This window comes from Melopsittacus undulatus, chromosome 13 (genome assembly GCF_012275295.1).
Source record: "Melopsittacus undulatus isolate bMelUnd1 chromosome 13, bMelUnd1.mat.Z, whole genome shotgun sequence".
Classification (NCBI taxonomy): domain Eukaryota; kingdom Metazoa; phylum Chordata; class Aves; order Psittaciformes; family Psittaculidae; genus Melopsittacus; species Melopsittacus undulatus.
Genome location: NC_047539.1, coordinates 10,154,041 through 10,269,721, shown reverse-complemented (window position 1 = coordinate 10,269,721; position 115,681 = coordinate 10,154,041). Strand labels below are relative to the sequence as shown.

Here is a 115,681-nt window from a genome sequence, read left to right as displayed (position 1 = left end):
TGTGCAGGGAGCACAACAGAGGAGTTCCAAGAGAGAACAAGGGGAACAGAGAGAACATGAAAGCATCTGGATAGGACTGGAGAGCATCTGAGAGTGCTTTGAAGTGAACAGAATGAGTTCAGATTGATCTAGAAGCACCCAGAAGGGAGTTTGAAAGCATGTAATGGGGAGATAATTTGGATGTAAGGCACTCAGAAAGGATAGCAGGGACTGGGGCGTGCACAAAGGGGGTGGAGGAGATACGAGCATGCATGCATGGAAACTGTGGGGTTCCAAGGCACAGATAAGGGAGCAGAGTGGAGCTACAAGCACTCACAAAGGAATGGAGAGTAATTGAGAGTCCACAGAAGGGAAGAGAGGGATCCTGAGCATGCCTAGAGAAGAATGGAAGGGACCGCAGTGGCACATGTGGGAATAGGGAGTACATGGAAGAGAATGGAAGGGCCATCGGACAGAGTCTCTGTGCCAACCAGAGCCTCCCATTCTGTTTGCAGTATATCCCAGTGTCTTACATTTGCTTTCATTGTCATGCCAGAGCCCTCCAAAAGCCCTCAGGTGCTCCCCAAGCCCTCTACTGCCTTCTCGGGCACTGTGTTGCCAAGCCTGTGGCTGCTGGGACTGTGATTCCCACCCCAGCACCCCACCAGTCCACTTGTTTGCAGCAGAAGAAACAGAGATCCCAAAACCACAGTGTGTTCCTAATGGGAAATGTTGGTATTATGTGGATGAGAAACGTGAGCTGCAGCCTCCAGCAGGAGCCCAGGGTGGCTCTGATCTGCTAAGGTGAGGACTGGCCTTTGTGGGATAGGGGGGGTAGAGGCTGGGGCTGCAGCCCAGAGGATGCAGCTCAGGCTCCTCAGCCATAACCAGCACTGGCAGCACTGCAGGTTTAAATACAGCTGGAATGTCAACCCAGGGGACAGAAGTGTTGGACCAATTGCTTGGGACTGGATGTGCTGATGTGTGTGTCCTGTGTGTTTGCAGCCTGGGTTTTCATACATATAGTTGGGGTTTTTTAATCCTAACTATTCTATGAGTGATTCTAGTTAAATCCAGGTACATTTAAAGGCAACATGGAGCACTGGAGATGATACAGTGGTCATAGAATCATAGAATCATAGAATAGTCAGGGTTGGAAAGGACCTTAAGATCATCCAGGTCTGCAGGGATCTCATCTTGGCACTGCTGGGCAGCCTCCTTGACACCCAGCGCATGAGCAATTGTATTGCACATCCCTTTGGTGTTCTGTCCCCCTCCCCTTCCTGTGCGCTCCTCTCGCATCTCCCGGAGCCATTCCTCATGGATGCCGGTGTCCACCCCACTGTGGTGGGGACAGTGTGCCCAGGTGGGCTCCAGACGCACTGCTCCTCAGTCCCTCAGCCCAGGGGAGCGGCGCTCCTCTCACACAGGCCTCCTGGGGCCTCACCACCCCAAGTCTCCCATCCTGCTGCCCCCAGTGCCCGCATTCCACCCTAGGTTTCCCTTGGTTCCCTTCCATGTGGAGGGATGGAGTTTGAGGTGTCTCAGAAAGGGCAGGTTGGCATGTCGGTGGGGCTTATCTGGTGCTCCCCATGGGTAGGTGATGCCCAGCAAGAGCTTTCTGTCCTGGCAGAGTTGCTGTGGGAGGAGGCATTGGGGGTTTTAATTCTGGGGCTTGGGCTCTTCTATGCAGGCTATCCCTGATCCAGTTCCTGGAAGCTCAGCTCACGGCCCTGGCTGTGGTAAGCACATGAGGACTGGGGCAGGAGGTGCATGGCTGACAGTAAAGCACAGTGTCATTGCAGAAGAACGTGCCCGTTGGGCTCTTGGTTCTGGGAAGCTCCATTAGATGTGGTCACCGGCACATCGTGCTCCTTCTGGAGCTTCCTTTCAAAACCACACCTTGTGCTGCGTTTTGGCCACAGAATCCCACACCTGCAGTCACACAAAGCCCACCGAGGACATTTGGTGTGACCACAAGTTTGTTGCCTTTCTTCCTGCCTGTGGTGATGTCACGGGTGACATCAGCATGAAGCACAGGGACCAAGTACCAATGACAGTGGAAGCTGGGTCTGATGCTGATGCCTCCCTGTGGCAGTGGAAGGGAAGGGGATGCCTCCTGGGGCTCCAGCCCACAAGTGTCTGGCAGAAGCCCCCAGCGTGGCTGCTCTTGAGCCAACATCATCTCTTTGCAGCCCTGTTTTCCGTGTGCCTCTGTAGAGCAGAGAACGTGGCCTGCGAGCTCTGGGCAGGGCTGAGGTTCCCATCCTGCAGCCAAAGGCTTGGCGCAGTGCCCTCTGTGCCAGCCCACTGGGGTGCGGGAAGTGCAGAGGGCCCAGGAAGGTGTTGGAGCCAGGGGACCAAGGGGGAGAAAGCCAGCCTGGCCCCAGCTGTGCTTTGCCCAAGAGAGCTGTCCCCAGCCCTGTAGGGAGAGGGGCAGGGGATGTGGCTGCCCCCAGACCCAGCTCAGCTCCCCCCCACCTTAGACCCACACGTTGCGGGGACAGAAGTGACCTGCGACCTCCTGTTCCAGCTCTAACACAAGCTTTGGGGGAATGAAAAGCATCTCCTGTATTAAAGCAAGGCACAAGTGTACAAGGGGTGGTGTGGGGCATCCCCAGGGCTGGGGAGCAACCACTACCTCCTCTTGCTTTTCTTCTTGCTTTGGCTCAGCCGCAGCCCTTCCTTCTTGATGTCTTCCCTGGTGAGGACGAGGCCACTGTGGCTGTCATCAAACTCCAAGTCATCTGGAGGAGAGCGGAGAGGAGCGGGGCTGGGGAGGGTCTGTGGGGCTGCCTCTGCTGTGCCCGTGTCCCCAGGAGGAGCCGGCACATTTTGGAGGGCTGCTGGCATCGCGGAGAGCCCTCAGGACAGGCGCTGCCGCTCGGCTGTCCCCCAGCAGCAGCCCAGGGGGGCTGCAGGCCCTGCTGGGGCTGTCTCAGCCCTGCTGGGGCTTCCCAGAAAGGGCTGGGGCTGCTTTGGTAGGAAAAGCTGCTCAGGTGCCAGAAGCTCCCATAGGAGGAGGCCACCGGCAGAGCCAAGCACTGCCTGGGAAGAATGTTCCCAGCCAAGGGCTTTTGCAGCCGAGGCTCTCCCCGCTTGCAGCACAGCATCCCTCCGTGCTCCTGGGGCGCTGCTACGCTCCCCAGCCCAGCCTCTGCCTTCATTCTCCCACAGCCACACGCAAAACCAGCACTATGCTCAAAGCCTTGGAGACAGCCGAGCTCAGCCCCAGTGCCGGGAGCAGCTCCTGGCTCGGGGGCTGCTGGGACACTGGCAGATGGGCAAGGACAGCCAGAAATGCCAGGGAGCAGGGGCTGGGGCAGTTGCTGTGGGGCAGGATGTGTCCCCTTTCCTACCTTGGACCCTCAGGGCCATGTCCTCCAAGGAAACCTTCTGGTTCCCTGGATCATTCCCGAGGGTTTTCTCCAGAAGCTCTCTGACCTTGCCCAGAGTCTGTGAAAGAGACACAGTGTTCACAGCTGAAGGGGAGGCAGGTGTTACAAGCAGAGGGGTGCCCAAGCTCCATGTGCCCCTGGTAGGGAACACCCCCCAGAGCCCAGGGCCACGTGGGCCTGAGCTGCTCCGTGGCTTTTCCCTCGAGCACCTCCATCCTCCAGCTGGGAGGACGGCTTGGGATGGGCCACCCCCAGGGAAAGCCCGTGTGGGTCCCCAAAGCCCAGAGCAGGGATGGAGCCCCCGTGCACCTCCTGATCCTGGCTGGGGGGGGGCAGGTCAGCCACCCGCTGCACCAGGTACTGCAGCTTCTGCTCACACTGCTGGAGCTTCTCGTCCGCTGCCATGGCCTTGACAGGATGCTCCTGGAGCCAGAGAGAGAAGAGCCTTGTTCTTGGTGGGGCAAAGGAGCCCGTCGGGGGGTGGCTGCTGCACCAAGTGTGAGCGCACGGTGCCGCTGCAGCCCCGAGCAGAGCCTGGGCTGCGCTCAGCCCAGCCTTGTGCGGGTACCTGGCCAGGCACGGGGATGCCCCGCAGGCGGACCCAGAGGTTGTCAAGGCCGGTTTCCAACTCCAGCAGCGTCTCCTGGCTCCTCAGCAGCTGGGCTCGCCTCTGCTCCAGCCGAGCCTCTTCCCACTGCAGCCTCGTCCTCAGCTCCTCCTCCAGCCCCCTGCAGCCAAGCACGCTCACATCCATACAACTGCACAGGGGGGCACACACCCCAAACCTGTGCCAAAAGCTGCTGCCCAGCTTCTCCCCTGCCCCCAAGCGCACAGCACAGATGCTGCCTGCAACTCAAGCCCACGCTGCTGCTGGTGCCACTTGCCATTGCAGGCAAGGAGCGAGGCTCCTCCTGCTGCCAGCGCAGGAGCTTTGGCTGCTCTGGCAGCACCAGAGCAGGGGCAGCACTCTGCTCAGAAAGCCTCCCAGTGCAGGAGGGGTGGGAGCTGCAGGCTGACAAAGGAAGGGCTGCCCTGTTGGTGTCCCCCTGCCCCCGAGGCTGGTGGCCCGTTTGCCATGACTGTGCGGAGGCAGCAGTACCTGGTTGGGTCTGGGGGCTGGCGAAACTTCAGCTCCTGCAGCTTCAGCTGCAGATCCTCCAGTGCCTTCTGCAGCTGCTGCTGCTTCTCCTTGCGCCCTGTGAGGTACTGCTCGAGTTCCACCTGGGACTTGTGCTGGGCCAGGAGCCTGCAGGGGATGTCCTGGGGGGGAGAGAGAGCACAAGGACTCAGCCCAGGGCACTCTTGCAGGGCACAGGATCTGGGCCGTGGGCCTGGGGAGGTTTCTGCACCAGGAACCACAGGAACCACTGCGAGTTCACGTCCTGGAGCAAAGCAGCTCCAACCCTGCCTGTACAAGAGGGGCCCTGGGGGGCTCTGGGGACAGAGGAGAGCAGAGAACCCTGCCATGGAACAAGGTGAGCAGGCAGGGCTCAGCTCCCTGGGGCTGGAGCGGCCCCAGCTTCTACCAGAGATGGGTTTTCAGCTCACCCAGAGGCAGGAGCACTGCAGCGCAGCCTTGGCCTTCTCCATCTGCTCCATCACCGAGGCCTCCCGCTGCAGCCGGGACTTGGAGGCCTCCGCTTTGGCACCTGGGGTGGAAAGGCATTGGCAGGGAAGGATGCCTGCGGCTGCGCCCGCATCCCCCCCTGCCCCCTGCCAGCACTCACCCACCAATGGGTCCTGTGCGGGCTGGCTCCGCAAGTCCCTGGCGAGGTCCTGCCTGGCTCGCTGCAAGGATGTTCATCGTCAGCCCTGTGCTGCTGGCACCCTGGGGGAGCCGGCCCTGCAGCCCCCCACCCATGGGAGCCTGGGCACTGATGCCCCCCCTATGCCTGCAGCCCTGCCTGTGCCAGCTCCCCCCAGCTCACCGCTTTCAGAAGCCTTTCTTTGGGTTCCTTGAGCCAGCCTCTGTCCGGGGGCACTTTGTGAGCAGCCAGGGTGCGGAGCCTCAGCTCTCTCTCTGCCAGCAACTGGGTTTTCATCCTGGCCACGTGCTCCTGGAGCAGAACAGAACAGAACAGAAGATAAGTGGCTCCCAAAGCCCCAATGGACCTCTGGGAGCTTCTAACCCTGGCATGGCCAGCACCAAAAATGCCACCCCCTACCCTGTGTAAGCAGCCTGGGAAGGACACTGAGCAAGGACAGCTAGAGAATGGAGAATGTCACCTTCCCCATGGCCAGTGCTTCAGGCAGCTGTCCCCATGCTAGGACAGCCTGGCCCAAGAGCCAGACACAGCAGGAGCTATGGAGGCACCTGAGTGCTGTGGGAAGCCAAGCTCAGTCTTGCTTTTCCTTGCGGGAAGACTCAGCAGCAAGGACATCTGGTGCCATCTGTGGGCTCTGGAGGGCAGGAAAGCGCCTGCAGGTGCCCTGGACCATCTCACCTTGGCTACACGAGCAGCTCTGCGACCATGCGAGGCCATGAGCTCCATGTCTTCCACCTCCCCATGCTGCAGCTCGGCCGTCTGGCTCAGGAGGTCCAGGTGCAGAGGCAGGTGGGCCAGCTCCTGGGACACAGGGAGCCACAGCCCACTGAGTGCCAGGGGTGCCTTGTGCTGGGACAGAAGGTGGAGGGGAGCAGGAGGAGCTCCTGCAGGAGGGTGTCCCAGCAGCACAGCCCCTTGGGCACTTGAGTGCCTTTGCAGGGGGAGCGGGTGAGACAATGGCACAGTGAGGATGAGCTCACCTTCCTCAGGGCATCCCGCAGCACCACGTACAGGGCAGTCACCTTCTGCCCAGCACGGACTTTGGTTTGCATCTTGGCAATGCCGTTCTGCAGGGTCCGAACCACCTGGGGCAGAGATGGTTGGAGACAAGGGGTGAGCCCATGTGCGGAGAGCAGTGCCCAGCCAGGGATGCAGGGTTGACTGAAACCCCCACGGGTGCTGCCAGCCCAGGAAGGGGCTCTGGGACCTGTGCCTGTGCCTGGTGCTGCCTCTCCTCCATCTGGGCATCCTGCTGCAGCTGCTGCAGCCGCCTCTGCAGCTGCTCCCGGGCCTGGCTCCGCTGCTTCACCTGCTCCAGCAGCAGGTTGCATCTGTTCACCTGCCCGTAGATTTCAGCCTGCAGCTTCTCCTGGGCCACCTGCATGGGATGGGAGCATTTGCCAGGCTGGAGGCAGGGCTCGCTGGGCACCCACGGGAGAAGGGGTCCTGCCTGGAAAACTCTTTGCCAAGGGAGAGCTGGGGATGCTGGGACCTGCTCACTGCCTTGGGGGGACAGGAGCTGTGCTCAGGGAGCCAATGGAGGACACTGATGGGTCCTGCAGTGCAAAGGGTCCCTAACCTTAATCCCGTGTCTCACTGCACCAGCCCTGTGGGGCTGTCCTGGTGCTGGCACCAGGTCCCTGGTCCCTACAACCGGTCCTTCTGAGCATGCCCTGAACCCCAGCCCACTGCCAGCAGCCTGGGCCCGCGGGACTCTGCTATTACCTCCAACGTCTTCCTGCCCAAAGCCCTGCCCAAGGGCTGCTCTGCTCCGCAAGCCTCAGAGAGGGTGAGCTCATGCTGTGGGCAGAAGAAGGGCAGAGAGCACATCAATGCCAGGCTGGGGATGGCCCCAGCCTCCTGCTGCCCTGCACTTCCTGCCCAGTGGAGAAGCCAGCTCTGCAGGTGCAGCAGAGGCACAGTCACAGAGGCAGCCAATGGGACCTGCTGGTACCTTCCGCACAAGGCCCAGGACATGGATATCCTCCTGCACCGCCTCTCGCAGCCGGGGCAGCAGCTCTCGCTTCTGATTGAACTTCTCTTCCTGTGCCTTGGTGTAAAACTTCCTTGCTTGCCCTGCAGGACATTGAGGAGCTGTTGGTACCATGCAGGGTGATGCGGGGACCAAAAGCCCCCACCTGGCCCAGTCCATCATCAAAGCCAACGGGGCAGCACCTTGCAAGGCTATGCTGGCACGCAGCTCAGGGATGCGCTTGCTCAGGCTTGTCTTCTGGCCCAGCATGATGCTGCTGCTGCTGCCTTGGCTCTCCAGCCCCACTCTGGACGTAGCAGCCACTGCAGTTCTACTGCCCGGTGCAACGCTCACAGAGATGTGGCCAAGCCAATGGAGCTGAGCAACCTACGTCCTCCCAACTACTGCAGGGCTGTAACCACAACATGGAGCTGAGTTCCACACTGCCTGGGAACTGTTGCCGAGCTGTAACCACAGCAACAGAGCAAGAGCAGCCTGTTGCTGCCCAGACACATCCCTTTGGGAATGGCAGTTCATCAGTCAGGAAACAGCCGTGCAGGAGTTACGCTCATGTTGACACGGGCAAGAACCAACCGGCTCTCAATACTGATAGTTATTTTGCTGCTCACCACCTGCCCTTGCTCACCTCCAAACGTGACAAGATACCAGGCTTTTAGTATGACTGTAGGGATGACCCAGAGCACAGTTTCTGTCTCTCCACTGTCCTTTGCAGCACGTTTTTGCAGTCCTGCACTGAAATTGCCACTGCTCAAAGCAGAAGCAAAGTGGTGGAAACCCAGTGAAAGAATAAGAATCAAGAGCAATAACTGTTGGTCGACCACACAGCTGTGTTTGAACAGGGGAAGCAAGTACCCACCAGCAGAGGGTGCTGGAAAGCTGCACCCTGTGCCCTGGCCCAGGAATCAAACACGGGGAAGGCAGATGTGAACACAGATGTTTATTTGAAGTGGGGACAGAAGAAGGGGATGGGGGGTGCGGTGGGGGTGGGAATTACATAGTGACAGTCAAAACATAGTAAAATGGGAGTGAAATGAGGCAGAGAGGGGAAGAGAAGGGAGCGCAGAGACTGCCAGGGCTGGAGCAAAGGTTTGCTCCAGGCAAACGTGGCACAATAAAGGAGGCTGGAAAGGCTGCAGAGATGCAGACGTTCATCCAGCCCTGCCTGGTGGGGAAATGTTCCAGTAGGAAGAGTTTGGTTCAGCCCATGCCAGCCCGGGCGCTGCCACCCAGCAGGGTTTCTTGCTGGCAGCAGAGAATGGCCCTGGTCCCATCTCTCCGGTCCCATGTCGGGGCTGCTCTGGACCAGAGCCCTGCGGGTGGGGATGAGCCAGCAGCACTGGCTGTTACTGATGATGGGAATGATGGTCCCGTGCCTTTAGCCACTTGCGAGGTGCCTGGATCCTGGATCTTGCCTGGGTCCAAGAGGCACGGCTGGATGAACCTGCAAGCACAAAGGTTGGCTCAGGTCTCTGCAGCCGCAGCCCGAGCTGGCACCGGGGCTACCACAATCCCTATGCCAGGGGGAATGGAAGCTCTGACATCCCCAGAGCCCAGCAGCCACCACCCTGCAAAGCACCAGAACCCTGTGAGCCGGGGTCAGCAAAGGAGGAAGAGCCTGAGCCTGGCTTTAGGGAGCTGGCAGCACCCGCAGGACCCGATGCATCCAGTGCAGCCAGAGGGGGCAAGGAGCCGCATTTCAGATTCCCCTCCATCCCCTGGGGCTGGGGACTGGGGCAGCCAGGGAAGGAAGCTCCTTCACTTCACACAGCAAGGACATGTCCTGGCAGTGGAAGCAGGGACAGGTATCCTGGGAGGAATACAGGAACACATTCTAGTTCTGTAGGAATGAGGACAGGAAGGCCAAGGCACAGTGAAGCTGAACTTGGCAATGGATGTAAAGAATAAGAATCAGAAGGGCTTTTACAGGTCATGTCAGCCAGAACAGGAAGGCCAAAGACAAAATGCCCTCTGGTGAACAGGACTGGCAAAGGGGCTGAAGAAAAGCAGTCACACTCATGTCAGCCTGTTCTCGTCTGACTGCTAAGGACTGAGCTGGGTCCCCAGAACACGGCCAAGCCAGGACACGCTGCAGCTTTCTGTGCTTGCATTGGCATTTCTCAGTTGAACTGCAGCACTTGAGGCCACATTGGCAGAGGGAATGACAAGAAGCTGAACTCAAACAGTCCTGAGCCCTTTCCGTAGCCCTCCAGGATGTCAGACATGGTTCATGCGGTTCCCAGGGGCACACTCTGACATGGCTGAAAACCGGTTTGGTCAAAGCAGCCAACAAAGTCCTCGTGGGCTTTCAGAGCACAGTGTCAGTGCTCAGCTCCTGTACGCAGGAGCCAGCACAGCAAACACAGGCTCCATCTGCTCCCACACAGAAGGTGCCAGCACAGGAAGCTGCTGCTGGACCTCACCTTCCCTTGGCAAGCACTGGAACAGCCCCAGCAGCACCGGGAATCTGTGCTTGCTCAGCTCATTTATGGTCCTTTCAGGCTGTTCACTCCTCCCAGAGCCCAGCTCCCAGGTACAAACTATCCAGTGACTGCTCCCGCATGGAAGGTGCCAGACCTGAAGCTGCTGTTGGGCTCTCCTGGGTTTGCCTGAAGAGAGCTCATGTTGTTCTTAGTAGATGGCACAGTTGTGTGTTCTGGATCTGTGATGAGAATGATGTTGCTGAACACACTGATGGTTCAGCTGGTTTGAAAGAGTGCTGGCTGGAAATCAAGGCTGTTGCAGGTTCCAAAGCTCTTCCAATGAGAGAGGGATGGGGGGTAGAGGCTGGGGCTGCAGCCCAGAGGATGCAGCTCAGGCTCCTCAGCCATAACCAGCACTGGCAGCACTGCAGGTTTAAATACAGCTGGAATGTCAACCCAGGGGACAGAAGTGTTGGACCAATTGCTTGGGACTGGATGTGCTGATGTGTGTGTCCTGTGTGTTTGCAGCCTGGGTTTTCATACATATAGTTGGGTTTTTCAACCTTAACTATTCTATGAGTGATTCTAGTTAAATCCAGGTACATTTAAAGGCAACATAGAGCACTGGAGATGATACAGTGGTCATAGTCAAGATGGTTTTTGTGTGTTTAGGGTTTCTTTTCAATGTATTCTTCAAGCAGCAGTACAGCATTCTCTCTCTCTGCTGTTCAGCTGTTTTGTTACAGACATCATGGCTAAAACGTCTGTAGAGATGTGGGATAAAATGCTTTTAGCAAACAATCAGAGAAAATAGCTTGACATTTGTAGTGCTCATGACATACAAAGGTATATTATACATGAGTGTCTTTGACACTGGCACCAAGAGAAAGCTTTCCTACAAGTAGCAGTCTGCCCTTCCCTTAGTGTTAGCTTTGAAATGCAGTGTCAGGAACAGCAAACTTGTATTTTGGACTGCTCACGCACTGTCTGCAAACCCACAGACACCTGTTTGCAAGGCCAAGAACCCAGATCCTTATCTCCAACATAATCCAGACTTTCAGGACTCTGTGTTCCTGGTTTTAGACTGTTCCAGTTTGCACAGGCAGCCCCAGAGCAAGAAGAGCAATTGCAGGGTTTGGTCCTTGGGGGGGATCCATGCATCAAGCTCCCCTAGGGTGAATCCAGGTATCCAGGATCCCCTGGGGGACCCTGTTGTCCAGGTGTGTGGGATGTCTGGTGGTCACTGATGTCTGGGGAGCTCCAGCATCGATGGGAGCCCCTGGAAGGCAGAAGGAGGAATGGAGAAAGGAGGGGGAGAATATTCCCATCCGGGGTGGAGGGAGTATCAGGGGGTGTCTGGGGGGGGGGCAGGGGGAAAGTGGGTGGTCCTGGGAGTGAAGGGTGAAAGTACAGGTATGGGGGCAGGCAACTGGGTCAGCCGACTGTAACTGGGGCCCCCAGAAGGGACATTGGAGGTTATAGGGAAAATGGGGGAAAGTGTCAGGGTCTGAGGGGCAGTTGGGGAATCAGGGGGAAGCAAGGCAGCCTGGTGCTGGGTGCAAAGGAGTGGTTGTGGAATGGGCCTGAAGACAATGGGAGTCCTGTGGGAAACAGTTGTTCCCTGTGAGTTTAGGAGTCCTGGCAGGCTATGGTCCCCTTGGACACCCGGCTGTCGTATTCCCCCCTCCCCCCCCCCAGTTTTTAGTGAATTCCAAGGGACTGAGGGTCCAACAGGGTTTGGGATTCCCATGGTGGTCTGTGGGCAGCCTCAAAAGCAGGGGGATTTGGAGGGTAAGGTTTACCAAGTCAGAACTCGCAGCAGCAGCAGCACAAGGACCATGGAACCAAGTCCCAGCCCCAGTCCCAGTAAGGCCATGTGGTTTCCAGCCGTCCTGCCATGGGGCCAGTGCAGCACAGCTCTGAACTGAGACTGGAGTCCCTGCTCTGCCTCCACGCTTCCCCCTGATACTGCAGGGACCCACATACCTTGGGTCATGGGGCACTGCCCCCAGTGGTCCCCACAGCCACAGACCTCACTGCTCCCACAGACCCAGGCACCAGCGGTGTCCGCTCCACCCCATGTGTCCCAGTGCCCCCAGAGGAGCCAGGTGTCATGGAACACCCACTGCCCATGGATCCACCCTGCTCATGCTCCCCACGGACTCCCTGCCATGGGGCTCTCCGGGGCCCCACTCCACCCCACACTGTCCCCATGGCACTCAGGTGTCCGGACGCACCGTTGAGGTAGAAGTACTTGCGGACCAAGGGCTCCGAAGGGACTCCCAGGTGACAGGCGACGGTTCCTGGAGTGGGGTCCTGGATGGTCAGCATCCAAAGTCCCTCCACAGCCACCTTCAGCTCCTCAAACAGTGCCAGATCCTGTGTGTGCAGCTGAGGCATGGGGAACACGTCAGCACAGCCTGCTCCACCAGGTACATGAAGCAGCATGAGCGTGCAAGAAAAGGCTCTCATGTCCTGCTTCTCATGTCCCCTTCACACTTGTGATACTGCTTGTGCGTGTCCGTGCAATTCACGTTCCGCGTGTGCTTGTCATGCCCCGTGTGTCTTCACACACGGATGCACAGGCAGAGCACACGAGCACACGTCAGCCAATGGTCACTTGGATGAGAAGCTCCCCATGTCCTTGCCATGTGCACTTGAGCCCAGAGCCCCCATGTGTGCTGGGCTGCACCCCCAGAGCGTGAGCTCAGGGAGGGGATCCTGCCCCTCTGCTGTGTGAAGGGGAGACTGAGCTGAGCTCTTGGGCAGAAGCTGTTCCCTGTGAGGGTGCTGAGGCGCTGGCACAGGGTGCCCAGAGCAGCTGTGGCTGCCCCATCCCTGGCAGTGCTCAAGGCCAGGTTGGACACAGGGGCTTGGAGCAGCTGCTCCAGTGGAAGGGGTCCCTGCCCGGGGCAGGGGTTGGAGCTGGAGGAGCTTTAAGGTCCCTTCCAACCCAAACCAATCTGTGATTTCATGATCCTATGAAAAGTCACTTCCTTCACATACGTGGGCATGTAAGTTTACATGAATATACAAACATGAGCGACCTCCCTCCTGCTTGTGTGCACCCTTTACATGGGTGAGCATTGGCTGGCATCCTGTGCATGCTTACACACATGGTACTTCCAGCACACCTATCTACTGCTAAGCAATACCTGTAGCTATTGCTACTCCTGACCCCAAGAGAACAAGTGTGTGCGTGCCCAGTCCCCTCATGAATGTCTGTGTACATGCATGTGCAACTCACATCCTTGGCGAACATCCAGGTAATGGGCAGGTTGGGGGGGGTGGCAAAGGGTACATCGCAGAGCAGTGTGATGGCTTCATCTGTGTGGACCTGCACATCCTGCACTGGGAGCATTGACAGGCATGTGAGGCACATCTGCTCATGCACTGACAGAATGTGCTCCTCTGCAAGTGCACATGCTTGAGTGCTTGCAGCAGGGCTAGGCAGGCAAGCACCTTGGCATGCTCCTGTGCACTCCTGGGCCCAAGCAGGCATGGCCACATGTCAGGAAGGAGGCACCCAGATGTGGGGGGGGCTCTGCCTGCGTCCCTGGGTCCCTTCCCCATACCTGGGCAGTCCAGGGGGAGCTGGCAGTCCATGAGGCGGCAGGTAGCACACTGGAAGACACGGGCATCAGGCTGATACCCTGGGATGGAGAGACGTGGTGGTCGCAGAGGATGGGAGATGGACTTGGGAACGGGGGGTGGCAAGACAGAGGGAAGCACACTCACCACAGGGGGGGATGCAGGCTGGAGCTAGTGGGGAGGAAGCAGCATTAGACTGGGGATCACTGGGGATCCACATCCCTGGGATGAGCTGTCAGGGCTCAGCCCTTGTCCAGCCCTGATGGGGTCCCTGGGGGCTTGTCCACCAGTGTGGGGACCCAGGAATGTAGACATCCAGGATGGGTGTCCTTGTGACAGTCCCTTTCCTGGCGTCCCAAGGGCTCCCCAGGGTGGGATTCCCAGGTGTGTGTCCCCACTGGCCCCATACCTTCCTGCAGCTGGCTCAGCTTCACCCAGATGGTGCTGACGGCTTCCTGCAGAGACACCTCAAAAGGCTCTGGGATGTCCCAGATAACCAGGTGAGACAATTCCTCACCACCGCTTCTGATGCCCATAAACCCTCTCCAGACCTCACCAGATCTCCTGTACAGCTCACCTCAACCCTGTTCATCCACCCTGGAGACCCATATATCCCCACAGACTCCTCTCAGAAACCCACAGGAGCTGTATACCTTGAAGCCCAGACGCTCTCAGGATTCCCTACATCTCCCCTTAGAGCCCACAGACCTCCATATACACTGGACTTCACCACACCCCCCATTCAAGGCCTCCACATTCCATCCCCCATGCCCCAGCCCTACCCTCTCCCATGTCCCATGTCCCAAGCTCACTCTTGTCCTTCTGCTTCTCCAGAAAATGCAGGGCGTCCATGACGATCTCCTGAAGTGCCTGGCGCTGCCCCGACCCTGGGACCAGTACAGGGATGTTGGGACCAGTACATGATTGGGGTTGCAGGTTCAGGGATGGGAGGTCCAGTAAGGGCTGGGGGTTTCTGGGGCTTCTGGCATCCTGATCAGGGTTTAGGGATAGTGGAAAGGGTCAGATGTGCCTCAGGGTTCTGGAGGTCCCAGGTAGGGCCAGGAGTCCCCAGTGTGATCCTGGGGTTCAGGGTTGGGGTTCCCAGAGGTCCTGGGGTCCAGGTCAGGCCTGGGGGCATTGGCATGGCTGGGAGTTGTGAGAGGGTCCCTAGGGTTCCTGTTTAGGAAAGAGGTCCCCAGCTGCCCCGGATCCCGGCCAGTGTCAGTGTGAATGCCTTGGTTGAGGTGGGGAAACCCAGGGGCTCTGTGCTCCTGCCCAGGGTGGGGGTCCCTGGCAGGACGGAGGGGGGGGTGTCCTTGGGGTCTTGTCACACACCCACAGTGACAGAGGCCAGTGGCACAGCAGCCCGGTCAAGAGCCTCAAGGCAGCGGCGGTGTCGGGGGTCGTTCAGAGGGGCCCCAGTAATGTCACGGCAGAGGCGAGCCTGCTGAATGGGGGGCGAGAAGCAGAGCAGACAGGGGTGCACCCCAGGGAGCCAGAGCACCAGAGCCACCCACGACCACAAGCCAGGTCCCCTTGCCTGGCTGCCTGGGTGCCCAGGGAGCCAGGGGACCATCACCAGCATCAGGGGCACCCACCACCACCCCATGGCCCCAAAGCACAGCACTCAGATGCCTGGGTCACCAAGGAACAGCAGGGTCCCTAGGTGGAACCTGGGTGCTTAGGTCACCAAGGAACAGCAGGGTCCCTAGGTGGAACCTGGGTGCTTAGGTCACCAAGGAACAGCAGGGTCCCTAGGTGGAACATGGGTGCCTAGGTCACCAGAACCAGGGGGGTTCCTAGGCAGGCCCCAGACAACTAGGTGCCCTTTTGAGAGTAGTGGAGATCCATGGGTTCCCTTGAGTGCGTGGGCTGGAGAAGGAGCTCCAGTCCCTTAATGTGGTTTCCCCAAATCCTCATTACTTGGTGTCCCCCTGTGAGGGGAGTCATGTCCTGCTGGTCAAACTAAAGGGCAGGAAGGAAATGTCCTGGCAGTGGAAGCAGGGACAGGTATCCTGGGAGGAATACAGGAACACATTCTAGTTCTGTAGGAATGAGGACAGGAAGGCCAAGGCACAGTGAAGCTGAACTTGGCAATGGATGTAAAGAATAAGAATCAGAAGGGCTTTTACAGGTCATGTCAGCCAGAACAGGAAGGCCAAAGACAAAATGCCCTCTGGTGAACAGGACTGGCAAAGGGGCTGAAGAAAAGCAGTCACACTCATGTCAGCCTGTTCTCTTCTGACTGCTAAGGACTGAGCTGGGTCCCCAGAACACGGCCAAGCCAGGACACGCTGCAGCTTTCTGTGCTTGCATTGGCATTTCTCAGTTTCACTGCAGCACTTGAGGCCACATTGGCAGAGGGAATGACAAGAAGCTGAACTCCAAAAGTCCTGAGCCCTTTCCGTAGCCCTCCAGGATGTCAGACATGGTTCATGCGGTTCCCAGGGGCACACTCTGACATGGCTGAAAACCAGGTTTGGTCAAAGCAGCCAACAAAGTCCTCGTGGGCTTTCAGAGCACAGTGTCAGTGCTCAGCTCCTGTACGCAGGAGCCAGCACACCAAACACAGGCTCCATCTTGCCGCAGAAAGGACTCAGTCAGAGACCAATATGATCAGACAAAAAGCCATTTATTGCAAAGCATTAACTCCTTATATACTATTGCTCACACACACCTACAGCAATTTGGCATATCATGATTGGATACTTGTCCTGAAGACCCTTAGTGACTAACATAGAATTGGTTAAGCACAGGTGTGAGAACTTGACCTCGAACACTTGCCAACAGTCCACAGTTCTCATCACTCAGTGAATTACAGCTTCTTCTTATCTTGCTTGCTTAGGCTTCCTCAGGCCTCCCACGGCCTTGCTGTATCCCTCGGAGTTATTCAGAGCTCATGTACCAAATACCCATTCTCCTGTGAGAACTGTCTCCACATCTCCCCCTTTTTAGTTTTACTAAAAGTTTTTTACAATGTGGTGTGTCTGCTCTGTCACTGATTGACTTGTGTAACACAACAACCCACTGCTCTAGGCAGCATTAGTTCAGTAAGATTAGTCTGATTTGAAGTCACTTGAACCTTTATAACATGTGGCATTCCAGTGAATCCTACACACCATGTAACAGGATGGACTAATGGGGATTTAACAGATGTGCTCAGTATACTTGTCCATTACCCATGGTCACACATAATAGAAATCTTTGTAATATCTGTTCTGTCATTGCTGTTTCTTGATGTTGTTGAGTTTTGGGGCTTTGTATATTTCTCTGGCAGTCAGTATGGTCCTGTTGATAGCTGTACACAGCTGGGCCTGCCCTTTTTCTCCTGGATAGCTCTCTGATAACAACGGAGGCCATCCCTCACATCAAGGTCTGCCATGACATGTGTCTCCACCGCTCTATGCCTGCTAGCTTGCAGCCAGCAGCGGAGCTAAAGGTTCTTCTTGGTGGCAGACACAGAGGCCAACCCAGTCTTGCCCTTGACTGTGGTAGCAGGCATTGGGTCAATCTCAGTCCTTGCACCTTGTTGTCAATGCAGAGTTTCACCTGCTTTACCCAGTAACAAGTCACTACTACAGCAAAGCACACACAGATTTACATTAGCAGAGTAACTATCGCAGAGTGCATCAGCATGTTGAAGATGCTGATGGCAGCAAGTGACTAACCAAATTCTTACAGTGTGGAGCCACATATTCAGCAGTGGCCAGCAGATCGCGGAATTGAGGACACGGTGACCTTGGAAGAATGCTACTAGCAAGATCAGCAGAGAGAAAATGTTCAGTAAGCAGGACAAAAAGAAGCTGGGGATTCACGGAGTGCTGGGAACTGGGAACTGTTGGCAAGCGTACGAGGTCAAGTTCTCACACCTGTGCTTAACCAATCATGAGCTCAGCTTTTGCAATATGTATGAGCTAATTAAGTATGTTATAAAAACATGTGTATGCTTATCAATAAAGGAATTCTGCCAACCTTACATGAGGGTGCAGTTTTCCCTCCGCCGTCTTTCCCTCAACAAATGGTGACCCCGACGTGATCCGCAGGACGGTTTCGAATTTAAGGGAAAGAAAGTGGAGCTTTGATCCCTGTGTCCCTGAAGCTGGAATTTGGCTAGGGGTCGGTCCGAGTGCTTTCGAGTGCCAGACCCCACGGGCGAATTACGCAGTGGCCGGAAGACGTTGAAAGACGTGATCGCATAGGAGTAACCCCTGTCAACACTAATCAAGGTTAGTATAGATTCATATTAGTACAGAGGGAGATGGAGCGACAGGCGGCACTGACGCTGCTAACTCAGCTTTTAAAACAAAAGGGCATTACAGAAATTAATTTGAAAAAGGATTTACCAGGTTTGATTGCATATGGTATAGCAAAAGGTTGTTTTGTTAATCCTAATTCTGCTCATGAGCTCAGTGAGTGGAAAAAGTTTGGTGATATCATTTGGGATTGTGTGCTTAATGATGATAAAACTGCAAAAAAGCTAGGCAAGCAGTGGCGAATTGTACATAATGCTTTGTTGCAACATAGTATAGAACTCAGAGCTGCAAAAGATGCTCATGAAGCTAATAAGAAAAATCAGGTGTATTTGCAAGATCAAAATGTAAATCCACCCAGCCTAACCTCGTTCACCTTGTCTACGGCTGCTGCTCTGATGGAGCCGAGTGCCCCTCCAGCTGCTAGCACAGCCCCCACACCAGTGCCGGTGATTAACTCCCCTGAGCCGACCACAGAGGCGGTGACTACTCCATCTATTGTGTTGAGTCGGGCGCCCTCTGGTGAGTCCCGGGATAAAGAGGCGCTGCAAAGTGTGGTACGAGAGCGTGCGAGACAATGGGCACAGTTTGCAGCAGACAGAGTGCAAGCCGGTGATCGAGAGGCAGCCGATGCTCTAGAGGAAGCAGAGGCGTTTCCTGTTATATTTACCCAAATTGATGCGAATAATGTTCGCGTTAACCTGACTCAGTTAGACTGGAAATTGCTTACCCAATTACGACAGACAGTTATAGAGAATGGACTACAAAGTGAGCCTGTGCAACAAATGCTTGACTATATTTGTAATAACAACATTCTGTTGCCCTCTGAGTGCCGGAGTATTATGAAATTGATATGTACACCATCACAGCAATTACTTTGTGGTGCACATTGGCAAAATGCAGCGTATGCATCTGCGTCAGTTCAGAGACAACCAGGAGACCCTCTCTTTGGTATTACTCTTGAGGGGCTCTTAGGTGTTGGAATGTATTTTAACTGGGAAGCCCAGGCAGGGCTAGGACTGGATAAATTAAAGGAAGCTATGACAGTGTTTCGTCAGGCTTTGAGTAAAATCCGGGACCAGGGAGGCGTGCCACTTTATATGAGTATTAAACAAGGTTCTGATGAACCTCTGGGAAGATTTGTTGATAAAGTCATGACAGCTATTAAGAACGCAGGGGTTAAGGAGTATATGCATGGCGGTTTGTTAAAACAATGCATCTTGCAGAATGGTAATGCAAAAACCAGAAATATTATTGCTAGTATGGGAGGAGACTGGGAGATTGAAGAACTGTTAGAAAGGGCAAATAGTATGCCCACTGGCCCGACTGCATTTGTGGTACAAGCCATAAACCAGTTAGGAACACAATTAGGAAAGGAATTGGGTAGCCAGATTAGTGAGGTTATAAAACACAATCAGGAAAATAATCAAATGGTATTGGCAGCACTTACTCCTTTGCTATCACGAGATAATAATCAACCACAAAACAAAAGGCCTGTTTTCACCTGTTATCGCTGTGGCAATATTGGACATAGTCGACGACATTGCCGAAAGAAAAGCGTCTGGTGTACCAACTGCAACAGTGACACCCACAATACCAGCATCTGCAAAAGGATGGAACAGACGATGCAGGGAAATGGAATACACAGCGCGAAACAGGGGAGCCGCGCCAAGGCACAAATAGCTGCCCCAGTACAACAGCAATTCCCCCGTTGTCCAACCCAGTTGTCTACGACCAGCAACCAGCGGGAGCCTCGGGTTGGACCTGGCAGCCTCAGTAGACTGTGTTTTGCATACAAATCTACCACAACGTATTCCGACGAATGTATATGGACCGATCAAAGTTAATGGTAATCCAGTGGGAGCATTGCTTTTGGGACGCTCCTCCTCCACCATGAAAGGACTATTTATGTTGCCGGGAGTTATTGATGCTGATTATCAAGGGGAAATTCAAATAATGGTTACAGCCATTGTACCACCTATTCAAATTAAAAAACAACAACGAATTGCACAGTTATTACCATTTCCAATGTTAATGAATGGACATGAACCTGCAGTTGCAAATCAGCGTACTGGAGGTTTTGGCTCTACAGGAGATACATTAGCATGTTTAACACTGGACTTGTCTAAACGACCACAAAGTCAAGTTGTCATCACTTGGAATGGAGAAAACATTACTCTCAATGGCTTACTGGATACAGGTGCTGATGCAAGTGTCGTCTCTACTAAGGTGTGGCCCTCGCATTGGCCCTCCAAACCATCAACATCGACAGTTACAGGGGTTGGAGGTTTAACATTGGCACATAAAAGCCCCGTGGTTCAGATACAACTTCCGCAAACTCGCAATGCAATCATACATACAGTTTTGGCCATTGTGGATTTGCCACCGGCTATCTCCATGCTTGTCGGACGAGACGTATTATCTCAATGAGGACTTCAGCTGACGGATGAACAACATTTTAACAGCGGCCATTGCATGGACTTTCCCGATTCAAATGACATGGACACAGACAACACCCATTTGGGTTAAGCAGTGGCCGCTCAAGCAGGAAAGTCTGGAAGCAGCTCATGCCTTAGTGACTGATCAGTTTGAACAGGGTCATCTTAAGCTATCGGTGAGTCCCTGGAATTCACCAATTTTTGTAATTAAAAAGAAATCCGGAAAATCTCATCTCTTAATGGACTTACGTGCTATTAATTCTATCTTGCAACCGATGGGAGCACTACAACCTGGACTTCCTAATCCTGCACTGCTCCCTGCTGACTGGCATCTGTTGGTGATTGATTTAAAAGACTGCTTTTTTACAATTCCTTTACATCCTGAGGATACAAAATATTTTGCCTTTACATTGCCTGCCATTAACAGAGGAGCTCCTGACAAACGTTTTGAATGGACTGTCTTGCCTCAGGGCATGAGTAATTCACCTACTCTATGTCAGTTATATGTTGACCATGCCTTGGCGCCATTGCACCTTAAATGGCCTCATGCTATTATTTACCATTATATGGATGATGTTTTGTTTGCTCAGAAACAGCCAATTACCATCATTGAAATAAATGTCATCAGAGACACTTTAGCACAATATGGCTTAATCATTGCACCAGAAAACATCCAAACTTCAGCACCTTGGAAATATTTAGGTTTAACAGTTACATCTCGGCAAATTCACCCTCAGAAGTTGGAACTTTCTCTCAATATCCGCACGCTACAGGATGCACAGACTTTATTGGGTGACCTTCAATGGCTGAAACCTTTAATTGGTATTTCTAATGCTGACTTGGCCACTTTACACCCACTCCTGAAAGGAATAACACCAGATACCCCAGTTCATGTCACTCAGCAACAGCGTACTGCTTTACAGGCCATTGCACGACGTGTTGCCGAGGGCTGCGTTTATCGTTGGGATCCTGAGCTTCCACTTTGTCTTGCTATCTGGTATGCCTCGGTGCATTTGTTAGGCCCACTTCTCCAACAGAAAACAGGGGAGACACCACCCTATCAAGTGATAGAATGGGTCGTCCCACCATTGCAGCAAACTAAAACATTGCAAACTGCCCTTGAACGATTAAGCAAAGTTATTAAAATGGGGCGGAAACGGATTGCTCAGGTGATTGGCATGGAACCAGCAGAAATATGGCTTCCCATGAAGGAAGAAGCGCTTACGTGGTATTTGGAGCATGATGAATTGTTACAGGAGGCACTTTTAGGTGCTGGCTCAAAACTGATAATTCGGCCTCTTCCATTGACAGTTGAAAGCTGGATGGGACGTCAACAATGGGTTGAGCGTCCACGGCTGCAAAAGACTCCCATTGTGGGTGCGACGACTGTGTACACGGATGCTGGAAAGAAATCTATGCGAGCAACTGCTACATGGCAGCAAGATGGTGAATGGCACCATAAAATATTACCAGCAGATCTTGGAGACACTCTTCAAACATCGGAACTAAGGGCAGTTGTCTGGGTATTAAGTGAATTTGTTCAGGCTGTTAATATTGTTACTGACTCATTGTATGTAGTAGGAGTGGTACAGAGAATTGAAAATGTGTGTGTGAAGGAAGTTAAGAATGACATGTTGGGAATGTTGTTTTTACAATTGCGATCAACAGTTCAAAACAGGACAGCTGACTATTTTATTATGCACATCAGAAGTCATCAAAACATAGGGGGACTAGGTTATGGAAATCGAAAAGCAGATAATCTTGTTTCTCTACCTGCATTGACACCAAAAGACCCCTTTCAAGAAGCAAGACTAGCACATGAATTGTTCCATCAGAATGCAAAAGGGTTAAAATATGAATTTGGCATCTCTAGAACAGAAGCAGAAAATATTGTCCGTGCATGTCCACGGTGTAGTTTGCATAATAATGGCGTGGGCCTAGGAATAGGAGTTACTCCTAGAGGGTTAGCGTCGAACCAAATCTGGCAGATGGACGTTACACACATTTCAGAATTTGGGAGATTGAAATATGTGCATGTTACCATAGATACTTATAGTAAGTTTCTCTGGGCAACTGCACAAACTGGAGAACGGGCTTTGCATGTGATTAGACACTTGACGAGTGCTTTTGCTGTTATGGGAGTACCGCAACAGATTAAGTCGGATAATGGACCAGCGTATGTAGGAATGAAGGTGCAGAGATTTTTGAAACAGTGGGGAGTGAAGCATGTTACAGGTATACCTCACTCTCCAACAGGACAGGCTATTGTAGAAAGAGCGCATCAAATATTGAAAAGTTATGTCGGGAAACAGGACGTTGAGGATGTTTATGAGAAATTAGCAGGAACTCTGTTTGTTATGAACCATTTGTGTGTATTTGGGGATGCAATGACCCCTCCAGCTGTTACACATTTTCATCAGGAACCTAAAGAGAAGCAGGTTGAACAACCTTTAGTTCAATATAAGAATCCCAAAACAGGATTGTGGGAGGGACCGGTTCCAGTATTATATTGGGGCCGAGGTTATGTTGCTGTCTCTACCCCCTCAGGACCAAGGTGGATTCCGGCCAAGTGGGTCAAGATTAGCCATGCCACAACGCCTAAAAGTGACAGTGTTCAAAATCGGAATGATGATGACACTCATGACGGGGATGATGTCGAATCCGTTGTTTCTGAAGCCCCCCAGGGAAAACATCTGGGTAATGATAGCTAATATAACCAGACAATCATCTATCTGTTTAGCCTTAGGGTCTGTGACCTCTCCATTCCGCACTTGTTTGATAGGGACCCCCACATGGGAGCCCAATGAGTTTAAAGTGTTTGTAAGTAATGTATCTGTTCTCAATTTTACCACAGTGAAGGCCTTTTTACCTCCAGCTGCTAACACAGCTGCAAAACAAGACGGTGGCTGGCAATGCCAAATAGTCTTAAATCTGAATAAAACATTGTATGGGGAACCACAGGAATTAGAGCTTTTTGGCAGTTTAAACACCACCAATAGTACACAAGGAGGTGGATGGTTCAGTTTTATACCAAGAAATGACAATCAATGGAACACACCTCATACCTTAAATTCTTTTTTAACCGTGAAGGATGTTAATCAAGCATTATACTCAAATTGTAATGCCACTAACATTACCCGACCACATGCTCTGCCACCAGGAATACTTTTGATTTGTGGAGACAGAGCTTGGAACGGGGTGCCCAGCAATTTACAGGGAGGACCATGTTATCTAGGGAAATTGGTATTATTTCACCCCAATATAAGTATGCTACAAAATTGGGCTCCCAAAAGAAACAAACGTGATTTACATGACCTGGAATGTGAGGGCATAGGAACCCTGTTTTTTGGTCAGAATTTAGAAGTGTTGCAACTGCGGTACTTCTTCCGGGAGCCGCAGCTCAAAAAGCATTGTATTTAGCAAAACAGATGGCTTGTTGGACAAAAAATGAAATTAATGGAACTTCAGAAGTTTTAGATTTATTATCTCAAGATTCAGTTAGCACGCAACATGCTGTACTGCAAAATAGAGCTGCCATAGATTTTTTGCTTTTAGCACAGGGCCATGGGTGTGAAGAATTTGAAGGTATGTGCTGTATGGAATTAAGCAATCACTCTCAATCTATATATGCTCGCATTAATGAATTGAGAAACCATCTAAATGATTTGAAGGAACAAAATGGATGGGATCTTTCTGCTCTTTTACGAGGTTTGGGAATCTCAGGATGGCTACAAGGACTGCTTGAAGAAGGGTTACGTTTGTTATTTGTTATCATTATTATGATTGTTGGCTTTAAAATTGTTATGACATGTATTACCAAGCAAATAACAAAAATAGCAGGGGTTGCTGTACCACAAGAAAACGGGGGAAATGTGGAGCCACATATTCAGCAGTGGCTTGCAGATCGCGGAATTGAGGACATGGTGGCCTTGGAAGAATGCTACTAGCAAGATCAGCAGAGAGAAAATGTTCAGTAAGCAGGATAAAAAGAAGCTGGGGATTCACGGAGTGCTGGGAACTGTGAACTGTTGGCAAGTGTACGAGGTCAAGTTCTCACACCTGTGCTTAACCAATCATGAGCTCAGCTTTTGCAATATGTATGAGCTAATTAAGTATGTTATAAAAACGTGTATGCTTATCAATAAACGAACTCTTACATGAGGGTGCAGTTTTCCCTCCGCCGTCTTTCCCGCAACATTCTTATCCCACCTGTGTTCCTCTGCCACCCATGCCCCTCTGCCACCTGCATCCCTGACAACCTGTGTTCCTGTGCCATCTGTACCCTGTGCCAAACATCTCCCTTTTCCATCTGCATTCTGGACAACCAGTGTCCCTGTGCCACCCATGTCCTTATCCCACCTGTGTCCCTGTTCCACCTGCATCCCTGACAACAGTGTCCCTGTTCCACCTGCGTCCTTATCCCACCTGTGTCCCTGTGCCACCTGTGTCTCTGTGCCACCTGCATCCTTATCCCACCTGTGTTCCTGTGCCACCTGCATCCCTGACAACCAGTGTCCCTGTTCCACCTGCGTCCTTACCCCACCTGTGTCCCTGTGCTACCTGCATCCCTGACAGCCAGTGTGCCTGGGTCAGCCGTGTCTCACACAAGGAGTGTCCCTGTGCCACCCGTGTCCCTATCCCACCCCCATCCTACCCCTCTCTCACCCGAGGCAGTTGCCGTGGGTCGGGGCGCTGTCCCTGAGCCCGACTCCTGTGGCCGGGCAGCCGATCCCGGCCCTGCTGAAGGCTCCGGTTGGCCTGGGCCCATGGAGGTGTGAAGCGGGCACTGAGGCTTGGGCTGAAGGGGGGAAGGAGAAGTTGGGGAGGGCGCTGGGGGGGCATGAAGCATGCGGGAGCCCATCCTCACCTCTGTGCCTGCAGCTGCCACACAGGCACACAGGGAATCCCCATAGAAAACAACAAACCCAAGGCAAATGAATGGGTTTCTGATCTCAGCAGCTGCCAAGCGCCACACTTGAGATTCAGGGGAAAGCTGTGCTTAGAACTGGACTGGGTTTTAATGCAGCCACAACAAGCTTTGGTCTTTACAGCTAATAAGGGCTTTGCAGTCTCCTCCTGAGCTCTCAGGGGACAGCCCAGCCCTGGCACGAGTTTTAATCTAGGGTGTCCTTGCTGGGGACGAATGTGTTGCATTGAGACGTGCAGCCCTCATGTTCCTTCAGGTGTTTCTGCTCAGAGCTGGGACAGAGGAAGGTGCTGCTGCTGGGCTGCCGTTTCAAAGGGGCCTTGCAAGGAATGCTCATGCTCTGCCCATGGGAGGCAGGGCTCCATCTCAAGCCCTCTGGTTTCCCCTTTCCCCATGCCCAGTGCTGCCATGCAGTGGGCACAGCTGTAGCACTGCGGCTGGCTCAGGTCCTCGGGGGCTGCACAACGGAGCCTTTTGAGGGCAGATGCCAGGGGAGCTGCAGGTGACTGAAAGGAAACGGTGATGCAAGGGCAGGAGCTCTTGCATGTGCAGCCTGTGCCTGCCCCATCCTGCTTGAGCCTTGCCCCCAGCTTCCCTGTCTGCCCTCTCCCAGCCGTAAAGAGGATGCTGCTGCCATTCTTGGGCCTGGGGAGCACCATTCATCCCATCCACCTCTGCTTGAGAGCGTAGACTCCTCTGGTTGCCATTGCCAAGGCACTTTTCTGTCCTTGACCCCCTGCAAACTGGATGCTGCAGCACCATATAATGGAAACCACAGCGTGGTCATTAAGTGTGCTTCCCAGCACACTTGTGCAGTCTTGCCGTGAAACTGCCACTGCTCGAAGCAGAGCCAAAGTGGAGAAAAACCAGGGATACAGTAATAAGCCGTAATAACAATATTAATAGTAATAACTGTTCAAGCACACAGCTGTGTTTGAACAGGGAAGCAAGTACCCACCAGCAGAGGGTGCTGGAAAGCAGCACCCTACCCTCTGGCCCAGGAATCAAACACGGGGAAGGCAGATGTGAACACAGACTGTTTATTTGAAGTGGGGGACATAAAACCTGGGAAGGTGAGAGAGGGAACATGGCATATTCACACTAAAACAATACTAAAATGGTAGTAAAAAAAGCCAATATGAGAACTGTGGTAGGAGAGTAACAACAACAGATCACCCACAGCCTAACCAGAAGAGAACATCAGTAGAACAACACTAACAAACCCAGACTATAACAAGCGCACAGACGCGCAGCCATTCATCCTCCACAGGCTGCGGGCTAAAATGGCGGCGGCTGCCACAGGGGCGGGGGGTGCCCTCCGGGCTGCCCCGCGCTGTTTGCCCATTGGCCGGGCCGGCCCGCGCTGTGCTGTCATTGGCTGGCTCCGCCTAGCCGTGGCCCCGCCTCCCGGTCCGTCTGCGAGCTCCATCCGGAGGGGAAGAGCGGCCGGAGGCGGCGGCAGCGGCGTTCCGTGGGCCGAGGCTGTCCGGAGGTGAGGGCCGCGGTAACGGGGGTTGCTCTGTGGTGTCCGTGCGAGGGAGCGGGGCCCTGTGTGTGTGTGCGGGAATGGCGGAGCCGGGGTTGGCCGTGCTCGGGGGTGTGCGGAAGGTGACTGCAGCGGGGAGGATGTTGTGGTGGGTAATGCGGTAAGAGCCGTGGGGTGGTTTCGGGGCAAGGGAACGAGGGGTTTGTGTGAGGCTGTGCCGTGGGTTGGGCGAGCTCAGAGCAGGAGTCAGTGGTGCGTGCAGAGGGGCAGGTGTAGGGCAGGCAGAGGGGCTGGGGGGCAGCTCCATGGGGGGAGGTGGGGGTGTTCCATGGGGGGTTGCCCGGGGGGGAGCGGGGTTCCCGGGGTGCTCTTCGGGAGGTTCAGTGTCGTTGGGGGAAGGGCTTCCCGGCAAGGTTGTGACCTGAAGGGAGGTTTGGGTCTGGCCTTGAAACCGGGTCAAAGCTCTTGTAAGCAGTGTGGTACCTCGTGTGGCCGAGCCAGGGCTGTCCTCAGCAGCAAGCGCTTGGGGGTGATTTCCCCCTTGCCGTGGAGCTTTGTAGCTCGAGAGATGTGCATGTGTTGGGTCTGTGCACAAGTAAGGCCGGTGCGATACCTTGGGTTTGTGCTGTTGGAATGTGCTCTTGCTAAATCTGTGATCTCTTGTAGGTTTAGATGTCTCAATGGACATGTGCAGCTTCTTCTCTACTTGCCTGGTGTGCTTATGGCAGTACAGGCTTTACGTCTATTGTGCAGTTGCTTTTGGGATTAGCATTTGGATCATCATTCAGTTCTCCACCTCCAAAGCCCAAAAGAAGGTAACAGAGCATGTAAGTGCTTTGAGAAGAGCCCAGAAATGTGGCTGTGGAAGTGAGCAGTTGCTGGGGAAAGGCAGCCCCTGGTGTAGTGAAATGTGCTCCTTGGCCGTGGGCCCACCTGGGTTGTTGCACGTGGTAACTGTAGTTCAGTGTGTCTGATGATTGTAATCCTCAGTCTGGGTCGTCTCATGTTTGTGGGTAACTGACCACCCTCTTTGCTCCGATGTTAGAGCAGAACTGAGCCAACACTTCCCATTTGTTACTGAGGGAGTGTGTCAGCATGGGTTGCTCTGTCACGGCAGGCAAATCACTCTGCTTCTGCACAGTTTGTTCCACAGGGTGAAAACCCCACTGGGAATGCCAGTTCTTCTGAAGGGACAGAAGACAAGCTAGTCAATGGCTGTGCCACCCTGCAGAGAAAGGAGGTCTATGTTGCAGGGGTAAAGATCTTCTATGGGTCTCAGACTGGCACGGCAAAGGTAGGAGTTACTTTTTTCCATGTGCATGACATTGAGTTGAAATGTTGAGATTCAAGTGTGTCGCTTGCCTTAGAAACACTACAGTGTGTAAAAATCAGAGTTCCTTAGGTCATGAGAAGTTGTTGGCCAGCAGGAAAGATAAGTGAAAAGTACAGAAAAATAAGAGCTTTACTACTGACTTCATGTCGGGTATGCAGTAGAGACGTTATCATGAAGCTTAAAGTTTACTCTTACAACATTAGAGAACCCCGGCCTGGTTTGTGTTGGAAGGGACCTTAAAGCTCCTCTGGTTCCAACCCCCTGCTACAGGCAGGGACACCTTCCACTAGAGCAAGTTGCTCCAAGCCCCATCCAAGCTGGCCTTGAATATACTCTTAATTTGCAAGCTGGTGTCCGTAGAGAGAAGGGCTCTTTCAGGTGCTGTTTTCAAAGAGAAATTTCATTTGTGTGTGTAAATATAAACTCATTACTCATAAAATCCATGTGATTCTCTTCTTCCAGCCAGTATATTCTGGCTGTGCTGGGAGGAGTCTTGTCTCTGGGCACAGCAGGGCTTGTTTGAGCTTTCAGGTACCTGGGTTGTAGCACTCGCTCACTGTCTGTGTTTCTTTGTTCAGAGATTTGGCAGAGCTCTTGCTGAGGCAGTTCTGTCCCTTCATGTGCCAGTGGAAGTCATTAGCATGGGAGACTGTGATCCAGATGATTGCTTATTAGAGGAGGTAGGTATGTTGTAAATGGGAATAATAAATCCAAGCCATTCCTGGGGTTGTGAGGGCTGTTGTCTTGTATTTCTCTGCAGTTATCCTGGAACTCCCCAAAGCTGTGTGTTGAAATCTGCTTTCCTTCCATGGAAGCAGGTGCAGTCCATTAACCCTTGGCAACAAATTGGTAAATGCTGAAAGTGGTGGGGAAAGGCTCGTGTAGGATGTGTGATGCTGAGTGTGGCTTTGTAGAAGCCAGTTGTGTAACTCAGCTGTGAGTAATGGGCAGCATCTGCACCAGGGCCCCTGTTCCGTCTGTGCCAGTGTCCACATGGGAAGGGTTCAAAACTGGAGGAGGTAGATGGTGATCCTTCTGCAGCTTTTAGACTTACAGACTCCTTGTGAGCAGTATTTCTGCTGGGGAATCTTTGATGGGTTTTTCTTCTGTCAATATTGATAGTTGCTTTTTTAATGTATGGGGAATGTTACTGCTGCAAGAGCCTGTTTTGGAAGCTGTTGATTGGGGTGGGGAAGGTAGGTGTCCCGTTCTGTTTTACCACTCCATTGAACAGGGGAAAGAGAACTTGTTCTGCTTTGGTTAATTTAAGATGGCTTTGCAGAGAGGATGGCCATCCACCACTGTTGGGGTTATCACCTGCAGCATCCCACACCAAAAAGTATTGAGCCAGTCAGCAAAAACCTCATCTATTGACCTCTTTCAGGTGCCTGCATGTTCCAGCTCTCTTGCTGAAGTGCTCAGAAAAACAGTGATCTTTTCTCTTGTGTTCCATTTCTGTTCTTAGACAACCAGCAAGAACATCTGTGTGTTTTTGGTGGCTACGTACACAGCTGGGCAGCCAACCGAGAGTGCAGCCTGGTTCTGTAGGTGGTTAGAAGAGGCTGCACATGACTTTCGCTTTGGGAAAGCCTATCTGAAGGGCCTGAGATATGCTGTATTTGGTTTGGGAAACTCTGCCTATGTTGATCATTACAACACAGTAAGTATCTCCTGTGCACCTTTCTTTGACTTCTGCTCCTCTGAAAGGCTGAGCTCTCTTAAATGCTACATACCTGCCCGTTACTGGTAGCTTGTGTGAGAACTGGCCCAGAAAGCCAATGGCATTCTGGGCTGCACTAAAAAGAGTATGGCCAGCAGGTTGAGGGAGGTGGTTCTCCTCCTCTGCTCTGTTTTGGTGAGACCCTCCCTCTGTTGCATCAAGCTCTGGGGCAGCAACACGTGGGATGTGGAACTGTTGGATCGAGCCACAGAGATGCTGCCTGGGCTGGAGCAGTTCTGCTGTGGAGCCAGGCTGGGAGAGCTGGTCTGCTTCAGCCTGGAGAAGGCTCTGCAGAGACATGAGAGCAGCTCCCAGTGCCTAAAGGATCTGATGAGAAACCTGGAGAGGGGCTTTGGATAAGGGCTGCAGGGACAGGATAAGGGGGAATGGCTTTAACCTGACAGACGGGAGACTGGGAATGGCCATTAGGGAAAAAATCTTCCCTGTGATTTTGGTGAGACACTGGCACAGGTTGCCTGTAGAAGTGGGCATACAGCAGTATCTGAGCCTTGTCATGAGTTTCATCTTGGTCAGAAAGGTGGCATGACTTGTCACCTGGTTGTTATGTTTGTGTAACTGCAGCCACAGGAATGTGTTAGGCATGTGGCCATTTTGACCAAGTATAGCATAAAGGAGCTTGTTTCCAGAGCTCACCTCTTATCACATGGGTTTGATAGCAGAGGTGTTTTCAATCATAGAATGCTTTGGGTTGGAAGTGACCTTAAAGCTCTTCCAGCTCCAAGCCCTGCCATGGGCAGGGACTCCTTCTTCTAGAGCAGCTGCTCCAAGCCCCTGTGTCCAAGCTGGCCTTGAACACTGCCAGGGATGGGGCAGCCACAGCTCCTCTGGGCACCCTGTGCCAGCACCTCAGCACCCTCCCAGGGAAGCATTTTTTTGGTGATGCCCAATCCAGGTGTGGTGCTGTTCAGACTGTGTGTGCTCTGAGCCAGCAGGGGAGGGAGAGTCCACAAGTGCCTGTCCTGCAGTCCTGTCAGCCCTCTTGCCAGGCTTGCTGCTTGCTTTCTGAGTTGCCTGCTTTGTTTAACTTGGCCTTCAGTTAATTTCCCTCTAACTTTGATCTTATCCCAGGTTGGAAGAAATCTTGACAGGTGGCTGTGGATGCTCAGCGCCAGCCGGATCATGACTCGTGCTGAGGGGGACTGTAATGTGGCCCAGAGCAAGCATGGCAGCATTGAGGCCGACTTTGAAGCCTGGAAAGCCAAGTTCCTCAGTCGGCTTCAGGCCCTCTGCAGAGGGGAAAAGAAGCCCTGCAGTGGGAAGTGCAAGAAAGGAAAGTGCAGATCTCCAGGGAGGCAGAGCAGGGAGAGTTCAGATCATGAACATGGGGCATCCCAATGTGAGAATACTGAGGTAAAGCCCAAATCCATGGGACCTTATTTCTGGTTTAGTACCCCTTGTAGCACTGTTTGACTTCTCTCCCTCTCCAGAGGGGTGCTGTGGGAGCTTGATACCTTTTTTTCTGGAGCAGAGGGGGAAGAGGGGTGAGATGCCATGGCAGATAGCAAGTAAAATAAGCCACCCCAAAAGGACCACAGAATTGGTGATGGCTGATGGACCTAGGCTAGATGGCATGTGTGTATGATGAGGGAGTCTTCCTCTTGAGCAGGGGGAGGTATGTGTTGTGATTCATGCTCCAGGGAGCCAGTCTGGGTTCTCTTCAGAGCCTTTGCTTTGTCTCATGGCCAAGTTCACTTCGCATTTAGTTCTCTGTGAGCAGTTAACCTGCTTCCATTTCAACTTGAGAAAAGGTAGGTGCTTTGCCTGTATCCCAAGGTTTTTCCAAAGGCAGTTGTGGGAGTGTTATCTGAGCAAGACCTGCATTTGCTCTGAATGTGTGTCTGTCATCATTTGTGTGTCTTCTGGAGTGTTTGTTGATTGCAGGCTTGAATAAGAAATCCTCTCTCTTGCTCAATAATGCAAGACCCAGAGCTGCTGTGGCAGTTTAATCCTGCCGGCAAGGCATTTGCTGTGGGTTGGACATGACTGTGATGGCCATGTTGGATTTTGTAGGAAAACAAGGTGTCTTCTGTCTGAGTGGGTTTGAGGGTGCTGCCTGCTGCAGGAGCAAGAGGATGAAGCATTGCTGTTCCACCAGTGCTCTTCTGCTCTACCTTGCCTGTGTACAAAAATGGAGACAATGTTTCTGCTGTGTGAAGAGTTTAACTTGGAAAGCAGATCTCTCCCTCCCTGTTCATCAGACACCAAGGGGCACTTGGGGGAATTGAAGGGCTTTAGGCTTCCAGATGATCACTGTACACAGTGGGAGTCTGACTTCTCTAATTGTCTGTCATGGGATCAGATGGGCACATTAGGGAAAGGAGTCATCTGGAGGCAAGAAAGCTGGGCTGAGCTTCAGGCAGTCTGTGCTATTGTACTCTTACATACACACCAAAGAAAGCCCCAGGTTAAATGCATCTTGTACACATTCTACATGCTATTGGTAGACTGTTCCTTGTTTTTCAGTATCTTTGCCGAGTGTGAGGGCTGATTTCACTGGTTAGCATGGATGAAGAACTAATGTTTAACATTCAGGTACATTTCTCACTTGGATTTTTGTCTCTTACACAGGCAGAGGAGTTGTTTGAAAGCAGTAGTGAGGAGGAGGCTGATGCTGAGGAAGCTGGAGGGGCAAGTTCTGTCCTTGATGTTGAAGATCTTGGCAATATCATGAGGCACATGAAGGAAGCAAAGGTACCACTGTTAAAACGAGTGTGGAACTGTTGGGTCTTTGTCAGTGGTCAGTTGAATTGATTAAAATACACTTGCTGGATTTGAATTGGTTGGATGTAGTTGAAGGGAGAGTAAACTAGAAGCTGTTGGAGAACCTGTCCCCAGAGAAGACTATGCTTGGAGGTGTGTTGGATATATTTCCTGGCTAACTGGGACATGTTCGCTGACCAGATACTGCAGTGGTAACCTGTTATTGTCAGTCAGAGGGAAAATGACTTCCACTGTTGAGATCTGAATATCTATCTCTGTTGCTGTGATGCCAGTGTCTAAACACAAATCTTGTTACTGGATCTGCCTGTGGGAGCTTGATCTGACGTGTGCTGAGCCTGGCAAAGACAACCATGATCCTGCCTTATGGCAGGGTGTTGCTGTCTCCCTTCCTGTGTACTGGGGTACTTAACCGTCAGATTTAAAATCAACTGAATCTGATGTACAGGTTTAGAGCTCTCCAAAAACTTCCTGGAACTCTTAATGTGTGAAAGGTTCCTCTAGGAACACTGTGCTTTCATCTGCAGCAGCTCATTTGGCTGGGCTGGGCTTTGAGCTCTGCTGCTGTGGCTCAGAATTCAGTGTGAGCCTACCTTTTAAAACAAGCTTTGATAACTGTCCTTGAAGTGCTTGGGGCCTACTTCTAGCCTTAAAATCTGGGTTTGTCACAGGGATGCTTCACCCTTCCCTTCAATTCTTTCTTCTCTAAATCTTGTCTATTGAAAAGGATTCTAATTGATACCTAACATTACAAGAGCTCTTGAGGCTTGCCTTTTCTGTGCAGGACTTGGGAGTCCCTGCTAAATAAGGGTGGAAAAAAGACAAGTTACTTTAAAGGTGAGCTCAGGCCGGACCTTGTGTTTGGCATGTGGTGTGATACTGGCTCTCTTGAGGAGCTTGGAAAGGACCATGAGCTCTGTGAATGAAGACTCTTCTTTTTGCCCTGGCTGGTAGATGCCATAGCCCTTGCTGTTCCTGAGTCTGCTGTCAGTCAGTCAGTAACGGGAGTGAAGCAGAGCTGATGCCTATAAAAAAGCCTGCAAGTCTGAAGTTCACTCCCAGTGTTGTTTGCAGCCTTTTCTTGAGCCCCTGTGGTTGGAGATGAGCAGGGCTTGGTCTGCAGCAGCTCAGCCCATCTGCCTCCCACTTCCCAGCAACTTTGTGCTGCATTGCTCAGGTGCTGTTTTCTGCTGGGCATGTTTTAAGGTGCTTGTCAGCCAAACAACACAGCTGAGAGATGCCCACAAACCAATGCATGCAGGAGTTATCTGCTGAGGGTAGTTCCTGGGAGAAGCATGGAGCAAGTGGCCTGTTGAGTTCGTTGCTGTCTCCAAGGAGAGCAGCACAAGGATGTCTTTTGGGAGTGCAGTGTCTGTCATCAAATGAATTGGTTTGAATCAGGTGTTAAGAGGTGCAGCAGCTGCACTTGTGTTCTGTGGGACAAGCCCCGCAGGCTGGGCCTGCAGCTGCAGCAGCTCTCCAAGTTCTTGCTTGGAGTGGTCAGTGCAATTTGTAGGTGGCTCTCAAGTGCAAACACATCCTCACCTTGTGCAGTGTTCCCCTGCTCTGGGGAAGGGCAGCTTTGGAGAGTGGCAGCTGCTTTTTCTTTCCTGTTACAACGTGAGCCACAATTTTGCTTCCTTTGCTAATACTTGTGTTGCCAAAGCAGGCACAGTATTCACCTGTCCTTGTTCATGTGTCAGAGGTGCTGTTCTTGAGTCGCTCTCTTGCTGTTGGGTTGGTAGGTTTTAAAGAAAGAGCTGTAATGTCTCATCTGCTATGAACAAACATGCAGGAGAACCCTAGGTGTGGAGCACAAGGCTTTGCTGGCAAAGCAGCTGGTGTGGTTGTGTGCATGGAACTGGGCTGTGTCCCCTTTCAGAGGGTGAAGTGTCGAATTATTCCAGACTTTCTGGGCTGTGATTTTGGCAAGTGGGGCTTTGGGTCTCTGCTTAAACCACATTTACCTGGATTTTAGTTGTGATTACCCTAGCACAGAAAAAAGGAATATGAGTGTGACTATATGGCCCAATTTTCAACTCTAAGGGAGTGACTTTTGGATGGAGATAGGCACATTGTTAGTTTTCTTTTGTTTCCTTTGAGAATCAATCCTTATGGTGTGTCCAAGGAAGTTTCCCAAATGAAACTGGCTGATGTTGAACTGCAGGGATCATTTAGCCACTGGTATTTCACAGATGTGCAGTACCCTCGCAGACTGAGGTGGTTGGATAGCAGCAGCAGTCTTCCCTTTTACATGTCTGCATGAATTTGGGTTTTCAAATGCTGTTGTATATGTCCAAAACCCTCAGCATTGACTTTTCAAAGGAAAGAAAGGGCAAGATTCCCCCTGTGGAGGCTGAGCTGCAGGTCTGCCTGAATAGCATCTTTCCTTTGGCTGGCAGCTAGTACCTGCTGCCTGAGCATAAGGTGAGGGGCTTTCTGTTACTCTGCCTTGTGGGGTGATGTGTGGATGGAGACTTCCTTCTAGCTGGTTATGGCATAGTCACAAAGGTTTCTGTTCCAGGACTAGAAGTCTCACTTTTGAGAGAGCTTCTCAGGGGCCTGCCCCATTTCAGGGACACCTCCTGAAAATACATGCCATGAGGTTTGCTCTTGATCAGGACATTTCCTCTGGCAGTCCTGGCAAGGTAATGGATTGCCAAGATCCCCATTTCTGAGCTGTCATACTTCAACCCTTGTCTGCTTTTTGCTTCAGGCTTTTGTGCTTAACTGGAGCGGGTATGGAGCTTGTGTTTCTGTTGGCTCTAGCAGCTAGTTCTAACCAGATTTTCTGCTGTTGGGGTCTTTAAGGACCCTTCCAACAAAAACCATTGTATGATATGATTCTGTGTGTTGCATAATGCGGCTTTGGTTCTTCTGGGAGAATTAACCTGGCATGAGATTGTAGATCAGACAGGCCAGCATGTGTCCACTTGTAAGTCCTGCTTAGCATTTTGCTCTGAGTAGCTCACAAATCTGTGCTCAGATGGTGCCTTTCTTTTCCAGTTGAATGGCTGGGCCAAGTTCTGGGTTAAATGGTAGCCTATGGGAGGAGAAGCTGTTTGGTTAATACTGAAAATCTTCATCTTTTTACTATTATCTCCTTCCTTCCTTATGTGTGGGCCAGTGCAAACCTCATGAGGTTGGGCAAGGGCAAGGTCCTGCACCTGGGTCAGCTCAATCCCAAGCACAAACACAGGCTGGGCAAAATGGATGGAGCAAGCCTGAGGAGAAGCGCTTGGGGGTGTTGGGTGACAAGAAGCTCCCCATGATTGACCTTCAGTGGACACCTGAGCCCACATCTCCCCTGTGTGCTGGGCTGCAGCCCTAGACCCTTGTCACTGCAGGCAATGTTTTGTTCCTTCTAGTTTGTGCTCTGTAGAGAGATGAGGTTATTGTGCAGCCATGAAACACTTGGGCTTCAACCCTGGGGGTCCCACTCAATCTCACCTGAGATTCAAACAGCTTGTTTCTTAACATGCCCTAGAGAATGTTACTAAATCACAGAATGACACAGTGCTTTGGGTTAAAAGGGACTTTAAAGCTCATCTAGTTCCATCCCACCTACCTTCCACTAGCCCAGGTTGCTGGAAGCTGGTTGCTGTGTTAGTCCACCTGGTTTCTGGTGTGATGATTGATTGATTGATTTATTTATTTATTTAGTATATTTTCTGTCTTAATTCTGGAAGTGAAAGGTCAGAGTCCGATGGGAAGAGGGGTAAAAAGCAGAATTACAGGAACACAAGAATTAATGTGGACACTTGTGTCAGTTTTAAGCTGAGGTCTATGGCTGAACTGTGCCACAGCATTTAAACTGTGATGCTTGGATCTAAATGGTTGTAATTCCTTGTCTTGAAACAGAGAGAACGTGAGCTCGAGGAAGGAGATGTTGGAATGAGCTCGACTCAAGAGAACTCTGGGAGGAAGGAGGAGGGTGGGAAGCGAGAGATGATAACCCCAGCTCTGAGAGAAGCGCTCACAAAACAAGGTGAGGTTCTGCAAAGAGCAGATGGTGGCCCAGGCTTTGAAGTCTTAGAAGACTTTTAGCAAAGCAAGTGACAGATGGTGTTCTTTGTTAGAGGTACTGCTGTGGACCCTCAGTCATGGCAGGCTCTGAGCAGGGGTAGGACGGGGCTTAGGCAGGGGCCATTGGTACCTGATCATTCTGGGGAGGAACCTGAAGCTGGGGAATACATCTGAGTGTGATGCACTCTGAGTGTGGTGAGTGGATCAGAGTTCAAAGGGTTTAATGTAGCTGCTAAGCAGCTTGGAAGCAAAGATGATAGTCCCACGTGCCTTTAGCTCCGAGGGTGTGTGTTCCTCTAGGACTACTTAAAGATCAGCTCTGCCCCTGCTTCTACTTCTGTTTCCAACTCTGATTTTGTTACTGAAACTTTATTTCCAGAGAAGAAGGGAGTTCAAATGAGCTTAACCAATGCACTGATGATCAGATCAGTGGCCTTCCAACAAGCTGTAGAGAACTTAATGGCCTTTTCAAAACAAAGGAGGACAAGCTTGGGAAGAGCTGGACTGAGGGCCCTGCAGTTCAGAAGCCTCAGTTCTGAGTGGCAGAGCCAGGAGAAGGGTGATGGGAGCTTCTGCTCAGCTGGAGCTGAAGGCAGTTTAGTTTAATTTCTTTTCTTTCTTAGGATGAGAATGTGTCCAGTTTTTCTTGCTTGCTAAATCAGTAGGATGTCTCTTGATGCTGCTGAGAACACAGTTCTGTTATTGTGCTGGAGGCACCTTGCTTCAGAGCTGGGCTCTGATTTTCTATGTCCTGTGTGAGTCCAGCAGCTGTGGGATCCCAACACCTTTGCTCCCCAGGATTGGTCTGAGCTTTTGTAGGTGACTGGTGATGTGTTTGCCCATGGTTATTGGGTTTTTTTTGTACAGCTATAAAATAAAGAGCCATTCTTTAAACTCTTAGTGTGAAGGAACAAAGTGAGGGGTTGGCAAGGAGTGGCAGTGCCTTTCCCCTCCTCGGTGTCCATCATGGTGCTGCTGGGACCAGTGGAGAGGTTATAGCGGGCTGGTTCAAAACCCCTTTTCATAGAATCCCAGGGGTTGGAAGGGACCTCGAAAGATCATCTCGTCCAACCCCCTGCAAGAGCAGGGTAACCTAGAGTACATCACACAGGAACTTGTCCAGGCGGGCCTTGGATATCTCCAACATAGGAGACTCCACAATCCCCCTGGGCAACCTGTTCCAGTGCTCTGTCACTCTCACAGTAAAGAAGTTCTTCCTGATGTTAACGTGGAACCTCCTATGCTCCAGTTTACACCCATTGCCCCTTGTCCTATCACTGGATATCACTGAAAAAAGCCTAGCTCCATCATCCTGACACCCACCCTTTACATATTGGTAAACATTGATAAGGTCACTCCTCTTCTCCAAGCTAAAGAGACCCAGCTTCAACTCTGAAGGCTGCAATGTGGCAGGGACCCTGCAGTGTGCTGCAGAGCAGCCACAGCACTGTTCCAACCTTAGATTTCTTATTTATTCATGTATTTAGTTCCTAGTGTCTGTGTTTGATCCAGAACTCTCACTGTCCTATCTGCCTGCAGGCAGTTGAGGGGACTGGTGGTTCTGGCAGGTGTGGAGTGGGCTGCTGGAGCCAGGGCTGTCTAGACCTGGGCAGTGGGGAGGGAAGTGTTCTTGTCTGCAGCAAGTCCCCTGCTTCAGAGGTTGGAGAGGCTACCGATTCTATGGAAGGGTGCACCACATCCCCCAGGCAACTCAGGTGTTGCTTTGCTCCGCAGGAACCTGAGATGGGCTGGTGAGACTGCCCTGGCTGTTCTGTGCTGCTGGCTCTGTGTTGTGCCATGGTAGTCACAGGGGTGTTTCACACTGGTTCACTTTCTGACCCTGTCTGTATTGGTTTGGTTTTGGGCAGTGAATGAAACTGTGCTTTTATTATGGTCTGTAGAAGTGGCCACTTGGAGAATGAAAGCAATGCTGGAGGGAAGGTCACCTTCCTGCCATAATCTTTTTTGACTGCAGTCCTGTAGTCCTGTCTCATATCACAGAGTGATTCTTGAACACGCGCCCTCGCATGTTTGGTTTGGAACTTAGCACTGCTTTGTCTTGCTTAAACCTTTGTACTTTCCTTTAGCCCAAGCTGCCCTGGCTGCCTGTGTTGCTAGCCAGCCATAAAGCAGCTGCTTGAAGAAACAGGCTCTGCAGAGCTGGAAAGATTCTGCTCACCTAGAGCAGATGTGTAACAAATGTTCTGCTTGATTTAATTTATCTAACTTCCAAGTCTGAAAAAGCATGGGGTGGCCAGTGCTCACTGTGGTGGCTTGCAGTAGGACAGACTCCGTGTGGGAGAGATGATGTGATGCAGCCAAATGCAGTTTTGCATTTGGCTGTCCCTCCAAGTGTAGTGTTGGTCAGAAGTTATCACAGGGTCTTCTGGGTCTCATCCAGTCATAGATAAAGGTGTCCCGAATATTGCATTTGGCTTTTGAGACTATAAATTCCATGTTACAAGTGCTGATGTCTTTCTCCAGGAGAGGTTTGGGGGATGGGCCATATGGAATACCAAGGCTTTTTTGGCTTGCAGTAGTTATTTCTTCTGTGCTGTGCAGGAGTTTATTCATTTAGGGAGGAAAAGGCTGGAATATTCTCCATTCCCACAGAGTTGGATGGGGAGAGGGAGCTCAGGACATAGGAGCAGCCTGGCACTGATGTCCTCAAAGCCCTGCTTAATGTGGCAGTTGGCCCCTTTGCCATGTAGCAGGGGGTCCCCACTGCTTGTTCCTGCAACTACTTCCCCTGTGCTGTCCATAGAGTCTCCTGGAGAGTCACTTCAGGGGACTGGTGAGGCTACAACTGCCTGTGCCCTAACCCCCAGCAAGGACAGAACCGGTGTGAGGAGACAGGAGTGTCCTCAGCCAGGTTGGCATCTGCATCTTCACACAGTTTAATTTGGAGCTGGTACAGCTCTCCCTGTAGTTGGTGGCTCAGTGTCCTGGGAGCTGTGGGGGACTTTGGGGCACAGTCACACTCCCCTGGGGCCTCAGCATGCAAAAGACCCATGGTGACATACGAGCAGGCTCCCTGTGCTCCTTGCTGTAGGAGATGAAGGGCAGTTCTGCTGAGCAGAAGGCTTTTTTCTGCTGTTAATTTCCTGCTGATTGGCAGGAAAGAGACTTGATACCTAAAAGTTGATTTTTCTCTTGAAAGCGTTCATATAAATGTCAGCCCACAGCAGTCAGTTGAGATGTGCTGGTCTGGGGACAGCCAGGCCATGGATGTGTAAGTGCTGCAGTGGGAATGACAGAGTCAGGCTTCTCAAATCCCTCTTCTTTTTATGTAGGCTTTTGAAGTGACTTTTAATCCTTCAGACATATTGGTCCCGAGGCACTTTTTTCAAAGAGAAAAAGAACCCAACTCGAGCAGTTTGGGTAATAATAGTAGTCAGTGCTTAACAAAGGCTGTGGAATTAATCTTCCTGGGCCAATAAATGGAAATTAAATTGTATTGATCATAGTTGAGGAGCAGGCAAGTGATGTGAAATCAGCTTTCCTCTGGGCATAACGCAGCGGCTCCCTCTGCAGCTCCTTCATGGCCAGTGAAGGTGGCATTGGTGAACCTGTGAAGTCTGGGTTCAAGCTGAGCCCTGCATTGTGGTTCATGGCCTCTGCCCTCCCTGCTGAATCAGATGTTGATCTTCAGGCTGGTCAGACCTACCAAGAAGCAGTGGGAATTAGGTCTCTGTGGTTCTGGGGTAAAGTCTGTTCTGGGATGATGGCTTAGGGATGGGGGGAGATGCTTCTGGTTCCCTGTCCTGCTCCTTCCCACGTCCTATCCCCCTGGGGTCAGTGAGGTGTTCCACGTCACATGGAGAAGTCTTCTGGCCACCCACCCTCTGTTGATTCAAACAAGACAGAGCAATATAAATAAATAGCTGGTGAGGAGAAAGTGTTGCAAGTTGTCTGAAGTCCTTTGGGCAGCCGTGGCCTTTGCTCCCCTGTGCTCCCAGAAGGAAATGGAGAATAGTGTGGGTGAGCACTGGGTACCTTGGGCCAATGGGAAAGAGCAGCATTGAGACTGTGAGGCTGAATCATTTGGTGTCCCAATTGGCATGTTTTGTGTTTGAGTTATTGCAGGTTTAGATCAATAGTTTGATTACTGTTTTGTTGGTTTCCAGGTTACAAACTCATTGGGAGCCATTCTGGGGTGAAGCTCTGCCGATGGACAAAGGTAAATGTTCTCTTTCCTTCTCTCATTTTCTAAATTGAAACTAAAAAGTAGACACTCAGGTAGTGCAATTTCCAATTGAAGTATTGTTTAAAAAAGCAGTATTACATTAATGAAACCAAATTTCATTTTCCAAGCTGTAGTTTTACATTTCAAGCTATTAAAATCCTGCTGAGAAGAGTGAACCTGTGACCATGGCCAGGAGCTGGGGATATAATTTTCTGTTGTTTTTTCCTGTTATTCTGCTGTCTGCTAAAGTAACTCCTGCCTCCTGAGGTACACAGCAGGAGCAGAACACCACACAGAGAAGTGGGAAGGTTTCATCACTGTGAGGTCCCTGAAACAAAGTCTGTCATTCTGCTGGAATGGGCACACAAGGGCATTTGAACCTGTTGTTGTGAGACTGTGATCACAGTCTAGTGGGGAATGGATGGAGCAGCCCTGAGGAGAAGGACTTGGGGTTTTGGATGACAAGAAGCTCCCCATGACCCAGCCTTAATGTGCACTTGAGCCCAGAACCCCCCTGTATGCTGGGCTGCATCCCCAGGGTGTGAGGAGCAGGTCAAAGGAGATCTAAGGCAGAAGCTGTTCCCTGTGAGGGTGCTGAGGCGCTGGCACAGGGTGCCCAGAGAAGCTGTGGCTGCCCCATCCCTGGCAGTGCTCAAGGCCAGGTTGGACACAGGGGCTTGGAGCAGCTGCTCCAGTGGAAGGTGTCCCTGCCTGTGGCAGGGTATTGGAACTTTATTATTTTTGAGGTCCCTTTCAACCCAAACCAGTCGATAATAGTAGAATGTTACATGCTTGGAGAGTAATAATGGTATAACATACTAAGGCCTTCAGCATTCAGGTCCAATAAACCATAGTAATCACCACCTCATTAAGATGCCAGCACATCCCTAATTCTCGTGGTGTGGCAGGGAAGAGTTCCTTGTCTCTTGTCTTTGCTGCATGATTAGCTTTGTTTTTGAAGAGTTCTTTGAATGGCAGTCCCCAAAGTGAGTGGCTGCAGTGAGGGTTTCCTGGCATCAAGGAACTGGTTCATCATGAGCAGTTTCAAGAGTCCACTGCTGTATTGTTACGAGTATTTGTGGGACATCCTGAGCCCACTGATGATTCTGCTCTTTACTCTTACAAATACTTCTCCCTTTTCTATCATTTTTAGCATCAGAGAAAGCTGTGAGATGTCTAAAGAAAAACTTGTCAAACTTCATCAATGCTGTGACTAAGAGAAAAGCAGAGAACCCATTTTTATTAAAGAACAGGGATTTGATGCAGCACTGTAAAGCAATTTCATAAAGTAAATAGGAGCTCTGTGTGCTTCGATAGGAGCCTACTGTTTTTAGCTAAAGCAGGAATTGAGTGTAAAGTGCTCGAATAAATGGAGCTGCCATTGATTACAGGCAGTGGCTTTGACTCAGATTCACACCAATATGTGAGTATCTTCAGGAGGTTTGTTTGAGGTTTGTATTGGGTGAAAGCAGGAGCAGGGCTGGAGGCATTAGTTTTGAGTTTCATAGTGATAGCTGAGCTTAAAAAGATTGTGTTCTGTCATATTCTGGGCAACAGCCTAAAAGCTGCAAATTTTAGGAAGAGTGTTGATTTTCCTGTCTTACGAAATCCAGAATATCATAGAATCGTGGAGTGTTTTGGGTTGGAAGGAGCCTTAAGGTTCATCCAGCTGCAACCCCCTGCTATTGGCAGGGACACCTTCCACTAGAGCAAGTTGCTCCAAGCCCCTGTGTCCAACCTGGCCTTGGTCTCCTAGAATTTGTGAATCTCCTGAAGTCTCTGGTGTTTGAGGAGCAGGTTGAACAACCAGCATTTCCCATGTTAATTTTCCAACTGCATAGCAAGGCTGTGCATATGTCAGGTGTCACCTGTGTGTTCTTTTCTCACTGCTCAATGAAGACTTTCCTTTGGATCACCAAGACTCCTCAGGTGGAGGAAGGTAGATTGAAAGGTACCATTGTCACACTGCGGCAGGGGGTTGGAATGGGATGAGCGTTAAAGTTCCTTTCAAACCCAAACCAGTCTGTGATTCCATGATCTGGGTACTATGGATTTCTTACACCAGGGTGCATCTGTCATCATTCTGAGCTGCCCTGCTATGTGCCCTTGCTTGCACTGTGTGTCCCAGGTGACTTGGACACCCAGGTTTTTAGAGACTGAAAACTGCAGATGTGCCTGGCGAGCAGATTTAAAGCTCTGCACTCAGCTTAATGTTCTTGGGATTTGTTTGTGTCTTTCTCTGCTGTCAGTCGATGCTGCGAGGGAGAGGAGGCTGCTACAAGCACACATTTTATGGAATTGAGAGCCACCGCTGCATGGAGGCCACACCAAGCCTGGCCTGCGCCAACAAATGTGTCTTTTGCTGGAGGTAAACTCTGATTCAGTTTTACTCTGGGACGGGCTCTGTTCCACTCTGTCCCTGTGCTGTTCCTGAAGCCTGGGGCAGTGTTACTTGTGTGCCCCTGTCATTTGGAGGTTGGTGGGGGATGGGTTTGAAAGGGAGCAGGTCGATCCCCCTTCCTGCCTGTACTCCTCCTCTTCCAAGAGCTTCTGGAGCCCATGGGTGTGGAATGGTCAGATGTGGGTGGGCTCCGCATCTGGGAGGCTGAGGAGGTGCCACTTTCCCTAGAGCTGTGTCCTCTGTCAGACTAGCTGGGAACCAGTGGAAGGAGGAATTGGGGAGGCAGGAGACACACACCTCTCCATGTGGTTCCCACTTGGTAGAAGTTTGGTTCTCTCTGCCGATCACTGAGATTCCTTGTGGCTCCTGGTGCTCTAGAGAACATGGGCTGTCCCATCTGCAAAACCACCAATGTGCAAGGCAACATGAGTATCTTTGGTTTGAAATTGGACTGTTTTTCTTACTTAAAGTACCTTCATCCCCACCAATTCAGTTGCAGTCTCAGTGAGTGAGAAGTGATGACTTGGTAACTGTTGCCTTCCTAAACCAGTATCTAATAAATGACTTTCCATTCTAGTCAGTAAAGTGAGCCCTGTGCTTAGAGGAATGACTTTGTTAGTTCTCTAAAGGCAATGAGCTCTGCCTGGATGGGAGCCGTGAGCAGCTCCAGTGGTGCTTACTCACTGGGCTGCCAGGGGAGGAGTTTGCCAGGCTGGGAGAGCGCAGGATGGGGCTGGTGAGAGACACTCAGCAAAACCAGCAGCAGTGAGGTGAAAGTGGCTGAGTGGGAGGACATGGAGGTGATTCTTTGAGCTCTTTTGTCTTGCCAGCTAGTTCATAGGATGGGGCTTGTGCTTCCTCTGGTATTCACGCCTTCCTCAGGGACCTGGTTGCCAGAAATACCCATTCCATCCCAAAGCCTGAGTGTGCATGCAAACCCAGCCAAATTCCTCATGAATCCCACTTTATTTCATAGTCTTCAATTTTTAATAATGGAAATGCTTCATAAGGATATTGAAATGGCAGCATCAGTGCAGAAGGATGCTAGAATTTTGGAGACAATTTTGGAGAAGCTGTGTCCTGTGTTAGTGTTAAGTGTAAGCATTGGACACTGGTCATCCTGTGAAGTTTGCATTCTGAAATGTTAACTGGGGCTCTTTATGGGCTTTCATCATATCCTGGCTTGAAAGGACACAGCAAATAGCAAGTATAATGTGCAAGTTTTGCTGCTTTTCTTCAGACCAGTTTAATGACTGGGAAGGAAAATGTACTGCTTGTGTCTTTTGTTTTCCTTTTTTTTCATGTATCAGCTAGCAGTGGTGCATTTAATTCTGCAGTGGTGACTGGACTGGCAGGGAGAGGATTGCCATGCATTTTGTCCCTCTGTCCCTACACAGCAGGTACATCATGAACAGCAAATAGAAAGCAATAGCATTGTTGGAGCAAGGGATTTTGCTCCTGATACTGCACTGCAGACCATTTAACACTGTCCCCCTTCAAAATGACCCACTCGATATTTCTTAGCAGGAGCAGCAGCCTGTGCCTGGAGTATGGGGCTGAACCAGGGAAGTCAAACAAGTGTCAATTGAACAGTGCAGTAGCTGAGATAAATCACTGTGCATGGTACATTCCAGGTGCCTCTGCCTCATCATCCCCTAACTGTCATTTGTTGCTTTTAGGAGGAAATGTGGAAACAGTAGCCCTAATGATCATGAAAGATGGAATGCTGATTTTACTAATGGCAACAACCTGAATGAATGAAACAGCTTAGCAGGGGACTGAGCTGAAAAATACGCTCATTTATTTACCTCCTGTGAAATAGGTTGCAACTGTTTGTCTTACATATGGACTGCAGCTGAGTTCTTCTCAGACCACTGTTGAGTTGGAAGACTTAAGGCTCAATTTGACACACATCCCAAGGATCACTTTATGTACACCTTAAGCTTGACATAAATCATAAACCCATAGATGGTTTGTCTTGGAAGGAACCTTAAAGCTCATCTGGTTCTAACCCCCTGCCACAGGCAGGGACCCCTTCCACTGGAGCAGCTGCTCCAAGCCCCATCCAACCTGGCCTTGAGCACTGCCAGGGATGGGGCAGCCACAGCTTCTCTGGGCACCCTGTGCCAGCGCCTCAGCACCCTCACAGGGAAGAACTTTTGCATAAGCGCTCATCTCAGTGGCTTAGAACCTTTCTTTTCTAGTGATACGCATAGCTGTGGTCTGAAATGGAGGTCTTTCTGGCTATAGAGCATCATTTTGGCTTAAAAACCTTTTACCTGTGATTCAAGATAGGTATACCAAGTTCCATATAAACTGCAAGATCCATTCTTTCTTCTGGGGAAACCAGAGCCTAGAAGTATAGGAATATGAGAGTGGTGTTCAGAGATGACATATGAAAGCTGTGTCAGAAGCAGGATATTACTGAGAATTTCTTGTTGCCTATAATATTAAATGATGTCGAAGTCCCTAAGGTAGCAGATGGGTCCTTCCCATGTGTGTTACAAATGACACTGTCTCTCTTTTCTTTCAGACATCATACAAATCCAGTGGGCACAGAGTGGCAATGGAAGATGGACCAACCTGAAATGATCTTGCAGGAGGCTATTGAGAACCATCAGAATATGATCAAGCAGTTCAAAGGTAACTTCCCACTTCTTCCCCATGAGTGATGCTTTTGGAAGGTAAGCAGCATCAGCATCTTCAAAGCAAATCCCTGGAGGTGTTTAAAAAGGTGGCACTCGGGGACATGGTTTAGTGGTGGACTTGGCAGTGTGGAATTGACTGTCGGGATTGATGATCTTTTCTAACCTAAATAATTCTGCAGTTCTATGAAATGCTGGGAAGGAGGCATGAGATTTGTAATACGAGAGAGGTGAGAAGAAACTGTTGTGGCACACCTTGTTTTCTGAGATGTTCTGCCGTGGTTTTGACATTAGAACATGAGCCAGCTGTTGGGTATCTACTGCTGCCTTAAGGGAGTAGTGTGGAATTGCTTCTTGTGCATCTTGGTAATTGTCATATCCTTTTATTTGGAGTGCACAGAGGTTTCCACAGTGCTTGAGGCTAACCTGGGTGCTGAGGAATGGGGATTCTTATGGAAAAGTGGGGGCAGACAGAAGGCAAAAGGAATCACTCTGTAACCTGACAGGGATTACACTGCCCAAGCTTAATCCACTGGGAGCTTTTGTGTTATCTCTGAAACTTGGGGATTGTGTTTTCCTCATCGGTGGATGACCACTTTTATTTTCAGGAATTACTGAGATCTGTTTGTGACTGACACTGCAGTTATACAGCACCAAGTACTACACTTTGCTTCCCATAGGAACTCTTTGTGAGTTTGTTATTTAGACACAAGTTTTCTTCCCTGTGAGGGTGCTGAGACGCTGGCACAGGGTGCCCAGAGCAGCTGTGGCTGCCCCATCCCTGGCAGTGTTCAAGGCCAGCTTGGACGGGGCTTGGAGCAACCTGCTCTAGTGGAAGGTGTCCCTGCCCGTGGCAGGGGTTGGAGCTGGAGGAGCTTTAACCAAATCAGTCTGGGATTCCAAGATTAATTCCATGCAGTGCAGTAAAAATGTCATCTTCTTTGAAGGAACATAAGAATTCTTGGGGACCATGTGTCCTACAGGATATCCTAGAGAGAAGCTTTCTGTCCTGTAAGAACTTCTGTGCATGCTTTTAGAGTTGTCATCTTCTCTTTTATTGTTGCCAAAGTGTGCATTATTTTTGATGGTGGTGGTTAATGTTACATTCCCTTAGGCTAATGGCTCAGGAGACATCTTGCTGATAGGGAGCTAAGGTGGAAGAGTGGGAAGTAGTTTATTTAATGGATAGATTTTGTAGGTAGTGGCTGGTAAATCTCTGTGCCCCTGTGAAGGGCACACACAGAATGGAACCATAAAGTTATGAGATGGGCAGTGTTTGATAATACAGCCCTGGTTCCACTTGGGAAAAGTGAAAACCCAAACAAAAATGCATGACCTGAACTAGGAAATCCTAAGACTACATGTGTGTGTTGCTGTGAGAGTGATAAAGCCAGTTCCTTGTCTCCCCAGTCACCCAGGTACCCTAAATCACCAACCAGCCTCTCTAGGCAGATGTGCCAGAAGCTACTTCTTTTTCCCCCAAATGAAAGCACACCAGTAGGAGAGCAGCTGGAATCAGGTCATCAGAGGAACTGTGCTTGATCAAAGGAGGTGTGGCTGCATGTTCTGCTGAGATCTGAGCCTGGGCAGTAGCTGAAAGCTGTACACCATGGCCTCTTGTAGATGGGTCTCATGTTCCTATGGCTCCAAGCTCCTGCACTGTCTTGGTCCTGCTTCATGCCCCCCAAAATCTGCCCAGGCTCTTACTTTGCTTAAGTGCATCGACTGAAGACAGGAGGATGCTCATCTGCAGGAGCAGAGGTTGACAACTGTAGTGGTATGGCAGCCCAAAGTGCAGGGGAGTTCACACACTCCCTGGAATACCCACTAATGGTTTTTGTTTTATCCCTGTCTATCTTCCAATTTGGGTAGTCAAATGATTCCTACAAAACCTCTGCCCTCTCTGCAGTGTATGTCCCCTATGCTACATTTGATGTCAACTGCTTTGAGAAAGTGACTCAAACTTCACTTGCTGTTGGAATTACTTTCTGTCTGCTTCTAAAGCTGGCACATGGTGATTGTCATCATCCAGTGGCAGGATGCTGAGGGAGAGAAATTAATTAAATTCAAAGCCAACTTAGAGTAGTTTCAGGAAAAGGAAAGTTATCCTTCAATGTCAGTGTGTGGTTGAGATGCTGCTTTCTTTTCCAATGAAGTTCTCATTTAGTACTGTGAGGTTTCTGCAGCATTAACCATTAGTCCTGTCACTTATTCAGTGCTGAGTCTGGCTGCTTTATCATGCACCAAGCTCTGCTCTTATCACAAACCAGCTTTTCTACGTGAGGCTGAAGCAATATCCACCAACAACTCTTTTGATCTCAGCTCTGAAGCATAGCATGTAGTTGTCTGTACTGCCTGACCTCCAGCTTCTAGGCAGTGCAAGGTGAGCTGAGGACCTGGTTTCAAACTCAAGGCTTTGGTTTCTTTAAAACAGGTTAATCCCCAATCTAAACCCTCTGATATTGAGTACATAGAGGCACGTCAAAGAAATGTGCAGGAACATATTTAGAGCAAAAGCTTGTTGTCAGCTGATTTCATATGTGAACACGCAGCCTGGTACAGAATCACATAATGGTTTGGGTTTGAAGGGACCTTCAAAACTCATCTTGTCCAATCCCCCTGCAATGAGCAGGGACATCTTCAACTAGATGAGGTTGGCAGAACCACATCTCGCCTGGCCTTGAATGTCTCCAGGGATGGAGCATCCAGCACCTCTCTGGGCAACCTGTGCCAGGGTTTTAGCACCCTCATTGTACAAAATTTCTTCCTCACATCCAACCTGAATCCCCCTCATTTAGTTTAAACCCATCACCCCTCATCCTATTGCAGCAGGCCCTGCTAAAGAGTCTCTCCCCATCTTTCTTTCTTATAGGCCCCCTTTAAGAACTGAAAGGCTGCAGTAACATCTCCCTGGAGCCTTCTCCAGGCTGAACAAGCCCAACTCTCAGCCTGTCTCCAGAGCAGAGCTGCTCCAGCCATCTGATCATTTTTGTGTCTCTCTTCTGGACCTTCTCCAACAGGTTCATGTATTTCCTGTACTGAGGACTCCAGGAGGAGCATTTGCCTCTCCCCTGCCCTCTGATGGGTGCAGCACATGTGGCTCAGGTCTGTTAAACCTGCAGACAGGATTTTCACATGGATGCTGCAGTTGAGCTCCTGGTGTTTTCCTCTTTCTGTCCTTGGAACGTCTCTTACTGTTCAGGATGGTTTCATGTGCTGGGTTTTCTCTTTGAATACATCCTCTGTGGAGCTGCATTTCATGTGGTTGCCAGTATGGATTTGGACCTGGTTGTTGGTGCTTTGTGTGGGGAGCATGCCCAGCTTCTTGGGGAGCTGCTCCCCCTGGGGCTGCCGGACCATGGGGATCAGCAGCAGATGCAGGCATACCCTGCTTTTCCTTTTCAAGACATCTATGTCAAGTGGCATTAAACTTTCTCCCGTGTTTCTATCTCAGCATCCAGGCAGCTTCACTGAGGTGTTAGCAATGGAAAGCTTGACTCAGACATTACTAGAGGATTACTTGCAGTAGTTCCCAGGACACAAAATCCCAAGCTCCGTGTATCTGGGCATATGCTGTGCTGTGGGTTGATGGACACTGGCTGTGCCCTGATGTCCCCTCCCCTTGAGGAGGACTCCAGTTGGTTTTGCTCTGTCTTCCTTGTGCTGGGGTTTATTTTCGATACAGATGCATGGTTTGGGTGGGGGTGTTCATTGATTTAAGCCTGTTTTTCCCTGTATTTGCAGGTGTCTCAGGAGTACAAGCAGCTCGCTTTGACGAAGCAATGACCGCAAAGCACTGTGCACTGTCACTGGTGGGAGAGCCCATCATGTACCCAGAGATCAACCGGTTTGTGAGGCTCCTGCACCAGCACAGCATCTCTACTTTCCTGGTTACAAATGCACAGTTCCCAGATGAGATTAGGTAAGAGTTGGACAAAATACCTCCCTACTAAAACATTTGAGTGCAGACTTGCCTTTTAATTCCATTTTATTGCTCATCAATTAGCTCTGTGCTGACAATGAAAAACCCCACTCGGCATCTATTTGATTTTAACTGTCATCTCCCCATGCTCTGTCTCATCTCTTTTTTTACCAGTTTGATTTTTCCTTTCTGTATCTCTTAAAGTGGGATTACTTCTGAAAAAGAAGAGGATATAACATAGTACCTCCTGGATGTGCAGCAGAAGAAGAGTGAATGAGCTGCGTGTTGGGGACATGGATGATAACTAGTGCAAGTGTTTCTGACAGCCAAAGCAGGAGACTGAACCTGTAAATTGCCTTTTTCATTTGTGAGCTTCTCTTGCCATCTGATCTTTGTTCTAACTCCAGAAGACAGTTTGGATGGGGCTTGAAGCAACCTGGTCTTTTAGTGGAAAGTGTCCCTTCCCGTGGCAGGGGGTTGGAACTGGATGAAGTGTAAGGTCCCTTCCAACCCAAACCATTCTATAATTCTTAGACCAGCTGTAACAGCTCAAGCCAAAGATGTATCTCCAGCAAAACCTGGAGTGCAGGATAAGAAAAGGTGAAAAGCACATAATCCTCTGCCAAAGAGGGATCGGTAGTTTTTAACCTCCCTCTTGGGTGGATTTGAGTTAAAACACTCCAAATATTTTCATGGTCTCTGATGGAAGAGTTTTCACAAATGCAAAGAATCCCTATGGCAGCTGTTTTTGAGCATCCAGGCTGCTTTTAACAGAATCATAGAATCACAGCCTTGTTTGGGTTGGAAGGGACCTTAAAGCCTACCCAGTTCCAACCCCCTGCTATGGGCAGGGGCACCTTCCACTGGACTAGGGTGCTTCAAACCCTGTCTAATCTAGCCTTGAACGCTGCCAGGGATGGAGCAGCCACAGCTTCTCTGTGCCAAAATCTCCAAACTGAAGCAATCTGAAAATCTAAAGCAGTGCAGCAAGGAAACTGAGCATGTGATGTGAGGGGTTGGGAACTCATCAGAATGCTCTCAGATGATGCTGCTGCTGAAGTCCAGCCCTGGTGTTAGTGAGCATTGGGTTGAAGCTTGGAGCAACCTGGTCTAGTGGAAGATGTCCCTGCACATGGCAGGGGGTTGGAACTGGGTGAGTTTTAAGGTCCCTTCCAACCCAAACAAGGCTGTGATTCCATGAGTGCAGCTTCATCTGTCTCCAGGAACACACAGGAGATGTTATAGCACATGAGCATGTATTGAGCAGTTACTGGCTTGAGTCCTCTTCCTCTGTTCTTTATGTCATTGACCAGGCATCCTCTGTCTGGCTGGGGAAACCCTCTCATGGTTGGTGGCCTGAGAGCAATTTATTGCTCTTGAGTTGTGCTGTGCTGTTCAGTCAGAAATCACTGCCCAAGTTCAGATGTGGTAAATGCAGTGCATTTGATCTCAGCTAAATTGGAAATGGCAACCAGTAAAGTAAGAGGAATGTCAGAAAATGCCTCCTAGTACTATGCAACAGTGTTTCCTGTGGAGTATGAAATATAGCTGTGTTCCAGGAGCATCAGTTTGTGCCCTTCCTCCTGGTTCCCCTTTGGCAGAACATGCACAAGGTCACTCCAGTTCAAGCCATAGCAGAACCCTGTGGACCGCTGCATTTTGGAGCAGTGTGGGGCAGAAATCCCTCCCTGATATCTTCCAGTTCCTTAGCTTTCTCTAGTACAACAGTGAGTCTGGCTTTTGCCTGTCCTGAGGATTGAGATCCTCACAGAAAAGGTGACTTTTCTCAGCTCATGTTTTGAAAACACTTGCTCCATCTTCCCTGGAGCCCCTTTTGATTAGGCAAATGCAGCATTAAGTAAAGAAAAGAGTGTTTTGGCCATGTACTTTGAATACTTCAATCCACTCACTCTTAAAACACTTGATCATTTTTGAGGTTGTGGCTTTGGGCTGCAAGGCCAGACAAGCTTCTTTGCAAAACAGTTGGTTTTATTCATTAAAACTAAAAATGTTATATATGTTCTGGGCTATTTCATGCTTCTAAATACAGACAGAATGTGTTCAGAGAGGTGGTTTGAATGTCTGTGTTAAGTGGATTTTTGTGGATGCTTGGTTTCATTCTGGACAATTTCTTATCCCTTTGTCACCTCTGGGGAGGGCAGAGGGTGGTGCATTTTTAGGTGTCACTGTTGGCAGCTGAACAACAGTTTCTAATTTCTTCTTGTCTAAAGAGCTAAATGAAGCTGGGACTGAGGTTTGTTCTTCAACAGACTTCCCAAATAACGCTTGCAAAATGTCTTGCAAGTGTGGAGAGCTGAAGAGATTCGTGGTGCAATTAGGATGCATCATTCCATTGAAGATGCCATGAAGGGTGGATGTGTGTAACACTCACTGGCTTGATCAGATTGTCTGTGACAAGGGAGCTAGTTTTAGGTTGTTCCTCATAATGTCCTTCATTATCCCTTTGCTAATGGTTTGCAGTGCTGCTGTTTCTCCTTTACACCTGTGGGGTTTAAAGAAGGGATTAGTCTCAACCCAGGCTCTTCACACTCCAGAGGAGGTTTAATCTTTTTAGAAGTTGGGCTCACAGATGCTGTGCTCGCTGGCATTATGTGACCAGAAAGACTGGACTGCAGGATTCATATGAAATAAGAGCCTTGGAATTAGAAGGAGAATATGCTGGGGAATTGTTTGGGTTTATTTTCTAACCAGCTTTGATTTCCTTTCCAACAAGTACTTGACTGATGGCAGCTGCAGGCCAGGTGAGTTCAGTGTGTCCAGCAGTAGAAAGCAGCTGAATGATGGCTGCATTGCTCTCGAATGGGTTTATTTCTCCATTAGCCAGAGCAAATAGAACATGGGGAAGGGGCTGAGCTTTATGGTTTGCAACCACAGGGAGAAGCAGAGCCTTTCAGTGCCTCATACTGACCTCTGGTAGCCTGTTTTGGGAAGCCTTTGTGCATGTGCTACAGTTAACACTGGAGTGAAATGCGTTTCAGTTGAGTAAGGAAAATAGAATTGAACCATCAGCCAAGGCCTTTGTATGTGATGTTCTTAGCTTTGGGGTGTATTTGTTGAAAGTTAAGTGGTAATATCTTGCTATTAAGATGATAGTCACTTGATGGAGATGAACCATTGGACTTGGATAGTTTTCCTTGTAAACACTGGATAGTTCCTGTTGCTACTGGAGCAGCAGAGCAGCTTGTTTAGAAATCCTGTATTTTACATGGGCTTTGGTAGGAAAACAGACACTCAGCTGGCAGGGATGGCTGGAAAACAAATTGTCTTTTCCTTTTTATTTCCAAGGAACCTTGAGCCAGTAACGCAGCTGTATGTCAGTGTGGATGCCAGCACCAAGGAAAGCCTGAAGAGAATCGATCGGCCCCTCTTCAAGGATTTCTGGCAGAGGTTTCTGGACAGTTTAAAGGCCTTGTCTGAAAAGGTACCCAGTAAACAGTGTGCTTTGAAATACTCTTTTTTCTGGGCCTTATCCACTCTACAAAAGGAGAAGACTTGAGAGGCTTAAGCTGGACCGTGGAGTGGGTTCCGGGTGTATTCAGAGCATATTTACATTTTTTTTTACATTGAATTGTATAAAGTCCAGCACGTTTGATCAGTTTTCCATATGGAGAGGAATGTAATGACAAAAAGAGAGCAGAATGTGTGTCAAATGGAACAGTGAACTCTGCTGTGAATATAAGATGCTGTGAGAGATGAAGAGATTCTAAAACAATAGAACATTTCCTAATGGAGCATTTACACTGCAAGCAGGCTGCTGAAGGAGAACTGGAAATCCAGGGAAGTTTAGGAAGAGTCATAAATTGCCATGTGACTCTTAGCACTGGTTCTCAAAGGATGCAATAGATAAAGGGCTTTACAGTATGGAATTCAGTAACTCCTGCTACATAGAAATCTGATTAATTCTGGAATACATACCCAGTAGATCTGAGTGTAACAGCAAGGGTGACCCTTTACGCTATCAGTGGTTTGTAGTAGTTGGTGTCTGTTGGAGACAGCTGAGCGGTGTGGCCTATGGGATCATGGCTACTGCTGTCAGCTTAGAACATAGTTTAGAACCAGTTTTGTAGTAATTAATGAAGCACTTGTGGTCCCAACATCACATTATTTGCTAATGTTACTCTGATGGGTGTCTGAAGGGAAATAGTAGTTGCTTTTCCTGGAATCATGGGTAAAGCACTGCAGCCTGGTTTTCTATCCTCATGCTTTAAATCATTAAAATCCCAGGTCTTAAGCTCTTCTTGTTCTTCAGTGCTTACAAGAGGAATCCTGGGGCCCTATTGTACAACCCATTACAAATAATACATGAATGAAATGGGATTGTGCATTTGTACCGCCAGCAGACTGTAAGGATTATTTATATCCAACACTGTGGTATTAGGCCCTTACTGATTTTGATGTGTCCCTTCTACCAGGTTTTCTCTCTTCCACACAACACTTGAGAGATGTTGCTCTCTGGAAAGAAGTTTCTTCAGTAACAATATGAATTTCTGATTTTCCTGGCTGTTTTTCTGCATCCCTTTGGCAGTGTTCTACTTTATCTACCCACTTCTTTCACCACTGGTCATGATTACTTAATACAGCTTTTGTGCTAATTCAGTTACTGAAGTGATGGGTACACACGGGCAGCTGATATTGCTTGTCAGTGCTAGCCTGTGAGGGGAAAAAGCTCTTAATGCACCTGCAGCAGTTTTAGTTCTATGAAAACTGATTGAACTTTAAAGTTAATCTTCTAAAATTATCTAGGGTGTATCCTGGAGGGTTTAAAAAATGAGATATAAATGGGAGGAAACAACCAACTGTTCGGCTGTAGGAGGAAACACTTGCTGAAGTGCTGTGCTTAGTTTACACTGGAAAATGTGATAAAAGTAGGCTGAGACTGTTTGATCCTCCCCACAAAGCTGTTCCTACAGTACCACGTTCACTTCCTCTGGCTTTATGATCATGGGAGAGCCTTTTCTCAACAATGTTGTGCCTGATCTGCTGAAAGAGTTGGTGGGTAGGGGCATACAATGGTCTGTCCCTTCCTGTTCATCCTGTCTGAAAGTTACCAGTACCAGATGCTGGAGTTGGAGGAAATAAAACATCTGTATAGCAACTAATAGTTAGATTTTATGTGTAGGGAAGCAAATGAAAGTGAGAAATTTCCTGGTTGCTTTCCTGTTAAGTTAAAGATGCTGTTGTCAAAAGCAAGTGCATAGGTTTATAGAAGATAAGTCTTTGTATGGCAAAAGGCAACTCAGCTCACGCATGCTGAGTAGCAGCTTTCTTGGCAGAACAAGTGACGTGGCTCCTGGTTTGGGTCTGCTTTGTTTTAGCCCCTGGGTGCTTGGAATGAATGAATGAATGATGATATTTTTGTGTTGTTAATGTAATTTTCCCTTTATTTCAGCAACAGCGCACTGTTTACAGACTGACACTGGTGAAAGCCTGGAATGTGGATGAACTCAAAGCCTATGCTGACCTGATATCCCTTGGTAAACCAGACTTCATTGAGGTCAAGGTGAGCTTTGTGGAGCCATTTTATGGTTTTTCCATCAGTATTTTACTCTTTTTCCTCTTTCCTCCCCTTTTCCTCCCCCCAGTCTTAAACTGATACAAGTAAATGCAGTTCTGCCAAGGATTTCAGTGGTGCACATGAAACCTCATGAAAACCCAAGCTAAAATTGATTGTTCTGATCCATTTTCTGTGTTTCAATAAAAGTCGGTATCCACAATTAGTGGGAACTACAAGGCATGAAAATTGCATTAAGCTTGGAAGGCTTTTAGATATGACCAAGGGAAGCTGTAGAAAATAAAGAGCCTATGGAGACTGGTTGGATGTGAAGTCACAGTGTTGCTGTGCCATGATAATGAAGTTCCATGGCTCCAGTGTTTGCTTGTGAAAGAAGGACTAGCACTATAGACTGTGCTTTGCAGATGGGGAAACTGAGGCAGGGTAGGAGTGGGCTGAGGCAAAGCAGGTCACTGGTGGAAAATCCATCTCCTCTCTTCCAGTCTGTCTTTCTACTCCTCCCACCTCCCTCAGTGTTATTGCTCTTTACCAGGGCATAAGGGGAAGAGGACAAGTGTTTTCACCGTGTCAGCATCTACATGGCTCCCTTTGAAGAGCTGGAATGAAAGGCTGCATCCAGTACTTCAGAGTGGAGCTTTTAGCCTTTGACTTCTAGATAGTCACTGAAGATTTATAGTTGTGTGGTGCATCTGGAGAGCTGGTGTTAAGTACTGGATTGGGCTGCATCACTACCATTTCCATTCTTGCTTCTTAGATTAACTGACATGAATAAACCCATGTCCTTCATTAAATCAACTTGAAAGCAATTATTAAAGACAACCAATGAGCCCGAATCCAGTCCATTGAGGAGCAGATGTGCATGGGAGCTTGTGTATATAATTTGGACAATGCTGATGCTTGAATCATGAACATTTTTATTGCAGAGAGTGCTATCTATCCACGTGTCATTTGAGGCTTTTTCTACTTGTTTTGGGCCAGGGCTGCTCCAGTGTTTGAGCAGAGGCTCTGTCACCCAGCAGCTTGGCCAACATTTAGTTTTTCTGTTGTTTCACGAGTCTCAATTGAACAAATGTATCATTTATGGACTAGGACTTAAGGAAATTCTCTTGCTTGGTAATGAAGTTGGGGAGCCTGGAGTTACAGAGTTGAGAAACAAAGCCCTGTCATATTTAGTTCCCCAGCAGTTGTTCCTTCACCATGGGTTAAGATGATTGCTGGCTGTCAAGATCTCCAGCAAGGAGCCAGATCATGGTGGAATAAATGTGCTCCTCACTGCACAGTGATAATCATCTTGACACAAGGCATTGCACAGCCACACTTGTGCACAGTCGGCTCTGACCCAGCACCATGGGAATCCAGAGCCCACCCAATGCTCTGGATTCACATCAGTGTAACCCAGAGTAGCTGAGCTGCTTCACAACAGACTTCTATGTTTCAAGGCCAAAAGCCCTGTGGCATGATAAGGCTGCTGAAAGCACCCTTATTAATGACTAATGAAGGGGCAGCATCCTTGGTGTTGTTGCTGCAGGGCAATTGGTGGAAGAGCTTAGGGTATGCAATGGAATGGTTTCCTTTTTTAATACCTTGATGCCTTAGTAACTGTCTTCGTGCATTACTGACAAATACAACATGACCACCCTCATCAACTGCTCTCATTTTAAGTGGTACCAGCACTGTTAATGAACTCAAGTGTTCAGAAGCTGGAGCAGTTGAAAGCCGCTGTGCTTTCGCTTGGTGGGCTGCCAAGCTGACGTTCATAGATCTGTGCTTGTGAATGAATCAGCCATCTGAGCACTCAGTTATTCCATTTGCTCGGTGCTTTCTTTGCTTGTATCTTTGAAGTTTACCAAAAGAATGAGTCACCTTGTAGCTTCCTAAGAATTTTCCCCCTCTCTAGTTGTACATTTTTCATGCTGCTCAAAATATAATGTACATAATGAATGCAGGGAAAACACTGCTGTATGGAGCCATGTCTCTGCAGCTCAACTTTGCAGGTACGTATCCTATTCCTTGCATGGCTGGCTGCTCTAATAAAAGAATGTTTAAAATCTCTTTCAGACTTCTAGAGGCAGGCTAAACCAGTAGTGTCCATCTCTGTTTAATGCACCCCGACTTGTCTGAGATTGTGCACCGTCAGCCTGTTTCCGTGCTGGATCTGGGTTAGAGTGCATGGCTCTGATATCCTTTGCTTGGGCAGATGAATAGAGGAGATGTCCCATAAATTTACTAGAAAGAAACAAATTGCTTCCAAAACATGCACAGTTTGTAATTAGCATGAGCCTGTTTCATTTGTTTGTTGTGCATTGTTTCCCTTGCACTAATGTTAAGTGTTTGTAAAGGATCTGTCTGTTTTTTGCTGGACATACATGTGCAACTTCAGTGGAGGTAAATTAGATCTTGGGAATGCAGTATTAGTTGGGACCAGGTGTCATAAACATTGCCTGGATGCAGATGCCATTTCAAAACAAGTACAAGTGTTCTTCACAGATAAAAACCATCATCATAGAATCACCAACTGGTTTGGGTTGGAAGGGACCTTAAAGCTCCTCCAGCTCCAACCCCTGCCCCGGGCAGGGACCCCTTCCACTGGAGCAGCTGCTCCAAGCCCCTGTGTCCAACCTGGCCTTGAGCACTGCCAGGGATGGGGCAGCCACAGCTGCTCTGGGCACCCTGTGCCAGCGCCTCAGCACCCTCACAGGGAACAGCTTCTGCCCAAGAGCTCAGCTCAGTCTTCCCTCTCTTGGGCAGGTTCAAGCCATTCCCCTTGGCCTGTCCCTACATCCCTTGTCCCAAGCCCCTCTCCAGCTTTCCTGCAGCCCCTTCAGGCACTGGAGCTGCTCTGGGGTCTCCCCTTCAGGAGCCTTCCCTTCTCCAGGCTGAACAAGACCAATAATCATACATAAAGTTGTGTGTGCTCTGTTTTAAAGGCTGGTGCTTAATGGGGTTTTGTAACTGGAATAAAATAGTACAGCCAAAGAGTGAAGGTCATAAAACCTCCTGGAGAGGTACAGAGTAGGTGGACTTTTATCTAGAAGATAAGTTCTTTCTTGTCAGCTTGCTCTTTTGGGTACTGGTGGGTTTGTGACCTTTGTTATGATACCACAGGTTGAATCAGTCGAACAAGCCTCTAGTGGATTTTATCTGGAAAGAAGGAAATTAGCAAAAATACATCTCAGGAAGCCACATACCACTGAGCTAGTTTGTGAGGCCTTTACTAACCCAATTAGAAGATGGGGCAAGGCTGTAGTGAACTTGAGGTCATGCCTAAGACCAAATTGGTAACTCAGGAGGTTGAAGTACTCAGATCTCCGAATTAAGAGCAGCTGATCTCAGAAGGATGGCCTGAAGTTGGGAGGAGTGGGGTGTAGAACTTGAGGGGTTGCATCCACTGACCAGGGATCACTGCAGGGCATGGAGGTGGTTGCTGCAGAGGGTGCTACTAAGAAGACCTCAGCTTCTCTTGCAAGTAAATCACTGAAATCATCACTGCTCATTTCTGGCTACATGTATGGCACAGCAGGAACACTGATGATGATGATGATGGTTTCCATGTTTCTTCCCAGGGTGTGACTTACTGCGGTAAAAGCTCAGCCAGCAACCTCACCATGGCCAATGTCCCCTGGCATGAGGAGGTCGTGCACTTCGTCCAGGAGCTCGCCAACCTTATCCCCGACTATGAAATTGCCTGTGAGCATGAGCACTCCAACTGTCTCCTCATCGCTCATAGAAAGGTGAGGCTGTGCCAGGGTGTGATGCCAGGCACTGTGTACCTCCTTGGAGATGCTGGACTAGTGCCTTGTTCTAACACACTTATCTCTACAGTTAGCCTGGTACTGTTTTGGAGGGGGGGCAGGAAGCATAGTATATGTATTTTGGAAAAAGCTGAAGATGCACCACATTGCTTCTGGTCATAACAACCCAGTGCTACCACAGCAATGCAGGCAGGAGGCATTTAGCAGCTCCAGGAGGAGCTCAGTGCAGTATAGAATCACAGAATGGTGTGGGTTGGAAGGGACCTTAAAGTTCATCCAGTTCCACCCCCCTGGCATGGACAGGGACACCTTCCACTGGAGCAGCTGCTCCAGGTTGCTTCCAGCCTGACTTTGAACACGGCCAGGGATGGGACAGCCATAGTTTCTTTGGGCACCCTGTGCCAGCGCCTCAGCACCCTCACAGGGAACAGCTTCTGCCCAAGAGCTCAGTTCAGGCTCCCCTCGGGCAGGTTCAAGCCATTCCCCTTGTCCTGTCCCTACATCCCTTGTCCAAACCCCCTCTCCAGGTTTCTTGGAGCCCCTTTAGGCACTGGAGCTGCTCTCAGGTCTCCCTGTAAGGAGCCTTCTCTTCTCCAGGCCGAACCAGCCCAGCTCTCTCAGCCTGGCTCCAGAGCAGAGCTGCTCCAGCCCTTGCAGCATTATTGTTGGTGCCATGCTCTGAGCATGGGGGTTCAGTTGACTTGAAAGGGTCACTTTATCAAGGGGTACTTAGACATCATCTCAGACTTACACGTTTCCTTCAGGGCTCTTCCCCAAACCAGAGTCTTTCAGGTATGAGTGACACCTGGCAAGGGCAGCCAGACTTGGAAAGGCTTTGTGATGCACTGGGAAAGTGGGGCTGTAATGGTGGTGGGTAGTGGTGGGACTGTGAAGGGTCCAGTAAAGCACCCAACAGTCAGCCATTCATGGAGATTATCTGCTGGTAGGCAGTACTAAATGACTAAAGCTGTAAGAAAAGCACCCACCCTGTTTCTGTGTTTTCAAACCCCATGGATGAATGTGACTGAGAAACAGTAAGTTCTGGGTGGTTTTCACCTTTTTTTTCCTATCAGAGCAGTTACCCTGCAGGAGCTTCTGGATGGCTTTACTCCAGGCATTGTGGTGGCTAAAGGATTAAAACCTACTACATCTGGGACACCAGTTTAACATTCACCCGGTGTTTCTTAGCACTCTGCTGCTGTTTGGTGTTTCTCTTTGCTCCCTGGCTCAGCAACCTGCTTCTTTTCCTTCCAGTTCAAGATCAATGGCGAGTGGTTCACATGGATCAACTACGAGCGCTTCCAGGAGCTGGTGCAAGCACGGGAGCAAAGTGGTGGCTCCCAGAACTTCACAGCAGCTGATTACATAGCCAGAACTCCTCACTGGGCACTCTTTGGGTCCAGAGAGAGGGGATTCGATCCCTTGGATGTGCGATACCAGCGGAAGAACAAAGTGAGGGACATCTCTGGGTGCTGAGGCTGGGGCTCACTGAACTCTGGGCTGGCTGCTGAGGTTTGGTCTCCATTTCTAGACTAACACTGATTCTGAACCTATTCACTTAGACTTTTCTGATGTTTGACATGGAGAAGGAGAGTAAAGTCTTTATTTAAGTTTTTCTTCCTGTTTAAGGGCTTCTTGGATGAAAGTATTTATACTGCTTTCTATCTTGAGGTGCATCACAAGTGTATTCTGGCAGTTTATCCTAACTGGCAGCACAGTGACGGAGGCAGTGGCTGTGGTCTCCACAGCAGAGGGCGCTTGGAGCTGGATGTGAAGTGGGAATGTTCATTTGACTTCTGTGCCCTGGTGGAAGGAGAGCCCAGCATGTGCTGGCACCAGCTTGGCTGCAAAACATTCCACATCTATAAGTGCCAAGGGGACTTCAACACCACAAGTTGGTTGGATCTGTGCAGGTGAGACTGCAGATGGATCTAGATCTAAAAGCCTGAGCCCTGCTAAAGTATCATTGTGCAGACAGTAACAGATTTATGTATTTCAAACACTGGTGCCAATTCCTATAAGGACCTTGTCCCATCCCCCTGGAGATGCTGTAAGTAACAGCACCCCTGTTAATGTCATCTGCAACTTCTGGTATCTCCAAACATCTTCCAGCTTCATGGGCTTGACAATGAATATTTTCCAAGTAGTTTTATCCCACTCCCCAGCAGCCCCAAGCAGTGAATATAACTCTTCAAATCCCTGTTAGACTCCGGCTCTGTGTGTCCAGTGTTCTGCTCATGGTGAGGATGTGCTGTGGGGAGCCAGCAAGCTTGGCCTTTGGCTTCCTTTGCACCACCTGGGCAGGTCAACAGCATTGCTGCTGGTTTGGGGAATCTGATGTAAATAAAATCTGAATCCAGCTGCAGAAACAGACACAGGTTGGGGGAAGAAGCTGTGGTCATGCTCAAGTGTTCTTGTTTTCCTGTTGAGCTCCAGGAGCAGAGATCAAAGGTGTTCCCTGTGCTCCCACCTTAGCAGTGAGATAAGCCTGCAATTCCTAGTGCCTGTGGTGCTGTAGGTGGTGAGTGTTCCTGAGATTGTGATTCTATTTCTTTAAGAATCTAATTTCTTAATGTGCAAAAAGTGTTTCTAAAGAAGAAAGAAAATAAAAGAATTTTCCTTTGAGCACCCTTGGTGTGTCACTGTATTTGTTTCCTTAAACAGACAAGCTACAAACATCATGGAGAAACAGCAGTGAGAAAGCAAGGCCACAGAAATTGAAGTTATTATCCAGCCTTCCTGCTTCAAGCCTCACTTGGAAGAATAGGGGATGGAGCCGGTGATCTCCAGGCCTGGTGAGGTCTCCAAGCCTGGGAACACTTGTGACATTGCAGGGTAGTGACATGCAGCTCCATGCTTGACCCCATGTAGTGGCCGAGCAGAGCCCTTGGAGACACGGGGTCACAAAAGTCACTGTCCTGCAGGAGCTGTCTCCAATGCTGAGCTGCCTCCTGTCCTTGTGCCCTGGGGAGCACATGGTTCCTAGAAAGAAACTGTGAATGCCAGAGAAGGACTTTGAATGCCAGAGGGGGACTCTTCACCAGGGACTGTTGCAATAGGACAAGGGGTGATGGGTTTAAACTTCAACAGGGGAATTTCAGGTTAGGTGAAAGGAAGAAGCTTTTCCCTGTGAGGGTGCTGAGGCACTGGCACAGAGTGCCCAGAGAAGCCATGGGGGCCCCATCCCTGTTAGTGTTCAAGGCCAAGTTGGACGAGGCTTGAAGCAACCTGGTCTAATGGAAGGTGTTCCTGCCCATGGCAGTGGGTTGGAACTGGATGAGCTTTAAGGTCTCTTCCAACCCAGACCTGTCTGTGATTCTATAATGTTTGCAAAGGCCCATTTGGAAAAGAAGCAGAAGTGCATGGATGTGTGTGGTGGGTTGGCCTTGGTTGGCTGCTAGGCACCCACCCAGCTGCTCGCTCACCCTCCCTCTTTAGGAAGACAGGGAGAAATAAGATTAAAAAGGATCATGGGTTGGCAGAATGGCATTAAAGCTGCTCCCAGTGAAGAACCAAATGATGCTTTCTGGTTTGAGAAAGTGATGAGGAATGTCTTGTGGCCACAATGAACACTGCTGGAGCAGAGAGCACCTGGGGAGCAGTGCAGCTCAGTGTGCTGCTGTGTAACACTGACATGGAGTTAAAATCAATGTTGTTGCTTCCTTTGCTGCAGGCACCATGTATCACTCAGAGGATTGTGCCAATGTAATTGCCACCCTCCCTTGAAGATGTTTATGGCTACTTATAAAATGTCAGGATCAAAGCTAGTTGCTCCAATTCCCTGTAACTAAACCAACTCATTCATCTCACAGAGGTGTCTCCTCCGTGATTAAGTCTGCAGCAATTTTGGGGCTTGTATTTTAAAGAGTCAACAAAGTCAAACCTGAACAAGAGCAAGCATGGAGATCCTTACCAACACTGAAACACTGTCCTCAATACCATCATGAGTGCAGTTCTCAGCCCCTGGCAAGGCAGTCCTCCCAGCATGAGCTGAGAAGCTGCTCACTGCTTCTCAGCAGAGGCTGCCAAGGGCTGCAGCAGCAAACATACCCTGGTAGAATGATAACACATCCGGAAGGGGTCTGGGAAGCAGTGTCCTGGTGTGACATGACCCAGTCCCTCATCTCTGGCATCTACAACGAGGACAGAGCCACCACAGCAATACTTCCTTGTTAATAATCCAGGAGCAATGACTGAGATGCTTCTGTGTCAAATAAATATGGTCCAAGCCTTTATTGACACAACCAATTTAACATTTCCTTGTTTGTCAAGTCCACAATAGCCAGCTCTTTCAAGATCTGTATTCTTGAGTCAGTGGCTTTCATCTTCATCTTGTTCATCTCCAGAACAGTGCTGCTCTGTAAGAGAAAAGCAATTATTTAGCAATACAGGGTATCAAACATCAGCTCTGGCAGAAAAAGGCTGAAAAGAGCATCCTATTTCCTGAACTACTTTTGCAAGTACTCTGTAAACCTCAGTCACATTTTCTGTCCTACATCAAGCTGAGATGTCATTTGCTAATCCAACCCCTGGGCTAAAGACAAGTCCTGAGTTTCAATTTCCTTCATTTTAACATCACCCTGCAAGAAACCTGCAGTGCAGGGGCCAGAGAGGACTCAGGCTCGCAAGGTGGGACAGGTTGGTGAGGGGAGGGCAGGGTTTGGGGCCATGGTTTATCATCAGGGCTTTGCTTTCCCAGTCTGGCTGTAGATTCTGAAAGCTAAAAGGCTTTGGCAGTACAACTGTGTCAGCAAAACCTTCCTAAACAGACCCAGTTTTGGACATCTGTGCACTGAAACCAAAAGGGAAAATAATGAAGAACCTGACATGCAGTTCTGAAAATGACCAACTCATTCAAGTCATTTAGGGGGTTTGTGTGATGACCTCACACTCTGGGGCACGTACCTCACCAGGAAGTGCACAGGGGACTAAAATGATGAAGTTACAATGTAGCCATGAGGGGTTAACTAAGCTACTTTTAATTTGAAAGGGCTGAATTTCTTTACAGCTTATGAAATTCTTACTAATGGCTTTCTTATCTGTTCTTGTTTACAATGAAGGGGTTCAGTAACTCCCTGTACAAACTGTTCAAGTCTGCTATTTCACCAGTACTTCTGATAGTTCTTGGTACAGTCAGAAGTATTTCCTCAGTCAATGGTTTGAATTGTGATTCTAAAAATAGGGAAATAGAATATACCTGTTTCTTCAGAAATCAGACTTTCATTGTTTTTAAGAAACCCCTAAAATGGGTCTAAGGGCAGATTCTTCAGCAAAAGGAAGGAGAAAAGGATGATACTCCCTCCAAACCATCACTGTACCTCAGACTCAACAAAAAATCATGTATTTTGAGATTTGATGTGGAGTAACAAATCTGGTCTGTCAATGACTACTTGGTTGGTTTGGGGGTTTTTGTTCATTCCTTTTTAAAGAATTAGGAAAATTCAATTCTAAAGGTAGGGATGAGCTATCTCTGTAGTAACTGCTATTTCTGTAGTAAGACTGGTACACCCTTTCTTCCAGACCATAAACACAACAGTAACTACTTCAATCCCCTCAAAAGCAAGGAAAACTCCCAGAGACATGGGAACTGTGTGTGGAATGTAACTAAGGGGTCAGGTTTATATATTAAAGTCTAAATTCTTGACATAAAACCACTAGTTATTAGTGCTTGAGAGTGAAAATGTTCAGTGAATTTACTGAACATCATAGGTTGTATGTTTTGTAAATAACAGAGGAACTGTATGGAGGTCTCAGCCTGTTCCTTCTTATTGTGAGATTTGCCCCTCTGGTACTCAGGGTTAATACAGCTTTTATTTGTCAGCTAAAGTTATTTACAGTATCTGCCTTTTCCAGAAGTAAAACAGTTGAATTCATTACTCCCTGATTCTAGATGGTAACTTGGTATGTTTAAATAGTACAGAACAGTAAGAGCTCAATATTACAGATGGAGGTCTTTAGAGAGTGATATCATCATAAAGCTTATCTCCTGGGGCTGGGAGTGTGGAGAAATCAAGGGGGAGGAAAAACCAGCAGGAAGATTATTCCTTCAGCACTTACCTTCAGTTGAGGCAGTGCTTGTAGGTCCCGAATAAGATGGCTAAAACCAAACAAGATAATATAAGGATTGTTGGAATTTTGTTTAGAGATTATTCTTTACAATTTCATTTCTGCAGAAGTAATTACATTTTACCACTGGATAAACAAGGATCTTGCAGCCACTGAAGTCAGCAGTAAAATCTTAGGCATTAAACAAACCCTGCCTTCAAATAAAAGGTAAGCTTAAACCGTATACGGAAGGATTTATATGCAAGTCAGATGAGCCTCCTCAGCTTTCTCCTTTGCATTCCAGTATGGATCTAGCTGAAAGCTCTGCACATGCAGCAAAGGAAAAAGATGGCTTTCCTGTTCTCAAGCAGCCTCCAGAGGCTGACAGCTCTGACAAGGTAGCTGTATCTAACTCCCCATAGCCAGAAATACAGCACGGATGAAAAAATACCAGAGTCTCTTTGTGACACTTTGCCATTCTTTCTGCCTTTCAGAGAGCATCTTCAAAACATAATGATGACATAGGGACTGACATCAATTAAAACTGGCCTCAGTAGCTGCAGGATATAGCTACATTTTGCACAGGTTTAAGACATCTGCATGTGTGCTTGAGCATTAAATAAAAGACAAACATTGAGAGATTTTATCAACATAAGAGAAAATATGTACAAACAGGTGAATGAAGTTGTGAGATACTGGACAGCTTTCCTGCCAGCCAACTGTGGCAATAAAGAGACAGAAAGCAAGGAATCCTGTGACAGAGGAGTAGTGGGCAGTGAAACGACATGTAGAAAAAGCTAAGGTTGATCAGATAATTATGCTCTATAAACCTTCTTACATATTTTGTTTTCAATAGGAGTCACAGACCAAATCTTTGCAGATAATTATATTAGAGGTTTGTGCTTTGAGTAGCTATGGGAGAATATCTGACATTTTAGCCATCATTATTTTATATCTATGTTCTACTTCATTACAGTTAGAATATATTTATTGTTCCTCATATTTCAAAATGTATTTAGTATTTTATATGAAATTAGATTTCTTTACATTTTGATATATGTTAGTTTGAATCCATTAAATTCTTTACTCCCACCCAGAACAATAGGATCAACAAGAGCAATCAACTACCTCTCTGAAAAGAAACGTAAACGTATCCCAGCTAAAAGGAGAACAAAATCTTCCATCAAAGCCAATTTTTTCTTTGTGGATAATTTAATTGTAACAAGTAATAAAATTAATCAACATAGAATAAAAATTAAAAGGTTTCTTAGAAACTTTAGTCCCATTTCTGGAAAAAAAAAGTCCATTCATTGGAGAGGTGTTAATACAAAACCCTTCTGACTTCAGATGAGCTACACTCAGGATTAATGGTTTCTGGAATATAGACATGCTTTGGCTTCATTACCTCTTCCACTAGCAATTCAACAGTTTGAGAGGTTAACTGCAGTACTGCAGCCTGTTCTTCTGCTGACAGGGGTAAGCACTAGGAAAAACAAACAAACACAGAGAACTCAGTTCCTAGGGTGATGATATTTACAGAACTCAATGCCTGTGTAGCCCTTTCCTTAAGGAAACTAACAGTAGACTCCTACTTGCCTTCAAATGAAACAAAATCTACAAGCAAAGTATTTCTGAAAGATCCAACCGTAATATTCCTTTAACATTAGTACTATACATGATTCAACAGAAAGAAGAAAAATTCTTTGATAAGAACTAGTATATCACTTAAGAACTTGAATTTCGCTGTAATAGTTTAATCCATCTTTGGTTTAGGATATATACAAAGTACATGAAAATCTTTATCTAAAAAGTCTAAATAAAACTCAAGAGACAAGAGTCTTCCACTGTAACAAAGTCCAAATATGAAATTATTCTTGGCAGTGTAACCTTGGAACCTGGGCAGAGAAAACATCTTTTCCTTTCTGTGGCATAACTACTGTCTTTTAAATCACTATAGACTACATTTTATCTATAAAACCTACCAGTAACCTCTCTAGAGCTTTCCACAAATTAAACACAATCTTGAGGCACTGTCATTAGAACATCTTAGCGAGAGCTGAGATCTGGGAATACATTTGAGTCACACCAGTTCTGTCTTTGCCACTAGACTATCAATTAGCTTGTTTGATCTAAATCCCCTTATTTGTGAAGGGATGGAATTAATGCTTTCACAGCCTCTTCGAATCTGTGATGAAGCAGTGCCTGGAGACCGCTTACACAAATGTTCTGTTTGTTATTGACTTTTTTAATAGGCACCTCATAGCAGCCTTCCAGTATCTGAAGGGGCCTACAGGGATGCTGGGGAGGGACTCTTCATTAGGGACTAGTGATAAGACAAGGGGTAATGGGTTCAAACTTAAACAGCAGAGGTTTAGATTGGATATAAGGAAGAAATTCTTTACTGTGAGGGTGGTGAGGCACTGGAATGGGTTGCCCAGGGAGGTTGTGAATGCTCCATCCCTGGCAGTGTTCAAGGCCAAGTTGGATGAAGCCTTGGGTGATATGGTTTAGTGTGAGGTGTCCCTGCCCATGGCAGGGGGGTTGGAACTGGGTGATCTTAAGGTACTTTCCAACCCGAACTATTCTATGATTCTCTGATTTTTTCTATTATACTGAGAAAAACTTACTTTGTACTAGAAGCAATTCCACTGCAGATGTTAGTGTGTTGCCTTTAACTTACTTTAGACAGCAAAAATACATTTGCCACTTAAAAGCTTTTTTGCCTTTTGAAATTGTTTCCTCTGTCTAATTCCTTTAAGGTGGCTACTTGAAAATATGTCAGTATAGAACTGGGACACAGCTGTGCACAGAGGCATCAGTTGCGGTGAAACTATTCAAACATGTGTCACAACATTTCCTCATGGCATCATTTTGGTTGGAAAAGACCTTTAAGGTCATCAAGTTGCAGTGTTAACCCAGCACTTCCAAATCCACCACAATACAAGCCAATGCCTTAACTGCAAAAGGTATTATTACAAAAAGTGTGAAGAATGATGGTATTACTTCAGCTCCAAACTGCATACCACTAGGTTAACTGCAGAGTGATGAACCAGGCTTGTGTTTTACCACAAAAAAGCTCCAGTCTTGCAAACATTTCTTCTGGTAAGCTTACTTTCTAAAAGCCTTCTAAGAATCTCCACATGTAACAGTTTCCAATGCAACTACTTCGTCTATGTATGGGTTACACAGACACATGTTCATTTACAGGAGCGAGACACAAGGGATTAAAATGAAAATACTACCTCAAGACCAGCACGTTGCCTTAACACCCGAACTATCTTCATTGTGTTCACTAGAGCAGCACAGATGTGCCCGATGGATTCTCTCTGCTCTGTGAAAACTTTTCTCATCTGCATACACAACATTTTGTAACGAGATTTCACCACTGCAATTTCTTCCAAGAGAGTAACTGGATTTTCCTATGTAGAAATTAAAAGTATATTTAAACTATGTAAGAAGAGAAAATGAATGTGGCCCATACAAATTAAAAATGTAGGCATTAGTGCCACTAAAACATAACATGAAATGACCCTTTACAATAAAAAGTGTAGCTGTGAGGATGTTTCATCTATTCATTTGGTCTTTCATAAGCAGAAATGATAGTGTTAATAAAAAGGACAACTCTGTGGCTCCACAACAAATACAGGAGAATGAGTTTACTGTGTTGGTGAATTTTAATGGTTTGTCTGGAATAAATCTGGGACTTCTAACTAAAAAGATTATTTTCCACTACATGTAACAATATACACTGAGGCAAGGACTTATAAAATCCTTGATGTGATGCCACTTATTGTTTTCTCCTTCATATCATCTCTCCCTCAAATCTGAATTTAGACATTGCTCATATGGAAGATTATCTTTGATCTCAAAGCAAGAGTGTGTTTTAGCTCAGACTAGAATATGTCTCTTAAATTTAGGTGTTAACTGTACTACTCATTTCTCAAAGCAGAACATGAGGGAATTTCATGATACCAAGAACTCAAAGGGGTTTTGTTGGTTTCTGCACTGAATTCATATTAAGTCAGTTATTTCGATATACAACACAGGAAATATAACAAGAGCCTAACAACTAGATAAAAGAACAGCTACGTATATTTTAGGATTAAAGAAAATCATCCATTTATTACTGACTTCATACAAAATGCAATAAAATCTATAAATTTAATCTGAAAATACTACCTCTGGTGCCAGATCATCAGGAAGACCTTTCATTATTTCAAATTCCAGTCTGTGTTGAATATAATCCAGGTCAGATTCTGCCTTCTGGAACTAAAATATTTCAGGTCAGCCACAGTATGTTAAAAACAAAAACTGCAGACAACCCCCAAACGTTTTCTTTTCTTGTATTTCAGGAAAGCAGAAGCCAGATGCCTCTGTTTTAAAGGCTTGTGCACTATACGAGTAAGTTTCTATTCCTCCAATCCATTCCATTAGCTAATGTCTGCCAATTATACTGACACACTTCTAGCCTAAAAAATATAAAGCAATAAACCTTCAGACTTGACAAAAACTTTCACATATAAGGATTACATGTGCACACACACACCTCTATTAATTTTGCCCTCTTTCTAACCCAAATGTCCTAATTGTTCTCTTTGCATCTTGTTGTTAGTACCTTCTTCCTGCAGTTCCCCAAAACACATGAAAACATTTTCATCTCCTCCTAATTTACATGCCTTTGCAATGCCAAATGTCTCAGGATGAAGTTTTTAAGTACTAGACCAAAGGGGCAAGTTCTATCAATAGAAAACAATGTGATCTTCACTGAATGCAGGAGGTGTTTTTGTTTTCCCTCCTGAGATATTAACATATTTTCCATCCTTTTTAGAGCTTTGTCTTGGCTAGTTGCTTTTCCTTTCAAACCCTAAAAGTTCTGTTAGCAAAACTGCAATAATCAGCTATTTAGACAGCAGAGATTGTGCATACATGTTCAGGATCCAAGCATATCAACAGAGATAGTATTAATTATATCAGGAATGCATTCTCTCAGATGATTATAAGACATTTTATTATTCCCCAATAAACTAGATAGACAAATAGATAATAAAATGGATAACATCACATTTCTTCCCATGGGATAAACAAGCCACCAGAGAATTATCTAATTGCCTTGTAAAACAGCCTGCTGATAGCATTATTACTTACTTAATTTTAGTCTGCAGTTTTAATATCTCTTAAGGGCTTCTGCTTTAAAGAAAAGCCATGTTCCCAGTTCACAAACAACTCATGAATGTTTTATCATCACATTTGAGCATCATTCTGTGATTGTACAATCACAGAAGAGACACTGATGAAAGCAAGGTGAGAACAGTTGTAATTTACTTCACTCAGTTTTCACTAGTTATCTTGTGGTTAACCCTGAAGTCATCATTACAACTCTCTCAAGGAGGGCTCTATTCATTGCGCGTATCCCAAAGTACTGACTGGCAGAGCTGTAGGGGCAGCTGAAGTGCCAAGTTTCAGTAATGTTTGGATGTAGCCTCTAGCCAGACCAAAAGGATGTTTATGTTTTAAACATCAGCCTTTGGATCCACCTTCAGGAACTGCCACTAATACCTTTGAGAATCTGGAACTTGAGATAGCCTGAAGGAATAGTGCCCTATCCAAGGTATTTTACAAGTAAAATCCCCTTTCTGATGTAGTGGAAAATGTATGATTTTCCCTAAACACATGCACCTTCAGTACATTGTCAAATAGTAGCTTAAGAAAAGGCAAATAAATCTAGTAAAGACTTTGAGCACCTCTAACTGAAAGGGAAAGCTGTCCCTGCTATGCCCATAACTTACCATCTGCCCAACAGAACTGCTTCCCCTCTATGCCCCAAAACCCAGTTATGATAAAAGGCAAGAATAAAACACTTTTTATTATACTATGTATTTTTAAAGAGTCATGAGGGATTTTTTCCCTAAGTGCTCAATCATTTATGTTCTCCTCCACTAGCAAACATTTTTAGGTTTTCATTTCTAGACGCAGGTACCCCCAAAAGATAGTATTTTCTTTTCTCCAACTCCCCCATTTGCTCTTTGGAAAAGCAGTTAATTATTCTAGGGGAAAGCAGACAATGAAGATGGGTGGCTTTCAAATTTAGCCATAAGACTCTATTCCTGAAATGCTCAGTACTGGTAATTTGAGATTTACAGAAAGATAAGGCACTAACATCCTGCTACTACTATGATTCAAGGCACTGAAAATGGAATGTGAAGCTGAATGTTTATCCATCACATGGCTGTAATGTTAATGTTTGTGCTTAATGAAAACACTAACACAGTTCAGTATCACTGCTTTCTCCCGAAAGTATACTCTAAAAGAAACAATATTTATTAACAGCAATTTCAAAACGTGCTTATAAGCACTGCCATACGCAGCTTTAGGGAACATACCCCTGCAAAAACATCAGGTTGTAGGGTAGGACCATTCCTATGACGAGCACTGCACAACAATCACACAGAAATTGCAGGTTTTGAAATGTAAATTTGTAATTTACTCACAGGCTTAGGAAAACTAGTGTCAGAAACCGTGAGGTGAGACTCTGCTTTCAGATGCTTTGACAATACTATTGCACTGCTAGCTGTGAAGTACAGTAGTGCAATAAAGTCAGAGCATTCGTTAGCAGCAAGAATTCTGTACAAGTCATCGGTAGACTCAAAATATGTACCTGAAAAAACAGGTTGAGTCAGATAGTGATTTCTGTGGATCAGGGAGAATTGGATAAGGTTAATGTTCACCAAATACTAAGACACACAAGAACTCACATTTTTTCAGGGCATCATTATTACTCATAATCCCCCTCATGCCACTAACCAACAGGAGGGGGAAACCACCCAACAGATCTGTCAGAAACTCAATTTCAAACAGTTTGGTGTTCTTTTAACTGGAAACTACAATTCTGAGTTTATTTATTTATTAGATTTGCCTCACAGCAAGCAAAGGTTCTAAACTGCTATCAAGATAGATGTTATTAAACTGCATTAGGGGGAACACGTTCTGGATACCAGAGTTTATTCTTTGCAAATGCTGAATCACTTCAATATGCACTTAGACACATACTCATTTCCCAACACTGTGGGTGTACTTTACCACTGAGGCTACCAGATGGATGTCAGAGCACCATCAGAGGGGGGGGGTGCATTTCATACATTTCAATACAGCTGTTTCTTTTTACGAATACAGTAACTTTACATAAAAAGTTGGAGAACTCTTAGGGTTTCGAGGTGCAAAGATTGTTAACAACAGAATGCAAAAAAGCAGTGGGATGGAGCGGAGAGAGATGGATGGTTGCTGATGCACATAGAGCAACAACTTGAGCCAGCTCCACACCTGTAACATTTCTCCAGAACACACCATAGGAAATGGGAATGCTACACAATGTTCTTTCCTCTTTGTAGGGCACTTACTTCCAAGGAAAAACACACACAGGAATGATGGTATTTGTCATTAGAAGGCCAGTTAATGCTTCCCCTTGGCAAATAACTAGAAGACAATGAGTGCAAAAAAAAACCAAACCAAAACAAAAACCTGACAATCCCAATCTACAGTTGTTTTGAGAACCACCTTCTGGTCTCAGACAGTGGCTTCTGACTTCTAACTATAATAATAGTAATAATGAGTAACGTAGATAGCATTGCTGGCCAATGCCCTTTTAACATTGCACTGCTTTTTGTGCATGATCACTAGTAGTACAACATAAAAAGGGCACTGGACAGACACCACTCGAAGGAAAAAGTAGGTCCACTATACCAAAACCACAGGCACAGAAAGTAACTGAATTGCTCTGAATGAAGCACTCCCAGGCTCATCTGACGGCTTAGCATTAGCATTAGCATTAGTCCTGAGCATTAAAGGTAAATGGAATGGTTGTACACAAGGATACATTTGTCAGCAGTAACTACCATGTACTATATTTTCAGGAGAGGCCTGTGTCTGTTGAAACTGTTGGAAAGGTCTCCAATCCCAGCTGCCTTCAAGGAACACTTGTGCAGCAGTCTCAGGTGCCTAAGTCCCAGTATTCTTAGTTAAAAGTGTTAATAAGTCAGCTTTACAATCTTTTGCATAATGAATCTCTGTAGACATCATGGTTCATTCCACTCTGGTTACTGTACTTTGAAGAACAGCCTCAAATAACCATTGATTACCTGGTGTTTTCATATACATTGTTCTTTTTAAGCTACTACAAATTACTTTATCCCTAAACTAAACAAAAAGACTAAACCAAAGAGTAAAACAAAGCTTCCCATGACATGCACGCCAAAACCTCCGGGGAAATAAGAAGTGCTATTTTACCACACTTCTATGGAGAGAGCTGACTTCACAGGAAATCCAGGAAGAAGAAACAATAAGCAGAAGGAAAAGCAAGCGACACGAAGCTGTGATGTGAGACATAGCTGCCAATGTACATATTACACTTTTAGATGAGGTTTGTATATAGGAAATTAATAAGTGAAATTGTCTGAGATGTATTTAAGGAAACACACTTCTTTTGAAAACAAACCAAAGTAAACCAGGTGCAGACACAACTGCCTTGTGCCACCCGCAGTTTCAGTGGAAGAAGGCAGCCAGGGATACCATTTTCCATCATCTGAATGAAGAATTAACACAAGAATCAAACAGAAAAATGTCAGACTAACAGGGTGAAATCAAAATCAATTTGTTTTTCAAATGGATTTCCTAAAGATGTGGGGTAGTTAGAACAGGGTGAAAGACCAAGCTATAGTCTCCACACTTGGAAATTGCTACGTGGGATCTGTGTGGATAACTGACCCAAACAAGCTCTCCACCTTGAAATAATCTGTGCAATAATCATATTGGTCTACTCATAAAGTAGATCATTAGGACAATGTCCCACTACAGTCTTCTTCCCCTACTATATATAAAAGCCCCTGCTAACTTTACATGGGCCCAAATACCTCCCTGACTATTTACAATACCTAAAATGAGAATTGCTTGAAAGTAAGACTTTCAATAACACACATAAACTATAACATTAAATAAATAAATACCAACATCTAACCTAGGTATTTCTAAAGAGATTCCTAAATTATTCTTGCTAAACCACGTTTTTAAATAAATACTACTAATACAAGATACGAGATCAAGTTTATGCTATGGACAAGGCTGAGGTTTTTGAATTTGAAATTAGAATAACTTCAGAGCTCTGACAGGAACACAGTATGTCACTGAATTAAAAAACTGTCTATTATTACCACTCTACGTACTCAGTGTGATGACTGCAGTTGAGTAGCTAAAGAGGAAAAAAAATAACCCCCACCTCCTCAGAAGCATGGCTTCTTCAAAGAAAAGGCATGACAAGACACACCACCTTGTTTTTAAGGTACAGTAAGACTGAAAATGAGGCAGGACAGATTGAAATCTCTGCTCTTTCAAATAATGCAGGTGTTCTGGTGTTTATTCAGTTGTTACTTTTTATTTCTTAACAGAAATAGAATCACAGAATCATTTAGGTTGGAAAACACCTTTAAGATCACTGTGTCTTATGGTTGCAGTGACATGCAGGTCACTCTGAGTGACAAAGGCAGAACTAACTCATGTTTAGACAACTTTCAGCTGATTGCTTCTTTGCAGACACCAAACTCTTCTCTGCCTCCCAACTGAGCTTTAATAATCACACTGTGCTGGGCAAGTGACAATAAACTAAGTATGTTTAAACACAGAGCACTGAGCTGCACAACTGTTGTGTATTAAGGTCTAGTGCCCATTAGGTTAAGGGATAATGTGGGGATGTTTTCCCAGCATTCCTCCTATTATTTTCTCTTGAATATTCTGCTTTGGTAAGATTACCGTGTACAGGTAACAGTTAGGAATCTATTAACGTCATTTTAACTTATTTCTTAATGAGAACTTGAAACCAAGATTGCCAGAGGACAGAAGAAACAAACACAAAAATCTCTATTGTGCTGTGTCTGTATTGAATAAAGCACTTTTTTCTCCATGAGGAGACTTGCAGTTTATCAATCGATTAAGCCTATCAATTAATTAAACTTATCAACTACCTAACACTGCTGCTACTACAAATGACAAAACTTTTTTAAGTTTCCAAGCAGAACCAAAAGGAGCACCATAGTTTGGAGAACTATGGCAGTAACTATGGCAGTACCAGCATTTTCATTTATGTAAGGATTTAGGAAGACAAAATACATTATCAGTTAAGGACTGGACGCATAAAACATCCCTGAAGCATTTTAACTAAAGCAAGAGTGTAAACTGGTTACATTACATGGAAGGAAAAACGAAGATCAGGATTTGGAGGAGGTCACAAGGAATTTGGCTGTTTAAAGGGACAGTTTTCCAGTGCCTCCCAACACGGCAGAGTTTGTGGGGCTTTTTTGTATTATTATTTCGCTTTTCCATGAGTGGGACAGGCAGAAAAGCGGTTATTACATAAAGCAGCTCAGTCTTGACCCCCGGGGCTGGCTCCGAGAGCGGCGAAACGAAGCTAAGCTCAGCGCCGGACTGCGTGAGCGCCTGCAGGAAGAGCCGCCCTCAGCTCGGGCCGTCCGCGGCCCACTCCCCACACGCCCCTCTCCTCAGGCTGCCGCAGCGCCCACCCGCGGCACTGCTATGGGGGAGGCTCCCGGCTCCGCTCCGGCCTCCAGCCCCGCGCACCTGCCCTGCTCTACCTGCCCCGTCCTCCCGGGCGGAGGGAGAAGCGGAGCCCAGGACCCCGCCATCCCCGGCGGGCAGCTACCCCGGCGGTAAGCCATCCCACCGCCCCGCCCCGCTCCGCTTCCCCCCCCGTAACCGGGTGCGAACGGAACAGCCCAGCGGCCTCTCCTCTCCCGACACCCCCGCGGGGAAAATGGTCCAGCCCAGGTGAGAGCTCCACCCTCACCCCCCGCTGAGACAAAATGGATTAGTCCGGCAGCGCTCATCTCCACACCGCCCCCCCCACCCCGCCGTGACGGCGAAATGAAGCCAACGGGACCGGACCGGACCGGCCGCGCCCGCCACGGTAACCGGTAACGCGGCCGGGACTGCGCTGAACCCGCCCCCCTCCAGGTGAGCGGGCAATGCCCAGGCCCTGCTCCCGGGCCGAGGGGTGAATGGAGCGGCACAAGCAAGCCCCGCCCCGCTCAGGGAGGGCCGGGGGGGGGGTTGCTGAGCAGAACGGCCCGGCCCGGCCGAACTTGCCTGACCCAAGCGCCGGGCGTCCCGTCGAGGGCGGCGCGGGCTCCGCTCAGGGCCCGGATGGGGCGCGGGCGCGGCTGGGGGCAGAGCGGAGGGCGGCCGCACTGCCCTCGTGCCTCCAGCCGCGCTCCGCTCTCCCCCCTCCATCAGGCTGCAGCCCGGTGCCTTCCGAGGCTCCCCCGCCGCCGGCCCCCGGCCCGGCCGCCCCTCAGCGCGGCCGCCGCCCGCACTCACCATGGTCTCCAGCTTGGTAACCGCCGTCTCCATGTTGAATAGTTGACATTCCTCAGGCGGCGGCGGGGAGATCCCCACCCCCCGCTCCTCAGGATGGGAGAGCCGGCGGCTCCCATTGGGCAGCTGTCACTCGCCGCTCGTCTGCCATTGGCTAACCGCTGACAGAACGCTCTCGCCATTGGGTCGGGAGGAATGTAAACCCTCTCCGAGGTACGGGGGAGCTCATTGGTTGGTAGAAAAGCTTTAGCTCCTGATTGGATAGGTGGGGAGCACCGCGAGCCATTATTGGTCCAGAAGGAAACCTAGCGGTGGACGGCTGGAGTAGCGGGTGCAGCTCCGCAGTTGGCGACAAGCAGAGCGGTCGGTTAGCCGCGGTCTGTCTCTGGCGAGGCGGGTCAGGACGGGTCCCTGGAGGGAACCGGACGAAGTAACCGGAGTTCCCCCGCCTTGCAGCCCCATTGGCCGTTCCCAGATGAGCGGTGTCCCGCAGCTGATTGGCCAACTCCGAGCCTTTACCCAATGATGGGCCGCGTCTCCCTGCGATTGGCCATTCGCCGCTCCCGTCGAGCCCGGGCTCGCCTCAGCCCGGGAGCCAATCAGCGAGCTGCTATCACGGGCCGCGGGGGCCGGGACGGCAGAGAGCGGCGCTCCCATTGGCTGGGCCCTGCGCGGGTTGCGGTTTGAATCGGCGGCGCCGAGCGGGAGGTGAGTGGTGGCGGGTCAGCGGGGGCGCGCGCAGTGTATGTGGGGGGGGGGGGGGTGTCAATATGGCGGCCCCGTGTCCGCGGGTACCCGGGATACAACCGGGGCTCGGTGTGTGAGGAACGGGGCGGTCCTCTGGAGCAGGGCGGCCGGTCAGGTAACGGGCCCGGCACCGCCCAGGCCCCGTGTGCGGAGTCTTCACGGCTTTATCCATTCCGCAAAACTGCCAACAAAAAGCCGTAGAAAATGGGACTTTGCATTGTTCACACCATTCTCTCGTGTATATATATATCGTTTCGGATCATAGGAACTTCAGGATGTATTTTCCACCAGCTGTGTATGATGCTTCTAGCAAGACAACTGTGACTAAATCCTGAGTGGATTTTCTGAACTGTGGCTCATGTTCTTGCCTCTTCGGTGGTAGCTCTGTGCCCATGTGAAAGCTTCAGTACATTCATTGTAAATGTGTCTTTTTAAACAGCAATGGCCAAGTATAAGAAATGCAGACGAAAACACAGAGCTCGAGCAGAATTTCTACAGGGAAAAAAAAGAGATGCTGCAGACTTCCAGGGCTCAGGCTGTTCTCCACGGTAGGAGGCTCAGCTTTGGGCTTTTAAACTCAATTTTGGGTCCCCTGTTTGGTCCCCTGACATAATAAATTGTATTTGAAGCTTGTCTATGTCCTGGCATGGATGCTGTGGAATTGTTTCACAGACTCACAGAATGTTTTTGGTTGGAAGGGGCCTTAAAGCTCCTCCAGCTCCAACCCCTGCCCTGGGCAGGGACCCCTTCCACTGGAGCAGCTGCTCCAAGCCCCTGTGTCCAACCTGGCCTTGAGCACTGCCAGGGATGGGGCAGCCACAGCTTCTCTGGGCACCCTGTGCCAAGGCCTCAGCACCCTCCCAGGGAAGATCTTCTGCCTGAGAGCTCAGCTCAGTCTCCCCTCGGGCAGGTTCAAGCCATTCCCCTTATCCTGTCCCTAAGTCCCTTGTCCCAAGCCCCTCCTCAGTTTTTTGAAGGCCCTTTAAGGTATTGGAAGTCAGATACCTTTTGTATATCTTCTGGTACTCTACCATAAACTTTTATAAGCAGGAAAAGCAATTTGGATAAAAATATATTGTAAATATGACACCCTGCTTTATCAAAATGCATTTTGATCTTTCCTGGTTTCTGTGGTCATGTTTGCTCTGTTGTCACCTACTGTTGGTGGTTCTTGTAATTTCCAGATGATTGGTCACATTTAGCTTCTTTTAAAAGGCTGAAATGAGAAATATAATTATGGCCTCATTCTGAAACATTCTATACCAGGTCAGCAGGTGATCTTCCTCTGAACACATCATCTGTCCCAAGCCGTCTGTCCACACTCTGGTCACTAGCCTTGCCATGTGTGAAAAACGTGGTAAAACCCTTCACAACAACAGCGTCATTTTTGTACTGTTGGTGCCAGAACACGGTTGCACAGGTATGTTTTTTACTTCTCTGCTTTTAACAGCATGTGAGGCTGTTCTTAGCACTAGGGTACAGGATATACAGTCAGATTGGAGAACTACGCTGTAAATTTAGTTATGTCTATTAAAGCATCTAAAGCATAGTTAGTACTTACCATTGAAGGAATAAATATGAGAAGAGTGTCAAGGCAGCTGTGGACATTAAATGCATATGTGCAATTGTGGTTTTTTATTGGAATATTAGGATTTGCAGTGACAGGATGTAGTCTTTCATAGTAGAAATGATTGTATGAGCTTTTCAAGTCATGTGAATTAGAGTTCAAAATTTCTAGATGAAATTCATTCTTTTTTTTGAGAGAAAGTTACTTCCTGTGCTCCTGTCAAGGAACTATTTAGTGAAATTTTGTATCTTCATGTTGTGCCTTTCTGTTGACTACAGTAAGATTTGTGATGGAACTTCCAGTAGTAATCATAGCCCTGTATCTGGAAACATAGTGAAAATGCTAACCTGGTTTCTCTTTGTGCTTAGACTTTTAAGGTGGTTAAAGAGGCCATATTTCCGTCACAAATCTACTTAAGGGAGCTAAATACGTTCAGAGAGCAGCTGAAAAAGTTGGAAACTGAATTGTCCAGACTACAAGGAGCACTCCAGGTCAGTCTCATTCCTGGTGGGGCAGGGTAACATTTGCATAACACATATGGCACTGTGGTCAGTGCCAATAAACCCAGATCTGAAGAGCTTCTCTTTGGTCATTTTCTGCATTCAGCATTACCTCATAGCTAGAGGGAAGTGGTTTGCTGGTGAGCCTTGCAAGAGGCTTTCTATGTCTTTCTTAGAAATTTTGCTGTCTAAAATTCCATCTACTTCTGCCAATGGATTTAATATTCTCTAATTTATTTGTTTTCAGATGAATGGAACCACAGCCTCATCTTCAGAAAGCTCTCTTTGTCAAAGGTGTAACAGACCAGTTGTGGGTGCTCCTGTACCAATGCAGATGGACCTGCCATCACCAGTATCCAGGCCTTCTGCAATACAGCTGCAGCCTTCATTTGCACCACCTCCACCTCTTCCTCCTCCACCACCTCCACCACCTCCACTGCCCCCACCAAAACTGCCTCCAGCACCTCTCCTCCTCAAAAGGGGCAATGGCTCCAAAGCAGTTCTGGTAGGGGGTGAGAAGGTTCCTCTGTTTTGGTTTTGTTTTTAGCTTGGGACGGGTCCCTTGGACCTGGTTCCATCAGGAATGTGTATATTTGTGAAACTTCAGTCACTTTCCAATCCTAATTTTCCTTCCAACCACCTTTGTACTCAGATACCACCAGTGAAAAAAGATGGGCCAATGCAGATCACCCTCAGAGACCTCCTGAATGTTAAACTGAGGAAGGCAGATGGCAGAAGCAGGATGGACAAGGTAAACCAGGGGACATGTGGTTAAACAGACAATGGTGTATCAAGGCAAACTCCATATGGAACCAGGGTATTTTCTGCCTTAGTCCCTCATAGAACTTTCTCAAGTAATTAATTCTTCTCTTCAAAACCCCAGTGATCAGCTTTAAGTGATCATTCTGATCCTACACCCAGCACTTGAAGTGAAGAAACTAAGTGACTCCAGACTCACCTGGCATGCAGGACAGTTCTGGTTTTATCTTAAGAGCATGTAGCATCATGTCTGTATGTTATTAACCGATTTGGGGCTTTTGTTTGCCCAGCTGAAATCTTGTTTGCAACAGTTTGGGGGTCTTAAAATAAATATTTTTAGCTAAGACACGCTCAGATCTTGATGACTGAAAAAAGTGTAACAGCCATAAACCCCAGGTTGGACAGAGCCTTGGGTGATATGGTCACCCATCCCTGAGGCATCCCTGCCCATGGCAGGGGAGGTGCAACTAGGTGAAAAGAAGGTCATTTCCCACTCTAACCATTTTATGATTCTGTGAAATCTTTCAGAGTATAAATATTAAATAGATGTAAGGTCAGTGAAACACTTGGAAGTTTCATTTTGCTATGTGTTTTCTCCCTTCAGGCAGAATCACCAGTGAGGACATGCAGGGCCTTAATTACAGTCTCAGATTTACAGAGTGTTAGTCTGAGACCTAAAACCAAGTCATCTGCTCATGTTACAAACTCCTTAATGTAAGATACTTCTTTTCTTTAGATTTTTTTTCTGTTCTAAACACTGACTAACACTGTTCAGAGAATGGAAAACATTTTAACAATTTGTTTTGTTCTGCTAGTACCCCTCCTAAAAATCACTTAGATCTTCGAAAACATCTGAAGAAAGTCAATATCCAGAGGTAAGTTCCTTCCTATTCTCTTGTTTTGTTTCTCTGGAGAGAAAAAAACAAGAGAACTAATCATAGTTCCTCCTATTTCTGATCTTTTCAGGAGTCCTGGAGGCACTCCACTAAATGGCAAAGAAAACACAGAATGTGGGTCTGGGTTGACACCATTAATGACACAGGCACTACGGCGCAAATTTCAGGCAAGTCGCGGGGTCTCTCTTTTGGGAATGATAAACTGACTTTATAATCCAGAATTCCATGCTGATTTACCCTGCAGCCCAGCACTGCTGGTGTGTATTACACACACTACAGCATCTCCATAATTCCCATCCAAAAGTGCTCCTTAACACAACCAAGGGTGCTCATTTTAATGGTAAGGAAATGACAGAATGGGAATGCCTTTGCCTGTTCCAGCAGGTTATTTGGCAATACTAAGAGGAAAAATTGAGAGGTTTTTTGATGGCCATTCCAGCGCCTCAATACCATCTCTAACTTTATGGTTCCAGTTTGCAAGAGAACAAAGTCTGAGGGTTAATAATGTCCTTTATTTTAAGGATTTGCCATGTCTGGTTCCTTTTATAGTATTTAAGAATTGTGCAGTAGTTTATCTCAGTCATAATTAGAACTGAGTTTGGATGTTCCAAGACTGACCGTGTCCTTATTTTGACAGATGGCACATCCAAAGAGCCCATCACCTGCCCGGCTGAGTGCTGCAAACAGCTTTGACGAATAGAAGTAGTTTATGGAACACTGCGTTTGTCACCTCTGGTTAGAAAGCCCTTCGAATGCTGTTTTTCTCTTGCTCAGAATTATATATTTGCAAGTAAATCTTGTGTGTACAAGAACAGGATTTTATAAACCCCCTTTGGCAGATTTCTGCTTTTTAAAGGCAATGTCTTTCTAACATGTTTCGGTTTGGTTGCATCTTAACGGAGAAAAAACTAAGAAACTTCCTGAGTCTCTTGATACCTGAGGCAGGGACTGTTTGTGTGCCCAGCACCGGTGCTGCTTGTGATATAAATATGTGCATATGTAGCGTATTAAGGCATGAACTGCAGCTGTGGTGCAACCAGCGACCTTTATTGAGTGAGCATACAGGCTTTTATAGCAGTCTGTCTAGAGGCTGGTTCTATTCTGTATTTTCCATCATGAAACAGTGCTCCTTCTCCACTCGCTTCACCATGCGTTTCTCCAGCCAACGGCCTTACTGATCACGTATTGTTGCATTTCCCCCTTCTTTGTTAAGCTTTGCAGAGCAAGCATAGTATGTGTTTGTGTAAGCATTACTTGATTTATGCTTTGATTTGTAAGTCATTTGGTACAAGAAAACAAACATGCTAGACATAGCATAACCATCAATAACTCTATAAGCCCTATCACAACAAAGCCAGCTACAGTCTAAGCCAAGGACTAAAATTTCCCAGTCAAGAGAACAGTCCAAAAGGGTCTCACCCTTGGTTTTGTCACAACTCTCCAGATAATTCCTTCAAATCCTGAATGCTTTTGTGAATTGAATGATTGCTCAGATTCATGCAGCACATTCCGTCTAAATCTTCACATCCATGCCCCTGGGCTAGTAACAAAAAGTCTGTCACTGCCTGATTCTGCAGTGTCGCATGACGCACAGAATCAACATCTGTTAACAACCCTGTCAGGGCATCGCTAGTGGCATTACTCTCTTTCACTAGCCAACAGCCCAGTTTATTCAGTGTGGTTAAATCATGGGCAGTACCGATAGAAGGAATTAACCAAAAAACCTTTGTGCGTGATTCCAAAAGTCGATGTTGGAGTTACAGTCCAAGCTGAATTGTAAGGCAGCACATCTGCTTCATCGGTGCTATAGGGTTCAGTTAACAAGGGTTTGATTACTGGGATGGAACATGGTTAAATGAGTAAAGGTGCAGGGGTTTACCTGGAATTCCTTTCCATGCTGTGTCACCACAGATCAGAAAAATATTATTAGGAAGACCTCCTGCATTGGCCCCTGGTGTAATTGATAAGGGAGTAGTGAAATTACACCAGGCAGAATTACTGAGATAAATGCTGGCACCACTTACTTCAATTCCTGTCTGGTTTATGTTCAAGCCACTACTGTAGTTAAGAGAAAAACATACAGGAGCTTGTATGTAGCCCAGTATTTCAAGATCCTGAGGCTGTAGCAGGAGAGCAGGAAAGTCACCTACTTTGTTCATGCCGTTTCCTGAGTCATTGCTCCAATACCATCCTGCGGGCTGACCAGCACTGGATTGCCATGTTCCTAGGCACCACCATAATGGCTCACACCTACCTGGATCTGTACAGTTGAGTGTAATCATTTGGTTATATAGCTGGTCCCATTCATGTTCTGTGAGAGGAATGCCAACCAGACAGGTTCAGAATGGATCACTGGGGCTGGTCATGGCAACACAAAGGGTGGACTGATTAGTTGCATTGGCTAGAGTAAGCCAAACATTAGTTTTTGGTTTTGAGATCCATGCGCAGCTCACAATCCTTGAGAGTCTACTGAGGATGGCAAGAGCTGCACACATCACACTGGCACCCACTGTAACTGATTACTTACGTGGAGCCCTGGGTCGCAACTGATGTCTCAGTGTTCCAGGTGCCTGTTACAGGGTCCCTCCACGCCATACCTGCTTTTTTACTTTTCCTAGAACCATTGGTGAAGATGGTAAGACCAACTACAGGTGCTGGGTGGCACCGCTGTTTCGCATATAATGGTAGATGGGAAATATCTGTCCAAAGTTCGTGTTTTGGATAATGAATTGAGCTGTCCCTGATAGTCTGCTAAGGCCATTTGCACAATGCTGCTTTCTGCTAATAACCAGTCAAGATTTTCCTTTGTGGCTGGGACACAGATTATGTCAGGATCGCAGACATCTAATGCACGCAGTCGAGATCTTCCTCGCTGTATTAATTGCGCATAGATTTCCATTATAGTTGTAACTGTCTTTCTAAGCATATGAGGGAGAAAAATCGATTCAATAGCACACAAAGGATCACCACAGTGAGCATCCCATTGGAAGAGGACTGCAAAGGCTTGGAACTTATGAGGAATTAAAGCTAATCATATTGGTTTGTCTAAAAGTCTTAGTCGACTTTGTCGATTCTCAATAGCTTGAGCCACCTTGTCAAGCGCTAAGGCACCAGCAGTGGTAAGGATACAATGTGAATTGAGGCTGGGATCCCCTTTCAATAATGAAAAGAGAGGGTGTAAATCTCCTGTGGTTAGTTCAAGAATCAGGTGGAGCCAATTAATGGCTCCCAGCAGTTTCTGAAAGTCATTTAAGGGTTGCAGGTTTTTGGTGTTAATACAGATAGATGGGTTGTGGGCAGATTTCTTGCTGCATGGTTTGCCAACCCAAATATTTCCATGGGCTGCTACTTCTGACCTTTTCCTCGGCCACCTGTAATCCAGCATCTGTAATAGCAGTTTGAACATGATTCGTTACCATTTCCACTTCTCTCTCACTTTCTGCAGAAACTGTCATCCATGTAGTGATAAAAGACAGCATTTGGAAGGGTGCTGCGAACTAGGTGAAGAGCTGCAGCAACAGTGAGTTGACACATGGTAGGGCTATTTTTCATCCCTTGTGGGAGAACAGTCCAGTGATATCTTTTCATGGGTTCTTGTTGATTTGTAGATGGTACAGAAAATGCAAATCATGGAGCATCTCCAGGGTGCAAAGGAATGGTAAAAAAACCAGTCCTTTAAGTCAATGGTTATAAGTAGCCATCCAGACAGTAATGCAGATGGGGCTGGCAAGCCAGGCTGAAGGGCAACCATGGGTTCGATCACAGCGTTCACTGCTCATAAGTCATGCAGTAAATGCCATTTCCCACTCTTCTTGGGAATACAGAACACAGGTGTGTTCCAGAGGCTGGTTGTAGGTCTAATGTGTCCTGCCAACAGTTCTACTGATTGGTGCAAATGTTAATGGCCCTTCTTTTTGCAAGGGCCACTTATCCACCCGTACTGGGTTATCTGTTATCCAGGTCAGTTTAATGATGGGAGAAGCATTCTTGTGGTGGAGCAGGTGTTCAGCAGCCCTTATTGGAAAACCCTGTTATGAGGCTCTGTAACATGGTTGTTCCAAATTGTCCCAGGACATCACGTCCCCACAAGGTGCAGGGCACTGCTGTTACAAAAGGTGTCACTCAAGCCATTTGCCCATCAGGTCCTTGAATCATAAGAACATGAGCTCTTTGTCATGGCCATTGCATTCCGCCCACTCCTATAGTAGAAGCAGGCTCTCTCGTGGGTCAATTAGGGGGCTACTCAGAACTTTGTATTATTGAAACATCTGCTCCAGTGTCCACTGATCTGTGAAACCTTTCCCCTTGTATATAGCATGTCATCAAGGGCTGCGAGTCCTTTAGAGCCTTGGACCAAAATATTTGGGGTTTTCCTGTGCTACCGAATCCAGAGCCACTTCTGGCCCCTTGACCCCCTATCACCCTTCCAAGAAACAGAACAAGCTGAGCAATACACTGCCCCTCTGGGATATAACAAGGGGGCACAGGGGTCTAAGCCATAATCAATATTTCTCCAGTATAGTCAGCATCTTTTACACCCGGTAACACAAATAGACCTAATTTAGTAGTAGAAGATCGTCCAATCAATAAAGCATGCATGCCATTGCTGATCAGCCCATAGACTCCCATTGGCAGCAGGGATACTTGTGTGTCATTCAGGGTAACTGGGCATTGGACAGCCAGGTCCAAGCCAGCACTTCCCGAGGTTGCTGGCCACAGCTCGCCAGCTAAACGTCAGGATGCAGATTTCTTACCTTGTTTGGGATGTGTGGTCTCGCCCCCCAGCTCCTGTTTCCTGAGATGGAAGGAACTGCATAGCCATTAGCATGATATTTTGAGTGACACTCATTGGTCCAGTGTTTCCCTTTTTCCATATCAAGGGCAATCGTGAGGGGGCATAGCATTTTTGCTGCCCCTTTTCAGACACTCTCACTTTAAATGCCCAGGGGCACCACACTGATAGCAACTTACACCCCCTTTTCCTGCTTCACTCATTTTGAGCTGAGCTGTTAGGGAGCTCACTAAAGCTGCAGCATGATGACTGGTAGATCCAATATTTTGACAAGCCTGCGCCATATCTGTTAAGGTTGGATTGCAATTACGGATTGGTTGCAAGGCACACTTACAGTCTTCATTAGTGTTTTCATAAGCTAATAGTCTAAGGAGCAACTCCCTAGCTTCATCATGTTCAATCTGCCACTCTAGGGTGGCTTGCAACCAACCTATAAAAAGAGGATACGATTCTGTTGGGTCTTGCAATATTTTAGCAAATGACTCAGCATTACCCTGTCCAGACTCAGGAATTTTCCAACCAGCCCAGATGGCAGCAGCCTGAATTTGGACATACACCTCCCAGAGATAATTCACTTGTGCAGGAGGAGCCACAAATGCATTTTCCCCTGCCAATTGATCATAGCCAGCTCCATGACCTTGATTTATATTTTCCGTTGAGGTGATCACACACCGTTCTTTAAAATCATTCTGCCACATGAGAAATTGCTTAGGGGTTAACACCATACACAATAAAGCTTTCCAGTCATGCAGAATTAGGATATATGATTCTGCAGCTGCTTCTAGCAGAGATATGCCAAAGGTGAATGGATACCTCCCTCCTTAATTGCCTTACAGATTTCTTTAACTGCTTTATAAGGAAGCTCTTGCCATTCCGGTGGCCTGTTGGGTTGATAAATCATAAGGCATGCCAAAGCAACTTGCCAGTCCCCCTGCTTTATTGCCTCCTACAAACTTCCCAATTACATGCTGTGGTTTCCACCATTACTGGAACATTCACATCAGGAGACAGAGGGAATAAATCAAGCTCCTTTTCAGGGTCTGTTGGTCCTAGTTCAAAAGGATCACTGCCTTCCTCAGAGTCTGGCTCAGGACCCTCTTCATTTTGCAACAAAAACGGGTTGGTCAATGGGAATGGTTTAGGGTTCTCTGGAGGGTGACCTGTTGACTCCAGAGGTGCCGAAGGTGCGACCGGGGAGGAGGACTGCTGTTGATTAGTCTTTAGTGTGGCCAGAATCTGCCACCAAGTCCCAAGGTGCAATCCTGTACACACATCTCCTGCAGCAGCAGCAGCTCGTAATGGTGTCCCTACTGCTTGCCCGGCTGCTATTTGAACAGCACCTTCTGTCAGAAAATCTGGCACATTCTTTTGAATCTATTCTAACAAAGTCACTAAGTGAGGCCCCATCACAGCCCTTTCTTGAGCATCTAACCATTTACACAAAGTCTTTATACTGTGCTCCTGTTCCTGGGATAGCTTCCCTCCTATGGCTCCCGACTGCTCACCTATTCAGCAGACGATGGGTACTCAATCCTTCTGTACTCCTTGGTTCAGTCTGGCTACACCACTGGTCCAGACTGTGAGTCTCCTATTCAAGTCCCTGTTCGGGCACCATTTGTAGCATATTAAGGCACAGACTCCAGCCATGGTGCAGCCAGAGACCCTTACTGAGTGAGCATAGGGGCTGTCACAGCAGTGTCCAGAGGATGGTTCTAGCTGTGCTTTCCATCCCAAAACAATGCTCCTTCTGCACACACTTCTCCAGCCGATGGCCTTACTGATCACACGCCTTCCAGCCAATCGCATTACTGTTCACACGCTATTGCTTAAGCAACTATTCCATATTAGGCAAGTGTTTGCTTTCAGCATAAACACGGATTTTGCTGCTACTTCCTGCTACCCGTACAAACATTGTTAGTGCCCGTTCACCGTGACCGCACATTCTCCCGTTGACCCACGTACGTGTGCTGACATTGTGTAGTTTTTACTTTCCCTGTTGTTTTACACACCCGATCCCGTTGGCAGCTGCAGGTTAAAGGGTTCAGAGGAGAGCAGCAGCTCCGCGCTGTGCTGTGGGCTCTGCCAGGCCCGGTTCACCGGCAGCCGCACCGGCACACCGGCCTCTGCTGAGGCCCACCCCCGAGGCGGACCGCGCATGCGCGGGGCTGGAGCACCGCTGCTTCCGGGCGGTGGTGCCGGAGCGGGGCCATGCCGCTGCCGGGCGGCCTGCCCGGCGGGGCCGGAGCCATGGCCGCGGTGGCAGCGGCCGTGGGGCCCATGAGCCTGCGGGACCTGCTGCTGACGGCCACGGCCGCCGCCGAGGGCAGCGGCGATGAGGAGGTGTGTGTGGTGGGCATCTTCGGGAAGACGGCTCTGCAGCTGTGCTCGGAGAAGGAGACCCTGGTGAACACCGTGTGCGACCGGCAGGTCTTCCCCCTCTTCGATGAGGAGGATGACCCCGACCTGGCGGACGGAGCCCTGGGGGAGGAGGTCGACCCGGCCACCAAGGACTACAACCAGCTGCAGGCCTACTACAGCCAGGAGAACCGGGTGCTGTTCCTGGTGCTCACCAGCATCTGTGACACGCGGCAGCTGCTGCGGGCATGCGGGGACCTGGCGGCGACCGAAAGCCGGGAGACGGGGCCCGGCCATCCCTCCGGTGGGCCCTCCCCACTGTCCCACGCTGAGGCCCACGAGTTCTGGAAGCACCAGGAGAAGCTGCACTGCCTGAGCCTCCTCTACCTCTTCTCTGTCTGCCACATCCTGCTGCTGGTACACCCCACCTGCTCCTTCGACATCACCTATGACCGCGTCTTCAGGGCGCTGGATGGGCTGCGGCAGAAAGTCCTGCCCTCCATGAAGGCTGCCATCAAAGACTGCCCGATTGGCAAGGAATGGAAGCTCAACTGCAGGCCCTGCCCTCCACGCCTCCTCTTCCTCTTCCAGCTCAACGGAGCCCTCAAGGTGGATCCCCTCCCAAGCAGGGGCCAGGACCCCTGTGGTCACCTGGAAAAGCCACCCCCCAAGAAGCACTCCCCTAAGAGGAGGCTGCAACATGCTCTGGAGGATCAGATCTACCGCATCTTCCGCAAGAGCAGGGTGTTAACCAACCAGAGCATCAACTGCCTGTTCACTGTGCCTGCTAACCAGGCGTTTGTGTACATTGTGGCTGGTGGGGTCCTGGATGGAGATGATCCGGTGGCCATGCTCCTTGACCAGCTCAGGAACAACTGCACCATGAGAGAGACTGACTCGCTGCTGGCTCCCACCCTGTCAGGACCCAGGAGGTATCAGATGATGCGGCATGGCAGGCAGCAGCTCTCCTTCCATGCAGAGAGCAGCAGCTCCAGCTCCTCTGGGCAGCTTGTGGACTGCACCCTTAAGGAGTTCTTGTGGCAGCACGTGGAGCTGGTGCTCAGCAAGAAAGGCTTCGATGACAGTGTGGGAAGGAACCCACAGCCCTCTCACTTCGAGCTCCCAACCTACCAGAAGTGGGCTGCTGCAGCTTTAAAACTGTATGAAGTGACCATTGAAGGCAAAGATGATGATCTGACCACTGGGGAACTGAGCTCAAAAATCATGGGTAGCATCAAAGTCTTGGAAGGCTATTTAGATATAGACACCAAATTCTCTGAGAACCGTTGCCAGAAAGCTCTGCCCATGGCCCACAGCGCCTATCAGTCCAATCTGCCCCACAACTACACCATGACAGTCCACAAGAACCAGCTGGCACAGGCCTTGCGTGTGTACAGCCAGCACGCCCGTGGCCCAGCCTTTCATAAGTATGCCATGCAGCTGAATGAGGACTGCTACAAGTTCTGGAGCAACGGGCATCAGCTCTGCGAAGAGCGAAGTTTAACTGACCAACACTGCGTGCATAAGTTCCATCTGCTTCCAAAAGCAGGTAAAGAAGCTCCCTTGGGTTTCATGGTTTAATTTTATATCTGCTTTAAAATATTTTAGGCTGAAAACGCCAACTCTTTGCATGTTTATGGAAGGTGAAAGATTGGCAGCTTTAAAGTGTCATCTTCTTACAGTGGGATTAATTACAGTAAAACTGTTGTATAGGTTTCTTTTCTGTTGAGTAATGTTTAGGAGCAAGTTCACTGGCAGTAGTAATTTGGATTTTAGTAGTAACTCTGACTGCGTTTCACTAATTAGAAGCATTACACTGTAGTCCTCCTAACAGCAGATGTGTAAGAGAACAAAAGTTCACTAGGAAGTATAAGTGTCCCCCCTTAAATAGCTTGACTGATACCAGTCAAGGAGTAGAAACTGTCTCATACATGTTCATTGCAGGCAGGAGTATTTATGCTTTTTATGAAAAGGTTGTAAAACCAAAGAAAGTTCAGTTAAATAGTATAACCTACACTGCAACTTTGTGTTAGAAGTGGGAAAGGAATGTGTTGCTTGACAAAGTAGCATTGCTGGCAAATAATGATGTATATAGCAAGAAGGATGAAGGGTGTATGAAGGGAACTAAAGAACCTCTAGAAATTGGGAGCAATTCAGCTGGGGTTTGATTGATTTTGCTTTTAGGAGAAAAGCCAGAAGCAGACAGAAACCCTCCAGTTCTGTACCACAACAGCCGGGCTCGTTCCACTGGTGCCTGTAACTGTGGAAGGAAACAAGCTCCGAGGGATGATCCCTTTGATATCAAAGCAGCTAATTATGACTTCTACCAGGTAACTGTTAGGTCCCTGGTTTTGCTTCAAGCAGTGCTTTTGCTTCATTGACAAAGCCTGTATTCTGAAGTGACTACAAGTAAGTTTCTCTTAACCTTACCAACTTGTAGATGTTGCTTGGGGAAGGTATTTCTGGGAGCAGAAGTTGTTTGCATGATGGGCTGATCAGAGCAGGTAGTTCCAGTCTTCACCAGTGCATGTACACAGGAGCATCTGTTTACACTTCAAGTGTGTTGGTTCATTTTAACTCATTGTGTCTGTGGGCTGCATTCCTATCGCTGCTTTGGTTGTCACATAGCGCAGATCTCTTCAATCTTAATTGTAGCTGCTGCATGTTATGACTGAACTGCCACATCTCAGAAGTAGAAGATGGAAAGTTAACCACGTTTTCTTTTTCATAGCTACTGGAAGAAAAGTGCTGTGGGAAACTGGAGCACATCAATTTTCCTGTATTCCAGCCAAGCACACCTGATCCGGCACCTGCTCGGGATGAGTCGTCACCTGCCCCTCCAGAAGGCGAGATTGAGAAACTCAAAGAGAAAGAGCCTCAAACTCAGGGGGAAAGCACAGGCCTGAGCTTAGCCCTCAGCCTGGGACAGTCGACAGGCAGCTTGGGCACTTACCCACCCGATGCCCAGGGTGGAGGGGATAACACAGAAAACCAGGGGCAGAGCGGGGACTCCAAAAGTGAGAAAAGGCCGAGTCTGGTCGATCGCCAGGCCTCCACTGTTGAGTACCTCCCTGGGATGCTCCACTCCAATTGCCCCAAAGGCCTTTTGCCCAAGTTCTCCAGCTGGTCACTGGTTAAGCTGGGGCCTGCTAAGGCTTATAACTTCCACACAGGCTTAGATCAACAAGGCTTTATCCCAGGAACAAATTATTTAATGCCTTGGGACATTGTCATCAGGACAAGAACTGAAGATGAAGGGGACTTAGATACCAATTCCTGGCCTGCACCTAACAAGGCTGTTCCTGGAAAAAGAAGTGCGGTTGTGATGGGAAGAGGAAGACGGAGAGATGACATAGCTCGAGCCTTTGTAGGATTTGAGTATGAAGATGCACGTGGAAGGAGGTTCATGTGTTCAGGGCCTGATAAGGTCATGAAAGTGATGGGAGGGGGGCCAAAGGAATCTGCCATCAAAGCCCTCAATTCTGACATGCCACTGTACATCCTGTCCTCGACGCAGGGACGGGGACTGAAGCCACATTACGCTCAGTTCATGAGGCTCTTTGTGGTGGTTCCTGATGCTCCACTGCAGATTACACTGACGCCTCAGGTAAGACACAAAAGAGGGAATCTGGTGAGTGCAGACAGGGTTGATTTGTAGCATTAATTGCAGGACTGGAAAGCACTAGCATGGTAGGCAAAGGGTGTCAGAGGGGTGCTACAGGAAACTCAAAACCTACTTCAGACAAGCTCTCTAAGGCACTAGTCACCAAAAGTAGCTGTTTCATAAACAGTCTTGTTCTTTTTAAACTTCAGGAATGGTTTATGGCAGCTTTATACTTTGTGTAAAGTATGCTTTAAAAAATACTTCATCAAGGATGAGTTAATGGCATCCCATACTGTAATAATTGCTTTTAAAAAAGGGAACAAGTGGCTAATAATAGGAATTAACATATCATTTTAAATGTCACAGAAAAGCAATCACTCATTGCCGAGATTAATTACTCTTAGTTACCCTTTGAATTTAGGAGGTGAAACGATTTTCAGTTTTAGTTGGATATTTTTTAAAGAATGTATATTTTAAAAGTGGAGGAAAAGCTCCATAAGAACCTGCTTTGCTGTGGAAGCTGAAGGCAGAATACTGACCGCAGCACCAGCGTTTCAGTGCCATTTGCAATTTATCATGTTATTGTTTGAAACTGAGGCAAGCATTGAAGGTTCAGGTTGTGCTGATACTTTGCTCTTCATTCCCAACTTACATCTGTAGCACAGCTTTTGACTTCTAAGGGAGTGTTTTTATTATGAATATCTGTGATGCTATGTGGTGTGGCTTTCACACATCAGTTTCTCATGTGAATAAGACTTTCTGAAGCTTTTAATGTGAATTATACAAAGGCCCTATTAAATGTTGCTGAAATCCTTGAAAATTCCCATTGGTTTAGAGGGAGGCAACAGCTTGGGGATAGATAACTGTGGTGCAGTATTGAAATCCAATGTTATCGCCCTAAGGGGCTAACGGCTTGTGTTTTTATTGGGGATCTCTTTGGTAGGATGTAATCTGCAACCTTAAATTTGCCATCTTCACTGTGGTAAAACTGGAAATGGAGTCTCACAATAAGGGCACAGTGCTTTCCTGGAGTATTTGTTACTTTGTTTGCTTTTTTTGTTTTAATTCTAATGATGTTTCATTATCTGCTCACGCTTCCTTTTCATTTCAGGTTCAGCCAGGGCCACCACCTTGCCCTGTGTTTTACCCTGAGAAGCAGGAAATAACCCTCCCATCTGATGGACTGTGGGTTCTGAGGTTTCCTTATGCATACGTTACAGAACGTGGCCCCTGCTTTCCTCCCAAAGAAAGCCAACAACTAATGAGTTACAGAGTTCTCCGAGGAATACTGAAAGCGGTTACACAATAGCAGTTATTCTGGTGGACTGGTTTTTGTTTGAAAAGACTATCTTCAACACAAATGGAGTTTGATTCCTGTCTGTTACCCAACAGCTATCGCTGCAGTCGTGTGAGGGCTGCTGTATTGTGCTGGAACACCGGCGGTTGGAAGTAAGGTCTGATATCAAAGCAAAGGAAGAAATCAGGCACATGGGAGTTTTCCATTTATTCAATTTTCATATGTAAAACAATAAAAGCTGGTTGGCAATGTGCTGAGCCTGTACTACCACGTGTTTTGAGAACTGTGCTTTTCTCCATCCTGTCCTTCTAGACACACAGTTAGAAACATTTAAGAATTAGCATTGCCTGAAATCAAGTTTCCTTTGCTATACTGAGCCAATAATGAGCTGAATCTTTAATCTTTTCCTAAACAAGCTATTTTTGTGTAAACAATAGATGCTTTTAATGGGGGTTGCCTTTTTTCTTGTGTTAAATTAAAGGGATTTCAGTTCTGATTTGTATTAATACCAAAGTCAGAAACTGGGCTTACCTATATCAAGGTGAGATATTTTACTGTCTTTGTATTCACAGATCAGATTTTGTTAAAAGGCCAACTTAGCATTTTGGAATGTCAGATCTCTTTGGAAACCAGCATTCCGGTAGGGAATTATGGAACACTTAGAGCTTGTTCCTTATAAGCAACCATAGCTTGTCAGTCTAGCTTGACTTGCAGTGATTAAACAGACTTCTTGCAAAAGGACAGCTTTGGCCTGGTTTGAATGTCAAATTGAGGGAGTTTGGTTTCCAGATGTCTGCAGGATGGGCTGAGAGGCAGCTGAAACCTCCCGAGCTTTGCAGGTGAGTGTCGGTGCCAAAACATTAATGATGGTCAACTTTCAGCTGAGGTAAGATGCATTAGTGCCAGTGGCTGCAGGTGGAGGCCTAACTGAATTTCTAGAATATATTTTTAATTAGCATGCATGTAGCATTTAATTTGCTGTAATACAGTAATTATACTGCATGACCAGAGTTGAGACCTGCTTTCTGTTCAGTCCACCTCAGCCGGGTGTGGAAAAACCCGTCGTGTATCAGTGAAGTCAACGGTATCATCATACACTTCCCGAGTTACCAAGCACTGAGCGATGCTCAAGCAGCCAGACGAGAAGCGCCGCAGAGAACGGTTATCTGTGAGAGCCGCGGCCATGTCACGGGGAAAGCGAGACGAGGAATTAACGTGTGCAGCTGGAAGTGCCTGGCGGCGTTTGGGGACCGCTTGTACCGGTGCAAGGTGTGCGACCGGCCGAGGGCCCTACCGCGCTCCGCCCGCCTCAGCCGGGCGCCTCACGGCGGAGGCGCCGGCGGGGAGGGCAGGGGGCCCCGCGCCTGCGCACTGGGGGCTGCGGTGCGGCTGCGCGGTAGCGGTTCGCGCAGCGCCGGGCCGGGCGGGCAGCAGGACACAGCCGGCGGCAGGCGCAGGATGTCGGCGGTGCTGTACGTGCTCTCCACGCTGGGTGGATACGTCCTCACCTCAGCTCTGCTCCTCAAGTGTCCGGGGCTGCTCCACCGGCCCAAGCGGCAGCGCTTCCGTTGCCGGCACATCTCCCACCGCGGCGGTGAGTGACGGGATGCGGGGGGGGGCTCCCCTCAGGTGGGCTGGGGGCTCCCCGCTGCCTCAGGGCGCTCCGGAGCCCTGCGGAGGGTGCTGAAGGGCCCCTGGGCGCTGCCCGCTCCCTTTGGACCTTCCTCCCGCAGCCTAATTTTAGGAGCCACCTGCTGACCAGGGCTTGGTTTCAGAGCTGAATCAATCTGCGAGCTCGGAAGGCGTCAGCCCAAAACTGCTTGTGTTACTTGGGTCGGGATGGTTCGCCTCTCAAACGTACATATTACTTGCTTTAATGATTCTGTACTATGGCATTTCTCCTCCTAATGAAAGAGGTGGCTTAAACCAGGTACCAAAGGTGAATCTTCTTGCCTCTAAACGCCTATGTGCTTTGCTTTCTGATTGCAGAAGAAATGCAGTTTGCCGTGACTTTGTTCTTGCTCCCCTTCAGTTCGAGACAGTTTAAATGGTTCAGCGCTGTGGTGAAACCCATCCCATTGTGCGAGTTTTGTTTCCTCCATACACCTTGTGCCAAGGCCTTGTGGGCAGGCTGCTTGCATCTCTCTAAAACAGTTTTAAAGTTTCTTCTACCTTTTCCTCAGTATCAGGAGGAAAGAAAATACAGGAAATTGTATTTTCCTGTTCTGTGAAGATCAGTTCTGCACTTTCCCCTTCTGCCTTAGTTAGTTCATGAAAAGTCACTTTTCTAGTAAACATGGGAGATGTGTCCGATGCAGAGTTTAACCGGTTTCCAGTGTCACATCTTGTGCTGTGTTTGATAACATTTGTAGCCAATGGTCCTTAACTACTGCCTTGAATTATCAAAATACAAAAGCTGGAGCTTATCTCTTACAGATTTTATTACTCACATTTATTTCGTTTATACATCAGATTAATTTTGTTGTAACTCTTGTTTTAAGTATAGCATAAAATGCACCTTTTGCTTTGGGGTGCATGTATTAGCTGTTTCCTGGTGTTTTTTCATTCCATGAACAAAGGTTCTCGGTTTTGATTGTTACTGTTTGTTAATTTGCCAGCTATTTAAAAACCTGCAGAGAATTTGGAGCTTGCTTTTGTTTTTACTTCTTTGCAGTTACCTTAGTTAAGATAATACTGCCCTGAGCCTGGAGAGGAAGTATTTTGACTAGTTGCGCTAAGCACCCTTAGAACAGGAAAGCCTTACTCAATAGGAGGATTATTCATTATTTGTTCAGAGACAAAGTCCACAGCCTTTGAGTTGTTCTGTGCCTGTGTAGTGTGAAATACACCTGTGGTGGAGGTACAACTCTTAGCATTTGGGCAGCTTGCTAGCTGTTGGGTACTGTGAGACTGAAGGTCAGGTACTCTCTACTCTGTAGTGTTTACCTTGTAACTTAGATTCCTGTGGGGCTTAAGTTCTCATCAAGCTTTAGTCATGCTGTAGCTTTAGACGCAGTGTGAGGTTGTCTACTGCATTACTTCTGTTAACTTGATAGATCAAGGTAACATTTAACTTGTTTGGCTTTTTCTGTTCTGAAGTATAAGTCTGTGGGGGTTGATTTTGCTTCTTTCTTCACACAGAAATGTTCTTATGCTGGTTTCTAGTTCATTAGTGCAAGCATCCCTGAATTATTTCTTCACTTCTGTATAATTTTAAAATGAGTCACTTCTGAAAACAGTAATGAGGTCTTGATGTTCTGTATTAAGAGTCATCTGCCAGTGCCTGCTTCATGGGTTGGGTTACAGGGTCTTTGAGGCAAGGTAGCATGCTGATTTTTACAGAACCACAGAAGAGTTGATATTGGAAAGAACCTCTGGGGATCATCTCATCTGGGCAGACCAGACCAAGGGTGACTACAGCAAAGGTTGTTCACAACCTTGTCAAGTTAGGTTTTTAATACATCCAAGGATGGAAGCTCCACAGCTTCTCTGGGCAGCCTATTCCAGAGCTTGTTCTCTTTTGCAATAAAAAAGGGTTTTTATTATGTTTATAAACCATGTTTCCTGTATTTCAATTTGTTCCTGTTGCCTCTTGTCCTTTCCCTGGGCACCACCAAGGAAAGTCTGATGCAGTCTTCCTTACTTCCTCCCATCTGGTATTTATACACGTGGGTAATAGCCTCCAAAGCTTCTCTTCTCCAGGTGAAACAATTCCAGCGCTCACAACCTTTCATTGTATGCAAGAATCTTTTATTCCTTAATTTTCATAGCATCCCTTCTTTTCAATGGACTTGTGCAAGTAGATCCGTGTCTGTCTTGTACTTTGGAGCCCAGAACTGGGTGTGTCATTCTAGGTGTGATTTCACTAGTGCTGAGGACAACAGTCACCTCCCTTGATATGCTGGCAGTATTCTTGCTAACAGCCTGTCTTGCTTACATCAGGGGGAAGAACCCTCCTTGAGTTGGTGCTTGACATTGACTCCGTCTTTTTCCATGGTAGTGCTTTCAAAGTTAGAATATATAATAGTAGGTTTTTGATGTTACATTTTGGCTCATAGGATGCTGAAGTTTGCTGGGGAAGGTGATTTCTGTGTGGGAAATGCAACAACATAAGGGGATGAGACATGGACCTGAAGGTGCATTTAAGTAGCTGTCAGAAGACCTTTGGTCAGCCCAGCCTTTTCATTTTTAAGGAGGGGAAATGACTTAGCACATTGAATCACTTGCTTGTCTTGGTTCCCTTTTCTGAGTGTGGTTTGTGGAAGCCATGTTGCTAACCTAGAGTTCTGTTTCACCTGATCTCTCAACTTTTTTCCTCATTTTCATGGAACTCTACAAGTCAGGCTTTTTGTTACCAACTGGTTTGACTTGCCATACCTACCTCCCTAACACGTGACTTGTCAAATCAGTCACTTTTAAGTTGTATTTTTGGGACTTTCTGCCCAGGAATGTTAAGATACTGTTGGTTTGTTCACAAATTGAAGGCTGACTCAGGATTTTTTTTCCCCTCTCTTACCATGCAGGATGCATGGGCTGAGTTGTCACAATTGATAAGTTATCTAAAACCTCAATTTTTATTGCAGTTAACTTGTAACTGACCATCCAAGTCCTGTGCAGGTTTTCCCCATCTATTAGGCAATCATCAAAGTATACAATGAGATTCTCATGCTCTGCTCTATCCCCTCAGTCACTTTTGCCACTTGGCTTATTCCCAGTTCTGCCCTCAAATTCTATAAAATATTAGTGAATGCCTGAACACAGAAGCTGCTGTGGATTTACTGTATTGGTTCATGATAAACAATACAGGTTGTGTCACTATAAGTCAATTAAGTCTTTTGTTGTCTGAATTTGCCAATGCAAGCTCACCTGATAATAACAATATTAAATTGCTAGTTGTGACTGCATAGAATTGCATTGCTTTTGTTAAGTAACTAAGCACAGACTTGTGTAAGGACGTACTGATGAGGCCTCATTAATAGGCTAAGCCTTAATTGGAGCTTTTATAATTGGTGTTTACAAAGTCTGTCATTCACCACTGTCAATAGATACTTAAATTTGCATTGATATCCTAATTGGTACGTGGATCTTCCTGAAGTTGGATTTCAGTCTATAACACTGCCTGTTTTCTAAGGGAGGGAGAAGGCACAAACAAGCTCTTCCCCTCCCTAACCAGGCTGACTTTCAAAGGTTTTTATGTTGAGAATGATGGCTTAAAGAGTTTACTCCTGCCTGAGAGAGAATGCTGATGCCTTCACTTCTTAACTGGAGTTGATGTGTGTTTCATTTCTTGTGTATGAGGCCTCCTTTTGCCAGCAGCACAAGCCTTCACTGACAGATTTGTGCTGTTTCAAGGTGTATTCTTGCACTGAGAAAAGAGGTTGTTGCCTCTTTGAGCATCAACTGGGTCACACCTTTAGGGAATATCAGCTTTAGAGAGTCTTGGATGCTTCCCCCCCCACCTCCCCCTTTTGTTTTGGGTTGTGGGTTTTTTTCCTTTCTTTCTTTTCCTTGTGTTCCTTCAGAGTTAGTGGGAGCAGACATTTTGCATATACTGTTGCTATGCCTGTGGAGCATATTGTTATAGCCAAATACAGTGCCTTTAAGGAAAAACGGCATTCAACCTCTGGTAAAACAAACCAGGACACATTTTGTTACACAAATACAAGAGAACGGTATTCTCCCCCTTCCCTTCAGGAAGTCCTGTCTCTTGGGTCTCTCCAGTAGGTTTGTGGCACAAGGATTTCTGACTCTAGCTTCATACTACCTCCAAATATTTCCTCAAAATATACATATTTTATTTATTATTTTTTAAAAAAAAATATTTATTTCCACTGGGATTGAGGGGAGGAAAAGGAATTTTCACGTTTTAATTTTTGTTACTTTTGTAGGTGCTGGAGAAAACCTGGAAAACACAATGGCAGCCTTTCACCAGTGAGTACAAATGGAACTAATAATGCCTAAGTCAGTGGTGTTCTCTCTGTTTGCAATGAGTGAAGCAATCAAGGAAGATACGATTTCATCAGTTGTTTGGGGCACAGTGTCCTCTTTCTGAAAGTCATCTCTCCTTTGGGTGACTTCTGTAGGTTGCTAAACATCACTCCAATTTAAACAGGAAGGAATTGGGGTATCACAAACTATGAGTTGCACTTGATAACATGGTGGACTGGCCATTTGAAATAAAACCCCTGAGGCCTGATTCCTCCTGTGTTAAATAAAACATGAAGCAATACTGCTTCCATATTTAATGGTGATTACGTCTATTAATTTATGTATCATTATAAAGTTATTTTTTGTAACCAATAGCTGTTTTCTCGAGATGCATTGATGTTTCACAAAAGGTATTTCAGATCATATCCTAGACCAGTTAGCATATTAGCATACAAGGCTGGATTTCAGGAAGTTCGAATCTGTTGACTGTTGTTATGGCTGTAAGAAATCCTCTGTAAATCTATCTAAAATGTCTGTGTTATGTTTTTTCCCTTTATATATATATGAACTGAAAGCCTTTTATCAAGGGTTTTAAAATGGAAAGCCTTTTAAGTCCCCAGAATGTAAGTAGTGTATTCTAACAAGGTTCTCAAAGGCATTTCAAAAGGAAGCATATCTAAAACTCTAGCTTCCAGTGAGAAGTGACCACATTACTTAGGCTTCTTTTTGTTTTGATTGTTTTAGGCTTTTTTTAAATTTGCTTTTTGCTAAGTAGCTTCATCAGTTTGCACATTTCCTTGCAGGCTGAGGAGTGCCAGCGTTCCCAACTGAGCAGTGCTATTGAAAGCACTGCAGTATTTTCTGTCTCCATGGAAGCTTAGCACACTTTTGTGTTTTGGTTTGTTGGGGTTTTTTTTCCTGCTGATCTGCCTTTTCTCAAGTCTGCTGCTGTGTTTTCTGAAAGTGTGTTTTTTTTCTGTTTCTGCTTTTTAACCATTTCTTAATTTTCATTTAGTATCATACTGGTTTTAAACCTGTGGGGCTCTTGCAAAGTGAATTACATCATAACTTATTTTTATCTCATTTCCAGAAGTGAGCTGTAGTAGTTGGAGTAAGGACTGTGCTAGGAGTCAGATAATGTTTTGTGGTAATACAGACATTTGTCTGACTCTCCTCTGACCATTCTAATTATTTGTAATGATTACAGTGGTAACAAACGTGTTGAGGTCTGCTTTTTGAACTCATCACAACTGCTGATGTCAAAGTGCAGTTACTTTGAGATTGGTTAGATAAAGGCATTGTACTCCTGCAGAAAGCAGAATCAGAGCAATTACTGCATTAGGCAGTAGAAAGTCTTCTGGCTTCTTCTGTCAAGGGGTAAAGGCTTTGTCCTTCCTATCTGATCATTCCTATCTCCACTGGTAAGCTACCAAAAGGAATTGGGAAGAAAACTGGTGATCTGCATGGTAAAAAATTAAGCTAGATGGGCTCAGGTGTCTCGTATGAGCTAATCCATCATTTTTATGCATCAGATTTTGCATGAAGCCTGCAAGAGCTGTTTCTGCAGGTTTGCACACACTGCCATATTTGACTGATGATGTAGTTGAATCCAAGAGAGGATGCTTGTCTGCAGCATAAGACCTATCCCCTTGGTTTTGCCTTGTTGACAGTAACCTAAGTATTGACAAGCAGATGGTTTTATTTATGCTATTTACTCTTTAACAGCAATTGGAGAATATTTAGTACTGTTGCATGACAATGAAAAAATTATTATAGTAGTACATAAAGCATATAAAAGGAGAGGGCTTAGTGGGAATTTCAACCTCTAACTAGCTTAATTTATAAATATTCTGGAAAGCAATTATAAGCTTTTCGTACCAAAGACAGTACTTTGTTTTTGCATGGTAAAATGACTACTAGATATTTTGGGGGGGGCTGTAATCATGTTATATTGCATTTAAATGTTGCTGTGGTGGGTTTAGATTTTAAAATAACTGATTTTAAGCTAAGAGAGACACTTTGTGTCTTAAAGTATTTGGGGATCTGGCATAAAAGATGCCATAAGGATTTAATTACTAGTTTAATAATCCCTAATAGAACCATGTACTTTAGCTTTGTCTTGACAAGAAGCTGCTAAGTAAACTCTCCAGGTATTTTCTTATTGTATTCCTTTTCTTTTATGAGCATACTTTAGAGAGAAAGCTTTAAACACTGTAGTTACAGGAATGAGATAAGTTAGTATTTATAAACTCTATACATTGTGCTACATTAAGTGTTGCCTAGTGGAATTTAATTTGCAAAGTAAGGCTTTTCTTAGCTAGTTTCTGGTATGTCATTTTACTTGAAAACAGTTGGAGTTAAACGTAAGTGCAAAGAGCTCAATCATCTTAATTTGCAAATGGGAGTCTGCTTTACAACTTTTGTTCTGGAGCAGTTGAATCCAACACATTCTTCTGAATCTGGAGAGATCTGTAGTCTTCTCTGGAGTCCTGTACATTGATGTGTTATTATAGAGCTGCAGAACAAACTGATTTCCAGCTGAAAAGACTTGGCACTTTAAGGGAGCTTATTTAGCAGCAAGCTGCTAGTAAGAGCCTGGCAACTTCCCAGATTTGTTAACAAGGAAAGTTGTTGTTCTCATCTTTCCATGTAGCATCACTCCTGAATTTCTTAAGCAGTAATATTTCTACTAAATTTGGCTGGTTAATTAATAATACATGATACTAGCTGGGAACATCTACAGATTTGGCAGATCTCCTGCAGTGTGTTTGGAGATGCTGTTCCTCAGGAGGCAGAATTACATGGAACAGGCTGTGTATCCTTCATGTGTAATAGGATTTTGTTCTTCTCCTAATTCTTAATTAGTGGCACTGGAAAACAGTTAATAAATTGGTTTTAATTTGACAGCCGTTGTCTTGGTCATTATCCCAACTGGGCCAGAAATTGTGTTAAACCCTTAAGGAGTATGTTCAATTTTATTATGGTTTTTTTTGGTTTGCTTTGTTATTGCATTTGTGAATGTTTGGGGCACATCTGTAGGTAAGGAAAAGGCTGTTAGTGAAGTCACAGAGCTTTGGATCTTGTATAAACTGTATTCTCAGATGTTACAGGTTTGTTCATAGGTGGTTAAAAATGAATATAGCCTGGTGTTTTGAGGGAAGTGTCCATGCTTCAGATCAGGACTCTCTGCTGTCTGCTGGGACTTTCTGAGTATCTTTTCTAAGGAAATGAGCAATTCACTTCTTGTTGTTAGTTCTTCTCTAGTGTAAGGTTTCCTGTATTTATTTTTCATCAGTATTATTGCTGCTGCTGCTTTCTGCTTTCTTTATGCTTATAAGCTAAGCTTTGATAGAGTGGATTTGGAATTGGATTAGAACTCTTCAGAGCAGCAGCTTGGAACAGAAGTGGATCTTTTTTCTTTGAAAAGTATGACTGGCTTCTAGTGGTTTGTATTTTTTCAAAATTTAATATTACAAATTTTTCATTAAAGTATTTAATTTTTTTAAATGTCATTTGCCAGCCAAAATCCCCATTGCTAATTTCCTGATGAACTTAAATCAAGTCAAAAAGGGCTTTCATGTCCCTGACACTTGTCTATGCTTCCCACAAAATTTATTATGGTTTTTTTAAGAACTGTCTTCTTCCAGTGGTCCTAATAAACATCACTGAAAACTACTTTAGAAGTCAGTTTCTGACTCCTGAGGTGGTAAGCTGGAATCAACAGCTACTTGATCTCTATGGAGGATGAAGCCAAAGTTTAAATTTTCTCTCTGATTCATGATGCCTTGTTTGCTCTTGCATGAGGTTTCTCACTGCAGCAGTTACTTGCTTCTCGCTTTGGAGCAAGATGGTGAGGAATCATTGCATCATAAAGCATCCAAAGTAATTCCAGTGGGATTAGTTTAGTTGAATAACATGTTTGGATCTTTACCAAATACATGTGTGGTTCAAGGCAGGCTTCTTTGCTTCCAGTGCGGTTAATATAGGAACAGACATGTTGGAGTTGGATTGTCACCTGACAAAAGATGAGCAAGTGGTTGTGTCCCATGATGAGAACTTGAAGCGATCAACAGGAGTTGATGTCAACATATCTGACCTCAAATACTCTGTAAGTTGAAAGAAAAAACAATAGTGCTAGATGATATTTAAAACTGTGTTTGTGGAGTGACTGGGGTGGCAGGAAGCTCGTGTGCATGTATGTCTGATATCCAAAACCTGAGAGGATTCCTCTTGTTTTACTGAAAGAACAAGTTAACTCAGCTCCATGTGCAGTCAGAGGATCACACCCAGCACATTTCCAGAAGGTGACTCCTTCCAGGAGCAGGCTGAAGACCTGTCTGGAAATGGGCCTGCTTTGCCATACTGATGGTGAAGGCAGCTTAATCAACAAGCTCCTTTTTGTGTGACCAGCTTTTCAGTGGGACAATGGGCAGGTGAATCCCACCTGCATTTACTGTTTTAAAAGTCTTGTTTTACAGAACTGTCTTTCCATCTGATATTGAAATGGAATTATCAGAATTTTCAGACAAGTATCTGGAAATGTTTTGACTTATTCAGCTACAGGTAGCACAAGTCTAAGAATGCCAAATAGTTCAAGTAAGAATAAACAGTCATAAAATAACTTTGTGGGCAAGAGGATTCTAAAAAAGGTTTTGTCTTTAAAGGTAACTCACATGGCTTATGAATATTTTATTTTGTCTTTTTCCAAAAAAGGGATGATTACATTCCCACATTTGAATTAGTGTTCCATTTCCCTTTATTTTTAAGGAACTTCCACCATATCTCTGCAAGTTGGATGTCACCTTTCAGAAAGGTAAGTTTTTGTCTCCTGGTGTTTCAGTTTACAGTAACTAAGTTTCCATTGTTGTATTGTGACGATTTCAAATTGGCAAAGGGAAAAGTGGTTTTGCTTCCATCAGTATCTTGATAAGAGAAGTTTTAAAGAGAAAATACAGTCCTAGGTTTAGAAACCAAAATAGATTCTTTTTCCCACATCACTTGGCAGTGATGAAGTTTAAGATGTCATATATCTCTTCCAAGTGAACATTTCTGTTGTTTGCTTGTCTACTTATTGCAACTGCTTTCTAGTTCGCCTGTGAGTTCTCCAGAAGGTGCTGATTGAAAATGTGTTGTTCTGAAAAACTAAGAGAAGGCAGAAGAGAGTTTCTTTACCATATAAGTGTCATTGTGCTCTTGCACTCTGGGCCTGAAGTACTACAAGATGTCAGATAATACAGACGTCTTCAGAAGATAGATGAAAAGAGCAGTAGTTACTGTATGTGCGACAAAGTTCAGTATGAGTATTGCTGCAAGAGAAGAAAATGTATTAAAAAACATAAACTCTTTTCTTGTGAAAACTGATTTGTGGGATTGTAATTTGAATAAAGCACACAGGCTAAAACTGAGAACATTGCCATCTGGAAAAGGCTACTGGAGATGATAGTGAATGTGTTCTCTTCAGGGAGTTCATGACTGTCTTCTATAACCTTTCCATATTTCAGTTGCCCAGCAAGCAAATTTATTGTTAAACTTTTCTGTTCAAAATTGCAAAATACTTAAAATACAAAGAAATGGCAAAAGCCTTCAGGTAATTCCTTAGAGCCATAAGCAGTTTCATACAATAGAGTTTGGGGGTTTTGCCTTTTGTTCCCTTTACTCATGATGCTTCTGCAGTAAATTTTCCTAGAAGAAAAATTTGTCATTTTATTGCATTCCCTATTAATCTCATTGCATTTGGTATGTGGTAACTAACCCTAACCCTAACCCTAATGTTTGCTGTTTCAGGATTGTAGTGATGCCTGCACATCTACTGTTGCTAAATAATGAATTTTGTGACGTTAAAACCTAAACGTGCAGTATTTTCAGGGCATTTCATTATGGAAATGTGCTTGTCACAATGAATTGCAGCTGAGTGAAGTAAATTCCTTTTTCGTTAATAGTTGAAAAACATGCTAAGTCTAGGAACTATATCCTTTTAAAATGTTAAGATAATGAATGTTCTGACATCTCAGCTTTTATCTGTGGTATATTAAGAATGACCACAGCATTGACAACTTTCTTTTTTTCCCAGAATGTCACTGTGAGGGAAAAGATAACCGTATTCCACTCCTGAAAGAGGTGTTTGAGGCATTTCCACAAACTCCTGTCAACATTGACATCAAAGTGAACAACAATGTGTTGATCAAAAAGGTACATGAAAATCCGTGCTGAACTGAGACTGAATGTCATGTAACGATGTTGAAATTCCAAAGAAGTTTCTTAGTTTCTTGGATTAATGGCAGTCTGTGCTCTTGGGCTGCTTAATCCTTCACGTGTTAGATCTTGCTTCATGTATGAAGTGATCTCGTGCAAGATATCCAGCAAGCAGCTCTTTACTGGCCCTTTATATTGACATGAAACTGATGCCACACTGCTAGAGATACATTTGGTTTGTACTTCATGTGAAGAGTCTTTCTTGCCACAGCAGCATAAAACCAGTGTCAGTGTAAAGATAAGTGCTCATCACAGAAAAGGAGATCTGCTTTCTATCAGATACTGTTTTGCCATTGAGTTTCCTTAAGTTCTCTAGGGACCTTTTTGTATTGCCCTGACTGCATTTGAGGTAGTTAGTTTCTTCCTGCTACAGTGCTGCGTTTTAGCCTTAGTATGAGAATAGTGTTGATAACACACCAATGATTCAGTTGTTGCTAAGAAGTGCTTACCTGAAGTCAAGAACTTTGTCATTTCTCATGCTCTGCCAGTGAGTAGTGGCACAAGAAGCCAGGAGAGAGCACATCTAGGACACCTGGCCCGAATTAGCCGAAGGGATATTCCATACCACAGCACGTCATGCCTAGTATAGAAACTTGTGGGGGGAGATTGGGTGGGAGCCACTGATCACTGTTGGGGGACATGCTGGGCATTGGTCAGTGGGTGGTGAGCAGCTGTAGTGTGTATCACTCGTTTTCTCTTGGTGTTTATTCCCCTCTCTTTGTTATGTTTTACATCAAATACTAAACTGTTCTCTCAACCCAGATTCTTTTGCGTTTTATTCTGGTTCTCCTCTTCATCCCACTGGGGTACTGAGGGGAGTGAGTGAGCAACTGCATGGTACTTAGCTGCTGGCAGGGGTTAAACCATGACATTTAGATATAATGGTCTTTCCTTTTATCCACTGACCTGATCACTTATTTCTTTCCCTCTTAAGATGGGAAAAGGTATAGAAGAACTATTGTTAATGACTTGCATAGTTGAAAAGTAGGAAGTAGTGTTTCCATTAAGTAATGCTGCACATAATTTCAGTGAATACATCTGAGGGTTCTACTTTTTTATGTTGCAGGTTTCTGAGCTGGTGAGTCAGTATAAGAGAGAGCATTTGACAGTATGGGGGAATGTCAATTACGAGGTCGTATCAAAGTGTCTTAAGGAGGTAAGAATAGGTCCAGCTAAGCTTCATTCTTGCTTACTTGTTACTGTGTGGTGACAAATGTACAGCAAAGCACCCTGTAAATCAATATTTAGTCAGCTATGCCTAACTTTCTAGATGTGATGAGAAATGTTGTGCTTAGACGTATTCTGCTTACTGTGCTGTTAGGATAAATCAAACACAGTTAACATCCATATTAAGCTTAATCATGTTTTATTCTTGTTCTGTAAGATACAGGGAGGCATGATTTTATGCCAGGAACTGTTACAGGCTGGTTTGCACATCATTCATCTGCTACAAAAGACATTTTTCTAAGGATTGCTCATTGTCTGTTTTTTTTAATGGGAATAATGGATGTGACCACTAGCTGACACACACATTGGTATAAAGCTGGTTTACAGCTGTAGATTTTATTTCTTTCTGGTTTATTTCTTTTATTTCTTTTTTGAGGAGTTGTACCATTTAGAATTAAATTAAAACTTTGTTTTCTCCAAAAGGGTTCTGCACCTGAGTGAAACTGATCTATTTGAGGGTATGGATATTGTTCTAATTTATCTATTCAGGACAACACACCATTTCTTACCTGAAAAGCACTTATATTTGTTCATTTTTGTAGCATCAATACCCAGATACTTTAGTTCATAAACCAGCATCTTTAAAATATGTTGTGATGCAAGTTGATGTGATATCAAACTGTAACAAGTCCCGTGCTAAAGCACATCATCTTCTTTGTAGTAATACTTGTTTGACAGGGAACGTGTAGTGTTATACAGTCTGGAAAGATGGTGAAAGCAGGTAACAAATGCAGTACTGCAGCCAGTGAAACTTTGCCTTTTCAGGTCCCTGTTGCCCCTTCAAACTGTATGAAACTGTTACTTGGATTACAGGCTACAAGAAAGAGTAATTTAAATTCAGTGCAAGCATGTCATAAACAGTTGGCAGCTTAAATCTTTAATTGCAAGCACTAAACTTTAAATGTGTAGTGATGAATAAATTTAATTGCAACAGACTTAACTATCTACCAAGGTAATTTAGAATCTTGCTTTCGTGGTTCCTGTGCAGAACGCTGATATTCCCATCATCTTCTGTTTGCAACGTGTCCTCCTGCTTCTTGGCCTGTTCTACACTGGTCTGCTGCCATTCATTCCTTTCAAGGAAGAATTCTTGGAGATTCCCATGCCTTCAATCATCCTCAAGTGAGTTTGAGTCCATTGGTGGCTGCTGTTCTGAAATTATAGTAAAGCAAGTGAATGATGATGCCTCCTTGAACATTGGTTTAGTCAACACCTATGGAGTGAGGAGACTCTTTTGTTAATTTAGGCATTTCTGTACATTCCTCAGAGAAATATGTAGAACCCTCCTCCTCTGTAGCTAACCTGTCTCTGTACAGCTCCAGGTTATTCACTTGTTCGTGTGGGGTGCCTGTGTATACCAGTGTTGCCTGTTTACAGCATTTTCTGTGAATACTGCCTTCACACAGATACCTTTGCAGCTGGCCATCTAGATAGTAATATGGAGCAGTTCCATACAAATAACTAATTCTTGTACTTTTCTCCCTCTTTGTTGAGAACAAATTAGTCTGATTAAGGCCAAGAGGCAAGTCATTAGTAGGGTAAATACAAGTTTTCACATGCTCTATTTTTATCATACTGTACTCAAATGCTGATGAATACCTGTCTCTGCTGCTTCTCTTAAATGTGGTGCATTTCTCTCATGTAACCCAATTCTAAGTCACTGTCATAGTGAAATTGCTGTTCTAATTTGAGAAACTGCAAGATTAATTCTTTATGTTCCTTTTGCAGGAACATCTTAATATTTTATACTGTGCCCTGGTAATATTTTCTCTTCCTCAACAGGCTGAAAGAACCACAGAAAGTGACAAGAAGCCAGAAATTTATTATCTGGCTAGCTGACACGTAAGATTGTATCTGATTACACTTTTATTTCTATTTGCCTACATTTTAACAGTTGGCTTGAGCAACCAAGACTATTGCTATAGCTACTTGTTGTGTTGGAATTTAGTTATTTATTTTCTCAGTTTCCTCTAGCTTTTTTATCAGTACAGGGTAAGTTATACCTAAATCTTACGTAGGTGTTGCTGTGCTTTTACTTTTCGTAAACTGAAACATACTGAGGTGCAGTAAGTGGTCATTGTTCCAATTTAGTCTATTTAGCTTGCCATTAACTGTGGTCAGCTAATTAGCATGCAAGTAGATTCAGAATGCAGCTTTCATGTTTCATGGGATTGTGACTGTTTCATAATGTTGTTAGAGGAGGTGCCGTTTGGCTCACATGGAGCACTTTGCATTTGAAGAATATCCATGCTTCAGAGGCAACCTAGTAACACACTTTGTGATTGCAGTTATTTCTACTGGCTCTTCTGTGTCTGGTATCTGTCAGCTTGATTTCCTAAGTGGCTAGTAGAGTTAAGATCTCTTCTGAAAGCAAAGGGATTAATTCATCAGACATGGTGCAGGGTACATATACAATGAAGGAATCTGCTGGATTTGATCTGCAAAAGGGTTGATACAAATACCCACAGCTAATGCAGATTTCTGGGTACTGTGTTAATCAGGCTTGAGTTGCTTGAGCTAAAGGTTTTCTATAATTAGGTTTCTAATCTCTTTTGGAAAACATTGAATCTAAATGCTGTATGAAAAACATTATTACAGAGTATCAGAACGCATTGAAAATTTCATATATACTTCAAGCTCTTAAATAACATCATTGTCCTTTCTGCAGACTGCTGATGCGGAAGGCACTGTTTGACCACCTCACTGCTCGAGGCATTCAGGTACAGTGTGGCAAAGAGAAAGAAAAATGTGCTTTTAACATAGTGAGAATTTGAACCAGCTGCATATGGCCTTAAGATGGGTTTGTGTTCTCCCCAACATGTTCTGTGTGTTGCTAGGTTATGCATTGCTTTTTGGTTTCTGAGCAATAGCTTATGCTCTTATATTTGCAGTTCTGTTGTTGCAGAGGAAGAATTGTATGTTTGGAAAAAAAAATCTTTAAATTTCTTTAAAATCCACATACAAACACCTCAAAATTAAACCTACAAAATCTGCTAAACTGCTCACATGTTCTGGGCTTTTAACAAAATAATTGAATACAAATATCTGAGGTCTCTGAAAGTAGTAAAATGGAATTGGAATCACCACTAGAAAATGTCTCCATTTGGAGGGTGAGGGAGGAGTTGGATGTGTTTGTGTCTATGTCTTTGGCATCTGAGTGTAATAATTTATTGTTTTAAATATATGTGGCATCATCTCTCCCATGAAATAATTTAAGTCAAAAGGCACCTTTTCTATTTCTTTGAGTATTTCCTGGAATAATTTGTCGTTCTATCCCATTTTACAGGTGTATATTTGGGTACTGAATGAAGAACAAGAATACAAGAGAGCATTTGATCTAGGAGCAACTGGAGTGATGACAGACTATCCAACAAAACTTAAGGAGTTTTTACATAATTATCCAGCATAAATGAAGAAATCCTAGGAAGTTCTTGCAGATTGTGAGCCAAGGATTTTCTCCATTCAAAACAAAAAAAGAGCAGCATACACAGATCACTTTGAAAGATGTAACTGGATGATCTGCTACCTTGTTGTCAGGTTACTACCTAATGTAAAGGCTGTCTATTTATTTTAAAACTTTAATTACATAGTTTACATTTGTAAATAGTTCATTTAGCAATAGCACACTTCACATATAGTGATGACTAGGAAGGAACTTGCTGGATTGGATACCTGTAGATAATAAACGTTATTTTAGCTGTCACAAGTGTTCCTAAGCAGATGTCAAGACATGTCAGTTCCCAGTTATATTCTAGTGGGCAGAAGCTAAGGAATTCCTGAAAGTACTCTCTGTGTATGCATTTCTTGTGTTGCTTTTAGTTTTCAGATAACCTGTAGGGCATAAAAGAAAACGCACAGGAGAAGCAGAGAGTGGAATCTGTGGCTAGCCGAACAGTGTAGCCTGTGAAGTGTAGTCCATAAAGGTGGTCACTTTTTTACCAAAACAAACTCATTTGGTCAGTGTAGATTTACTCTATTATTCTTACTGCTAAGAATGTTGAACTTGAGTCACAGCTGTACATAGAACCCTTTCTGCTGTGATGGCAATGCTTGACTCACCGGTCAAGTTCCAAGTGTGGTATTTAAGCCAGGTTCTTGATCTGACACTGACTTCTGCTGCAAGGGTCTAGGTTTGCTGCTTGTGCTGACCTGCCTGTCAGGCTACTGTGGCATAGTAAAACCTGGCTTTCCAGAAAGGAAGATTGCACTTTCTGGAGATTACACTTACTTTGAAGTAGTCTTTTCATAGAGGAAACCAATATTCTGGGAGTCTTTTGCACATCTGTAGTTCTAACATCTGTGGTGTTGATGATGGAAAGTTGGTTTTAGGTTTGAGGGACCAAAGAAGACTAAGTTTGGTTAGGAGTTTCAAGAACACATTTAAATGTTCCTACTAAATGAATTCCCCCAAAGCAGATTTATATGCATACTTATAAAAAGAGCAAGTGTCAGTCTAGAGTGTGTAGATTTTAGTCTTTTCTCTCCACGGAAGAACATTAAATATTAACTAAGCTCATGTGCATGGACGTGGAAGTAACGTTACTGGCAAAAGCCAGGGAACCCCAAGTGTGATGGAATGGGGTTAGATAAGAAGGTATTTCTGGAAACTTACATGCTGTTCTGTCCCTGTGAACAGGTGTTATGCATGTGTCAAGCAGATTTGCGCCTGCAATGCCTGTGTGTTTCAGTGTTGTCATGTTAGTGGTAGGGGTTTTCAGAAGGAATTTGGATATTGTAGCTCAGTTACACATGATGACATGTATAAAGCTCAGTCATTTCATCATCAGGTACTGCTGGACAAAACTATGTTTAGTGATAGTTTTTACTTCTTTAAGGAGCATTATGTGAAAATTATGGATCTTAATAGTACATGCAGTAGCCAAATGCAAGAATATATTTCCTGCAGGGTATAGTCACTGTGATAAAAACTTATAAAGTAAGTAATTTCTTATCCCTTGCTAGCTCAGATTTGAAAGGGTTCCTGTATCACTGTACTGGCTGCTGTCCCATACTTGTAATCATGGAGCACCTTTGCTTGTCAGTAGGCTGGCAGTTAGAACATGAAGTCTATTTGGATGGATAGTATTTGTTTCTGCATTGCAATTTCTTTCTAAGGAGTATTTCTGTGTGGATAAAGTGGAAGAAACTACTGCATTTATGATTTAAGTGAACATGGGATGATAGCAAATGAATTGAGTTTGCCAGTCACGGAGGTGAGACCGATTGGTCTGTAATTCCCTGGGTCATCCATTTTCCCCTTCTTGAAAATGGGGGTTATATTTCCCTTTTTCCAGTCATCAGGAACTTCACCTGACTGCCATGATTTTTCAAATATGATGGCCAGTGGTTTAGTAACTTCATTTGCCAGCTCCTTCAGGACCCACGGATGGATTTCATCAGGTCCCATGGACTTGTGTATGTTCAGGTTCTTAAGATCGTCTTGAACCAGATCCTCTCCTACAGTGGGCCCAAGGTCTCCATTCTCACAGTCCCTGCATCTGCCTTCCAAGACTTGGGTGGTGCAGTCAAAGCCTTTGCCAGTGAAGACTGAGGCAAAGAAGTCATTCAGAACCTCAGCCTTCTCCAAGTCCTGTGTAGCCAGTTCTCCCGATAGCTTCCAAACGGGGCCTGTGTTGTCCTGAGTCTGTTTTTTATTTGCTACGTACCTATAGAATCCCTTCCTGTTATCCTTAACATCCCTAGCCAAGTTTAATTCTAACTGGGCTGTAGCTTTCCTAACCTGGTCCCTAGCTTCCCGGAGAACATCCCTGTACTCTTCCCAGGCTGCCTGTCCTTTTATAAGCCTCTTTTTTCCTTTGAATTTTCCTCAGCAGCTTCTTACTTATCCAAGGAGGTCTCCTGGTCCTCTTGCTGCGCTTCCTTCTAGTCGGGGTGCAACACTCCTGAGCTTGTAGCAGGTGATCCTTGAATATCAACCAAGAGTCTTGGGCCCCCCTGCTCTCTAGGGCTATATCCCATGGAACCTTACTAATCAGGTTCCTGAAGAGGCCAGAGTCTGCTCTCTTGCAGTCCAGGGCAGTGAGCTTGCTGCATGCTCTTCTCATTGGCCTGAGGATCTTGAAACTGGATCATCTCATGATCGCTGCATCCAAGGCTGCCCTGGAGAGTCACACTTCCAATGAGCCCTTCCCTGTTGGTGAGCACAAGGTCAAGCACGGCACCTCACCTTGTCGGCTCCTTTATTGCTTGTAGATGGAAGTTATCTTCCCCACAATCGAGGAACCTCCTGGATTGCTTGTGCTGGACTATAGCATCGCTCCAGCAGGTATCAGGGTGGTTGAAGTCCCCCATGAGGACAAGAGGCTGTGAGCATGAGGCTGTTCCTCTCTGTCTGTAGAGTTCTTCATCCACAGGTTCCTCTTGATCAGGTGGTCTGTAACAGATCCCCACAGTAATGTCTCCCATCGCTGTTCTCCCTTTAACCCTGACCCACAAACTCTCTGTTGGCTGCTCAGCTGTCCCCAGACAGAGCTCCATACTCTTCAGCCTATCCCTAACATAAAGGGCAACTCCCCCTCCCCTCCTACCGGGCCTGTCTTTTCTAAAGAGCCTGTAACCTTCCATTCCAACACTTCAGTCACAGGAGCCATCCCACCATGTTTCTGTGCTGCCTATTATATCATAGCCCCATAGACGTGTCCACATCTCTAATTCCTCTTGTTTGTTCCCGATGCTACGAGCATTTGTATAGAGGCATCTGAGCCACGCTCCAAATGAAGCCAGCTCAGTGGCTGGAGCGGTTAGAATATCCCTACATTGCTCCTAGCATTTGTTATAGTTGCTAGCAACTGCCTGGGTGTGTTGGGATGGAATGATGCCACCCTCCGCCAACACATCTAGTTTAAAGCATCCTTGACCAGTCTGGCAAGCCTCCTACCAAAACCACTCTTCCCTTTCTTTATCAGACCAGCTCTACCAGCCCCAGTGGACCTGGCCTGCAAATTTGGGTCCTGTGTTCAAGACACCCAAACCCCTGACTATGGCACCACCTTTCTAACCATTTATTCACCTGCCCAATCCTCCTAGCTTATTTAAGGTCCTCCCCTGTATCCTGTAGAATTGACAAAAAGACAATCTGAGCTCCAGAGCCCCCAGCCACCTCTCCCAGGGCTCTGTAGTCCTTCTTTATGTTCTCTAATCACACACTAGTTATAGAGTAGGCCCCATATGCAGCTCAGTAGGTAAACCGAAACAAACCACCATCTTTCCACTCTTTCTGTCGTAATTTGGTTTTCTAGCCAGTGTGTAGCTCCAGTTAGTTCTTATGCAGTGTGGTTTTCTTCAATTCTATTGCTGTTGAATTTCCAAGATGCACACCTCTGTTTATAATTCTGAGTTTAGAGAATACTGTGAAATAGCAATTACATATTAAAACTTTATTATCTTAGACTAGGAAAAGCTGAATTTTAAGATACTGGTCTTGATTTCTGGACTTGATCTCTCAGGGGGCAGGTCGCAATTTAATTTCTCTCTCAAGTTTCCCTCATCACTGCATAAATAAACTGGTTTGCTTTATTCTGTATTGAATGACAAAACACAGTTACTGAAATGACTAACCTGTTTCTTTAATTTCATTTTAAACATTTTTCTTCTTTTTCCATAGCAGTGGTGGTGTAAACTTCTGCCTTTGAAAACACTTAATGCATTTTCTGCCACTGGTCTTCCTAAATCTGATAACAGCTTTTGACTATGCTGTTTATACATGACCTCTCTTCGATAAGCTGCTATTTAATGTTTGAAATTTGAATGAGTCCAGTTGCATGGGAGGGAAGGGGCTCAGTGCTGCAGAGCTGCTGAATTTATTCTGTCACCCATTTGGGCTTTAGTACAAGAGCTAAATTTAAGCACTTGAGACAGATGATGTTGCATGGATGAGGCCATGAATCCGAGCAGCAGTACACAGGGCTTAGGCCACGATAACTCTATAACAAAATAACGTGGAATTGAGGTAACTGTAGAATGCTTGTTCTGTCAAATGATTGTTTTGAATGTTCCAGAACTTACTGTGTGATTTTTAAACCACTTGTACAGAAAAGTATTTGAGAACTTGCACAGCTGTCCAGGAGGATGTTCAGTTAATCTCTCTCCAACGGGAGATTCTTTTCAGGTACTTTTAAGTATTGTTTAACACTTACTGTGTTCTGAACCCTATTGCAAAATATTGTATGTATGAAGGATGATGCATTTATTTCATGCACTTTTAATTTGCAGAAAGTCTTGTGGACCTCTCTAGCTCCAAATCTATGAAGTGACTTTTCTTGTAAAGAAAGATTGATGCTTTTGAAATGTGACACATTAAAACATCTTTGCTCATAAAATATCTGACGCTGAATACTTATTGTGACGTCTTTGCCTAAAAGTGTAATTTCTGAGATTGTTATTTACAGTGTAGTAAACATTGAGCTTTTGATAGTGGACTTTTTATGTGGGTAGGGTTACTGAAAAGAAGGGGATATCTTATATACTCTAAACTTAAGAAATTTTTGGCAATGACATTGGTGATCTCATACAGTAATCATAGTATCTGCAACTGTGTGCAGCTAAACAAAACCTGCAGGGACTTAAGCCTGCCTTCTCCATGTGCAAAAGAGCTTGTGAGTAAACTTCTGAAGTCAATTCCAATTTGATTTGGCTATAATTTATTTTAAGACAGGAACAGTAGTAGCTAAATGTGACCAGAAGTGGTCCCCATATGCAATACTAGAAAATAAGGTGGAGGATTCTGCTGGTTCAGCAATGCAGTCTGTGCTGTTGCTTCCAGACAAAGGCCTGTCTGCAGAACAGGCATTGCATGCTTCAAAGCAAGCAGCCTGCCTGGGCATATGAAAATTCAAATAATCAGAATTTAAGATTGGAGAAGAGTGGGAGGGTGTATAAATTGGATACTAAACTTGTGAAACTTTGCTGTATGTTACTCAGTTTGAAGTAGATGGGTCTTGTGTAATAACAGTGGAGGGAGAGTCAAGGATGAAGATCCCAAGCATGCCAGGAGAACTGATTCTCTATGTTTTTTTGCTATCAGCATCTTTCAATGTAAAGAACTGGTAAATTCTGTTTGTCTTAGATTGTAGCACCTTTAATCTAAAAGGGAGTGTGTAGTTCTGTATGGATGAAAACAGAAAGGTGAAATGAGTCAAATGTTTTTTTCTTTAATAATATTTTGAGAAGTGTTATATACATTAGTGTTTTGGATAGCTGTGCTGAAAAGTAATTGTGTGACAGCACTGGCCTTTGCTCTGCACTTCAGTGTCAATATGGCTGGCTCTATCAGCTGCTTTCTAATTACTTGTTTTTTGCAATGGTGATGCTTAATTCTTGAGCACTATAATGCATCTGTTCTGCTTGGGGAATGTTGTCTTGTTTGAAGTCTGCTCTTTGGTGTTTGTCCATCTGATTCTGGCAGTGTTAACAAGACTCTGTGTGCACATTTATAACATTACAAGTCAGGTTTTGAAAGCACTGACAAAATGATCTTATGTAGCCTGGTTCTAGGCATCAGCTCTGACCTATAATCAGGCTCATTAGTTTAATAACAGAATGTAGCACTTTACAGATGTGGAGGGTATTGTATCCTGTCTGTGTATGTACATCATACCTGAACTGAATGGCGGAAATGAAGACATTCAGTTGTCTCTGCACGTAAGATATGGTAGCAGAGGAACTGGTTTAATTTAAATCTAGATTTAATTTAAACAATATTTTACTGTGGCCTTTAAATTATCCTGAAACACTTTTCTGTGATGTCCTAAGGACACTTGCTCTAATTCACCATCTCCCACACACAGTGTATCTTCTACCTGCTCACTCCTGTTA

General features: G+C 46.5%; 7 protein-coding genes across 8 annotated transcripts; 4 read left to right on the top strand and 3 right to left on the bottom strand.

The window, feature by feature from the left end:
- Positions 1-2,472: 2,472 nt before the first annotated feature.
- On the bottom strand, positions 2,473-7,458 carry LOC101872821 (coiled-coil domain-containing protein 183-like). Its single transcript, XM_034068968.1, has 13 exons — positions 7,098-7,458; positions 6,869-6,943; positions 6,351-6,521; positions 6,124-6,228; positions 5,822-5,944; positions 5,306-5,434; positions 5,105-5,165; positions 4,926-5,026; positions 4,477-4,637; positions 3,946-4,105; positions 3,687-3,800; positions 3,339-3,435; positions 2,473-2,726 (listed from the first exon to the last, which is right to left on the bottom strand). Exons 1-13 carry the CDS (start codon positions 7,383-7,385, stop codon positions 2,617-2,619), a joined length of 1,695 nt encoding a protein of 564 aa, XP_033924859.1. The 5' UTR covers positions 7,386-7,458; the 3' UTR covers positions 2,473-2,616.
- Positions 7,459-10,726: 3,268 nt separating this feature from the next.
- LOC115945251 (sperm acrosome membrane-associated protein 6) lies at positions 10,727-14,756 on the bottom strand. Its single transcript, XM_031042469.2, has 9 exons — positions 14,483-14,756; positions 13,960-14,034; positions 13,557-13,625; positions 13,295-13,318; positions 13,132-13,209; positions 12,804-12,907; positions 11,794-11,947; positions 11,359-11,524; positions 10,727-10,835 (listed from the first exon to the last, which is right to left on the bottom strand). Exons 1-9 carry the CDS (start codon positions 14,754-14,756, stop codon positions 10,727-10,729), a joined length of 1,053 nt encoding a protein of 350 aa, XP_030898329.2.
- An 11,442-nt stretch (positions 14,757-26,198) lies between these two features.
- On the top strand, positions 26,199-61,133 carry LOC101870304 (S-adenosyl-L-methionine-dependent tRNA 4-demethylwyosine synthase TYW1). Of its 2 annotated transcripts, none has more exons than XM_031042483.1 (16): positions 26,199-26,254; positions 26,915-27,063; positions 27,390-27,542; positions 28,160-28,261; positions 29,047-29,241; positions 30,391-30,672; positions 31,891-32,013; positions 35,902-36,028; positions 40,194-40,246; positions 42,502-42,620; positions 45,187-45,296; positions 49,043-49,220; positions 52,527-52,662; positions 54,631-54,741; positions 58,317-58,484; positions 59,760-61,133. In XM_031042483.1, exons 2-16 carry the CDS (start codon positions 26,929-26,931, stop codon positions 59,979-59,981), a joined length of 2,214 nt encoding a protein of 737 aa, XP_030898343.1. In that variant the 5' UTR covers positions 26,199-26,254; positions 26,915-26,928; the 3' UTR covers positions 59,982-61,133. The 2 variants fall into 2 exon arrangements, with proteins under 2 accessions (XP_030898343.1, XP_030898342.1); XM_031042482.1 differs by having other exon boundaries at positions 26,915-27,075.
- Positions 61,134-62,707: 1,574 nt separating this feature from the next.
- On the bottom strand, positions 62,708-76,089 carry SKA2 (spindle and kinetochore associated complex subunit 2). The gene is given in 7 exon segments (XM_034068779.1): positions 62,708-62,863; positions 64,563-64,602; positions 65,956-66,033; positions 67,793-67,969; positions 68,730-68,819; positions 75,927-76,023; positions 76,025-76,089. Coding segments are annotated over 7 exon segments (579 nt in total). The 5' UTR covers positions 76,075-76,089; the 3' UTR covers positions 62,708-62,816.
- On the top strand, positions 76,008-81,416 carry PRR11 (proline rich 11). The gene is made up of 10 exons (XM_034068778.1): positions 76,008-76,631; positions 77,110-77,218; positions 77,937-78,090; positions 78,606-78,728; positions 78,985-79,242; positions 79,390-79,488; positions 80,101-80,210; positions 80,312-80,371; positions 80,463-80,559; positions 81,030-81,416. The coding sequence occupies exons 2-10, from the start codon at positions 77,112-77,114 to the stop codon at positions 81,090-81,092; spliced, it is 1,071 nt and encodes a 356-aa protein (XP_033924669.1). The 5' UTR covers positions 76,008-76,631; positions 77,110-77,111; the 3' UTR covers positions 81,093-81,416.
- A 5,965-nt stretch (positions 81,417-87,381) lies between these two features.
- SMG8 (SMG8 nonsense mediated mRNA decay factor) lies at positions 87,382-92,704 on the top strand. The gene is made up of 4 exons (XM_005141720.2): positions 87,382-89,088; positions 89,724-89,869; positions 90,271-91,146; positions 92,255-92,704. Exons 1-4 carry the CDS (start codon positions 87,393-87,395, stop codon positions 92,450-92,452), a joined length of 2,916 nt encoding a protein of 971 aa, XP_005141777.2. The 5' UTR covers positions 87,382-87,392; the 3' UTR covers positions 92,453-92,704.
- A 1,181-nt stretch (positions 92,705-93,885) lies between these two features.
- GDPD1 (glycerophosphodiester phosphodiesterase domain containing 1) lies at positions 93,886-111,133 on the top strand. Its single transcript, XM_005141709.2, has 10 exons — positions 93,886-94,034; positions 98,329-98,371; positions 102,341-102,476; positions 103,136-103,181; positions 104,439-104,557; positions 105,687-105,776; positions 106,836-106,969; positions 107,630-107,689; positions 108,516-108,567; positions 109,134-111,133. The coding sequence occupies exons 1-10, from the start codon at positions 93,899-93,901 to the stop codon at positions 109,254-109,256; spliced, it is 939 nt and encodes a 312-aa protein (XP_005141766.1). The 5' UTR covers positions 93,886-93,898; the 3' UTR covers positions 109,257-111,133.
- The last annotated feature ends 4,548 nt before the right edge of the window (positions 111,134-115,681 follow it).

Excerpts from the sequence above, each read along its gene's own strand:
- LOC101872821 (XM_034068968.1), bottom strand. The coding sequence starts at position 7,385 with ATGCTGGGCCAGAAGACAAGCCTGAGCAAGCGCATCCCTGAGCTGCGT. Across the intron at positions 6,229-6,350 it reads AGCACCAGGCACAGGCACAG|GTGGTTCGGACCCTGCAGAA; the intron begins GTCCCAGAGCCC and ends TCTCTGCCCCAG. Across the intron at positions 5,435-5,821 it reads GAGCTGCTCGTGTAGCCAAG|GAGCACGTGGCCAGGATGAA; the intron begins GTGAGATGGTCC and ends GTTCTGCTCCAG.
- LOC115945251 (XM_031042469.2), bottom strand. The coding sequence starts at position 14,756 with ATGGGGTGGTGGTGGGTGCCCCTGATGCTGGTGATGGTCCCCTGGCTC. Across the intron at positions 14,035-14,482 it reads ACTGGCCTCTGTCACTGTGG|GGTCGGGGCAGCGCCAGGCA; the intron begins GTGTGTGACAAG and ends TACTGGTCCCAG. Across the intron at positions 13,626-13,959 it reads GGAGAAGCAGAAGGACAAGA|AGCCTTTTGAGGTGTCTCTG; the intron begins GTGAGCTTGGGA and ends GGGACATCCCAG.
- LOC101870304 (XM_031042482.1), top strand. The coding sequence starts at position 26,929 with ATGGACATGTGCAGCTTCTTCTCTACTTGCCTGGTGTGCTTATGGCAG. Across the intron at positions 42,621-45,186 it reads AAATGTGTCTTTTGCTGGAG|ACATCATACAAATCCAGTGG; the intron begins GTAAACTCTGAT and ends CTTTTCTTTCAG. Across the intron at positions 54,742-58,316 it reads CAGACTTCATTGAGGTCAAG|GGTGTGACTTACTGCGGTAA; the intron begins GTGAGCTTTGTG and ends GTTTCTTCCCAG.
- PRR11 (XM_034068778.1), top strand. The coding sequence starts at position 77,112 with ATGGCCAAGTATAAGAAATGCAGACGAAAACACAGAGCTCGAGCAGAA. Across the intron at positions 77,219-77,936 it reads GGCTCAGGCTGTTCTCCACG|GTCAGCAGGTGATCTTCCTC; the intron begins GTAGGAGGCTCA and ends ATTCTATACCAG. Across the intron at positions 79,243-79,389 it reads ATGGCTCCAAAGCAGTTCTG|ATACCACCAGTGAAAAAAGA; the intron begins GTAGGGGGTGAG and ends CTTTGTACTCAG.
- SMG8 (XM_005141720.2), top strand. The coding sequence starts at position 87,393 with ATGCCGCTGCCGGGCGGCCTGCCCGGCGGGGCCGGAGCCATGGCCGCG. Across the intron at positions 89,089-89,723 it reads CCATCTGCTTCCAAAAGCAG|GAGAAAAGCCAGAAGCAGAC; the intron begins GTAAAGAAGCTC and ends TTTTGCTTTTAG. Across the intron at positions 89,870-90,270 it reads CTAATTATGACTTCTACCAG|CTACTGGAAGAAAAGTGCTG; the intron begins GTAACTGTTAGG and ends TCTTTTTCATAG.
- GDPD1 (XM_005141709.2), top strand. The coding sequence starts at position 93,899 with ATGTCGGCGGTGCTGTACGTGCTCTCCACGCTGGGTGGATACGTCCTC. Across the intron at positions 105,777-106,835 it reads TATCAAAGTGTCTTAAGGAG|AACGCTGATATTCCCATCAT; the intron begins GTAAGAATAGGT and ends GTTCCTGTGCAG. Across the intron at positions 106,970-107,629 it reads ATGCCTTCAATCATCCTCAA|GCTGAAAGAACCACAGAAAG; the intron begins GTGAGTTTGAGT and ends CTTCCTCAACAG.